The 134,582-nt window shown below is 41.4% G+C and overlaps 2 protein-coding genes and 1 long non-coding RNA gene across 7 annotated transcripts; 1 reads left to right on the top strand and 2 right to left on the bottom strand.

Annotated features, from left to right (window-relative positions):
* Positions 1 to 22,454: 22,454 nt before the first annotated feature.
* Positions 22,455 to 34,805, bottom strand: LOC121367354. Its single transcript, XR_005957369.1, has 3 exons — positions 34,217 to 34,805; positions 28,377 to 28,556; positions 22,455 to 22,630 (listed from the first exon to the last, which is right to left on the bottom strand). It is a non-coding gene; the product is annotated as an uncharacterized LOC121367354 (long non-coding RNA).
* On the top strand, positions 22,639 to 116,372 carry LOC121367353. 5 transcript variants are annotated; one of them, XM_041491469.1, is made up of 16 exons: positions 22,639 to 28,630; positions 43,798 to 44,030; positions 53,827 to 53,924; positions 58,675 to 58,722; positions 60,084 to 60,131; positions 61,499 to 61,546; positions 62,909 to 62,956; positions 64,144 to 64,209; positions 64,908 to 64,966; positions 77,678 to 77,961; positions 99,144 to 99,282; positions 100,557 to 100,640; positions 103,487 to 103,586; positions 109,585 to 109,703; positions 111,967 to 112,130; positions 114,302 to 116,372. In XM_041491469.1, exons 1-16 carry the CDS (start codon positions 22,943 to 22,945, stop codon positions 114,438 to 114,440), a joined length of 7,365 nt encoding a protein of 2,454 aa, XP_041347403.1. In that variant the 5' UTR covers positions 22,639 to 22,942; the 3' UTR covers positions 114,441 to 116,372. The 5 variants fall into 5 exon arrangements, with proteins under 5 accessions (XP_041347403.1, XP_041347404.1, XP_041347405.1 ...); XM_041491470.1 differs by lacking the exon at positions 61,499 to 61,546; XM_041491471.1 differs by lacking the exons at positions 60,084 to 60,131; positions 61,499 to 61,546.
* Positions 116,373 to 124,740: 8,368 nt separating this feature from the next.
* On the bottom strand, positions 124,741 to 125,835 carry LOC121366742. Its single transcript, XM_041491073.1, has 2 exons — positions 125,459 to 125,835; positions 124,741 to 125,194 (listed from the first exon to the last, which is right to left on the bottom strand). Exons 1-2 carry the CDS (start codon positions 125,833 to 125,835, stop codon positions 124,741 to 124,743), a joined length of 831 nt encoding a protein of 276 aa, XP_041347007.1.
* Between the last annotated feature and the right edge of the window lie 8,747 nt (positions 125,836 to 134,582).

The raw sequence follows: 134,582 nt of genomic DNA, 5'->3' as shown, positions 1-134,582 counted from the left end.
CAGTGGGTTAGTGTTTAGTGAGAGAGAAGAGGGTGTACTTAGTCTTATGCCTACCCTCCCAGTTGTTGAAACTTGCTCTGGGTGGGAGCCGGTACCGTGCTGCGAACCCTGTACCTACCAGCCTTATGTCCGATGGCTTTACCACAACACCACCAAGGCTGGTATGTGTCCATTAGAAGCAAGGGATCTTTTATATGCACCATCCCTTAGACAGGATAGCATATACCACGGCCTTTGATATACCAGTTGTGGTGCATTGGCTAGAAGGAGAAATAGCCCAATGGGGATTGATCCCAGACCGACCGCGCATAAAGTGAGCGCTTTACCAATGAGCTACGTCCCACCCCTTGTTTTAACAATTACAAAACTAGATAATAAGTATATGCAGGCAACTCCCCCGTGACCCCACCTCCATTCCCACTCCAAGCGCTTTGGGGCTTTTTAGGTTTAATTCGTGCACACTCGCCTGGAATATTAAACATCTTTACTGATGTTGTATTAACTATCGCTACACGTTCTGCAATCTCTGATACTTGTTGACTATATACTCTTAAAATAATCTTCTGTCAGTTAACTTTGATTTCCTTTCATCGTTCCATTCTATACAGTTTGGTAATGCAAAATACAAACGCAAGTACAGTTTTAATAAAATTGGCTTGTATCAACTACCTGTATGTCACCGATAAAAATCGTCATCATTTTAAACATGAAACAGCTTATTTATATTATTTGTAATGGCTGTAAATGTCTGTCTAACCCAAGAAATGTTGAGCTATTTTCATTTGGAGTTAATTGTCAATAAGATGAGCATGATAGCAAATACAAAATACTGTGACCGTCAGATGTCTTTTTAATCTTGTTTTGTTTTTAAATCTAAAGCCGGTATTTAATTAAGAACCCTCCCCCACATAAACACGGCATCCGTCCGTCAACTTGTCACATTTCTACTTCTCCAGTTCCACCAGCCAAGTTTCAACCAAACTTGATCCAAATGGTCCTCTCATAGCCCTCACTAATTTTTTTTATATATATCCTCACCAAATGTTAGTTTCTAGCCGATTTAAAATCAAAGATGGGTACCCTGTCCTCTGATTAACTGGGACATTTTCGACTTCTTACCAAGTTCCAGTGGGTAGGTTTTAATCAAACTCCGTCCAAATGAACCTCTTATGACCATGACCAACTTTTGTTATTCTCCCCTCCCCCCCCCCCCCCCCCGTCGGTGGTCCCATTGGGCTATTTCTCGTTCTAGCCAGTGCTCCACAACTGGTACAACAAAGCCCGTGGTATGTGCTATCCTGTCTGTGGGATGGCACATATAAAAGATCCCTTGCTGTTAATGGGAAAGAGTAGCCAATGAAGTGGCGACAGCAGGTTTCCTCTCTCAATATCTGTGTGGTCCTTAACCATATGTCTGACGCCATACAACCGTAAATAAAATGTATTGAGTGCGTCGTTAAATAAAACATTTCCTTCCTTTACTTTTCGGCCCAATTGAAAATCCAAGATGGCCGCCCTGTCCTCTGACAGAGACAGTTTTTACTTATCGATTTTCACAACAAAACTTAGTACAAATGATCCTCTCGTGGACTTGATTAAATGATGTTATTTTTCTGGCTGATTCAAAATCCAAGATGGCCTAATTTGTTTACTTTTATAAAGTTCCAACAGTCAAATTTCAACCAAACGTGATCCAAATGATCATTATTATTATTTTTATTTTTTTGTTGTTGTTGTTGTTGTTGTTGGCCAATTAAAAGTCCAATATGGTATCTATGTATATTTCAACCAAACTTGGTATAAACGATTCTCTCATGGTCCTGACCAAGTGTCATACAAAATGGATTTTTATCTGAATCTTTTAAATTAGAAAGAGGTTGTAGACAAGGTGATCCTTTATCACCTTATATATTTATTTTATGTGCTGAAATACTTGCAATTATAATAAGAAACTCGAGTAATATCAATGGTATCAGTATAGATGGTGAACAATATTTAATTTCACAATATGCAGATGATACAAGTTTAATTCTTGACGGTTCTCCCGAGTCCCTGTACAATACACTTTCGGTTTTAGACTACTATACATATATATCAGGCCTAAAAATAAACTTTTCCAAATCTAAAGCTATTTGGATAGGAACGAAAAAGTTTTCTAAGGATGTATTCCATCATACGAGATGGAAGTTAGAATGGGGTCAAACTCATTTTAACCTGCTTGGTATCAACTTTTCAGTGAACATGGAACATATAATCGAACTGAATTATGATTCCAAAATATCAGAAGTACAAACATTGATGAGAGTATGGTCTTGCAGAAGATTGACGGTTTTAGGAAGAATAACAGTATTGAAAACGTTAATAATGCCAAAGTTAACTCACCTATTAATAGCTTTACCGAATCCAAATGAAATTCTGATAAAACATATAAATACATTATTTTTTAAATTTATCTGGCAGAGTAAAACTGAAAAATTGAAACGAAATTTAATAACGCTAGATTATGAAAGGGGTTGTATTAAAATGATAAACATAAATAATTTTATAACAGCATTGAAATGTACATGGATTCGAAGAATGTTTTTAAATAACTCAAAGTGGATCACTTTGTTTAAGTCAATTACAAACATATCGTTAACAGACATGATTAAACAAGGTGATTATTTTGGAGAGAAACACTGTCCAGCTGGATAGATATACAAGAAGTTCAAAACCCACAAAGTGTGGATGATATATTAAGTATTAATATCTGGAATAACAGCAAAATATGTATAGGTAACAAACCATTTATATACAAACATTATATCAATAATGGTATCACATTTATTAATGATTTATTAAACGAACAAGGTGATGTTTTAACATACGAACAGTTTATAACAAAATATATAAATAAAAATTTCTTGCAATATGCGTCAATAACAAATGCTGTTAAATCATTTATAAACAAATTAGAAAACATAAACAATGTCACTTTCACAAGTCTTAAAAATCCTGTTTTCCCGTTCAAGATAAACATTTATTAAAAGACAAAAGCGGTTGTAAACATGTATGATATGTTAAATTCACAAACTGTCATTCCAAAAGCACAATTGAAATATGCAAATGAAGGATACATGTATGATACAAAGAAATGGGAAAAGTATTATGTTATTCCTTTTCGATGTGTAAAAGACACAACATTATCATGGTTTCAGTATGGAATAGTACACAGAATCTTAACTACTAATACATTTTTGTATATGATACATTACGTGGATTCTAATGCTTGCGACTTCTGCAAAGCTTCATGTGAAACGTTACAACATCTTTTCTTTGTAACAAGGTTAACCACATTTGGGAATCAATACGAGAATGGATATTGATTGAAACAGGAATTGACATTATTTTTAGTCAAGATATTGTTATGTTTGGTATGATCAATAACGAAAATAGTAACTTTGTAAATTGGTTATTATCAACATTAAATATTATATCTACTGTATGAAAGTACAGAAAAAAATATTAAATATCAATGGAGTTAAAAACATTATGCGAAACAAGTTTGAAATAGAAAGATTTATTTTATATAAGAATTGCAATTACGAAATTTTTAATCAACAATGGACGCCATGGCTTAATCTCTGACTGAAACGTATTTCCTAACAATAGCTTGTTTCGAATTCCAGGTCTTTTTCGTTTCGCGCTAGTATAGATTTACACACCCCCCCCCCCCCCCCCATGTATTTATTTATTTATTTATTTTATTTGTTTATCTATCTATTTGTTTTGTTTTGTTTGTTTGCATATTTATTTATTTATCAATTTATTATTATATGTTTTAACCATTATATCTTCTTTCTTCTTCTCCTATATTTCCCAGTCCTTTCCATTATATGCGTCATAGCAGTTGTTTTTGTTTTTTACCAATCTTTAATTTATACAGAAACATTACAAATGCATTTATGTATCAAATTGTTATATATGACTATATAACGTTACTATACAACAAATTAGATATATGTACTTGTATATAAATTATATTACTTTGATGTAAGGCCATGAATTCAAGGCTCCCCAACCTTGACATGGTCAGAATGGACTGGGGGAAAAAAAAGAAAAAAAAAAAAAAAAGTGTTGCGACAATTCGAAATCTAATGTGGTTGCTTTAGACTGATTGGCTGGGAGATTTTCGACTTGTTATTACTTTCCACCGTGTAGGTTTTAACCAAATCTGGTACGAATGATCCTCTGATGACTAACCATCAACAGTTTACGCCTTCATTTAGTCCCTAATTGTAACACAAGTAAAATCACAAAATCTCAAAGCATTTGCTCTGCTAAAAGTGGATCATTTTATTGGTTCGGTTTACAGTACATACTCATGCACTTCATTTGTTCAATTGCTATGTTAATGTGTCAACTTAGCTGTCAATAAATGACCATCTGTGATAAATCCTTATTACTATGGTTCACTGTTCAGAGGTAACGTTAGTTTAATATCAGGTGAGCGATTCAGGTCCCATTGGCCTTTTTTTATTTACAGAGCAATAAGAGCGTAAGCTAATTTATGATACACATTTCACATGGAAGTTAAGTGTCCACATATATTATGTCTGCTGTTTGTCTTTCCCCAACCTAACAAGGTGTGTATGTCGGCGAATTAATCTATATTTTCAAAGTTTAAAATAAGTCCGCACGTGAGCTTATACGTCATATTGGACTCCGGTGAACTCGTATTTCAATCACTGAACATTGAGTTCAGCTCCTCCCTTCTCAGATTCGTTCCTAGGCCCGACACAGCAAACATGTAACCAAGCAGTACAGACATGTTCCAGTTTTAATTATCTCTCCTTTGATGATTACTGATTCCCTGCTACTTCTCAGATTATTGAAGCGGAACCGCCGAGTTTATTACAGTGACATGGCGTGGTGTGCACCAAGACGACATAAACACTCCGTGTCAGGCTGGTTGGTGAAGGACACAATCACTAAATTGATGTTGACAGTCGAGTGATCGAGAGAACGTGTGCTTTGCGACGAGTTTAAATTAGGTTCAAACATTCACCAATTAAACGAGCAAACGTCTTACTGTGGTGTTGTACATACCAACCGTTATTTATTTTATTATGTATGTCACGGTTAATATAACAAATCAATCATTTGGTCCGATGACTAAACGATATTTGGTTAAATAAAAGATACTAACCGGACAATGAAGGTTTTACTCGTGGACTGTAATGGCAAGTGATTGTGTCCCGTTTATACAGAGACAGAGACAGACAGGGAGGGGGTTCAACACTTAAAATAATTTTATTTTACTGGTCAGATGCTGTTTGGTACAGACTAAATTGACTTGATCAGATGCTGTTTGGTACAGACTAAATTGACTTGATCAGATGCTGTTTGGTACAGATCAAACTGACTTGATCAAATTCTGTTTGGTACAGACTAAACTGACTTGATCAGATGCTGTTTGGTACAGACTAAACTGACTTGATCAAATGCTGTTTGGTACAGATCAAACTGACTTGATCAAATTCTGTTTGGTACAGACTAAACTGATTTGATCAGATGCTGTTTGGTTCAGACTAAACTCTGACTTGATCTGATGCTGTTTGGTACAGACTAAACTGATCTGATCAGATTCTTTTTGGTACAGATCAAACTGACTTGATCAGATTCTGTTTGGTACAGACTAAACTGATCTGATCAGATGCTGTTTGGAACAGACTAAACTGACTTGATCAGATGCTGTTTGGTACAGATTAAACTGACTTGATCAAATTCTGTTTGGTACAGACTAAACTGACTTGATCAGATTCTGTTTGGTTCAGACTAATCTGATCTGATCAGATTCTGTTTGGTTCAGACTAAACTGATTTGATCAGATGCTGTTTGGAACGGACTAAACTGACTTGATCAAATGCTGTTTGGAACAGACTAAACTGACTTAATCAGATGCTGTTTGGAACAGACTAAACTCTGAGTTGATCTGATAATATTTGCTACAGATATCTCTGGTATAGGCAGTCTATACCTTTATTGGGAATAGTTCAAAATAAAGAAGTGAAAGGATTTTTGTTGTGAAAACCAAACTATGTCGTTAAAGTATGTGATCAGTCTATGAAGGAAATCGCTCGTACAGAAACCACTGACTCGTGTCGAGAGTTCTGAATGTCCAACAGGTCTATTAATTTTTATACACAAAACAAATTTCTATCATAAAAACTGACTGATCCATTAAGAACGTTTCTTGTGTAAAACGTCTATCAAAGTTTATACAGAAGTATTTGAAATATAAAACAACTTTTGATTCATAAAACGTTTGCATATCAAATTACTTTATTTACGACTTGTTCTCAGTAGCGGAGAAATCATTTTGATAGGAAACACACCGACTCGTGTACCTGGCTTGACTGCTTTGTCAAGAGTAGATGTTTTAAAGATTGCCCGAACACGTTCCAGGAATGTCACCCTCCCGGAACTATTGCCTGCAGTGTAATTGTATCTACCCATACCGACACAATGTTATAACATAATTAGAGTCAACACATTTCCCCCATTCTTGTTTCACCAGTTTATCTGATTAGCATTGCGTGACGGTATGTTACACAAACCACACTTTCTAGACTACACCATTTGTGTTTCTTAGTATTGGGGTGAAAATCTAGTCGGCATAACAATATCATATTGTTTTATACCACCCCTACCATGAAGTTAGTTTTGGAATATACAATGCACATACAATATACACATACGCACATACGTTCACGTATGCATGCATACATACATCAATACATACATATATCCATACATGCATGCATACATACATACATACATACATACATACATACAAACATATATACATACATATAAACAGATAACTTATCTGTAGGTTGATTTGTTTATAGTCTGTACCGAGAAATAAAAGCTCAACAATCGAGGAAATTGCCGAGTATATAGTTTGCCTACACCTGTGTTTCACGGTTACCCAGGAGTACAACACACATCACAATGGTATCTCACACGTATTCTGGCACGTCACCCGATACACATAAGCTGTCGTCGGATTTAACCATTGATTTACAGTTTTCAGGTAAGATATGTCCTATAAATTATTACCTGGGGAGGTGGAGTTAATTGCTACTAATACCAACCACTAAACAAAATTGAACAATTGCGATTTTCAGAGAGCTAGTGGTATTAAAAAAAACCCCCAAAACATTCAAATTAAACCACGAAGCAAAGTGAATAATGTATCTGTCTCCTGGAAAAATTCACACCCACCCACTCATCCTCATGAGATTATATCTGGAACAGCCCCTAGACAGTCGGACATCTGGAAGTATCAAATATATTTTTGTGTATTTGTTGATCGCTTGTTCTGATTGACGTAAAGTGCCAGACCGCTATGCGGCAGGGCCAGTCGAGGGTGGACTAATGGTGCACGTGGCCCATCACAGCACTCGTCCGTCAGACGTCGCCGCCTATCGGCGACCCCCAGGAGTCTGATGATCTATTCAAGTTTACTCACAGACAACTCAATCACTTGGTTCTCAACCGTTTGACATGGCAAAGGCTGTAGACTTGCTGAGACTGACGTTTGTCTTTTGCGAATCACTTATTACAAACGTGTTCATTTAACAGTGTTTTCTAGCTGAACTTAGTTGGCGCTGTTATATTTACAAATTGATACATCTATAATATGTGTTTATTTAAACCTTTCAACACCACGGGTGTTAAAATCGGAACTATTTACAAAGCTACCAGTATATAATGTTAAAGCTAAAATATTTATTTATTTAAATCTTTGATCAGCACGGATGTTAAAATGGGAACTATTTACAAAGCTACCAGTCTGTAATGTTAAAGCTAAAATATTTACTTATTTAAATCTTTGATCAGCACAGATGTTAAAACGGGAACTATTTACAAAGCTACCAGTATGTAATGTTAAAGCTAAAATATTTACTTATTTAAATCTTTATTCGTGAGTGTGACTGCTAATACTGTTGGAACTATCTATGGACGAAGATGTCTCGGGATTTTCGTATGTTCGTTGAAAAAAAAAGACGGAAATCAACGTCTGACTGCTCGTACGAAAGCTACTCAAATTATGTGTCTAGAAAAGTCGTCCAGAACTTTTCCGCGGATGGCAGACACAGGAAATCTTACCAGCATCCGAGAGACAAGGTGAGAAAAATATCCATCAATGATTCCCCCATGATGCTTCTGCCTCGAGCTCAGATACGACGGAACTATGACGTCAGCAACATTCGCAGACCTTTCGCCATCATTCCTGATGACGGGTTACAGGACATCCAGCTCGCCACCATCTCGGTGTCCGACTGGATGACGCACTGGCCATGTCAGACGGGTCTAAGAGCAGCAAAGATCGCATCAGGAATGACAAGGCCAACTAGTGGTCTTCGGAGTGGAATGGTAAGAGCAAAAACTGCATCAGGAATGCGAAAACGAGGTAGCGACTCGGACAGTGGATACAGTTCTCTGAAAAGATGCGTAACTTTCGAGAACTTAAGTCCAGACAACTCGCCTGTGACGGAATTGACCGAGGAGAGCTTTCATATGACAGTATCATCTTGCGATACCATGCAACCGAATCAGACATTAGAAACAGCTCAACCGGAAATGTCTGATGATAGCGACGAGGATGAGGATGGCAGAAAAGATGAAGACTTTCCGACATACTTGGAGACTTTTGGAGACAATGAACCAGTTTTTACTGATTTACACATTTCCAAGACAGATTCGACTGATCACGAAAACCATGTCGATTCTAGAAGCAGAAAGGATTGTTCCGGATGCTTAAAAGATGTCTTAAGGGCAGATAGATACACCGGTGGAACAGAATTCCTAATAGACTGGATATTTGCAAGATGGGACACGGTAAGTAAAATATTTAGTTTAATATAAAAAAAAAGAAAACGCATTTTAATCGCACACGGAGTAAACTAAGGGAACAATGAAAGGAATGTTTAACAATAAGTCAACATCCTTTGTTTCAAATAGTATTAAATATAAACACTGAATAGAGACCCATTATAAGAGATCAAACCACTACTGTAGCCAACCAGAGGCAATTAGATGTGTATTTAGTTCCATTAAAACGAGTGCCTCTTTTCCTTACTTTCTTTTGTTGAAATCACAACTGATTTGACTGCTAGGTTATCCCACGCTGAAGGGTATGGGCCAACTCCCATAGTTATGGTGCTAGGTTATCCCACGCTAAAGGGTATGGGCCAACTCCCATAGTTATGGTGCTAGGTTATCCCACGCTAAAGGGTATGGGCCAACTCCCATAGTTATGGTGCTAGATTTTCCCACGCTGAAGGGTATGGACCAACTCACATAGTTATGGTGCTAGATTATCCAACGCTGAAGGGTATGGGCCAACTCCCATAGTTGTGGTGCAAAAACATGGTTGATCCCTGCACCTAGAACTGAAGGCCAGATCATGCTGGGGTTTAGAGTTTGCTTTTCTGTTTATATCCTGATATATTTTTCAATTAGCAGCAAAGGATCTTTTAAATGTACTTTCCCAAAGAGAGGACCTGAAAGTAGAGTGGTAATATTTCTTTTATATGTACTTTCCCAATGAGAGGACTTCGAAATAAAGTGGTAATATTTCTTTTATATGTTCTCTCCCAAAGACAGGATCTCAAAGTAGAATGGTAATATTTTTTTTATATGTATTTTCCCAGACAGGACCTCGAAGTAGAGTGGTAATATTTCTTTTATATGTACTTTCCCAAATACAAGACCTCGAAGTAGAGTGGTAATATTTCTTTTATATGTTCTTTCCCAAAGACAAGATCTCGAAGTAAAGTGGTAATATTTCTTTTATATGTACTTTCCCAAGACAGGACCTCGAAGTAGAGTGGTAATATTTCTTTTATATGTTCTTTCCCAAAGACAAGATCTCGAAGTAAGAGTTGCAATATTTCTTTTATATGTTCTTTCCCAATGACAGGACCTCGAAGTAGAGTGGTAATATTTCAAACGCTATGTGGCGAACGTGGCGTATGCTGTTTTGACTTTCTTTTTAAATTTCATTCTTTCATTCTTTGTGTGTGTATGTGTATGTGTGTGTGTGTGCGCGCGCGCTCGTGTGTAGTTATGGGTTTTGTTGTTGTTGTTGTTGTTTTTGTTGTTTTTTGTTTTCTTTCTTTGTTTTTTTGTTTTGTTTTTTGCTTTTATGGATGAGTTTTTAGTAGAATGCTTATGTTTCAGGGGTTATTCTTTTCTTCCAAATTAGAAAGTTAAACATTGTTTATTTTCTGTGTCAGTTGCTACATAGGTTAAAGTCTATAAGTTCTACAATGTAAGAAACAATAATGATGAGACATCGTAACCATGTGCGCCTCGTACCACTGGGTAACCCTGGATAACTATTGGTTAACGTTTATAAGTTCTACAATGTAAGAAACAGTAATGGTGAGACATCGTAACCATGTGCGCCTCGTACCACTGGGTAACCCTGGATAGCTATTGGTTAAAGTCTATAAGCTCTACAATGTAAGAAACAATAATGGTGAGACATCGTAACCATGTGCGCCTCGTACCACTGGGTAACCCTGGATAACTATTGGTTAAAGTCTATAAGCTCTACAATGTAAGAAACAATAATGGTGAGACATCGTAACCATGTGCGCCTCGTACCACTGGGTAACCCTGGATAACTATTGGTTAATACCTTAATATCAAATGACGTGGTGTGTGCTCTCATGTCTGTGGGAAAGTGCATATAAAAAATCCTGTACTCCTAATTGAAAAATGTATCGGGTTTGCTCTGGTGACTACGTGTCAGAAGTACCAAATGTTTGACATCCAATAGCCGATGATTAATTGACCAATCTAGTGGTATCATTAAACAAAATGAACTCTTACCTTTTTTAATATCAAAGGCAGTTTATGCAATAATACAATAAAATAAGTATAACACAGGATATAATACGTTATCTCTATTTACATACAGTGTAAAAACACTTATGATCTTTGGGGAGGCCTCCACAGCAGGTTGTTAGATAGGTGGAATGGTATATCCATTTTCTACCAACACTACGATACATATAACAATGCAAACATTTATAAATTATCCCACATATTCAAGCTTGTCACAGTGTGTACTTTCTCGGCAATGAGACGTGTTATATGAGTTTACGTTGTCAAACCCGCCGCTAGTCGAGTGCTGCGTGGAAGTACTGTCAAACCCGCCGCTAGTCGAGTGCTGCGTGGAAGTATTGTCGAACCCGCCGCTAGTCGAGTGCTGCGGGGAAGTATTGTCAAACCCGCCGCTAGTAGAATACTGCGTGGGAGTATTGTCAAACCCGCCGCTAGTCGAGTGCTGCTGATGGTGTGTGTCTTTTTGTTTGTAGGAAAACAGGCATGCGAGAGAGAAAACTCCCAGGGGCACATAGGCTAATTGTACCTATAGCAGTATTTTTATACATCCATGGCTTTGGGATAGGAGTAGTGGGTCGACGGCAAAGCCAAACACATGTCCACCAAGAGAGATCGACCCTTCGACTGATAGCACCTCAAGCGATAGTCTTCCACCACGCTCCACTCCGGCACTAGACGAAAATGATAGTCTAGCACTATATGACGATCACTGACGCCCCAATAACAACTTCTTTCCCCCTCATCAACGTGTATGTTTTCCTGTCGCCCCGTAACAAGTGTAAAAGACAAAGTGGGTGCCCCCCTACCCCCAATGTCGGTGGCCTTAGTTAATGTAAAATCCCTGTTATGCCAATGGTGACAACAGCGCAGTTCTTCACTAAAACACCTATTCATTCGTTTTCAATTTATTATCGAGATTATATCACTTACGGTTCATGCATGTTATCCTGGGTATCCATCTCAGCTATCTGAGCTGTCTACAAGGTCCAGAACATTTTAATAGTTAGTGGTTAGTGAGAGAGAATCGGTGTAGTGGTCGTACCCGTTCCTATGTAGCCGCGCGCTACAACTCGCTCTGGGTGGGAGACGGCACCTACTAGCATTGCATTCTCATATATTATACCATAGTTTGTATTGAATGAATGAATGAACAAATGAACAAATGAGTGAGTGAGTGAGTGAGTGAGTGAATGGTTGATTTGCTCATTAATGAAGGTTGTCTTATTGGTTAGATGACTGATTTCTTGGGAATAACTTTAGGAAATACTTGGACGCAGAGAGCCAAACATACAGAGACAGACTCAGATTCATACATGAAAAGTGTTGACCACAGATACAGACATCTACCTTGATCTGGTCAGGTTATTACGTGTAAAGTGTTGACCACAGATACAGACATATACATTGATCTGGTCAGGTTATCACGTGTAAAGTGTTGACCACAGATACAGACATCTATCTTGATCTGGTCAGGTTATCACGTGTAAAGTGTTGACCACAGATACAGACATCTATCTTGATCTGGTCAGGTTATCACGTGTAAAGTGTTGACCACAGATACAGACATCTACCTTGATCTGGTCAGGTTATCGCGTGTAAAGTGTTGACCACAGATACAGACATCTACCTTGATCTGGTCAGGTTATCACGTGTAAAGTGTTGACCACAGATACAGACATCTACCTTGATCTGGTCAGGTTATCGCGTGTAAAGTGTTGACCACAGATACAGACATCTATCTTGATCTGGTCAGGTTATCGCGTGTAAAGTGTTGACCACAGATACAGACATCTACCTTGATCTGGTCAGGTTATCGCGTGTAAAGTGTTGACCACAGATACAGACATCTACCTTGATCTGGTCAGGTTATCGCGTGTAAAGTGTTGACCACAGATACAGACATCTATCTTGATCTGGTCAGGTTATCGCGTGTAAAGTGTTGACCACAGATACAGACATCTATCTTGATCTGGTCAGGTTATCGCGTGTAAAGTGTTGACCACAGATACAGACATCTATCTTGATCTGGTCAGGTTATCACGTGTAAAGTGTTGACCACAGATACAGACATCTACCTTGGTCTGGTCAGGTTATCGCGTGTAAAGTGTTGACCACAGATACAGACATCTACCTTGGTCTGGTCAGGTTATCGCGTGTAAAGTGTTGACCACAGATACAGACATCTATCTTGATCTGGTCAGGTTATCGCGTGTAAAGTGTTGACCACAGATACAGACATCTACCTTGGTCTGGTCAGGTTATCACGTGTAAAGTGTTGACCACAGATACAGACATCTACCTTGGTCTGGTCAGGATATCACGTGTAAAGTGTTGACCACATATACAGACATCTATCTTGGTCAGGTTATCACGTGTAAAGTGTTGACCACATATACAGACATCTAACTTGGTCAGGTTATCACGTGTAAAGTGTTGACCACATATACAGACATCTAACTTGGTCAGGTTATCACGTGTAAAGTGTTGACCACATATACAGACATCTATCTTGGTCAGGTTATCATGTATAAAGTGTTGACCACAAATACAGACATCTACCTTCGTCTGGTTAGGTTATCACGTGTACGCATTAAATATATTAACTGAACGACAAATCAATTCTATGCGTCACACGCATATCAATAAATAGTAACCTGAATTATAATCACTATAGGTCTCAGTGATTTTACGCCTAATCCAGCCCATCCAAGGAAATGTCGATCTTAATCCGTTCCAGAAATAAACAAGTTCAATATAATCTATAATATAAGTCACCACCAACGGTTATCGAGTTTTTATTTAACGACACCACTAGAGACCAGTGATTTATGAATCATTGGCTATTTGGATGTCATATATTTGATCATTTTGACATATAGTCTTAGAGAGGAAACCCGCTGCTTTTTTCCATTAGTAGCGAGATATCTTTTGTATGCACCATCTCATAGACAGGAAAGCACACACCACGGTTTTTGATATACCAGTCGGGGTGCACTAGCTAGAACGAATAATAGTCCAAGGTGGGTTTGTGCAGCTTCAACACCCTGCCCCGTGTCAGAGCCTGTTAGACTACTAACAAAGACATTGTGTATAATTCAGTTGAGAATATAAAATTATTATTATTATTATTATTATTATTATTGATATAATCTGAAAAATCTAAGTACATCCAAAAAATATTTTTTAAAGCCTTAAAATTTATAAATACTTTTAACGTACAGCAACTATGAGAGATCCCCTTCAAAACCGGATTATTTGTTTTAAATAGTATAGCAATAGCACAATAATAGCATAAGGTGATTAACCATTTTATGGACACAAGACATAGTGTGGTAGAGTTAGGGAATAATAGTGCAAAATGTGATACTAACATGCCACCTTGTTTAGAGTAGATCTTGATATAGGACCAACCTGGCAGTGACCCCTATTGGCCAGGTGACGTCACAATTCAAAATGGCCGCCAATTAACTATTTGTCATTCTATATCACATTTAAAAGTGTAAGGTATAAATTATTAGCTCCAATGACACATTTCAGACAATATTATTAATTTTTATGTGTTGATATTATATATTATTCAATTTAAAAAAATGAATATGCTGAACAACAAAAGAAACGCGTCTATCACAAATACCCTATATATACATGTATATATGTATATGTATATAATAGCCCAATGGCTATCGCCTCAATATCAATGGAATCGTTCACTTTTTAGAAAAGCATGAAACTTAACACAAATCTTCTATTGCTGAGTTGTGTTAAGTTAAAAACATTAATTAATGAATTACAATACCTTCATAACAAAATATCAAGTACATTCCAATTTTTTAGAATATGCTTCTTTAATCAGAGCCATTAAATTATATATTTGTAAAACAACAAAATCAAAGTTTTAACACTGTTTGCAACCTGATTCTTCCGTTTAAAATAAAAGTATTTTTAAAAGATATAAATCTAGTTAAGCAAATATACGCAATATTAAATCGCACTACAATAGTTCCTACGTCTCAAAAAAGATATTCAGTATTGGGGTTTGATTTCACTTCACAAATAAGGGGAAAGTATTATGCTCTACCATTCAAAACTATTAAAGACCCATCTTTATTATGGTTTCAGTATAAAATTTTACACAGGATAACAGCTACAAATATATTTTTAAATAAAATAAAATATGTTGATTCTAATCGTTTGCGATTTTTGCCATCTTATGCCAGAAACACTGGAACACTTATTTTACGAGTGCTCTAAAGTTACAGTCCTATGGAAAGCAGTAGAAGAATGGGTATTAAAAAAGGGTGAAAATTTTCAGTTGGATAAAAACATGGTTTTATTTGGTATCATAACAAAAAAGCATTGTTTTATTATTTGGTTGATTGTTAATATTAAGTATTATATATACAGAACGAAATTACAAAAGATCAGATTAAATAAAACCGCAATGCTAAGATTCATTATCGATAAAATACAGATTGAAAAATATATATTTTATAAAAATTGCCTGTATAAAGACTGATGATCAGTGGGAACCTTGGCAGCAGTTCCTCAAACAAATTGTATAAATTCATATATAAACTTACTAATAACAAAATATACGAATATGCCAATAAGCATATTTTTATGCCAAATATCGCCAGTTCGGAAAACGTATCTCGACTTTCTATAATTTCTTTTCTTTTTAAGATCTCATTGATCTTATTTACCTTTCAAGAAAGTTTTTCTTTTCTTTCCTTCTCTCACTCTTTATTTCTATTTCTAGCACTCTTCTTCCTAGTCTCCAGAACATTTCCCCTTCAGCTATGTAAGGCTTATGCATTGCTAATATCCCGTTTTACAGTAACATGTTACGCCTATCTGTTTCATTTTAATATTGAATACTGTGCATGTGTGCATACGGCTCGCGCCCTTTGTGTTCCCTTTCGTCTATCTTCGGCTTCATCCCTGTTACTCCTCTACTGTATGTATGTCTCTCTCTCTCTCTCTCTCTCTCTCTCTCTCTCTCTCTCTCTCTCTCTCTCTCTCTCTCTCTCTCTCTCTCTCTCTCTCATATATACACACACACGCACATGCATATGTATACACATATTGTTTAATAAGTGCATTATATACGAGTGTATAGCTTTAATTATGTATCATGTATGTATTATACAATAATACCATGTACAGCAATGATTCAAGGCCCCAGCCTTGACCTTGCTTATGTTTCTGGGGACAAAAAAAGAAAAAAAAAAAGAAAAAAAGGAGTTAAAAACAGATATTAATATCTCTCCCTGTGACCGCCATTTTGAATTTTAAAATGGCCGCCACACGTTACAATTTGTACTGAAAATCTCGGATTCTAAGGCACATAGAACCATGATTCCAAAAACTTTTTTCATGTTTTAATGAGCTGTGAATCCACCAGTGCATATAAAAAGTAGGTTTTGTTTTCGCCATATTGGATTTAAAGATGGCCGCCATATGTAGCCTAACCGTTTTCAATGAACATCTCGAAACTAAAGCAGATAAGACCGTGGTTCCAAAGCCTATATACGTATTTTACAAACTATAAATCTGCTAATGCATGTAAATATTTGTGTACATATTTACCAATATAAAATTTAAATAAAAAGAGCAAAATCTACTCTTACAGCTATAATTTAAAAAAATAGGGTATTTGTGATTAGATGGGCTAATGCATGGTATTTGTGATTAGGTGGGCTAATGCAGAGTATTTGTGATTAGATGGGCTAATGCAGGGTATTTGTGATTAGGTGGGCTAATGCAGGGTATTTGTGATTAGATGGGCTAATGCAGGGTATTTGTGATTAGATGGGCTAATGCAGGGTATTTGTGATAAGATGGGCTAATGCAGGGTATTTGTGATCAGATGGGCTAATGCAGGGTATTTGTGATCAGATGGCCTAATGCAGGGTATTTGTGATCAGATGGCCTAATGCAGAGTATTTGTGATTATATGGGCTAATACAGGGTATTTGTGATTAGATGGGCTAATGCAGGGTATTTGTGATTAGATGGGCTAATGCAGGGTATTTGTGATTAGATGGGCTAATGCTGGGTATTTGTGATTAGATAGCCTAATGCTGGGTATTTGTCATTAGATGGCCTAATACTGGGTATTTGTCATTAGATGGCCTAATGCTGGGTATTTGTGATTAGACACATTTCTTTTGTTTTTCAGTATATCAGTATTTAAAAAAAAGATTAATATATATCAGCAACACATAAATAATAATTATATTGTTATTGAAGCTAATATTCTACTGCTTGCCCTTTTAAATGTGATACAAATCGAGTGAGAAAAAGTTAAGTGACGGCCATTTTGAATTGTGACGTCACTAACAGGTTGGTCCTATATCAAGTTTTACTCAACACATGATGGCCTAACTGCATGCAAAGTTGGCAAGTTAGTATAACATTTTGCACTATTTTACTACAATATGTCACAACCCTACTACACTAAAATGAAAGCATGACCTTTACTATCGAGTACAACGTGACTAATCAGACTGAGTAGCCAATTTTCTCTCTCTCTCTCTCTCTCTCTCTTTTGACTCTTTCTTCAACAGTTACGGTCGAAATAAAGCCCAGTAGGCAGTAAAACGCTATTATGATGCTGTTTCATGCTATATTTTGATGCCAAACATGTAGTCTACCAGTACAGGAGTTGTATACGAAGAGAATCGAGTTGTAAGTGCTCAGTAACTGGACAGTCACAGTTCTAAATCGTCAAACTGTCGAGTTGGCCAACTCCATCGTGATGTTGGCATTTAGAGACTAGCATATGTAGCACTACCCAGTTAATTTGTAAGTTGTGGTGTTTCTTTGAGATTGCACAAACAGGCCTAACTGAAGATAATTACAAAAATAAATACATGTAAATAAATAAAATATAAATTTATAAAATGAATCCAAATAGTGTACCCGTCATTGTTTGTCAGTTAATACCGTATTTTGAAACTATTTTTTAAAACCTCTTGATTTTACTACATAAAACGTATTGGAAACAAAAGCAGAAAAGATAATATTTCACACACAATAAGAGTTTAATATTTGAACCGCGATCAAACGCATTGTAGCCATTAAAATTTATTTTCAATTTTGTTTTATTAATTAATTATGTTCTATCTTTCCAACCTACTACAAGGAATATATAATTACACTACTCACAAACTACGATTCCAGTTTTAAGATAGTCATAATAAGCTGTAGATATCCACGCGTGTTATCAGACAGAAATTATCCTAAAATATAATTTCACATACTAACACCGGATATCCGCAGCGCAGGTTGTCCAGCAACCCTTGAGAAAAAGTAGGACAAAAGTAGGAATGTAATATAGAAAAAGTAGGACAAAAGTAGCAAAATAGAAGGAAAAAGTAGGACAAAAGTAGGACTGAAACAGTGCACAGCAGCATTATTAATACTGCGTAAACGAATGTGTCCAATCGAAAAAGTGGTATTAAAAGCGCCGCCTGTCGGTGTTTTAGTATAAGGTTCAAATTATAACTGTCCCATATATCCACTGTTACGATTCCATAACGGCTCACATTTCCACTATCGATAGAATCGACATCACCATCAGACAAGTGGTACAAGTTTATCCGATTTTACCTTGTTATCAGTATATTTTAAGATGTTTCCGGCTTTAGAAGAACTCAAATAAATATGTCAATGTTTGGGTACATAAGAAATTTATGAAAAATGTAAATTCAATGTTTATTAGTTATTGATAAAATTTCGACTTTCGAATACTTTTTTGTGAGCTTTTGTAGACAAATTACTTCTTTTTTCATTTTAGTGTAATCTTTAGTTATTTCTTTACAAAATACAACCATACTTGTCGCAGTGGCAGTATTTAATTTAATGTTTTAAACGTTTTAAAACATGTTAGGGATCGTGGTTCACGGTTTTGTTTTGACACTTTTACATCTGGTGTACGGTTTTATCAATACGCAGAATAGGCATATCCAGGAACCTAGTTAAGACACGGAAATACATTTACCTGCTACACACACACACACACACACACACACACACACACACACACACACACACACACACACACACTCATACACACATACACATACACACACACACACGCATACTCACACACACACACACACACCCACACACACACACACACACACTCACACACACACACACTCACACACACACACACACACACATATCGCTGTGCCCCCCCCCCCCCACACACAGAATGAGAGAGAGAGGAGTCGCTGTCCCCCCCCCCCCCCCCCACACACACACACACTACGGGCCGAGTAAACGATATTTTATGTGCACATTCTCACATTTCATATCTAGTTTTCAAAATCTGGGAAAGGATTCACAGAATCTTTCTAGAGCTGACGTAAACTCTACCAAAAGAGTTATTGAGCCATTTCAGCTTCTGCTTCTTCTTTATATAGACCTACAAAGACTTTAAGTCCTACATAGTAAATTAAAATTAGTATCCATTGTGTGCTATTATTTGCGATTGTAATTTTAACAAATTATTGATTGCGTCGTACAGTTGTTCATTGTAAGTAATTATTTCATTTGATCCGATAATTTGGTAATCATAATGACTGGTGTTTATATACATGTATATATTTTCAGCATATACATAGGCCTAAGTAGGCCCCTATACAAAAATATATTGAGTAACTGATGCTAAGGAAATGTTGCTATTAAATATGCTGTCTTGAGCAACTCTGACGGCCAAATCCAGTCAATTTGTCAGATTTTGTGGATTCGTTGATTTTCTAAGATTTTTTACGATTTGACAAGACAGGAATTTAATATGTTTACACGATATAAGCATATTACAATTTCGATATTCTTCAGTTATATATGCAACGATTGTGTATGGGATCGATTCGTTTGTAGTTAAATATAAAACTAACGAAATATTACATTTGTAACTTTCCTGTCCTGGATGGAGCCCAGAACAGGCGTGCGCTACAACAGCTTGCTCTGAATATGCACGTAAAGCCCTATGACCTGACCTGACCTGACATTTGTAACTGATACATATAGAACCTTTAATATCAAGGAATACACATTAATCATATGGCACTGGTTATTTTATTATATTACTCTGATATTAGAGTCGGTTGTTTACATTTTTAAAGTTTATTCCTTTTAATTTTTGTTACATTTTCGGAATTATTTTTAAATTATCTGTCCTATATCCAAGTTTTCCAGTGCTAATGTTTAACTCACTACCGATTTTTAAAACATTTTATACATAGTTTATAATATGGCTGAATACAGTGTCAAGACTCAAATTTGCTTTCACAAATAAACACAGGAGAAAGGTTGTATCGCTTTCAGCTAAAAGCGTGAGCTGTTAAAAAGCAAACAAAACCCCACACAAACAAGAAAACATTCAATATTTTATTATAGATGAATACACAGAAAAACTAAACCGTAGGGCCTACATTGTGGGTTTTTAACTATATCTTATGACAAAACCAGACACAGGGTAGTGGACAAAACCGTTGGGTTGATTTTTGACATGCTGTTTGTATACACTAAACATTGCTATCATAATTGCATTTTAAAGATTAAAGATTGAGTTTTCTTAAACAAAGCTAATAAAAAGTACAGTGGTTTATTAAATAGTAATAATTGATGTCAAATGTATAGCCTATTACGGGAATTAAAAAAGGTCCATTTCACGTTACTTTGTTCATATTTAAATTTTCGGCAATATATGTACTGTAAATCGTATAGAACATAATGCCTAAAACCCTGACGTGAAATACGAACATTTATCTAAAATCCAAATAGTTTCAGCTCTCAATATAATCAATATTCGTCATCACCGATCGGTGTCTAGCGGTGTTTACATGCGGAGAATGATCGGAAGTGTGACCAAACATTTTGGGCCATTGTGGAATCGTAACAGTGATATCTGGGCCATTAAACACCTTGGTGCGACAGGGATCGCCTAGGACAAAAAGCAGATCATTTCTCGTCGTCTGCCAGTTTACTTTTTTTATTTTATGGAATACCCTTGAAGAGGGATGAAAGCCTCCGAAGTATGTGACGTAATTAATATAATGTCATTACGAATGCATTATACCATAACGCTATGCCATATCACGACATTGTTAGATTACATCACATCCTTCCACCCTTCATGAAGAATATTGCATAAAAGAAGTAAAATGGCAAATTATACACTTTTTGTCCAAGAAGATCTGAGTGAAGTCGATATAGGTGACATGGTTATTATCCTAGTATCTGGAATCTGTGTCATTGTAATGTTTTGTTTTTACAATGTGATCCGGACTTTAGTAAGAAAGATACGATGAACTTTATTGCATATAAACATTCCACGTTGGGAACTGGATGCAAAACTTAATGCTTGTACAAACATAGCACAGACAAACATGATACTAAACTAATTATTGGTTAGTACATGTATAATCATAAACAAGTTACACGGCAACTGCACAAGCAGGATCATGGTTTTGCATAGGCCTAATATATATATATATATATATATATATATATATATATATATATATATATATATATATAATATAGGCCTAATGAACGGCATGCACAAGAAAACTAAATGAGCCCAACATTTTGACACATGAACATAACTCGAAAATCAAGTCCCCCAAATTTCAGAAGCATATAATAGTACTGCTTTTACCAAAGTTATCGCTTTGTTTTAATAATAATAATTTTAATACTACAAGAAATCACTAATCAGTCTAATGACGTTCTTCAAAAACTACGATCGCAAAATAATGACGTAACACGTTACTATTTTTGGCTCTTGACGTCATTTTACTGGGAATGACATCAGCCGTTGAAGATTTCTTCTTTATTCGTCCAACTAATGTTGTTATTATAAAAAAAATATAGTTAGACACGTGATAGAAATAACTACAAGTAAATCACAACTGCGGGAAATTCATTAATTAAAAGTCGTACAGTATTTGTTATTACCGTAATCACCCAGGGAAAGTAGCTTGTGCGCAGAAACTGACGGACGGGGAAGCTTCATGTTCAACGCGGGGAAATACGGTTTAATAAACCGTGTGCATTTGTTCTACTAACTCAATTTAGTTGTGTGGACATTTAATAATACTACCTACATTCAGACTTGAACAGTGTGGAAATTCATCATGTTAGTATGTTACTATAAACGATGGAGTGATTTCCGTTTAACTGCATTCAGACATAGACTGGTACAATTAATGTCGGTCATTGCTCATTCCGTGCTTCATATGTAGGAAGAAAAAGAGAACTTAAAACAAGTTCAACTACAGAGATACCGTATCAAAGTGTTGTGTGTTAAAACGACAAACACAACATGTGTGGCTGAAATATACAGGAACTGATTACTCGTTAATTGGCTTATTCCATATGACACGTGGAAACGGCATTTAACGATGAATAAACGATGTGTATCTCCCTTGTATCAATAATACCCTGGACATAAACCGTGCGTTTAATACAGGTGTGTGTGTTTCCACAAAATTGTCATTAAAAGCAACCTGACGACAACAGAACGCCTCGAGTGTTGGCAGAACAGATGGAATTTATTCAAATAGTTTGGATTTTCCTTACAACTCACATTTTCTGAGGGTTTTTTTACTGTTGACGTTTAAGGGAACAACACCATGAAGCGACACGTTCATGTCATGTTAGGCGAACTGCTTCTGTAGTGTTAATGTTCTTGTGTGACAACTGCAATCTGAAAAAGAGGGGGAAATGTTTCATAACTATTTGTTGATTAAGCTTTCTAAAGATAAACAAAATAATTAAAAAAGTATTTTAAAAACTAATTAATCTCCACTTATGAGAGACATATTCTGAGCTGATAGACAATATGTCATTTGGTATATCCATATTTTACAACAGCTAGTCACTATAATTATTTACAACACAGACACGCAATTAAGTCCGTTTGTAATTTACCATCAAACAGAGACACCTTGACCAGCTGAATATCCCTAATTCTGTACTGGCATGAATTCACTGAAAGTTGGATTTTAAAACTGTCAAAATGTTGAAAAAAGAAGTCCCCTGGATCGCGGACGGATATCACTGCCAAATATTGCAGACGAAAAAAGCAACAGTTTATCCCAGTTCTGGAGATTGTTATAACCTACGTGACAGAGATCTGCCAGACTCGTACACACAGTACAAACGTCGTTCGGACAGTAACTTTTCAAGACAGCGCGTGCGGAGCGCAAGAGACAGACTCTCCCAGAACGAGGCTGAGCAGGATGGCAAGATAATCGCGTCGAGACCGAGCAGCGCGCGACTGACATCAGGCGCACGCGCGATCCCATCACGTCGAATTAGACGGACCGGGTCTCAGACACGACCCCGCAGCCCGTCAGAAGACGGCGATCTGAGGTATGGAGCTAGTTCTCACCACCACCCAACTGAACTGAATCACTGTGTGAACAGACACGCCAAGGTTCTTCATTTCGCACGTATTAATGACGAATTACATGCTGGGTACCCCACTCCCGCGTGTGTTCACCCGTCCTGTCGCCCCAATAACCTGTGTAAAGTTCCGTCTGCCATACTGAAACTGAAGCACCGAGGTTTTCCTTCTGTGCGAGATCTGAGGCAGAGGATAATGCGTTCAATACGAAACCAGCCATACAGGAGTTCTGTGTCTTTCGTTCACAGACAGCGCATTGTGAAGTCACGTTCTGCAGAACGACAGAGTCACTGGCGAGAGTCAGCTGAACCAAGTCACACAAGTGAGCATTTAGCATACAGCCACCAGCTTACGCGGACATCTCTTACAGAAAGCCACAACGTCGAGTGTTCACGAATGCCCAGGCAAAAGAGAACATCTTTTGTTCAAAGAAACATGACCGATAGATTATCCTGTATTCCAAAATACCTGCTCGAAACTCCGTATTCTGTATGCAAGCACTTGTTTGAACATGCATCGCATGTGCAACGTCAACGTGACGAAAGTCCGGATTCTGTACGAAAACAAATATATGAAAGTGCACGTTTTATAAGACAGCAATTGGATATAAGTCCATTTTCTGAACGATGCCACCTCAATGCCAAGTCGTTTGTATTACTTCACCAGCATGATACTTCATCTGTATCCGACCAACCACATGAAAATTCATATATATTGGAACGACAGGATGATAGTTTATCTGTATCCGACCAACCACATGATAGTTTATCTGTATCGAAACATCCGCTTCATAGTGTATCTATATCGGACCACCCGCATGATAATTCATCTGTATCTGACCAACCATATGATAGTTTATCTGTATCAGACCATCTGCCTTATAATTTGTCTGTATTCAACCAACAGCATGATAATTTATCTGTATCCGACCAACAGCATGATAATTTATCTGTATCTGACCAAACACATGCTAACTCAACCGTATCAGACCATCTGCATGATCGTTTATCTATAACGGACCATGCACATGATCGCCCATCTTCTATGAAGACCCATGTGCATGACATTCCACCTGAACGATGCCACCTCAATGTCAAGTCGTCTGTATTACTTCACCTGCATGGTACTTCATATGTATCCGACCAAGCACATGACAATTCATATGTATCGGACCAACAGGATGATAGTTTATCTGTATCCGACCAACCACATGGTAGTTTATCTGTATCAGAACATCCACTTGATAGTGTATCTATATCGGACCACTCGCATGATAATTCATCTGTATCTGACCAACCACATGGTAGTTTATCTGTATCAGACCATCTGCATTATAATATATCTGTATCAGACCAACCACATGATAATTCAACCGTATCAGACCATCTGCATGATAGTTTATCTATATCGGACCCCGCACATGATCGTCCATCTTCTATGGACACCCATGTGCATGACAAGTCACCTGTTATAGGTTGTGACTCACACGAGAGTATGCTTTCTGTACAAAGCAACGTTGTCTATAGTCGATCGTATGTAAGGAAGCAGCTGCCGGGCGGTTCTCCAGTGTCAACGCGCATGCCTAAGACACACTTGTCTAAACACGAGGACGTGTACGAGATTTCTTCTTCGAGACCAAGCGACATAAAGGAGACTTCGTGTTCTGTCCGAGAAGAAGTGGCCGAGCGGTCAGCGTCTACCTCAGACCACCTGTATGACGGCTTATCTTTGGAAAGAGACTCGACGTACGAGAGATCAGCGTCCACAACAAACCATCAACACAAAAGTTCATCTCCTCTACTAATACAGATAGGTAGTAGTTCGACGTGCACTGAAATCGATTTGCTCAAGACTTTACATTCTGTAAGGAACAACATGGAAGACAGTTCAGTTTCTGTACCAAACCGACTACAGGAGAGTTCAGTTTCTGTACTAAACCAACTGCAGGGGAGTTCAGTTTCTGTACCAAACCAGCTTGACAAGAGTTCAGTTTCTGTACCGGACCAGCTTAACAAGAGTTCAGTTTCTGTACCAAACCAACTACAGGAGAGTTCAGTTTCTGTACCAAACCATGTACAGGAGAGTTCAGTTTCTGTACAAAACCAGCAGCACAAGAATTCAGTTTCTGTACCAAACCAACTACAGGATAGTTCAGTTTCTGTACCAAACCAACTACAGGATAGTTCAGTTTCTGTACCAAACCAACTACAGGGGAGTTCAGTTTCTGTACCAAACCAACTGCAGGAGAGTTCAGTTTCTGTATCTAACCAACTACAGGGGAGTTCAGTTTCTGTACCAAACCAACTGCAGGATAGTTCAGTTTCTGTACCAAACCAACTACAGGGGAGTTCAGTTTCTGTACCAAACCAACTGCAGGATAGTTCAGTTTTTGTACCAAACCAACTACAGGGGAGTTCAGTTTCTGTACCAAACCAACTGCAGGGGAGTTCAGTTTCTGTACCAAACCAACTACAGGGAAGTTCAGTTTCTGTACCAAACCAACTACAGGGGAGTTCAGTTTCTGTACCAAACCAACTACAGGATAGTTCAGTTTCTGTACCAAACCAACTACAGGATAGTTCAGTTTGTGTACCAAACCAAGTACAGGGGAGTTCAGTTTGTGTACTAAACCAACTACAGGATAGTTCAGTTTGTGTACCAAATCAACTACAGGATAGTTCAGTTTCTGTACCAAACCAACTACAGGATAGTTCAGTTTGTGTACCAAACCAACTACAGGATAGTTCAGTTTCTGTACCAAATGTGCTGCGCAAGCGTTCAGCTTCGGTACCAAACCAGCTCCGGGAGAGTTCAGCTTCTGTACGAAACCAGCCGCCCAAGAGTTCAGCTTCTGTACCAAACCAACTGCAGGTTAGTTCAATTTCTGTACCAAATCACTTGGTCAAGAGTTCACTTTCTGTACCAAACCACCTGCTCAAGAATTCAGTTACCATACCAAGACAGCTGCATGAGAGTTCATATTCTGTACCAAACCAAGTGCGCGAGATTACAATTGTTGTACCATGTCAGCTTCATCAAAGATCACCCTCTGTACCAAACCTCCTGCCCGAGAATATAATTTCAACAAGAAGCCACTCACGCGAGGGTTCAGCTTCTGTACAAAACGAGTCGCGAGAAAATGTAGCTTCTATGCCAAGCCAAGACAGTTTGTTTTCTGTTGGAAGCTATTTGCAAGAGAGTTCAGAGCTTATATCAAAGAGTCTGCCAGATTGTTCGGGAAACCTCTTGGTAGCAAAGGACGCACCCGAGTGTACATGCTCCCTAAGAGATCGCCTGCAGGGGATTTCATCATCTATACCAAGCCAGCTGCATGAGCATTCTTGTAATCTCAGAAACCTCAAGAATGAGGCTTCATCTTTTTTACCAAATCAGCTGGGTGAGTGTTCAACGTATTTTGTAAACCAAGTGTACCCAAATTCATCTTCTTTACCAAACCAAGTCCACAAGGCTTCATCTTCTTTACTTAATCAACTCCACAAGGGTTCCGCGTCTTTACCTAATCAACTCCTCAAGGGCTCAGCATCTTTACCAAATCAACTGCTTGAGTGTTCGTGTTCCCTCAGAAACTGCTTGCCCGATATTTTCATGTCTATACCAAGATGCCTGCATCAGCGTTCCTGTCCTGTAAGAAGCAAACTGGCCGAAAGTCCATCCGTGTCGAGCCATATACACGAGGGTTCAACGTCTTTACTAAACCAACAGCACCGACATTCATGTCCTCTCATAACCCAGTTGCCCAAAACTTCGGCTTCTGTACCATGTCAGCTGCACGAGGGTTCAGATTCAGTACGAAGTCGTTTGCCTGAGAGTTCAGCGTCCGTACCAAGTTACTTGCCCGAGAGTTCAGATTCAGTACCAAGTCACTTGCCTGAAAGTTCAGATTCTGTACCAAGTCACTTGCCTGAGAGTTCAGATTCTGTACCAAGTCACTTGCCCGAGATTTCAGATTCAGTACGAAGTCACTTGCCCGAGAGTTCAGATTCAGTACCAAGTCACTTGCCCAAGAGATCAGATTCAGTACGAAGTCACTTGCCCGAGATTTCAGATTCAGTACGAAGTCATTTGCCCGAGATTTCAGATTCAGTACGAAGTCACTTGCCCAAGAAATCAGATTCAGTACGAAGTCACTTGCCCAAGAAATCAGATTCAGTACCAAGTCACTTGCCCAAGAAATCAGATTCAGTACGAAGTCACTTGCCCGAGATTTCAGATTCAGTACGAAGTAATTTGCCCGAGAGATCAGATTCAGTACCAAGTCACTTGCCCAAAAGTTCAGATTCAGTACGAAGTCACTTGCCCGAGAGTTCAGATTCAGTACGAAGTCACTTGCCCGAGAGTTCAGATTCTGTACGAAGTCACTTGCCCGAGATTTCAGATTCAGTACTAAGTCACTTGCCCAAGAGATCAGATTCAGTACGAAGTCACTTGCCCAAGAGTTCAGATTCAGTACGAAGTCACTTGCCCGAGAGTTCAGATTCAGTACGAAGTCACTTGCCCGAGATTTCAGATTCTGTACGAAGTCAGTTGCCCAAGAGATCAGATTCAGTACGAAGTCATTTGCCCGAGAGTTCAGATTCAGTACGAAGTCACTTGCCCGAGATTTCAGATTCTGTACCAAGTCACTTGCCCGAGAGTTCAGATTCAGTACGAAGTCACCTGCCAGAGAGTTCAGATTCTGTACGAAGTCACCTGCTTGAGAGGTCAGCTTCTGTACAAAGTCACTTGCCCAAGAGTTCAGATTCTGTATCAAGTCACTTGCCCAAGAGTTCAGATTCTGTACGAAGTCACCTGCCCAAGAGTTCAGATTCTGTACCAAGTCACCTGCCAGAGAGTTCAGATTCAGTACGAAGTCAGCTGCTTGAGAGGTCAGCTTCTGTACAAAGTCACTTGCTCAAGAGTTCAGATTCTGTACCAAGTCACTTGCCCAAGAGTTCAGATTCTGTACCAAGTCACTTTCCTGGGAGTTCAGCTTCTGTACAAGACCACGTGTCCGAGAGTTCAGCTTCTGTACCAAGTCACCTACCTGAAATTTTAGCTTCTTCACAAGACAGCGTGTCCGATAGTTCATCTTCTGTACCAAGTCTCCTGCCCGAGAGTTGGGCTTCTGTACCAAGTCACTTGCTCGAGATTTCAGCTTCTGTAGAAGACCACGTGTTCGAGAGATTGTCTTCTGGTGGAAGTGACGTGCACAAACGTCCATCATCTGTTGGGAAAGAGAGTCTGTCCTCTGATCGAGACCACCTGCTAAATGACGCACCACAGACATCCCTCGAGACGGTACGATCGCTAAATTAGTATATACCACATTCACTTCGAGACGGTACGATCACTAAATTATTATATACCACATTTACTTCGACACGGTACGGTCGCTAAATTAGTATATACCACATTCACCTCGAGACGGTACGATCGCTAAATTAGTATATATACCACATTCACCTCGAGACGGTACGATCGCTAAATTAGTATATATACCACATTCACCTCGAGACGGTACGGTCGCTAAATTAGTATATACCACATTCACCTCGAGAGGGTATAATCGCTAAATTAGTATACACCACAGACACCTGTAGACGGTATGATCGCTAAATTAGTATACATCACAGACACCTCTAGACAGCATGATCGCTAAATAATTATATATCACACAGACCTTTAGACGGTATGATCGCTAAATTATTATATACCACACACACCTTTAGACGGTATAATCGCTAAATTATTATATATCTCACAGACCTTTAGACGGTATGATCGCTAAATTATTATATATCTCACACACTCCGAAACGGTATGAACTCTAAATTATTATATACCTTACAGACCTCTAGACTGTATGATCGCTAAATTATTATATATCACACACAATCCGAGACTGTATGATCGCAAAATTATTATATACCACAGACCTCTAGACTGTATGATCGCTAAATTATTATATACCACAGACCTCTACACTGTGGCGAGCAAAGATTAGGGAGGGGTCGAGCTACATCAAAAAATGTATTGAAAAACCCCCCTAAACTTGATTGAGCAAGGATATTTGTTTGTTTAGATCGGAATTTATCAGATTAAATTAAGCTACCCCCCCCCCCCTCCCTCCCCATTAGAACCACTGGTGTAGCCAGGATTGTATAGTATTATCACTGCGTAGATTCCGATATTGTTTTCATCACAACCAGTGCCCCACGACTGGTATATCAAAGTGCATATAAAAGACCACTGAATGTTGTTTGAGGGTTTTCGGTAATAGGTAGGGCGGCAACGGGTTTCCTCTTTTATTATCTTTGTGGCTTCTAACGATAATGTCCGACGTCAATATAACCATAATAAATTGTGTTGAGTGGTGCGTCATCCAATCATTTCTGCTCCTAACCGTCGTCAGAACTAGCTTACACAATATTAACGAACAAACGACATGCCAAGAAACACTATATTCAGCAGGGTGCATTATGGGGAGGGTTTTTTTTGTTGGTTTTTTCTTAATGTTTATTTGTTTATACTATTTTTTTTTTTTTTTTTGTTGTTGTTGTTGTTTGTTTTTTACTAATCCAATAAGATAAGCTGCTGACGTTTCATTTCCAAGCACAAAAAGTCAGAGAAACCAAACGCTTGCAACAAAACAAAGTGCAGGCCCGTAGCATGGTGGGCATTATTGAGGGGGAGGGGGGGGGGGGGGGTGCAATTGAACGAGCACCAAAGTCGCGGGTTATTTGGGGGGTTCGGGGGCATGATTCAAACGTTATTTGCCCGTTACTGTAACTCTCGCCGTTAATCTCGATCCGTTAGTCTCGCTACAACGTTTACATTCAGTCATATTTAAATACCAAAAGGTAAAGGTTATCAAAAAAAGAAAAACAAAAAGAAAGCCAATGGGCCCCCATGGGCTCCCCTGGCCCCACATCCTGCTACGGGCCTGCAGTGGTAAGGCCAAACAAAAAAAATGGTTTGTTTCCGGTCACCCGACCGACCCTAAATTTTGCCACCGACCCTGAACTTTTTTTTTCTGCTAGGGTGGGGGGAAGCACACAGAGATGTTGTGGTCGCAGATCGACAAAGCAGACGACAGAAGTACTCAAGTAGGATAACTCTTACACGTCAGTGTGTGTGTCAAATGGAGGTTGAGGGGTGTGTGTGCGTGTGGGGGGGGGGGGCGGGGCGGGGGCAGCAGCGATGGTTTTTATACACCCCCACTGAAATTGGAATCATTAACCAGTGTTCTACGTTGCGACCAAAATGGTCGCCAATGCGACCAAAATGTTGGCGTGGCGACCGATTGAATTTATTATCGTCGCCATCTGGCGACTGACTCCAAAAACGTCTAAGTATTAAATTATTTGCCATGTGCGTTCAGAGTCCTAGCAGCGAAAACAAATGAAATTTGTTGACATCATTGTGCAGTCGGAACATTTCACTATTTACGAAGTTGTCCGATTGATCACTGTGAATTCCGTATTAATTGTCGGTACAATTCGGAACTCATCGTTGATTTTAGTAATTTGGCGAAAACAATCCAGATACTTACAACACATTCATAAATGATACAAAATGAGTAGTGTCGCACTGTGGCGAGTAACATTTTAAGCTTGGCTAGTAAATTTTGTTTGTCCACAAGCCAAAGAAGAGTAAGTTATAAAACCGAGTGTAGAACACTGTTAATAACACGTGCTCTTATTAGGTACCACGGTAATTGGTGACACACGAGATCGCATGACAGTACGGTAACGTGTGTGGCGATTAAACGGCTTTTATTACAAACTGCTAAATACTGTAGGCCTATAGAGGAAAATATATCGTATTATCGTAACTCCAGTCATCTCATACAATGTAGGTTTATTTTCCAAAAACAACAACATGCGATCTCAACAAAACAATAAAGGATTTCTCGATACCACAAGCACAGACTACAAGTCATCGCGTTTTTCCACATGCAAAGGTGAAGGTCATTTGAAGAAGACTTTGTACAATTTTCGTTGTTGGCTACTGCTTAGGCCTAGTACCCAGAATTTGTTAATATACACGGGTGTAGCCTGTAGGAAGATATCAAAAAGTGGGGTGGGTGGGTACACACACGTATAAAATTAATATATAAACCATCGATGCCGCTTCATACGCCAGTGATGTAGATAGGCCTATCAACTGCTGAGCATGGGTAATAATTAAACGGAATATTCAAGAATAACCACTAACATTAAACAGTTCACACTAATTTCAGTGTTTCAGTTAATTGGGAATAAATTAATTTGAGTGATTTTAGCATGGGTCCGTTCAATAGGCTAATAAACATTAAAACTATAAGTCCGTCCGACAGGGAACGCCTTAGCCCGAGTACTCTGACTGTAAGAGAGCTAGACGGACATTTGAACATAAACACGCTCTCATTATTTATGTCCAAATGTCCGTCTAGCTCTCTTACAGTCAGAGTACTCGGGTTAGAAACGCCTTTTTTATTACTATGAAATTTACTACAAGTTATTCATTACTAAGCTGATTGATTTGTAAATTGCACACAAAATTAGTATTGTTTTGTTATTTCCAATAACAAGTTGGATAAATCTGTGAACTTTTTGTGCAAACATCTATTGACCAACTTGGACAAATTTGTGCAGTCATCCTATGACAAAACTGGACAAAGCTGTGAAGTTTCTGTGCAGTCATCTACTGACTTTTATTGGTGAAAGGAATAGTTTGAACTTTTTTTGTTTTTCTGTCTTTTGAAAATGGCATGTGAAACTTAAAACTGACATTGACAGTGAGATTGTTTTTATTTCTCTCTGGCTGCAAAGAGTAAACTAAGATTTTTCAGACAGCCTGCCTTCATGTCTTTCATCTTGAGATTGAGTTTTTCTCTGGCAAACACATTTAAGGTAGGGTAACCTTTCTTTGAACTAAAAAAAAAAAAAAAAAAAAAAAAAAGAATTCCTACCTACCTACCCTACTTTTTTTGGCCATGTTACCTGAAACAAACTTCTTTTTTTATTTGGCCTAACCGTTTGAGTGATGTGTTCACTACAGGCGGCCAACACTAAATTCACGATTTACATCCTGCTACGGGCCTGCAGTGGTAACCGTTTGAGTGATGTGTTCACTACAGGCGGCCAACACTAAATTCACGATTTACATCCTGCTACGGGCCTGCAGTGGTAACCGTTTGAGTGAAGTGTTCACTACAGGCGGCCAACACTAAATTCACGATTTAGCCAGTTTAAATCTAAGACTAATAACGGTTTTAACTCATCTAAATAATAATAATTGGGCTATAAAACGCCAAAAGCAATGACGTAGAAAGGTGCCAAAAGTGGGAGGGGAGCACACACACATGCATTTCCCCTTGCCCCCCCCCCCCCCCCCACCCACACACACACACACTTCCTACGCCAGTGCAAAAGGGCAACTGATCACTGAAATGGGTAATTTTGCTATTCAGATGCCAAGTGATCACGTCTAAGGCTATCTACTTAAAACAAAATCCTTAAAATAGTAAAACATTATTGTTTATAAATGTCCAATTTTGCGATTCAGATGCCAAGAAATCACGTTTAAAGCAAAGCAATTTTAAAATATTCTTGTGGGAGTATGCCCCCGAACCCACCCTCATTATCCCACAACATAGGTGAGACTTGGTGCGTTTAAGGCCATCTAAATAACAGTAATACATAGAACCACGTACCAGTTGTTTTGCCGAGCTATTTATTACACGAGTTTCTTACCAACCCGTTGGTGAGAACATCATGCGTTATTTTTGATAACACGTGGGTTGTTTACACACGTACGTGCCTTAACAATTTCAAGACATACGAATGGCTGCTCCTAAGTGATGACCAGGTCACCAGTGCCATGCATCCAATGAAAAACAGCACGGTGGAAATAGATTACAGTGTGGCGTATAGTTAACCTGACAATCATGTGTCTGTGACGCGTAAGTCAGCTACAAGTGCAACGGCTGTATATAACTTTTACTCAAAAAAGATGTTAAAAGTTGCTTAAAACCTGGTTTTTGAGGATATGAAAGAAATAGAATAATACATTCATGTCCGTTAGATACCATTTAAATCACAATTCGTTGTTTAAAGACGAATCAAACTCGTTTTCGTTCGTTAGATACATTTTAAAATGAATGAATGAATGAATGAATGAATGAATGTTTAACGACAGCCCAGCACGAAAAATACATCGGCTATTGGGTGTCAAACTATGGTAATGCAAACATGAAGTGAAAGAATAAATGAATGAATGAATGAATGTTTAACGACACCCCAGCACGAAAAATACATCGGCTATTGGGTGTCAAACTATGGTAATGCAAACATGAAGTGAAAGAATGAATGAATGAATGAATGTTTAACGACACCCCAGCACGAAAAATACATTGGCTATTGGGTGTCAAACTATGGTAATGCAAACAAATACGGTGATGATCAACATCAATATAAAAATTCAAGATTTAAATAAAAACAGTGTAAAGAACTGTGCAAAAATACAAATACCACAGATAGATACTGACTTTTACTCTAAATTTCAATTTGTGCTGTATTGGCCATTCTCAAAGATAATGTTACACCCCTGTACCACAGTGAGGTTACAGCACGCGCAGGGGTACATTTTAAAACAACTCGTTGTGAGATAAATGGTATATAACGGCCACTCATGTATTATTCTCTATTTATAGTGCGCATATATATATATCACGAGACCGCGTAACGATTCCACCAACAGAAAAACGTTTATTAGGCTTCGTCACAGTGCAGATGGACTTCTCCAACATTCTCCTAGAAGTCAAAGACGAATATGACTTCCTTATGACTTCCTTAGAATAGAAATGATTTACATCATGAAATAATTAAACAAGAATCACACTTTTCTTATCTGACTGATTCCTCACACTCAATTATACTCCGGTACTATTATTTCAATTACGTTCAAAGATGCTAAACTTGCGTGAAAGCATTTAAGTTGGAAGTAAATTCGTATTGTTTACATTTCACGTCTGAAGACTAACTGTTCATTGCGATGCACTGATGACGTAGACAACAGTAGTTGACTTGTGACGTCGTAGATTGTGTTACGTTATCATTAATGATGGCCAGCTTCTATCGTCTGATTTTGTGCCTTTTTGTATCCAACTGCCAGGTGACGTAGCGAACGACAGCTGAACCTTTCCCCCAACAAAACCTTTTTTGTTCTGGGGTAGGATTTGTTCCCCCTTTTTTTCGGTTTTTCTTCTTTTTCCATCATAATTACTGACATTCCAAATTCCAAAGGTATGTTTCAACACTAGAATTTGTTTTCTTCTTATAAACCGTTTCGTTTATTTTATAATTTTTCCTGTATATATATTATTATAATTACATTTCACTGAACGTTTACGTGAACATTAAAGTTGTTACTTTAAATCTTCTGGATGGATGTGAAATTAACTCTATAGTACCCTTTGTCTGAAGCATCGGCAACCTGTCGAAAACATGGTTCTTGCTAGTTCTGTTACCCACGAATCGCCTAAAAAATATAAAAAGAATAAAACAGGACCCGGCGAAGTGAAAACTAGAGACAAAAAGCGCCTCGCGGCATTGCCAGGAAGAATCACAGAGTTCGAATACAGCACCTACTTTAAGAACATCGGGGTCGTACACCAGATTGATGATGACATTGTAAGTGTTCATTCATCTAATTGTGATTCACCCATCTATCCACCAACAACTCTCCCGCCGTAAGCCAACTTACTCATCCACCCACTCGTGATCGACCCATCTATCCACTCGTCTATCCATCCATCTATCCACGTCTATACATCCGTCTATCCATCCATCTATCCACCCGTCTATCCATCCATCTATCCACGTCTATACACCCGTCTATCCATCCATCTATCCACCCGTCTATCCATCCATCTATCCACGTCTATACATCCGTCTATCCATCCATCTATCCACTCGTCTATCCATCCATCTATCCACCCGTCTATCCACTCGTCTATCCATCCATCTATCCACCCGTCTATCCATCCATCTATCCACGTCTATACACCCGTCTATCCATCCATCTATCCACTCGTCTATCCATCCATCTACCCACCCGTCTATCCACCCGTCTATCCATTTATCTACCAGCCTCTCCCTTCCTCCATCCATTCATCTATCAATCCAGAAAACCCCCTCCTTCCCTCTCTATCAATGCAGAAAACCCCCTTCTTCCCCCTCTATCAATGCAGAAAACCCCTTCTTCCCCCTCTATCAATCCAGAAAACCCCCTCCTTCCCTCTCTATCAATCCAGAAAACCCCCTCCTTCCCTCTCTATCAATGCAGAAAACCCCCTTCTTCCCCCTCTATCAATCCAGAAAACCTCCTCCTTCCCCCTCTATCAATCCAGAAAACCTCCTCCTTCCCCCTCTATCAATCCAGAAAACCTCCTCCATCCATTCATCTATCAATCCAGAAAACCCCATCCTTCCCTCTCTATCAATGCAGAAAACCCCCTTCTTCCCCCTCTATCAATCCAGAAAACCTCCTCCTTCCCCCTCTATCAATCCAGAAAACCTCCTTCCCCGTCTATCAATCCAGAAAACCTCCTTCTCCCCCCTATCAATCCAGAAAACCTTCCCCCTCTATCAATGCAGAAAACCTCCTCCTTCCCCCTCTATCAATCCAGAAAACCTCCTTCCCCCTCTATCAATGCAGAAAACCTCCTCCTTCCCCCTCTATCAATCCAGAAAACCTCCTCCTTCCCCTCTATCAATCCAGAAAACCCCTCCTTCCCCCTCTATCAATCCAGAAACCCCCCTCCCTCTCTATCAATCCAGAAACCCCCCTCCTTCCCCCTCTATCAATCCAGAAAACCCCCTCCTTCCCCCCTATCAATCCAGAAAACCCCCTCCTTCCCCCCTCTATCCTCTCTATCAATCCAGAAAAACCCCTCCTTCCCCCCTTTATCAATCCAGAAAACCCCCTCCTTCCCCCTCTATCAATCCAGAAAACCCCCTCCTTCCCCCTATATCAATCCAGAAAACCCCCTCCTTCCCCCTATATCAATCCAGAAAACCCCCTCCTTCCCTCTCTATCAATCCAGAAAACCGCCTCCTCCCCCCTCTATCCCCCTCTATCAATCCAGAAAACCCCCTCCTTCCTCCTCTATCAATCCAGAAAACCCCCTCCTTCCCCTCTATCAATCCAGAAAACCCCCCCTCCTTCCCCCTCTATCAAACCAGAAAATCCCCTCCTTCCCCCTCTCTTCATCCCTAAAACCCTTTCCTTCCACCCCTCTCTCCATCCGTTTGTCCGTGCATACATTCATACATGCATACCAACATACCAACATACATACATAGAGATTATTATACGAGCTTGTGAATCGTACTGATTTTACGAAACGATTGTCAGGATTATTGTATTATCCGAGCGAGAGCGAGGCTAATACATGAATCCTGACACGAGTTTCGTAAAATTAGTACGATTCACACGCGAGTGTAATAATTTCTTTATGATCCACATTATTCCAAGCTAGGACCATGTCAAAACGTTTCAAACTAAAAAGAGACCATGAAACGATGTCATTTTCCGAAATGACGTCATTTTGATAGGTGTTTACACTCTAGAAGCCGCACAGGTTCTACGTGTAAAGAAACATTCACGTGTGTGCGCCACAGGTTCTACGTGTAAAGAAACATTCACATGTGTGTGCACCACATGTTCTACGTGTAAAGAAACATTCACATGTGTGCGGCACAGGTTCTACGTATAAAGAAACATTCACGTGTGTGCAGCACAGGTTCTACGTGTAAAGAAACATTCACGTGTGTGCAGCACAGGTTCTACGTGTAAAGAAACATTCACGTGTGTGCTGCACAGGTTCTACGTGTAAAGAAACATTCACGTGTGTGCGCCACAGGTTCTACGTATAAAGAAACATTCAGGTGTGTGCGCCACAGGTTCTACGCGTAAAGAAACATTCACATGTGTGCCGTACAGGTTATACGTGTAAAGAAACATTCAGGTGTGTGCCGTACAGGTTCTTCGTGTAAAGAAACATTCACGTGTGTGCGCCACAGGTTCTACGTATAAAGAAACATTCAGGTGTGTGCGCCACAGGTTCTACGTGTAAAGAAACATTCACGTGTGTGCTGCACAGGTTATACGTGTAAAGAAACATTCACGTGTGTGCCGTACAGGTTCTACGTGTAAAGAAACATTCACGTGTGTGCCGTGTTCTACGTGTAAAGAAACATTCACGTGTGTGCCGTACATGTTCTACGTGTAAAGAAACATTCACGTGTGTGCCGTACAGGTTCTACGTGTAAAGAAACATTCACGTCTGTTTGGCACAGGTTCTACGTGTAAAGAAACATTCAGGTGTGTGCGCCACAGGTTATACGTGTAAAGAAACATTCACGTGTGTGCCATACAGGTTCTTCGTGTAAAGAAACATTCACGTGTGTGCGCCACAGGTTCTACGTATAAAGAAACATTCAGGTGTGTGCGCCACAGGTTATACGTGTAAAGAAACATTCACGTGTGTGCCGTACAGGTTCTACGTGTAAAGAAACATTCACGTGTGTGCGGCACAGGTTCTACGTGTAAAGAAACATTCACGCGTGTGCCGTACAGGTTCTTCGTGTAAAGAAACATTCACGTGTGTGCGCCACAGGTTCTACGTATAAAGAAACATTCAGGTGTGTGCGCCACAGGTTCTACGTGTAAAGAAACATTCACGTGTGTGCCGCACAGGTTATACGTGTAAAGAAACATTCACGTGTGTGCCATACAGGTTCTACGTGTAAAGAAACATTCACGTGTGTGCCGTACATGTTCTACGTGTAAAGAAACATTCACGTGTGTGCCATACAGGTTATACGTGTAAAGAAACATTCACGTGTGTGCCATACAGGTTCTTCGTGTAAAGAAACATTCACGTGTGTGCGGCACAGGTTCTACGTATAAAGAAACATTCAGGTGTGTGCGCCACAGGTTATACGTGTAAAGAAACATTCACGTGTGTGCCGTACAGGTTCTACGTGTAAAGAAACATTCACGTGTGTGCGGCACAGGTTCTACGTGTAAAGAAACATTCACGCGTGTGCCGTACAGGTTCTTCGTGTAAAGAAACATTCACGTGTGTGCGCCACAGGTTCTACGTATAAAGAAACATTCAGGTGTGTGCGCCACAGGTTCTACGTGTAAAGAAACATTCACGTGTGTGCCGCACAGGTTATACGTGTAAAGAAACATTCACGTGTGTGCCGTACAGGTTCTACGTGTAAAGAAACATTCACGTGTGTGCCGTACATGTTCTACGTGTAAAGAAACATTCACGTGTGGGCGCCACAGGTTCTACGTGTAAAGAAACATTCACGTGTGTGCCGTACAGGTTCTACGTGTAAAGAAACATTCACGTCTGTTTGGCACAGGTTCTACGTGTAAAGAAACATTCAGGTGTGTGCGCCACAGGTTATACGTGTAAAGAAACATTCATGTGTGTGCCGCACAGGTTATACGTGTAAAGAAACATTCACGTGTGTGCGCCACAGGTTATACGTGTAAAGAAACATTCACGTGTGTGCCGCACAGGTTATACGTGTAAAGAAACATTCAGGTGTGTGCCGTACAGGTTCTACGTGTAAAGAAACATTCACGTGTGTGCGGCACAGGTTATACGTGTAAAGAAACATTCACGTGTGTGCCGCACAGGTTATACGTGTAAAGAAACATTCAGGTGTGTGCCGTACAGGTTCTACGTGTAAAGAAACATTCACGTGTGTGCGCCACAGGTTATACGTGTAAAGAAACATTCAGGTGTGTGCGCCACAGGTTATACGTGTAAAGAAACATTCACGTGTGTGCCATACAGGTTCTACGTGTAAAGAAACATTCACGTGTGTGCCGTACAGGTTCTACGTGTAAAGAAACATTCACGTGTGTGCGGCACAGGTTCTACGTATAAAGAAACATTCACGTGTGTGCGGCACAGGTTCTACGTGTAAAGAAACATTCACGTGTGTGCGGCACAGGTTCTACGTGTAAAGAAACATTCACGCGTGTGCCGTACAGGTTCTACGTGTAAAGAAACATTCACGTGTGTGCCGCACAGGTTATACGTTTAAAGAAACATTCACCTGTGTGCCGTACAGGTTCTACGTGTAAAGGAACATTCACGTGTGTGCCGTACAGGTTCTACGTGTAAAGAAACATTCACGTGTGGGCGCCACAGGTTCTACGTATAAAGAAACATTCAGGTGTGTGCAGCACAGGTTCTATGTGTAAAGAAACATTCACGTGTGTGCCGTACAGGTTCTACGTGTAAAGAAACATTCACGTGTGTTTGGCACAGGTTCTATGTGTAAAGAAACATTCAGGTGTGTGCGCCACAGGTTATACATGTAAAGAAACATTCACGTGTGTGCCGTACAGGTTATACGTGTAAAGAAACATTCACGTGTGTGCGGCACAGGTTCTACGTGTAAAGAAACATTCACGCGTGTGCCGTACAGGTTCTACGTGTAAAGAAACATTCACGTGTGTTTGGCACAGGTTCTACGTGTAAAGAAACATTCAGGTGTGTGCGCCACAGGTTATACGTGTAAAGAAAGATTCACGTGTGTGTCGTACAGGTTCTACGTGTAAAGAAACATTCAGGTGTGTGCGCCACAGGTTCTACGTGTAAAGAAACATTCACGTGTGTGCCGTACAGGTTCTACGTGTAAAGAAACATTCACGTGTGTTTGGCACAGGTTCTACGTGTAAAGAAACATTCAGGTGTGTGCGCCACAGGTTATACGTGTAAAGAAACATTCACGTGTGTGCCGTACAGGTTCTACGTGTAAAGAAACATTCACGTGTGTTTGGCACAGGTTCTACGTGTAAAGAAACATTCACGTGTGGGCGCCACAGGTTCTACGTGTAAAGAAACATTCAGCTGTGTGCGCCACAGGTTATACGTGTAAAGAAACATTCACGTGTGTGCCGTACAGGTTCTACGTGTAAAGAAACATTCACGTGTGTGCGCCACAGGTTCTACGTGTAAAGAAACATTCAGGTGTGTGCGGCACAGGTTCTACGTGTAAAGAAACATTCAGGTGTGTCCGCCACAGGTTCTACATGTAAAGAAACATTCACATGTGTGCGGCACAGGTTCTACGTGTAAAGAAACATTCACGTTGTGCCGTACAGGTTCTACGTGTAAAGAAACATTCAGGTGTGTGCCGTACAGGTTCTACATGTAAAGAAACATTCACATGTGTGCGGCACAGGTTCTACGTATAAAGAAACATTCACATATGTGCGGCACAGGTTCTACGTGTAAAGAAACATTCACGTGTGTGCACCACAGGTTCTACGTGTAAAGAAACATTCAGGTGTGTGCGGCACAGGTTCTACGTGTAAAGAAACATTCAGGTGTGTCCGCCACAGGTTCTACATGTAAAGAAACATTCACATGTGTGCGGCACAGGTTCTACGTGTAAAGAAACATTCACGTTGTGCCGTACAGGTTCTACGTGTAAAGAAACATTCAGGTGTGTGCCGTACAGGTTCTACATGTAAAGAAACATTCACATGTGTGCGGCACAGGTTCTACGTATAAAGAAACATTCACGTTGTGCCGTACATGTTCTACGTGTAAAGAAACATTCAGGTGTGTGCCGTACAGGTTCTACATGTAAAGAAACATTCACATGTGTGCGGCACAGGTTCTACGTATAAAGAAACATTCACATATGTGCGGCACAGGTTCTACGTGTAAAGAAACATTCACGTGTGTGCGGCACAGGTTATACATGTAAAGAAAAATTCACGTGTGTGCGCCATAGGTTCGACGTGTAAAGAAACATTCACGTGTGTGGCACAAGGTCTACTTGTAAAGAAATGTATGTAGACATATGGTCGAGGGTAGAAATATTGGAAAGATGGAGAGGAAGAGAGATATATAAAGAGTGGGGTGGGGAAGAGACAGAGAGAGAGAGAGAGAGAGAGAGAGAGAGAGAGAGAGAGAGAGAGAGAGAGAGAGAGAGAGAGAGAGAGAGAGACACAGACAGAGAGAGCAATACAGACGGCAGACGGTCGATAGAGAATGAAAGGGAGACAAAGAAAGGAGTTGGAGAGAATGGGAGAGACATATAACTGACCTGTACTATTTACTCCCATTTACCTTTCAGAAAAGAATCCACAAAGCCTCTAGAAGGTGTCACCCTGTAAGTACTGTGGAGAGCAATGGCCGTGTCTTTATTTAACTATTGAAGTATACCCTGTAAGTACTATGGAGAGCAATGGCCGTGTCTTTATTTAACTATTGAAGTATACCCTGTAAGTACTATGGAGAGCAATGGCCATGTCTTTATTTAACTATTGAAGTATACCCTGTAAGTACTGTGGAGAGCAATGACCGTGTCTTTATTTAACTGTTGAAGTGTCACCCTGTAAGTACTGTGGAGAGCAATGACCGTATCTTTATTTAACTGTTGAAGTGTCACCCTGTAAGTACTGTGGAGAGCAATGACCGTGTCTTTATTTAACTATTGAAGTGTCACCCTGTAAGTACTGTGGAGAGCAATGACCGCGCTGACTCGTCTAATAGCATATGTCTGTATAGACAACTCGCTCGTCTAATAACATCTGTCTATATAGACAGCTGACTCGTCCAATAGCATATGTTTGTATAGAGAACTCACTCGTCTAATAACATCTGTCTATATAGACAACTCACTTGTCTAATAACATCTGTCTATATAGACAGCTTACTCGTCTAATAACATCTGTCTATATAGACAACTCACTCGTCTAATAACATCTGTATATATAGACAACTCACTCGTCTAATAACATCTGTATGTATAGACAACTCACTCATCTAATAACATCTGTATGTATAGACAACTCACTCGTCTAATAACATCTGTATGTATAGACAACTCACTCGTCTAATAACATCTGTCTATATAGACAACTCACTCGTCGAATAACATTTGTATGTATAGACAACTCACTTGTCTAATAACATCTGTATGTATAGACAAGTCACTCGTCCAATAGCATCTGTCTATATAGACAGCTTGCTCGTCCAATAGCATCTGTATGTATAGACAACTCACTCGTCTAATAACATCTGTCTATATAGACAACTCACTCGTCGAATAAAATGTATGTATAGACAACTCACTTGTCCAATAGCATCTGTCTATATAGACAGCTTACTCGTCCAATGGTATCTGTATGTATAGACAACTCACTCGTCTAATAACATCTGTCTATATAGACAACTCACTCGTCCAATAGCATCTGTCTATATAGACAGCTTACTCGTCCAATAGCATCTGTATGTATAGACAACTCACTCGTCTAATAACATCTGTATGTATAGACAACTCGCTCGTCTAATAACATCTGTCTATATAGAGAACTCACTCGTCCAATAGCATCTGTCTATATAGACAACTCACTCATCCAATAGCATCTGTCTATATAGACAGCTTACTCGTCCAATATCATCTGTATGTATAGACAACTCACTCGTCCAATAGCATATGTTTGTATAGAGAACTCACTCGTCTAATAACATCTGTATAGATAACTTGCTCGTCTAATAACATCTCTCTGTATAGACAGCTTACTCGTCCAATAGCATATGTATGTATAGACAACTCACTTGTCTAATAACATCTGTATAGACAACTTGCTCGTCTAATAACATCTCTCTGTATAGACAGCTTACTCGTCCAATAGCATCTGTCTATATAGACAGCTTACTCGTCCAATAGCATCTGTATGTATAGACAGCTTACTCGTCCAATAGCATCTGTATGTATAGACAACTCACTCGTCCAATAGCATATGTATGTATAGACAACTCGCTCGTCTAATAACATCTGTCTGTATAGACAGCTGACTCGTCCAATAACATCTGTATAGACAGCTGACTCATACAATAGCATATGTTTGTATAGACAGCTGACTCGTCTAATAACATCTGTATAGAAAACTCGCTCGTCTAATAACATCTGTCTGTATAGACAGCTCACTCGTCCAATAACATCTGTATAGATAACTCACTCATGTAATAACATCTGTATAGCCAACTCACTTGTCCAATAACATCTGTATAACCAACTCACTTGTCCAATAACATCTGTATAGACAACTCACTCACCTAATAACATATGTCTGTATTCCTACATCAACAAATGGACACTAAAATACATTGTTCGTGTCTTGGACAGATGCCGTGTTACAGACACCTCGACTAGTGTCTAGGCCAAGTAGTGTAGTGTGGGATATGTCTGTGGGCATTGTCATTGGTGGTTTTGTTATTGTTGTTGTTGTTGTTTTTGTTGATTTGGTTTGGTTTGTGTTTGTGGAGAGGGTTTTTTTTTCTTGTTATTATTTCTATCTATCTATCTATCTATCTATCTATCTATCTATCTATTTATTTATCCGCACGTTAACCCTTTTTCCATTAGAAAGTCTCCGAAGGTTCACCAAGCTACACAAGTTTCGTCAAGTTGGCGGAACTACATGAACGAAGTCTTTCGTACATCGAGGTAGAGGGTCACGCCCAGGATGGTGTTGCTGGTGCCGGTGTTGGTGCTGGTGTTGGTGCTGGTGTTGGTGTTGATGCCGGTGTTGGTGGTGGATACGATAAACACGAACAACGCCAACCGCTGGATACATTCGAAAAGCGCAGACTCAAAAGGTATTGCTTGCTTTCTCTGTCAGTTCTGTCTGTCCATCGTGTCTGTAAGTCTGTCTGTCAGTTTTGTCTGTCTGTCCTATTGTCTGTATGTCTATCAATCCTGCCTGTCTGGCCTTATTGTCTGTATGTTTGTCAACTTTGACCATATTGTCTGTCTGTATATCTCTCTGGCCATATTGTCTGTATGTCTGTCAACCCTGTCTGTCTGGCCATATTGTCTGTGCATCTGTCAACCCTGTCTGTCTGGCCATATTGTCCATGTGTCTCTCTGGCCATATTGTCTGTATGTCTGACAACCCTGTCTGTCTTGCCATATTGTCTGTATGTCTGTCAACCCTGTCTGTCTGGCCATATTGTCCATATGTCTCTCTGGCCATATTGTCTGTATGTCTGTCAACCCTGTCTGTCTTGCCATATTGTCCATGTGTCTCTCTGGCCATATTGTCTGTGTGTCTGTCAACCCTGTCTGTCTGGCCATATTGTCTGTCTGTCAACCCTGTCTGTCTGGCCATATTGTCCATGTGTCTGTCAACCCTGTCTCTCTGGCCATATTGTCTGTGTGTCTGTCAACCCTGTCTGTCTGGCCATACTGTCCATGTGTCTGTCAGGCCATATTGTCTGGGTGTCTGTCAACCCTGTCTGTCTGGCCATATTGTCTGTGTGTCTATCAACCCTGTCTGTCTGGCCATATTGTCTGTCTGTCAACCCTGTCTGTCTGGCCATATTGTCCATGTGTCTGTCAACCCTGTCTCTCTGGCCATATTGTCTGTGTGTCTGTCAACCCTGTCTGTCTGGCCATATTGTCTGTGTGTCTGTCAACCCTGTCTGTCTGGCCATATTGTCCATGTGTCTGTTAGGCCATATTGTCTGTGTGTCTGTCAACCCTGTCTATCTGGCCATATTGTCTGTGTGTCTGTCAAACCTGTCTGTCTGGTCATATTGTCCATGTGTCTGTCAGGACATATTGTCTGTGCGTCTGTCAACCCTGTCTGTCTGGCCATATTGTCCATGTGTCTGTCTGGCCATATTGTCTGTGTGTCTGTCAATCTTGTCTGTCTAGCCATGTTGTCTGTGTGTCTGTCAACCCTCTCTGTCAAACCCGTCTGTGGACCCATTGGGCTAGTTCTCATTCCAGCTAGTGCACCATGACTGGTATGTCAAAGGCTGTGGTATGTACTATCCTGTCTGTGGGATGCTGCATATAAAAGATCCCTTGCTACTAATGAAAAGAAATGTGTCGGGTTTTCTCTCCAAGACTATACGTCAAAATAGCGAAATGTTAGCCGATGATTATTAAATCAATATGCTCTAGTGTTATCATATAACAAACAAAAAACCCTGTTTAATTGTGTGTGCTACCAAAGGGACAGTAGTCATACAAATGTAACCACTAACGATTCGTATGCCTTACTAACAAGGCAACACCCTGCGTTATACTCAGTGTCACTATGGGTATTCAGTCTCATTGTGTAACCACTAACGATTCGCATGCCTTACTAACAAGGCAACACCCTGCGTTATACTCAGTGTCACTATGGGTATTCAGTCTCATTGTGTAACCACTAACGATTCGCATGCCTTACTAACAAGGCAACACCCTGCGTTATACTCAGTGTCACTATGGGTATTCAGTCTCATTGTGTAACCACTAACGATTCGCATGCCTTACTAACAAGGCAACACCCTGCATTATACTCAGTGTCACTATGGGTATTCAGTCTCTTTGTGTAACCACTAACGATTCGCATGCCTTACTAACAAGGCAACACCCTGCATTATACTCAGTGTCACTATGGGTATTCAGTCTCTTTGTGTAACCACTAACGATTCGCATGCCTTACTAACAAGGCAACACCCTGCATTATACTCAGTATCACTATGGGTATTCAGTCTCATTGTGTAACCACTAACAATTCGCATGCCTTACTAACAAGGCAACACCCTGCATTATACTCACTATGGGTATTCAGTCTCATTGTGTAACCACTAACGATTCGCATGCCTTACTAACAAGGCAACACCCTGCGTTATTCTCAGTGTCACTATGAGTATTCAGTCTCATTGTGTAACCACTAACGATTCGCATGCCTTACTAACAAGGCAACACCCTGCATTATACTCAGTGTCACTATGGGTATTCAGTCTCATTGTGTAACCACTAACGATTCGCATGCCTTACTAACAAGGCAACACCCTGCATTATACTCACTATGGGTATTCAGTCTCATTGTGTAACCACTAACGATTCACATGCCTTACTAACAAGGCAACACCCTGCGTTATACTCAGTGTCACTATGAGTATTCAGTCTCATTGTGTAACCACTAACGATTCGCATGCCTTACTAACAAGGCAACACCCTGCATTATACTCAGTGTCACTATGGGTATTCAGTCTCATTGTGTAACCACTAACGATTCGCATGCCTTACTAACAAGGCAACACCCTGCATTATACTCAGTGTCACTATGGGTATTCAGTCTCATTGTGTAACCACTAACGATTCGCATGCCTTACTAACAAGGCAACACCCTGCATTATACTCAGTGTCACTATGGGTATTCAGTCTCATTGTGTAACCACTAACGATTCGCATGCCTTACTAACAAGGCAACACCCTGCATTATACTCAGTGTCACTATGGGTATTCAGTCTCATTGTGTAACCACTAACGATTCGCATGCCTTACTAACAAGGCAACACCCTGCATTATACTCAGTGTCACTATGGGTATTCAGTCTCATTGTGTAACCACTAACGATTCGCATGCCTTACTAACAAGGCAACACCCTGCGTTATACTCAGTGTCACTATGGGTATTCAGTCTCATTGTGTAACCACTAACGATTCGCATGCCTTACTAACAAGGCAACACCCTGCGTTATACTCAGTGTCACTATGGGTATTCAGTCTCACTGTGTACTCATTGTCACTGGGTATTCAGTCTCACTGTGTACTGATTGTCACTATGTGGGTATTCAGTCTCACTGTATACTCAGTGTCACTATGGGTATTCAGTCTCACTGTATACTCGGTGTCACTAAGTGGGTATACAGTCTCACTGTGTATTCAGTCTCACTGTATACTCAGTATAACTATGGGTATTCAGTCTCACTGTATACTCAGTGTCACTATGGGTATTCAGTCTCACTGTATACTCTGTGTCACTATGGGTATTCAGTCTCACTGTATACTCAGTGTCACTATGTGGGTATTCAGTCTCACTGTATACTCAGTGTCACTATGTGGGTATTCAGTCTCACTGTATACTCCGTGTCACTATGTGGGTATTCAGCCTCACTGTATACTCGGTGCCACTATGTGGGTATTCAGTCTTACTGTATACTCAGTGTCACTATGGGTATTCAGTCTCACTGTATACTCAGTGTCACTATGGGTATTCAGTCTCACTGTGTATTCAGTCTCACTGTATACTCTGTGTCACTATGGGTAATAAGTCTCACTGTATACTCAGTGTCACTATGGGTATTCAGTCTCACTGTATACTCAGTGTCACTATGGGTATTCAGTCTCACTGTATACTCTGTGTCACTATGTGGGTATTCAGTCTCACTGTATACTCAGTGTCACTATAGGTATTCAGTCTCACTGTATACTCTGTGTCACTATGGGTATTCTGTCTCACTGTATACTCAGTGTCATTATGTGGGTATTCAGTCTCACTGTATACTTAGTGTTACTATGTGGGTATTCAGTCTCACTGTATACTCGGTGTCACTATGTGGGTATTCAGTCTCACTGTGTATTCAGTCTTACTGTGTACTCAATGTCACTATGGATATTCAGTCTCACTGTATACTCAGTGTCACTATGGGTATTCAGTCTCACTGTGTATTCAGTCTCACTTTATACTCTGTGTCACTATGGGTATTAAGTCTCACTGTATACTCAGTGTCACTATGGGTATTCAGTCTCACTGTATACTCAGTGTCACTATGGGTATTCAGTCTCACTGTATACTCTGTGTCACTATGTGGGTATTCATTCTCACTGTAAACTCTGTGTCACTATGGGTATTCAGTATCACTGTGTATTAAGTCTCACTGTGTATTCAGTCTCACTGTGTATTCAGTGTCACTATAGGTATTCAGTCTCACTGTGTATTCAGTGTCACTATGGGTATTCAGTCTCACTGTGTATTCAGTCTCACTGTGTATTCAGTGTCACTATAGGTATTCAGTCTCACTGTGTATTCAGTCTCACTGTGTATTCAGTATCACTATAGGTATTCAGTCTCACTGTGTATTCAGTCTCACTGTGTATTCAGTGTCACTATGGGTATTCAGTCTCACTGTGTATTCAGTCTCACTGTGTATTCAGTGTCACAATGGGTATTCAGTCTCACTGTGTATTCAGTCTCACTGTGTATTCAGTGTCACTATGGGTATTCAGTCTCACTGTGTATTCAGTCTCACTGTGTATTCAGTGTCACTATGGGTATTCAGTCTCACTGTGTATTCAATCTCACTGTGTATTCAGTCTCACTGTGTACTCAGTGTCACTATGGGTATTCAGGGGGCAGGATTTAGCTCAGTTGGATGAGTCCTCGCTTGAAGTGCTTGCATCACAGGATCAAACCACCTTGGTGGTTCCATTCAACTGATTGGATTTTTTTCTCGTTTCAACCAGTGCACCACAACTGGCTGTGGTATGTGCTTTCCTGTCTGTGGGAAAGTGCATATAAAAGATCCCATGCTACATTATAAAAATGTAGCAGGTTTCCTCTAATGACTACAAGTCATAATTACCAAATGCTTGATATCCAATAGCCAATGATTAATAAATCAATGTGCTCTAGTGGTGTTGTTAAACAAAACAAACTTCTTCTATGTGTATTTAGTTTCACTATGTGTATTCAGTCTCACTGTGTACTCGGTCTCACTATGTGTATTCAGTATAACTGCGTGTATTCAGTCTCACTATGTGTATTCAGTCTCACTGTGTACTCAGTCCCACTATGTGTATTCGGCTCACTATGTGTATTCAGTCTCACCATGAGTATTCAGTCTCACTATGAGTATTCAGTCTCACTGTGTATTCATTCTCACTGTGTATTCGGTCTCACTATGTGTATTCAGTCTCACTATGAGTATTCAGTATCACTATGTGTATTCAGTCCAACTGTGTATTCAGTCTCACTATGTGTATTCAGTATCACTGTATTCGGTCTCACTATGTGTATTCAGTCTCTCTATGAGTATTCAGTCTCACTATGTGTATTCAGTCCCACTGTGTATTCAGTCTCACTATGTGTACTCAATCTCAGTCCCACTATGTGTATTCAGTCCCACTATGTGTATTCGGTCTCACTATGTGTACTCAGTCCCACTGTGTGTATTCAATCCCATTATGTGTATTCGGTCTCACTATGTGTATTCAATCTCCCTATGTGTACTCTGTCCCACTATGTGTATTCAGTCCCACTATGTGTATTCGGTCTCACTATGTGTATTCAATCTCAGTATGTGTACTCAGTCCCACTATGTGTATTCAGTCCCACTATGTGTATTCGGTCTCACTATGTGTATTCAATCTCACTATGTGTACTCAATCCCACTATGTGTATTCAGTCCCAGTATGTGTATTCGGTCTCACTATGAGTATTTAGTCTCACTATGTGTATTCATTCTCACTATGAGTATTCAGTCTTACTATGTGTACTCAGTCCCACTAAGTGTATTCAGTCTCACTGTGTGTATTGAATCCCACTATGTGTATTCAGTCCAAGTATGTGTATTCAGTCTCACTGTGTATTCAATCTCACTATGTGTATTCGGTCTCACTATGTGTATTTGGTCCCACTAAGTGTATTCAGTCTCACTGTGTGTATTCAATCTCACTATGTGTATTCGGTCTCACTATGTGTATTCAGTCTGACTATGTGTATTCAGTCTCACTGTGTACTCAGTCCCACTATGTGCATTCAGTCGCACTATGTGTATTCAATCTCACTATGTGTATTCGGTCTCACTATGTGTACTCAGTCTCACTGTGTGTATTCAGTCTCACTAAGTGTATTCAGTGTCACCGTGTGTATTCAGTGTCACTGTGAGTATTCAGTCTCACTATGTGTATTCGGTCTCAGTATATGTATTCGGTCTCAGTATGTGTATTCAGTCCCACTATGTGTATTCGGTCTCACTATGTGTATTCAATCTCACTATGTGTATTCGGTCTCACTATGTGTATTCAGTCTCACTGTGTACTCAGTCCCACTATGTGTATTCAGTCTCATTATGTGTATTCAATCTCACTATGTGTATTCAGTCTCACTGTGTATTCAGTCTCACTGTGTATTCAGTGTCACTATGGGTATTCAGTCTCACTGTGTATTCAGTCTCACTGTGTATTCAGTGTCACTATGGGTATTCAGTCTCACTGTGTATTCAATCTCACTGTGTATTCAGTCTCACTGTGTATTAAGTCTCACTGTGTATTAAGTCTCACTGTGTACTCAGTGTCACTATGTATTCAGTCTCACTGTGTATTCAGTCTCACTGTGTATTCAGTGTCACTATGGGTATTCAGTCTCACTGTGTATTCAGTATCACTGTGTATTCAGTCTCACTGTGTATTCAGTGTCACTATGGGTATTCAGTCTCACTGTGTATTCAGTCTCACTGTGTACTCAGTGTCACTATGGGTATTCAGGGGGCTGGCTGTGGTATGTGCTTTCCTGTCTGTGGGAAAGTGCATATAAAAGATCCCATGCTACATTAGAAAAATGTAGCAGGTTTCCTCTAATGACTACAAGTCATAATTACCAAATGCTTGATATCCAATAGCCAATGATTAATAAATCAATGTGCTCTAGTGGTGTTGTTAAACAAAACAAACTTCTTCTATGTGTATTTAGTTTCACTATGTGTATTCAGTCTCACTGTGTACTCGGTCTCACTATGTGTATTCAGTATCACTGCGTGTATTCAGTCTCACTATGTGTATTCAGTCTCACTGTGTACTCAGTCCCACTATGTGTATTCGGCTCACTATGTGTATTCAGTCTCACTATGAGTATTCAGTCTCACTGTGTATTCATTCTCACTGTGTATTCGGTCTCACTATGTGTACTCAGTCCCACTAAGTGTATTCAGTCTCACTGTGTGTATTGAATCCCACTATGTGTATTCAGTCCAAGTATGTGTATTCAGTCTCACTGTGTATTCAATCTCACTATGTGTATTCGGTCTCACTATGTGTATTTGGTCCCACTAAGTGTATTCAGTCTCACTGTGTGTATTCAATCTCACTATGTGTACTCAGTCCCACTATGTGCATTCAGTCGCACTATGTGTATTCAATCTCACTATGTGTATTCGGTCTCACTATGTGTACTCAGTCTCACTGTGTGTATTCAGTCTCACTAAGTGTATTCAGTGTCACCGTGTGTATTCAGTGTCACTGTGAGTATTCAGTCTCACTATGTGTATTCGGTCTCAGTATATGTATTCGGTCTCAGTATGTGTATTCAGTCCCACTATGTGTATTCGGTCTCACTATGTGTATTCAATCTCACTATGTGTATTCGGTCTCACTATGTGTATTCAGTCTCACTGTGTACTCAGTCCCACTATGTGTATTCAGTCTCATTATGTGTATTCAATCTCACTATGTGTATTCAGTCTCACTGTGTATTCAGTCTCACTGTGTATTCAGTGTCACTATGGGTATTCAGTCTCACTGTGTATTCAGTCTCACTGTGTATTCAGTGTCACTATGGGTATTCAGTCTCACTGTGTATTCAATCTCACTGTGTATTCAGTCTCACTGTGTATTAAGTCTCACTGTGTATTAAGTCTCACTGTGTATTAAGTCTCACTGTGTACTCAGTGTCACTATGTATTCAGTCTCACTGTGTATTCAGTCTCACTGTGTATTCAGTGTCACTATGGGTATTCAGTCTCACTGTGTATTCAGTATCACTGTGTATTCAGTCTCACTGTGTATTCAGTGTCACTATGGGTATTCATTCTCACTGTGTATTCAGTCTCACTGTGTACTCAGTGTCACTATGGGTATTCAGGGGGCTGGCTGTGGTATGTGCTTTCCTGTCTGTGGGAAAGTGCATATAAAAGATCCCATGCTACATTAGAAAAATGTAGCAGGTTTCCTCTAATGACTACAAGTCATAATTACCAAATGCTTGATATCCAATAGCCAATGATTAATAAATCAATGTGCTCTAGTGGTGTTGTTAAACAAAACAAACTTCTTCTATGTGTATTTAGTTTCACTATGTGTATTCAGTCTCACAGTGTACTCGGTCTCACTATGTGTATTCAGTATCACTGCGTGTATTCAGTCTCACTATGTGTATTCAGTCTCACTGTGTACTCAGTCCCACTATGTGTATTCGGCTCACTATGTGTATTCAGTCTCACTATGAGTATTCAGTCTCACTGTGTATTCATGCTCACTGTGTATTCGGTCTCACTATGTGTATTCAGTCTCACTATGAGTATTCAGTATCACTATGTGTATTCAGTCCAACTGTGTATTCAGTCTCACTATGTGTATTCAGTATCACTGTGTATTCGGTCTCACTATGTGTACTCAGTCCCACTATGTGTATTCAATCTCAGTCCCACTATGTGTAATCAGTCCCACTATGTGTATTCAGTCTCACTATGTGTACTCAGTCCAACTGTGTGTATTCAATCCCATTATGTGTATTCAGTCTCACTATATGTATTCAATCTCACTATGTGTACTCTGTCCCACTATCTGTATTCAGTCCCACTATGTGTATTCGGTCTCACTATGTGTATTCAATCTCACTATGTGTACTCAGTCCCACTATGTGTATTCAGTCCCACTATGTGTATTCGGTCTCACTATGTGTATCCAATCTCACTATGTGTACTCAGTCCCACTATGTTTATTCAGTCCCAGTATGTATATTCAGTCTCACTATGAGTATTTAGTCTCACTATGTGTATTCATTCTCACTATGAGTATTCAGTCTTACTATGTGTACTCACTCCCACTAAGTGTATTCAGTCTCACTGTGTGTATTGATTCCCACTATGTGTATTCAGTCCAAGTATGTGTATTCAGTCTCACTATGTGTATTCAATCTCACTATGTGTATTCGGTCTCACTATGTGTATTTGGTCCCACTAAGTGTATTCAGTCTCACTGTGTGTATTCAATCTCACTATGTGTATTCGGTCTCACTATGTGTATTCAGTCTGACTATGTGTATTCAGTCTCACTATGTGTATTCAGTCTGAATGTGTACTCAGTCCCACTATGTGCATTCACTATGTGTATTGAATCTCACTATGTGTATTCGGTCTCACTATGTGTACTCAGTCTCACTGTGTGTATTCAGTCTCACTAAGTGTATTCAGTGTCACTGTGTGTATTCAGTGTCACTGTGTGTATTCAGTCTCACTATGTGTATTCGGTCTCAGTATGTGTATTCGGTCTCAGTATGTGTATTTAAGTCCCACTATGTGTATTCGGTCTCACTATGTGTATTGAATCTCACTGTGTGTATTCGGTCTCACTATGTGTATTCAGTCTCACTGTGTACTCAGTCCCACTATGTGTATTCAGTCTCATTATGTGTATTCAATCTCACTATTTGTATTCAGTCTCACTATGTGTATTCAGTCCCACTATGTATTCGGTCTGACTATGTGTATTCAGTCTGACTATGTGTATTCAGTGTCACTGTGTGTTGCGTTTTATTGATGTATTAGTTGGAAAGGCGTTGCCATGGCATAAGACTCAGAACAAAGCTTGACTGACTGTTTGCTGTTATTTTCAGGGGCAGTGGGGGAACCGAGGGAAGACCCAACACACCTATTGTTGGCAGTGACCAGGAGAATGAAGACTGGCTCGTCAAATTGGGTCAACGTAAATCAAGTGAGCTAGGCAAAACATCCATTTGTCTAACAGGGAATACCCCCCCCCCCCCCCCAGTACGGGGTCACCATGAATTAAGTGAATGTGGCGAAACATCCATTTGTCTAACAGGGAATACCTCCCCTCCCCCCCTAGTACTGGGTCACCATGAATCAAGTGAGTGTGGCGAAACATCCATTTGTCTAACAGGGCATACACACACCCAAGTACTGGGTCACCATGAATCAAGTGAGGTGCGAAACATCCATTGTCTAACAGGGAATATCCCCCCCCCCCCCCCAGTACTGGGTCATCATGAATCAAGTGAGTGTGGTGAAACATTCATTTGTCTAACAGGGAATACCTCCCCCCCCTCCCCCCCCCCTAGTACTGGGTCACCATGAATCAAGTGAGTGTGGCGAAACATCCATTTGTCTAACAGGGCATACACACACCCAAGTACTGGGTCACCATGAATCAAGTGAGGTGCGAAACATCCATTGTCTAACAGGGAATATCCCCCCCCCCCCCCCCAGTACTGGGTCATCATGAATCAAGTGAGTGTGGTGAAACATTCATTTGTCTAACAGGGAATACCTCCCCTCCCCCCCCCCCCTAGTACTGGGTCACCATGAATCAAGTGAGTGTGGCGAAACATCCATTTGTTTAACAGGGAATACCCCCCCCCCCCTCCTAGTACTGGGTCACCATGAATCAAGTGAGTGTGGCGAAACATCCATTTGTTTAACAGGGAATACCCCCCCCCCCCCCCAGTACTGGGTCACCATGAATCAAGTGAGTGTGGCGAAACATCCATTTGTTTAACAGGGAATACCCCCCCCCCCCCCCCCCCCCCCCCCCCCTCCTAGTACTGGGTCACCATGAATCAAGTGAGTGTGGCGAAACATCCATTTGTCTTACAGGGAATACCCCCCGCCCCCCCAGTACTGGGTCACCATGAATCAAGTGAGTGTCGCGAAACATCCATTTGTCTAGCAGCGAATACCTCCCCCCCCCACCCCCCCAGTACTGGATCACTATGAATCAAGTGAGTGTGGCGAAACATCCATTTGTCTAACAGGGAATATACCCCCCCCAGTACTGGGTCACCATGAATCAAGTGAGTGTGGCGAAACATCCATTTGTCTAACAGGGAATATACCCCCCCCCCCAGTACTGGGTCACCATGAATCATGTGAGTAGCACGAAACATCCATTTGTTTAACAGGGAATATCCTCGGCTACATCCATTCGTATAACAGCGAATACCCCTCACACACAGCTGGGTATGTCATACAACAAGAGACTGTGTCTCACATACAGCTGGGTATTTCATACAAGAGACTGTGCCTCACATACAGCTGGGTATTTCATACAAGAGACTGTGTCTCACATACAGCTGGGTATTTTATAGAAGATATTGTGTCTCATACACAGCTGGGTATGTCATACAACAAGAGACTGTGTCTCACATACAGTTGGGTATTTTATACAACAAGAGACTGTGTCTCACATACAGCTGGGTATGTCATACAAGAGACTGTGTCTCACATACAGCTGGGTATTTCATACAACAAGAGACTGTGTCTCACATACAGGTGGGTATTTCATACAACAAGAGACTGTATCTCACATACAGCTGGGTATGTCATACAACAAGAGATTGTGTCTCACATACAGCTGGGTATGTCATACAAGAGACTGTATCTCACATACAGCTGGATATGTCATACAAGAGATTGTGTCTCACATACAGCTAGGTATGTCATACAAGAGACTGTGTCTCACATACAGCTGGGTATGTCATACAAGATACTGTGTCTCACATACAGCTGGGTATTTCATACAACAAGAGACTGTATCTCACATACAGCTGGGTATGTCATACAACATGAGACTGTGTCTCATATACAGCTGGGTATGTCATACAACAAGAGACTGTGTCCCACATACAGCCGGGTATGTCATACAACAAGAGACTGTGTCTCACATACAGCTGGGTATGTCATACAACATGAGACTGTGTCTCATATACAGCTGGGTATGTCATACAACAAGAGACTGTATCTCACATACAGCTGGGTATGTCATACAACATGAGACTGTGTCCCACATACAGCCGGGTATGTCATACAACAAGAGACTGTATCTCACATACAGCTGGGTATGTCATACAACATGAGACTGTGTCTCATATACAGCTGGGTATGTCATACAACAAGAGACTGTGTCTCACATACAGCCGGGTATGTCATACAACAAGAGACTGTGTCTCACATACAGCCGGGTATGTCATACAACAAGAGACTGTGTCTCACATACAACTGGGTATTTTATACAACAAGATATTGTGTGGTGGTTGTGTGGTGGTTGTGGTGGTGGTTGTAGTCGTAGTAGTAGTAGTAGTTAATAGTGGTAGTAGCAGTTTGTAGTAGCAGTAGTAGTAGTAGTAATAGTAGTTAGTAGTAGTAGTAGTAGTAGTAGTAGTTAATAGTGGTAGTAGTAGTTTGTAGTAGTAGTAGTTAGTAGTAGTAGTTAGTAGTAGTAGTAGTAGTAGTAGTTAGTAGTAGTTGTAGTAGTAGTAGTTATAGTAGTAGTTGTAGAATGTTTTGAATTTTCTAAATTAGGATTGTTTTACGTGTATCTATCTCTTGTCAATTAGTCTGCATGCATTTATTGCAGTATTATAGTACTAAGTATATATGTAGCATAGTACTAAGTATATATGTAGCATAGTACTAAGTATACATGTAGCATAGTACTAAGTATACATGTAGTATAGTACTAAGTATATATGTAGTATGGTACTAAGTATATATGTAGTATAGTACTAAGTATAGTACTAAGTATATATGTAGTACAGTACTAAGTATATATGTAGTATAGTACTAAGTATATATGTAGTATAGTACTAAGTATAGTACTAAGTACATATGTAGTATAGTACTAAGTATATATGTAGCATAGTACTAAGTATACATGTAGCATAGTACTAAGTATACATGTAGCATAGTACTAAGTATATATGTAGTATAGTACTAAGTATATATGTAGTATAGTACTAAGTATATATGTAGTATAGTAGGGTTGGGTACCACGAACAAAAACGTACCGCGGTGTACAGCGGTTTTTGTAATGTACCACGGTATACCACGGTAATGACAGCATACTAATCACTGCGATTCAGTGATACAATAATTGCTCAACATACAATGTCATTTATGTGCCTTTGAACTTAGGGGTCAAACATATATGACATACTACAATGATATACCTACCAGTACAGATTTTGACTGATTCAGTTTACACTCTATTTCCTATAAAGTTGAGTAAACATTAAGCAGGACTAAAACTCTCATTTAGAGAATAGCCAATACTTATAGGTAGAATATAGTTGTAGAGCCTTGTTGTATTTTAAGACCTTATAATGTAAATGAAATAAACATAACAGATGAATAAATTCCCTAGTTATCATTTCAGTTAAACTGGAAAATAATGAAAATGACAAAGTTACGTAATATTTGAATGGCCCTTGATATCTAGGCCGGGCCCTAGCCCAGTGGTAAAACACCCGGTTGGACGCGTGGTAGGTCTAGGATCGATCCAAGCCGGTGGGCCCATTGGGCTATTTCTCATTTATGTATGTGCACCACGACTGGTATAGCAAAGGTCGTGGTAAGTTCTACTAATGAGAAAATGTAGTGAGTTTCCTCTCTAAGACTATATAATCAAAATTACCAAACGTTTGACATTCAGTAGCCAATGTTTTTGTTCTGCTCTATATAAAGATAAACAAATGTAACCTGTGCCACCCCACTAGAAGCTCTGCATACGTCCCCAACCCTCCAGATATCGTGCCAATTCCACAGGCCGAATGGGCCATATACATAAGCTATGCTATGGGTCTGTATCTTTAATCTCTTTGATAATGAATTCATGTTTAAAGAAGAAAAACAATTTAGAAACAAAATAGCCACACTGGCAGTATTTTATTTTATGAATGAATGAATGAATGAATGACTGTTTAACGACACCCCAGCACGAAAAATACATCGGCTATTGGGTGTCAAACTATGGTAATGCAAATAAATAAAGTGATGATCAACATCAATATAAAAATTCAAGGTTTAAACAAAAACAGTGTAAAGAACTGTGCAAAAATACAAATACAAATATCACAGAATTTTACGGACACCGAATTTTACTCTAAACTTCAATTTGTGCTGTATTGGCCATTCTCAAAGAGAATGTTACACCCCTGCACCACGGTGAGGTTACAGCACGCGCAGGGGTTTATTTTATGAATGCAAATGAAATAGTTAGGCTTTCGTGGGTTTTTTTTTTTAAGTACGTAACTCCCCTCCTCCTAACTTATATGTATGTTTTAAACTGAATACTGTTTATAATTGTTTTCGTATCCAACTCAAGAGTATAGCCAGTCACCCAAAACAAAGACAAAGAAAACGTCATTATATGTTATTGTTCTCAAAACACTGGCGTGTGACCGTCTTTCAGACTTTCACAACTGGAAAAAAACCTTTTCAGTTTCATAAATTCATTGCAACGTGATGCGAGACTTTTGTATGTTTATCTACCAGGGGCGGAAGGATGTATCGTACCTGTAGGTGTATGTAGGTGTACGTATGTGCGTGTGTATGTGTTTATGTATGTATGCGTGTGTGTTAAAGTTTTGTACATATACATTTTCTACAAATTCCCTTTCTGATATAATTATAGTCTAAATTAATATCTTTCCTCTGATTTGTTTTAGATATGTATGGTAGCGGTGTCAGAGGCGTCACTGGCAATACAACCGAAGGTTTTTCTTATTTATTTATTTATTTATTTATTTTATGTTATTTATTTTAATTCATAAAATTTAATTATTTATTTATTTATTTTCAACATTTGCATTTGTTAACCGAAGAGCCATAATCGAGCCGTATTCTGATTAAAAAGTATCGAAAGAAATAATACTGAAATGATATAGTTAAAAGTAATTATAATAAATTAGCTTCCAGTATATTAATGGCCTGACATGGGCTAGTATCAGATCAACGAGCAGGACCCTGGCAGTAAGATCTGTGCTGTGTTCGGTCCCTGGTCTCCCCAGACTGACGGAGACTCTCTCCAATAAACTCAACACAGCCGTGCATCGCTTGTTGCCGTTTTTAGGTTTTGCTTCACATTCGTATCCAAGTTCATTTCATTTATATACAGTATTTGTTTTAAACACACCCATTGGCAAGAACACTGTGTGAGATTCTGGGTGTCGCAAACCGACATGGCACGTGTGGGAGATGAAGTTAGAGATAGCCGATTGGCTGCACTACGGTAATGGCCTAGACCCTAAACCCACACGATCCACTGAACGTAGCATGCCGGAAACTGATTACACTGTGACGTATAACTTAACTGTGCACCGTTTATACGTTGTAGTCGAACAAAATTAAAAACCCCTTAAAATACTAGTATATGTATATTATTAACATGAATTTTTGAGAACATACTTATCTGAAGTATAATACTACATTCATGTCCGTTATGTCCGTCCAATTATCTTACAGCTCGTTACTTAAAAAAACAAAATCAAAGGGAAAAAAAGGAACTTTATTGTGGCGAGTCTTAAGCGAAACCGAATACATAATGGATTTCAGTTCTCTTTTATTCCTTCAGTTCCTTATACTTTAGGAAGCGATGTTCCCCCAAATTCCTCCTCTTCTTTTTCTTCTTCTTTTAAGTTTGTCCATGTTTGTCAGTGCACCCCCCACCCCCTGCTTCCTCAACTATCCCGCTTCCGACCCTTGTAAACAGAGTGCGTTAAGATATAATAATTTAATGTTTTGAGCTGTTGGACAAACATCATGAAGATAAAAAAGCTATTATCACTGGACTAACGTAACAATACATCCAGTTTCATTTCTTATCTGTCTGTTGATGTTCATTTGTTGTTTCTCTTCTTTATCTGTGTATGTATATGTGTATGTATATGTATATGTATATACGTATGTATATGTGTACGTGTATTTATGTAGGTGTACGTATGTATGTATGTGCGTGTGTATGTGTTTATATATGTATGCGTGTGTGTTAAAAAAATTATACATATATATTTTCTACAAATTCCCTTTCTGATATAATTATAGTCTAAATTAATATCTTTCCTCTGATTTGTTTTAGATATGTATGGTAGCGGTGTCAGAGGCGTCACTGGCAATACAACCGAAGGTTTTTCTTATTTATTTATTTATTTATTTATTTATTTTATGTTATTTATTTTAATTAATAAAATTTAATTATTTATTTATTTATTTATTTATTTTTGAACATCTGCATTTCTTAACCGAAGAGCCACAATCGAGCCGTATTCTGATTAAAAAGTATTTAAAGAAATAATACTGAAATAATATAGTTAAAAGTAATTATAATAAATTAGCTTCCAGTTTATTAATGGCCTGACATGGGCTAGTATCAGATCAACGAGCAGGACCCTGGCAGTAAGATATGTGCTGTGTTCGGTCCCTGGTCTCCCCAGACTGACGGAAACTGTCTCCAATAAACTCAACACAGCCGTGCATTGCTTGTTGCCGTTTTTAGGTTTTGCTTCACACTCGTATCCAAGTTCATTTGTTTTAAACACACCCATTGGCCAGAACACTGTGTGAGATTCTGTGTGTCGCAAACCGACATGGCACGTGTGGGAGATGAAGTTAGAGACAGCCGATTGGCTGCACTACGGTAATGGTCTAGACCCTAAACCCACACGATCCACTGAACGTAGCATGCCGAAAACTGATTACACTGTGATGTATAAATTAACGGTGCACCGTTTATACGTTGTAGTCGAACAAAATTAAAAAACCCTTGAAATACTAGTATATGTATATTATTAACATGAATTTTTGAGAACATACTTATCTGAAGTATAATACTACATTCATGTCCGTTATGTCCGTCCAATTATCTTACAGCTCGTTACTTAAAAAAACTAAATCAAAGGGAAAAAAAGGAACTTTATTGTGGCGAGTCTTAAGCGAAACCGAATACATAATGGATTTCAGTTCTCTTTTATTCCTTCAGTTCTTTATACTTTAGGAAGCGGTGTTCCCCCAAATTCCTCCTCTTCTTTTTCTTCTTCTTTTAAGTTTGTCCATGTTTGTCAGTGCACCCCCCACCCCCTGCTTCCTCAACTATCCCGCTTCCGACCCTTGTAAACAGAGTGCGTTAAGATATAATAATTTAATGTTTTGAGCTGTTGGACAAACATCATGAAGATAAAAAAACTATTATCACTGGACTAACGTAACAATACATCCAGTTTCATTTCTTATCTGTCTGTTGATGTTCATTTGTTGTTTCTCTTCTTTATCTGTTTATGTATATGTGTATGTGTATGTATATGTATATGTATATGCGTATGTATATGTGTACGTGTACGTGTATTTATGTAGGTGTACGTATGTATGTATGTGCGTGTGTATGTGTTTATGTATGTATGCGTGTGTGTTAAAGTTTTGTACATATACATTTTCTACAAATTCCCTTTCTGATATAATTATAGTCTAAATTAATATCTTTCCTCTGATTTGTTTTAGATATGTATGGTAGCGGTGTCAGAGGCGTCACTGGCAATACAACCGAAGGTTTTTCTTATTTATTTATTTATTTATTTTATGTTATTTATTTTAATTAATAAAATTTAATTATTTATTTATTTATTTATTTATTTTTGAACATCTGCATTTCTTAACCGAAGAGCCACAATCGAGCCGTATTCTGATTAAAAAGTATTTAAAGAAATAATACTGAAATAATATAGTTAAAAGTAATTATAATAAATTAGCTTCCAGTTTATTAATGGCCTGACATGGGCTAGTATCAGATCAACGAGCAGGACCCTGGCAGTAAGATCTGTGCTGTGTTCGGTCCCTGGTCTCCCCAGACTGACGGAAACTGTCTCCAATAAACTCAACACAGCCGTGCATTGCTTGTTGCCGTTTTTAGGTTTTGCTTCACACTCGTATCCAAGTTCATTTGTTTTAAACACACCCATTGGCCAGAACACTGTGTGAGATTCTGTGTGTCGCAAACCGACATGGCACGTGTGGGAGATGAAGTTAGAGATAGCCGATTGGCTGCACTACGGTAATGGTCTAGACCCTAAACCCACACGATCCACTGAACGTAGCATGCCGGAAACTGATTACACTGTGATGTATAAATTAACTGTGCACCGTTTATACGTTGTAGTCGAACAAAATTAAAAAACCCTTAAAATACTAGTATATGTATATTATTAACATGAATTTTTGAGAACATACTTATCTGAAGTATAATACTACATTCATGTCCGTTATGTCCGTCCAATTATCTTACAGCTCGTTACTTAAAAAAACTAAATCAAAGGGAAAAAAAGGAACTTTATTGTGGCGAGTCTTAAGCGAAACCGAATACATAATGGATTTCAGTTCTCATTTATTCCTTCAGTTCTTTATACTTTAGGAAGCGGTGTTCCCCCAAATTCCTCCTCTTCTTTTTCTTCTTCTTTTAAGTTTGTCCATGTTTGTCAGTGCACCCCCACCCCCTGCTTCCTCAACTATCCCGCTTCCGACCCTTGTAAACAGAGTGCGTTAAGATATAATAATTTAATGTTTTGAGCTGTTGGACAAACATCATGAAGATAAAAAAGCTATTATCACTGGACTAACGTAACAATACATCCAGTTTCATTTCTTATCTGTCTGTTGATGTTCATTTGTTGTTTCTCTTCTTTATCTGTGTATGTATATGTGTATGTGTATGTATATGTATATGTATATGCGTATGTATATGTGTACGTGTATGTGTATTTATGTAGGTGTACGTATGTATGTATGTGCGTGTGTATGTGTTTATGTATGTATGTATGCGTGTGTGTTAAAGTTTTGTACATATACATTTTCTACAAATTCCCTTTCTGATATAATTATAGTCTAAATTAATATCTTTCCTCTGATTTGTTTTAGATATGTATGGTAGCGGTGTCAGAGGCGTCACTGGCAATACAACCGAAGGTTTTTCTTATTTATTTATTTATTTATTTATGTTATTTATTTTAATTAATAAAATTTAATTATTTATTTATTTATTTATTTATTTTCAACATTTGCATTTCTTAACCGAAGAGCCACAATCGAGCCGTATTCTGATTAAAAAGTATCGAAAGAAATAATACTGAAATGATATAGTTAAAAGTAATTATAATAAATTAGCTTCCAGTTTATTAATGGCCTGACATGGGCTGGTATCAGACCAACGAGCAGGACCCAGGCAGTAAGATCTGTGCTGTGTTCGGTCCCTCGTCTCCCCAGACTGGCGGAAACTGTCTCCAATAAACTCAACACAGCCGTGCATTGCTTGTTGCCGTTTTTAGGTTTTGCTTCACACTCGTATTCAAGTTCATTTGTTTTAAACACACCCATTGGCCAGAACACTGTGTGAGATTCTGTGTGTCGCAAACCGACATGGCACGTGTGGGAGATGAAGTTAGAGATAGCCGATTGACTGCACTACGGTAATGGCCTAGACCCTAAACCCACACGATCCACTGAACGTAGCATGCCGGAAACTGATTACACTGTGACGTATAAATTAACTGCACCGTTTATACGTTGTAGTTGAACCAAAAAAACAACAACCTTAAAATACTAGTACATGTATATTATAAACATGAATTTTTGAGAACATACTTATCTGAAGTATAATACTACATTCATGTCCGTTATGTCCGTCCAATTATCTTACAGCTCGTCACTTAAAAAAACTAAATCAAAGGGAAAAAAAGGAACTTTATTGTGTCGAGTCTTAAGCGAAACCGAATACATAATGGATTTCACTTCTCTGTTTTTTTCTTCAGTTCTTTATACTTCAGGAAGCGATGTTCCCCAATATTCCCCCTCCTCTTCTCTTGTTCTTTTTAAGTTTGTCCATGTTTTTAAAAGTTTAAATCGCCCTCACTATACTAACCCATAGAAATGGAGAACAAATAACACACACACACCCAACCGACCCCCCCCCCCCCTACACCCCCCACCCCACCCCGACTCCTTTTCACGAGTTGCAGCCTCTCCCAAAACTAATCCTAGATTCTCCCCGCTATACATTGTGATACCAACCACTAAATCCTGTGTGAATATATTTGTATTTATGTTTTATATTAGTTAGCGCAGGTGATTTCTGAAGAGATTGTCTATTATTTCAGGTGTGAAAGGTGACGCTGCCGGCAGCGATAACAGGCGTGCCTCGTTAAGACCCAAGACACCGCATCGTTAGTATTGTATTCTTATTCGTAATTAACGCTTTTGAGAGAGAGAGAGAGAGAGAGAGAGAGAGAGAGAGAGAGAGAGAGAGAGAATAAAAACAACAACATACCGACAGATTAAGAGAGAGAGAGAGAGAGAGAGAGAGAGAGAGAGAGAGAGAGAGAGAGAGAGAGAGAGAGATGTATGGAGGGAGAGAGAGAGGGGTATGGAGCAAGAGAGAGAGAGAGAGAGAGAGAGAGAGAGAGAGAGGGGGAGAGAGATAGAATAAAAACAACAACATACCGACAGATTAAGAGAGAGCGAGAGAGAGAGAGAGAGAGAGAAAGAGAGAGGGAGATGTATGGAGGGAGAGAGAGAGAGAGAGAGAGAGAGAGAGAGAGAGAGAGAGAGAGAGAGAGAGAGAGAGAGAGAGGGAGGGAGAACGAGAGCCTGGGAGAGAAAGAAATAAAGAGGCAGAGATGATATTTATAAAATTAAAATGGAACTGTATTGAAATAAACCATTTTGCTTTATTTATATTAAATAGTTTTCACGGCTAGATTATTCATGCAATACACACACACACACACACACACACACACCCGGCGATCATCTGTCGATAATAACTCTAATCCACACACACACATGCTGAAATTCAGTAAACTAAACTTCAACATTATCACTATGATTAATTGCGTAATGTCCATTATTTTGTCTTTCTTAGGTCGTAAATCGATGCAAAGGTCACCCGACCAAAAGGGCAGCAGTTCCGGAGAAAATCAGGTAAGAAGAACGATGAAATTTCTCCCAGTCCTACATGGCGCTATCCTCTAGGTAGCAGTGCACCTAATAGTACCGGGTCATAGTTTGAAATGCATCCAACTTTTCATTCCGCATTTAACGCATCTTCACAAGACAAGGTACCATTCCATACTGTATACTGCTGAGCATGTTTGAAATACTAAACATTTGAGGCATCAATATGATTAGAATGCACAGTAAATTTCACCATACTTGATATTTTAACGTGCTCATTAATGTCAGCATACTTCGTGTTTTGATTGTGATTACAATATTCGGCATGTTATTTCAGTATTTAAATCAGTTGTCTGGTTTCAACATTAGCTATTGTTATTCAAACTCACAAGTTTGGGTTCTTGTTTTATCATCAAACTCTCTAAGTGTGTGTTCTTGTTTTATCATCACAGTCTCTAAGTGTGTGTTGTTGTTTTACAATCAAACTCTCTAAGTGTGTGTTCTTGTTTTTCATTACAAGCTTTCAGTCTGTGTGTGTGTGGGGTGGGGGGGGGGGGGTGTTGGTGGGGTCCCACCAAATTCTCTAAGTGTGTGTTGTTGTGTTTGCGTGTCGCCTGTGATCGATGCTCGGATATGAATGTTTAATCCCTTCCCGGCTCACCTGTTATCGGTCAGCTGATGTGGACGAGATTCCGATCGGAGGCCGCCATCTGGTGTAGCTGTCGTTGTTTGCCGTGTCACTGGTCACCCGGATTAGAGTGCGCCGATCTCTTTGTAAACGATTACGTTTAGCACCTCGTAACGTTTACCGTATCACCCGACCGCATTTGATGACAGTGTGTATTTTGGCAGTCCGTCAGTCGTTTGTATAGAATGAAGGTAAGCGATGTTTTACCTGTCTAGATGGTGTTAGGAATGCGTGGTAATAGAGATAGTAAATTAAACTAGTGTCATGTTAGCACTAGGAGTGAAGCAGCCACATACGCCAATGTCACGCGCCTCAATGCACGTAAGTGATGGTGTGCGTGAGTGATCGCCGGTAAAGGGGAGATAACTGGAGATATTCTTATTGTTTTGGATGAGGAATTTAAATGCATGGCATGGCAATAAACGAGGTATGTAAGAAATGTATTAATTTGAGGATTACAGTGTGTTAGCGTTTTTTATACCAATACCCCAAAAAACATTTAGTAAGCAAGCCAAAAACACTGATCCAAAACATATTCCCCAAAACATGATCAAATAAAGCAACAAACAATTGACCGAATCCGCTAAAATCCTTATCTAGGTGTAATACTTGATCAAATTCCAGTGCGTACACATGACCAGCTGACGAAAGCCACTTAGTGCAGTCTTTATTAAATGTTTCACTCCCGTTCGTAAAGCGCTATTCACCCTCCAGTTATAGTAAGTGTCATTAAAGGTGCTTCTATAGTTTTTTGTACAGACCCTCGCCCAATGACAATAAGCGTTATTAAATGTGTTTGTATAGTTTTTGTTGTCAACACCGGGAATCAATACGACAGTTTTCCTGCGCTTACCGCTGGCAGTAGATTGATAAACATGAAACCATCTGTATCGATCTGTAATGAATATTTTAGTTCAGGATCCTTCCAGAAATTACCCCGAGCGCTGACGGGTATTCACTCGAGCCACTATTCCACGGTTCATGGATCTGCGAGAACTGAAAAGAAAGAAAGAAAATATAATCCAAAACGATTTAATTAAAATTGAACTTTACATTGGCAATGAGCGTTGGTAGAGAAACACTTCACCCCCATCGGACTGGTTGTGGAACAGTTCCCGGCATCGATTCCGTGTTCTAAGGCTTTATTTGCACACAGTGTATTTTACATGAAGTGACCGGTCAGCACGTTCCCGGGGTGCGGCACGTGTAAGTTGGTGCACACAGTGTATGTTACTTGAAATGACCGGTCTACACATTCCCGGGGTGCGGCACGTGTAAGCAGACCTGTCAACCCTCCCGGATTCCGCGGGAGTCTCCCGGTATTTGATAAAATCTCCTTTGACCTGTGCGGGAGACAGTTTCTCCTGTTAAATGACATTTTTGTAAGCATAAAAAAAAAATCGATCCTCGTTTGTCAAAATAACAGAAGGGAAGTAACTCTGCCTTTTTTTCTCATTCGGAAAATGTCGACTACTTTCGGTTTCCGAGAATGTAACAGGCCGAATTGTCCCGACTGTTTAACCTTTGCCGAAGTGAGAATTGTGGGATAGCCTATTTATATTGTTAAAAAAGCACATGGAGTTTATAAAATGATGTGTTATTATAATGTTTGTTGTCATCGTAATGGCTACGAAGCGTGTTGCCGCTAATTAAACAGGCTGTGTATTGACATTCAGTGTTGCCATATAAAACAAAAAAAACTATCCAATTTAGTTCCAATAGCCGATGATAAGATTAAAAATCAATGTGCTCTAGTGGCGTCGTTAAATAAAACAAACTTTACTTTTAATAACACCTCTGAATTGTAAAATGTCTTCCCACTGGATTACATAATGCAACTATGACAAATCTGAGTTGACAGCGATACACACGATGCATGTTAAAATCACATGTCACAGCAAGACAACGAAAAAACCAATTAGCTGTATAAACATACTTGTGTCAGTTAATTTTGTATGTTTGTGCGGTAAAATGTTGGTTATAAGGGTACACTTCAAGAAATTATTTTTGTACAATTAAAAAATGTTGTTTGACATTGACATAAAGTTACTCACGGAAATGGGTATAATTCCGGTATATTTCACACGATGTCCGTAATGAGGTTTTACTTATGATTAATGAAAATACAATGTTTATTGCATCATTATAATGATTTTAAATCAGTACCACGCCACCGTTCCTCATTATAGTAAAAACTGAATATTAATTTATAAGATTTATATAAATTTGTCTTTGGTACTTAGGTACACTAACCACAAATGATAATGTAACGCAACCTGTAAGGCTGTAAGTGTAATACCGTAAATGTACTAATTAAATTTTTTATTTCTTGTTCATGTTCTTAACATTTTTGGATAAAATATTTTTTTTTTTTAAATATGTATTAAATCATAATAATATTTAAACTTAAAAAAAAAAAATAATAATAATATTTTTTTTTTTTTTTTTAATGCCAAGATCTAAAGTTAAGAAGTATATATGACATTATAAAGTATTCATATAACTTATTGTAATAATTTTTTTTTTAAATCTTGCGATTTTGGGTTAAATTGTGTGAATTTAAAAAATCTCCTGCTTTTTGACCACATCTCCTGCTTTTTCAACACACACCTCCTGCTTTCTCTTGACTAAAGGTTGACAGGTCTGCGTGTAAGTTGGTGCACACAGTGTATGTTACTTGAAATGACCGGTCTACACATTCCCGGGGTGCGGCACGTGTAAGTTGGTGCACACAGTGTATGTTACTTGAAATGACCGGTCTACACATTCCCGGGGTGCGGCACGTGTAAGTTGGTGCACACAGTGTATGTTACTTGAAATGACCGGTCTACACGGTCCCGGGGTGCGGCACGTGTATGTTGTTGCACACAGTGTATTTTACACGAAGTGACCGGTCTACACGGTCCCGGGGTGCGGCACGTGTATGTTGTTGCACACAGTGTATTTTACACGAAGTGACCGGTCTACACGGTCCCGGGGTGCGGCACGTGTATGTTGTTGCACACAGTGTATTTTACACGAAGTGACCGGTCTACACGGTCACGGGGTGCGGCATCTGTATGTTGGTGCACACAGTGTATTTTACACGAAGTGACCGGTCTACACGGTCCCGGGGTGCGGCACGTGTATGTTGTTGCACACAGTGTATTTTACACGAAGTGACCGGTCTACACGGTCCCGGGGTGCGGCACGTGTATGTTGGTGCACACAATGTATTTTACACGTCTACACGTTCCCGGGGTGCGGCACGTGTATGTTGGTGCACACAGTGTATTTTACACGAAGTGACCGGTCTACACGGTCCCGGGGTGCGGCACGTGTATGTTGTTGCACACAGTGTATTTTACACGAAGTGACCGGTCTACACGGTCCCGGGGTGCGGCACGTGTATTTTGTTGCACACAGTGTATTTTACACGAAGTGACCGGTCTACACGGTCCCGGGGTGCGGCACGTGTATGTTGTTGCACACAGTGTATTTTACACGAAGTGACCGGTCTACACGTTCCCGGGGTGCGGCACGTGTATGTTGGTGCACACAGTGTATTTTACACGAAGTGACCGGTCTACACGGTCCCGGGGTGTGGCACGTGTATGTTGGTGCACACAGTGTATTTTACACGAAGTGACCGGTCTACACGGTCCCGGGGTGCGGTACGTGTATGTTGGTGCACGAAGTGACCGGTCTACACGGTCCCGGGGTGCGGCACGTGTATGTTGTTGCACACAGTGTATTTTACACGTCTTCACGTTCCCGGGGTGCGGCACGTGTATGTTGTTGCACACAGTGTATTTTACACGTCTACACGGTTCCGGGGTGCGGCACGTGTATGTTGGTGCACACGGTGTATTTTACACGTCTACATGTTCCCGGGGTGCGGCACGTGTATGTTGGTGCACACAGTGTATTTTACACGTCTACACGTTCCTGGGGAGCGGCACGTGTATGTTGTTGCACACAGAGTATTTTACACGAAGTGACCGGTCTACACGTTCCCGGGGTGCGGCACGTGTATGTTGGTGCACACAGTGTATTTTACACGTCTACACGGTCCCGGGGTGCGGCAGGTGTATGTTGGTGCACACAGTGTATTTTACACGAAGTGACCGGTCTACACGTTCCCGGGGTGCGGCAGGTGTATGTTGGTGCACACAGTGTATTTTACACGAAGTCACCGGTCTACACGGTCCCGGGGTGCGGCACGTGTATGTTGGTGCACACAGTGTATTTTACACGTCTACACGGTCCCGGGGTGCGGCACGTGTATGTTGGTGCACACAGTGTATTTTACACGTCTACACCTTCCCGGGGTGCGGCACGTGTATGTTGGTGCACACAGTGTATTTTACACGAAGTGACCGGTCTACACGGTCCCGGGGTGCGACACGTGTATGTTGATGCACACAGTGTATTTTACACGAAGTGACCGGTCTACACGGTCCCGGGGTGCGGCACGTGTATGTTGGTGCACACAGTGTATTTTACACATCTACACGTTCCCGGGGTGCGGCACGTGTATGTTGGTGCACACAATGTATTTTACACGAAGTGACCGGTCTACACGGTCCCGGGGTGCGGCACGTGTATGTTGGTGCACGAAGTGACCGGTCTACACGGTCCCGGGGTGCGGCACGTGTATGTTGGTGCACACAGTGTATTTTACACGTCTACACGTTCCCGGGGTGCGGCACGTGTATGTTGTTGCACACAGTGTATTTTACACGTCTACACGGTTCCGGGGTGCGGCACGTGTATGTTGGTGCACACGGTGTATTTTACACGTCTACATGTTCCCGGGCTGCGGCACGTGTATGTTGGTGTACACAGTGTATTTTACACGTCTACACATTCCCGGGTGCGGCACGTGTATGTTGGTGCAGACAGTGTATTTTACACGTCTACACGGTCCCGGGGTGCGGCAGGTGTATGTTGGTGCACACAGTGTATTTTACACGAAGTGACCCGTCTACACGTTCCCGGGGTGCGGCAGGTGTATGTTGGTGCACACAGTGTATTTTACACGAAGTCACCGGTCTACACGGTCCCGGGGTGCGGCACGTGTATGTTGGTGCACACAGTGTAATTTACACGTCTACACGTTCCCGGGGTGCGGCACGTGTATGTTTGTGCACACAGTGTATTTTACACGTCTACACGTTCCCGGGGTGCGGCACGTGTATGTTGTTGCACACAGTGTATTTTACACGAAGTGACCGGTCTACACGTTCCCGGGGTGCGGCACGTGTATGTTGGTGCACACAGTGTATTTTACACGTCTACACGTTCCCGGGGTGCGGCACGTGTATGTTGGTGCACACAGTGTATTTTACACGTCTACACGGTCCCGGGGTGCGGCACGTGTATGTTGGTGCACACAGTGTATTTTACACGTCTACACGGTCCCGGGGTGCGGCACGTGTATGTTGGTCACACAGTGTATTTTACACGAAGTGACCGGTCTACACGTTCCCGGGGTGCGGCACGTGTATGTTGGTGCACACAGTGTATTTTACACGAAGTGACCGGTCTACACGTTCCCGGGGTGCGGCATGTGTATGTTGGTGCACACAGTGTATTTTACACGAAGTCACCGGTCTACACGTTCCCGGGGTGCGGCACGTGTATGTTGTTGCACACAGTGTATTTTACACGTCTACACGTTCCCGGGGTGCGGCACGTGTATGTTGGTGCACACAGTGTATTTTACACGTCTACACGTTCCCTGGGTGCGGCACGTGTATGTTGGTGCACACAATGTATTTTACACGTCTACACGTTCCCGGGGTCCGGCACGTGTATGTTGGTGCACACAATGTATTTTACACGTCTACACGTTTCCGGGGTCCGGCACGTGTATGTTGGTGCACACAATGCATTTTACACGTCTACACGTTCCCGGGGTGCGGCACGTGTATGTTGGTGCACACACTGTATTTTACACGTCTACACGGTCCCGGGGTGCGGCACGTGTATGTTGGTGCAGACACTGTATTTTACACGTCTACACGGTCCCGGGGTGCGGCACGTGTATGTTGGTGCACACAGTGTATTTTACACGAAGTGACCGGTCTACACGTTCCTGGGGTGCGGCACGTGTATGTTGGTGCACACACTGTATTTTACACGAAGTGACCGGTCTACACGTTTCCGGGGTGCGGCACGTGTATGTTGTTGCACACAGTGTATTTTACACGTCTACACGTTCCCGGGGTGCGGCACGTGTATGTTGGTGTACACAGTGTATTTTACACGTCTACACGTTCCCCGGGTGCGGCAGGTGTATGTTGGTGCACGAAGTGACCGGTCTACACGGTCCCGGGGTGCGGCAGGTTTATGTTGTTGCACGAAGTGACCGGTCTACACGGTCCCGGGGTGCGGCACGTGTATGTTGGTGCACACAGTGTATTTTACACGAAGTGACCGGTCTACACGTTCCTGGGGTGCGGCACGTGTATGTTGGTGCACACACTGTATTTTACACGAAGTGACCGGTCTACACGTTTCCGGGGTGCGGCACGTGTATGTTGTTGCACACAGTGTATTTTACACGTCTACACGTTCCCGGGGTGCGGCACGTGTATGTTGGTGCACACAGTGTATTTTACACGTCTACACGTTCCCCGGGTGCGGCAGGTGTATGTTGGTGCACGAAGTGACCGGTCTACACGGTCCCGGGGTGCGGCAGGTTTATGTTGTTGCACGAAGTGACCGGTCTACACGGTCCCGGGGTGCGGCACGTGTATGTTGGTGCACGAAGTGACCGGTCTACACGGTCCCGGGGTGCGGCAGGTGTATGTTGGTTCACGAAGTGACCGGTCTACACGGTCCCGGGGTGCGGCACGTGTATGTTGGTGCAGAATAATCGTCGAACGTCAAGTAGAATGTATTTCTGTCTGTCTGTCTGCTAGCCTGGCTGTCTGCCTGTCTGTTTGCCTGCCTTCCTACATGCCTGCCTACCTGTCTGTCTGCCTGTCTGCCTGTATATCCATATACATACGGAATAAGTGAGATTTTGTAATCATTCCAGTTGCACACAGAACTCAGTGTGAGTAAAATCAGCTGCACTGGTTAATAACTGGTAGTCCATTAGAGCTGACCCCAATCCGACTGACACAGAACTGTGGTGGACACGAAACAGGGCCACAGTGTGCAGACCGTACACTCAAATAGGTCGAAATTCGACATCGTCACACTAGTAAAGACGATTTCACGATGGCCACATTATTGCTGCAGATAGACCGACACGTATCGCATAAAGTGTGCTCAACAAGCATGTTGTATGCTTTATATTGCTCATCAAGCATGTTGTATGTTTTATATTTCTAAACAAGCATGTTGTATGTTTTATATTCCCCAACAGGCATGTTGTATGTTTTATATTCCTCAACAAGCATGTTGTATGTTTTATATTCCTTAACAAGCATGTTGTATGTTTTATATTCGACAACAAGCATGTTGTATGTTTTATATTCCTCAACAAGCATGTTGTATGTTTTATATTCCTCAACAAGCATGTTGTATGTTTTATATTCGACAACAAGCATGTTGTATGTTTTATATTCCTCAACAAGCATGTTGTGTGTTTTATATTCCTCAACAAGCATTTGTATGTTTTATATTCGACAACAAGCATGTTGTATGTTTTATATTCCTCAACAAGCATATTGTATGTTTTATATTCCTTAACAAGCATTTGTATGTTTTATATTCGACAACAAGCATGTTGTATGTTTTATATTCCTCAACAAGCATGTTGTATGTTTTATATTCCACAACAAGCATGTTGTATGTTTTATATTCCTCAACAAGCATGTTGTATGTTTTATATTCCACAACAAGCATTTGTATGTTTTATATTCCTCAGTTAATGTAAGTTTGTCTGGCTCTTGAAAACGTCCTCATTCGACTGTTACTCGACGAAGTACGATTTATTGATCATCTCAATATGGCAACATTAATGACTATTATGTCTTGTAGTCGTAAATTTACTTTTATATTTAACCTCCTGTCTCGGACTCCAGTCACTGGCGATGTCAGAGGCTAAGCCCGTGAGTGGCGTGCTTGAAACCATCGTGGTATATGAACACGTAAATAGAGTTACTTTATACTTAAACGTTGGCGTTAAATTATTGTAAAATGTACATTTGAAAATTAGTACTATTTTGGCAAACCAATGTGACTAGGTGTTCCTAAATAAACGTTTATTTATCTCTGTCGCCATTATTAATTTGTCTCGGGTATGTTTGACACTTTCTCCTGTCATCTCACTAACTCGTTCAGGTACGAGTTTACACAAACACACACAATGAAACTCCTGTTTAACAAAGGCAACCTCCCGCATTATTTGCCCAAATAGGTCAACACCCAGTGCAGTGCTACTAAATCTCCAGTACCCAGTAACTTTGATTTATATGTAAAATATGTAAATATGTAAATATAGTGCCTGCCATTGTAGCCGTCCGCTGGTATCCATAGATTGCCTGACCTTGTTGTGTTGTGTGATCGCCGCCGGAACGTTTTATTTCATAACCTGTTTGTTCTTTCCAACAGATTGCTAGCGTGATGGGGCTTTTGTTCTTTTTTTGTTCTTTTTTTTTTTGTAATTCAAATACGTTTTTTGCAGTAGATTGAAATGTGTTTGTTTCTTGATGAAATTGCATGAATTTAATATCGGCTTTGAAGACTGACATAACAGTTTTTGTCAGTAACGCAACGCGAGTTTTAAATGACACGTTGTCGGCGCAAGGTAAGACACACCTGTAGCAGCACCTGCAATCAGTGAGTGTTTGTGGACTATTTTCAGAGCACCTGTAATCAGTGAGTGTAGTCTAGTTTCAGAGCACCTGTAATCAGTGAGTGTTTGTGGTCTAGTTTCAGAGTACCTGTAATCAGTGAGTGTTTGTGGTCTAGTTTCAGAGTACCTGTAATCAGTGAGTGTTTGTAGACTTGTTTCAGAGCACCTGTAATCAGTGAGTGTAGTCTAGTTTCAGAGTACCTGTAATCAGTGAGTGTTTGTGGACTAGTTTCAGAGCACCTGTAATCAGTGAGTGTTTGTGGTCTAGTTTCAGAGCACCTGTAATCAGTGAGTGTTTGTAGACTTGTTTCAGAGCACCTGTAATCAGTGAGTGTAGTCTAGTTTCAGAGCACCTGTAATCAGTGGGTGTTTGTGGTCTAGTTTCAGAGTACCTGTAATCAGTGAGTGTTTGTGGTCTAGTTTCAGAGTACCTGTAATCAGTGAGTGTTTGTGGTCTAGTTTCAGAGCACCTGTAATCAGTGAGTGTTTGTAAACTTGTTTCAGAGCACCTGTAATCAGTGAGTGTTTGTGGTCTAGTTTCAGAGTACCTGTAATCAGTGAGTGTTTGTGGTCTAGTTTCAGAGAACCTGTAATCAGTGAGTGTTTGTAGTCTAGTTTTAGACAAGACAAGACTTTATTTAAATTCGGGCCGTCACACAACGGCATAGGAGGAATATATACATAAACATTTTGTTATATACACGTGACAAGATGGTTGACAGTAAATACATTAATTACAATGCATTCACAAACACCAACACATACACCAACACATACAAACATACATATCAGTATATTGTGTAATAATACAGATATTTAATACAGATATACGGGTATCCAAGTACTTATAAACGAATAGATTGTTAAACTTGTATACGGTGCAGTGGATAATGATAATATTTTATTAAATATGTTTGGTTTTGATGGTGTTTGTAGTCAAGGGCGTTTGAATTCATTAATTATTATATTTATGCTAATTTCTTTAGGGTACTAATTCGTTTATGCTCCATTAAATCTCTAAATTTATAAGTACTTGGTCGCGTATAATACTATGGATGTAGCAACTGGACTCTTGAATTATGAAAAAAAAGGCAAATGAAAAGATAATGGAACTCGTCGCCAATGTACATTACATTACATAATGTACAAATTCTATCTTCTATGAGTATGTTATTCCAACGTCCAATTTCAACGGGTAAGTAATGGTTAGACGTTCCAACTTTTAAGAGTGTTGTCCACAGTTTTTCTGGTAGTTTATTAATATAGCTTTTGAAAAATAGTTGTTCTTTATATAATCGGTAAGTGTTGCCTCTCGATGACTGTGATACGTTATTTTTCCATGTTTGTAAATACTGATCGCATTGTCTTTTTTTAATTTGTTGTGAGAGACAATTTACTGATATGAAAGATTGTCTTATCCAGATATCACCCATTCCCAAGTTATTCAGTGTGTTTTAACATTATTAATCCCGTTGTAGTTAGTTCCGTTGGTAAGGTGGTCATCTAACATAATTTTGTATAAAAGAGTAGATAATTTTAATTGTTTTCCTGATATCAGTCGAGCCCAGTAGCATACCATTCTCTCTCTCTCTCTCTCTCTCTCTCTCTCTCTCTCTCTCTCTCTCTCTCTCTCTCTCTCTCTCTCTCTCTATATATATATATATATATATATATATATATATATATATATATATATATATATAGTTAACTCGATTGGCATTCTCCCTAACTCTCCATAAAGCATAAATATTGGTGTTGCGTTCTTAACAGGTATGATGTGTCTTAGAAAGTGTATTTATACAGAATTAAATATATCAACTTTTTGATATCCCCATATTTCGCATCCATATAATAAAACTGGCAGAACCATTGAGTCGAACATTTTAAGTTTACATTCGGTTGATAGATAGTTGTTCTTTGATTTTGATAGTACAAAGTACATGGCCTTGGTAGCCTGTTGTTTAAGTCTATTCTTAGTAACTCGAAAGTTGTTTAAGTCTATTCTTAGTAACTCGAAAGTTGTTTAATTTTGTAAAAGTAATTCCTAAGTATGTGTATTATTTCACATTTTTTAATGTATTATTTCCAATCTTAAAATTATGTTTATAATCTCTAGTGTTACCGTTAAAAGTCAATATTTTCGTTTCGTTACCTTTTATTTTAAGTTTCCATTTATTGCAATATTGATGACATATTTAAGGTGTGTTGTAGGTCTGCTGCAGTGGTTGCTAATAGGGCAGTATCTTCTGCATATAACCAGCAAAGCATGTGTAAAGCAATATCTATTGGGTGATCTTGGTTGTCTGTTGTAGAGGAAACCACTTCCTTGCTAGATAAATAATCTTCTAAATCATTAAATACAGGGAAAATAGAATAGCAGATAAAGTGGATTGCTGGCTATTCGATTTAAGACCTTCATACATTTGATGAATAAGTATAAAAAGTTTACAGGTTATGTTATGTTGTAGTAGTTTATGCCAAAGCTGTATTCTAGGTACCGTATGGAACGCTTTCCCAAAATTCACAATAGCGCATTATAATTTCGTTTTCCTTTTTTTCAAGATATCTATTAAGTGATGTAATGTAAAAATATGGTCTGTAGTTGAATAGCCTGTACGGAACAGAGCACCTGTAATCAGTGAGTGTTTGTAGTCTAGTACTGGATGATAATGAGACTAAGGAATAAAGTAAAACAGCATTACGTATCTTAATTCCTGCGCTGAACACGGATGCTAAATCATGTCATTGTATTGCATTTCACACATTCTCATAGCCCTATAATGTAACCGGCGGCAAGCATATGGCAACATGAAGTGAAAACAGAGATTTATCTATCTATCTATCTATCTATCTATTTATCCATCTATCTATCTATCCATCTATCTATCTATCCATCCATCTATTTATCCATCTATCTATCTATATATCTATCTATCTATCTATTTATCCATCTATCTATCTATCTATTTATCTATTTATCCCTATCTATCTATCTATCTATCTATTTATCCATCTATCTATCTATCTATCTATCTATCTATCTATTTATCCATCTATCTATTTATCTATCTATCTATCTATCTATCTATCTATCTATCTATCTATAAATGAGAGTGCTCTTCCTTGTACGGGTACTCGAGTCCTTGCTAGACTCGGCCCGTGCTCGAGATACCCTACTATCCATCCATCCATCTATTCATTCATTCATTCATTCATTCATTCATTCATTCATCCATCCATCCATCCATTGTTTCAGACTGGATCGAAGCGGACGAAACATGTCGGGCCGAGAGCCTCGTCTTCAGGCACCAAGTGTCAGTTAAAGAAGAAGGGCGGCATGGCGGGGCTGAGGACGGACAGCAGAGGCAACGTCGTTGAGGACGCTGCAGGGCGTCGCGTCACAGGTGTGGACGGTGACGACACGGATGGCGCCAGGGGTGACGTCACGCCGGAGATGACGGGGAATGCGTCGCGGGAGCTGTCCAAGGGCATCAACAAGGACGAGTTGGATGATTACGAGTTCGTCCTTATGCAAGACAGGTAACCATATTTAACACGTGTAGTTGTAACTCTTGACAGGTAACCATATTTAACACGTGTAGTTGTAACTCTTGACAGGTAACCATATTTAACACGTGTAGTTGTAACTCTTGCACGAGGAGCTGGATGATTATGAGTTCGTCCCTATGCAAATTATCATGTAGAGTGGGTAGGGATACCCAGGATACTTTCTAATACTGGTTCCACTTTCTTCCAATACTAACAGTGAAAAAAACTAAACAAATAAAACAGTTCAAAATCAGTGAAAGAAACGTGAGAACGAATTGTCTGCCTAACAAATATATATATATAAAATGTTATCGTCCAAAATTGCAAAATCTTGACACTAAACTGTTTATATTAGGGCAATTCCACGGTAACGGAATTACGAGTTGGAAAGATATTTCAGGCATTAAACTCAGCTAGTCCACATAAGAAAAATTATCATAATGATGTAACTATGTAATACACTAGTACTGCACTAGTGCTTGTCATGGGCAGAAGTGAGACTCCCTACTGCAAGGTGTAGTGCATGAGTACTTAATTAAAGTTTGGTAACGGAATTACGTAAAAACGGACACCATTTTTACGGGCACCGCAAAACATCTACAAACTCTGTGAAGTATGATGAAATAATTATTTATCTTCATGATGGAATGATCTCCTAATGACTTGTGATTAACAAAATAGAAATTATATTACAAATTATCTTTTCATAATTTTGTTGTACAACATTGAATGCCGGTAACGGAATTACACAGTTTGGTAACGGAATTACCGCTCTGAATTTACTTTTGAAAAACAATATTTATTTACTTTAAATTTGATTTGCAAATATGTTGCATAATTTTATAAGTTAAATAATAATTCAGTACACTTGTTTTAAGCATTCATATTAATATTTCAAATGATAACTAGTTTCAATATCGGTAACATGTACACGTACATGTATATGAGTGGAGATTTAAACTAGCATAAACTGTGTACATATTACATAGTAAATATTTAAAATGTTTGACAGCAATTGAAAAAAATTCTTGAACAATGACATTGTTAATAACGAAGAGAATTACACCAGGTCAGAGGAACACAGGCCAATTAAAATTATATAAACTGACAGTCAAACATCTAGATTGTATTACGGTAAGTGAAAGATATTATGCCTAATAATAAAATTCCTCATCTATCTGAGGTTATGATAACATACATGACAAAAATCAAAAAACCAGTATTTTCTTTTTTGGCCAATCAAACATGCCATCTTTCCATTTTAAGAATTTTACTTAGATTAGATTTCCTTGTAAAGACAGCATTAACACTATAAAACGGTTGCTTTCTTTTTGTCCATTATATACATTTATAAAAGCATAATGTTGGTAATTAGAATGATACTTTCTATTTTCTGGATATCCTGTCATTTAAATATAAATTATTAAATACATGTACAGTCAATAAATGCCTTTGGATAAAGTAAAATTAAAGTTTGCTTCAAGTAAACACGTTATGTTACATTTCCACTTTCTGGACCCTATATATGTTTAAAGATCTATACATGCAGAACTTGAAATTGTGGCCTGTAAAAAGTGAAAAGAAGTCTATTTTTAAATCTTGCAAGGAAAATAAACATTCACCTGCTGAAATTAACTAAAAATTGCGTCATTTTTCAAAAAACGGATGTACGTACGATCATCTCATCTTGTATTTAGCTGAGGCCGAGCTCATAATTCTATTACATTTTAATTTTATAATGCTCTAAACTACATATCAGAGGTCTTAAGTTTCCACACACTGTCCCTACATTCACGTTGTGCTGTCTTATTTCCAGCAGGCCATTTTTGTTTCACAGCAGGTCATATTTCTTTTGGACTGCTATTTAAAAAAATAAATAATGGCAGGCCATATTTAGCTTCATATTTCGAGCCCCGATATAATTGTAGTAGGTTTCGATTATAACTTGAATTTTGTCATGGATTTGCAGAAGTTTAGTCATCATAATGAAGTAGTACTGTTTGGTTAAAGTGTATCAGATTTCTGTAATTTCTATATTGTCAATGGATAACATTTATATATGGGTGTTCCGCAAATGCATTTGGAGCCACTACTAGTACTATTACCATATGGATTTTTAAAAAAGATTTTGTATATCTTCCTAATGTTACATCACTTGATGTATTGGTGTATATGGATAAGAGTGTAGCATTTTAGTACTATGTAGGTTTATATTAAAGTGTTTCTCGACACTATATACCAAAGACGGTAACGGAATTACAAACCTATGGTAACGGAATTACATATGTTTACAGCTATATAATTTTATTAATAATGTATGAATTTGAAAGTAAATGTGTCTGATTATGTGCATTAACATATACTCAGAGAATATGAGTTGATTCCTTGATTAAATATATATGAATAATACAATCCAACTTTTTGTTTGTTTTCGGTAACGGAATTACAAACTGATTCTGTTTTCTAATTTCCCCTAAATCTAAAAAAAAATTTTTTTTCATTAAAGTGGATTATGAAGTGTAGTACTTTGTTAGTGGTAAAACAAAAACACTAATAAAAAGAATATTACCTTCAATTACATGGCTGCTGTACATAAATTCATAGTGTGTATTACGGAAGTGTCATATTTTTAGTGTGACGGTATCCTCATAAAATAGTTAAAGTCTAACACATCCATTTATTTTACAATATTTTACTTACCAGATTTGGATTCTCCAGACAATTTTACATTAAAAACAAACTTAATATATCAGGAATAACATGATTTGATTTTTTCACTCCATGTCCACTTTAGCGTGGAATTGCCCATTAGCCTATTTGAAATAAATATGAGACGTTTGCCCTTTTAAAATAAAACTCTCTATTAAATTCATTGTCCATAACTTAACCGCCGGGTGGTGGTGGGGGGGGGGGGGGGGGGGGGGGGGGGGGGGGGGCCGAGACGTAGCTCGGTGGTCGGTCTGGGATCGATCTCCGTCGGTGGGCCCATTGGGCTATTTCTCGTTCGTGGTATGTGCTATCCGGTTTGTGAAATGGTGCATATAATAAATCCCTTGCTGCTAATCGAAAAGAGTAGTCAATAAAGTGGCGACAGCGGGTTTCCTCTCAATATCTGTGTGGTCCTTAACCATATGTCCGACGCCATATAACCGTAAATAAAACGTGTTGAGTACGTCGTTAAATAAAACATTTCCTTTCATTTAACCGTCCAAGATCTAATTATATATATATATATATATATATATATATATATATATATATATATATATATATATATATATATCCTTTAACTTACCCATGATATCCATGTCATAAATCCATGTGATAATTTTAGTGTATTAACCCGGTTAATAATGGTATGCAAATTTGCAAGGTCACTAGGTAATGTGTTGCTATGGATGGGTCATTTGCTTACAAGCCAACAAGATCTGTGTACCTGAGCGTAACGTTTTCAAAGATTTAGTTAAAATTATCAAGATTCACACTGCAATTTGCCGATGGCAGGCAGATGGTTTGGAGACGAGGTGAACGTCATGCTCAGTGTTGTGTCAGTGAAGTTGACAGATTCGGAGGCGGAAGTGTAATGGTTTGGGGTGCTTTCTATGAAAATGGACGGTCTCGACTTCTTGTCATCCGTGGCAACCTCAACGCTGCTGCATACCGCGACCAGGTGCTGACCCAGGAACTTGTGCCCTTCATGGCAGCTCATGGTCCAGGCCTGATCTTTCAGCATGACAACGCCAGACCCCACACGGCCATCTTAACAAGGGATAACCTGAGGAACGCGGGCATCAATGTCATTTATTTGCCTTCAAGGTCGCCCGACCTGAATCCCATCGAGCACGTCTGGGATGTGCTGGGAAGACACCTGCGCACTCTCAGAAACCCTCCACAGACTTTGCAGGAACTTGGTGATTCATTAGTGTAACAATGGCGCCGTATCCCTAATGCAGTCTTTACACACATCAGGCAGCCAATGAGGAGGTGTTGCCTTGCAGTTGTGGGTACACATGGAAGGCATACACACTACTGAACCTGTGATTTCAGCAGACGACCCTGCTTGAGAATTACCAGTTTGACTGTTTGTGGTTTTGACGAATGCTGTGAACGCAGCGAACTGATTTCATCAGACGACCCTGCTTGTGAATTACCAGTTTGACTGTTTGTGGTTTTGACGAATGCTGTGAACGCATCGAACAGATTTCATCAGACGACCCTGCTTGTGAATTACCACTTTGACTGTTTGTGGTTTTGACAAATGCTGTGAACGCATCGAACAGATTTCATCAGACGACCCTGCTTGTGAATTACCACTTTGACTGTTTGTGGTTTTGACGAATGCTGTGAACGCATCGAACTGATTTATTCCTCGTCCTTGTTTGGACGTCATACATTAGACAAATGCCTAATGTAACACGTTCTTCTGTCATACACTAGACAAATACCGTATGTAACACGTTCTTCTGCCGTGCACTAGACAAATGCCTCATGCAACACGTTCTTCTGTCGTGCACTAGACAAATGCCTTATGCAACACGTTCTTCTGTCGTGCACTAGACAAATGCCTTATGCAACACGTTCTTCTGTCGTGCACTAGACAAATGTCTTATGCAACACGTTCTTCTGTCATACACTAGACAAATACCTTGTTACATTCTGTCGTACACTAGACAAATGCCTTATGTAACACGTTCTTCTGCCGTGCACTAGACAAATGCCTTATGCAACACGTTCTTCTGTCGTACACTAGACAAATGCCTTATGCAACACGTTCTTCTGTCGTACACTAGACAAATGCCTTATGTAACACGTCATACATTAGACAAATGCCTAATGTAACACGTTCTTCTGTCATACACTAGACAAATACCGTATGTAACACGTTCTTCTGCCGTGCACTAGACAAATGCCTCATGCAACACGTTCTTCTGTCGTGCACTAGACAAATGCCTTATGCAACACGTTCTTCTGTCGTGCACTAGACAAATGCCTTATGCAACACGTTCTTCTGTCGTGCACTAGACAAATGTCTTATGCAACACGTTCTTCTGTCATACACTAGACAAATACCTTGTTACATTCTGTCGTACACTAGACAAATGCCTTATGTAACACGTTCTTCTGCCGTGCACTAGACAAATGCCTTATGCAACACGTTCTTCTGTCGTACACTAGACAAATGCCTTATGCAACACGTTCTTCTGTCGTACACTAGACAAATGCCTTATGTAACACGTTGTACACTAGACAAATGCCTTATGCAACACGTTCTTCTGTCGTACACTAGAGAAATGCCTTATGTAACACGTTCTTCTGTCGTGCACTAGACAAATGCCTTATGCAACACGTTCTTCTGTCGTGCACTAGATAAATGCCTTATGCAACACGTTCTTCTGTCGTGCACTAGACAAATGCCTTATGCAACACGTTCTTCTGTCGTACATTAGACAAATGCCTTATGCAACACGTTCTTCTGTCATGCACTAGGGAAATGCCTTATGCAACACGTTGTACACTAGACAAATGCCTTATGCAACACGTTCTTCTGTCGTGCACTAGACAAATGCCTTATGCAACACGTTCTTCTGTCGTGCACTAGACAAATGCCTTATGCAACACTTTCTTCTGTCGTACACTAGACAAATGCCTTATGTAACACGTTGTACACTAGACAAATGCCTTATGCAACACGTTCTTCTGTCGTACACTAGACAAATGCCTTATGTAACACGTTCTTCTGTCGTGCACTAGACAAATGCCTTATGCAACACGTTCTTCTGTCGTGCACTAGACAAATGTCTTATGCAACACGTTCTTCTGTCGTACATTAGACAAATGCCTTATGCAACACGTTCTTCTGTCATGCACTAGAGAAATGCCTTATGCAACACGTTGTACACTAGACAAATGCCTTATGCAACACGTTCTTATGTCGTGCACTAGACAAATGCCTTATGCAACACGTTCTTCTGTCGTGCACTAGACAAATGCCTTATGCAACACGTTCTTCTGTCGTGCACTAGACAAATGTCTTATGCAACACGTTCTTCTGTCATACACTAGACAAATACCTTGTTACATTCTGTCGTACACTAGACAAATGCCTTATGTAACACGTTCTTCTGCCGTGCACTAGACAAATGCCTTATGCAACACGTTCTTCTGTCGTACACTAGACAAATGCCTTATGCAACACGTTCTTCTGTCGTACACTAGACAAATGCCTTATGTAACACGTTGTACACTAGACAAATGCCTTATGCAACACGTTCTTCTGTCGTACACTAGAGAAATGCCTTATGTAACACGTTCTTCTGTCGTGCACTAGACAAATGCCTTATGCAACACGTTCTTCTGTCGTGCACTAGATAAATGCCTTATGCAACACGTTCTTCTGTCGTGCACTAGACAAATGCCTTATGCAACACGTTCTTCTGTCGTACATTAGACAAATGCCTTATGCAACACGTTCTTCTGTCATGCACTAGGGAAATGCCTTATGCAACACGTTGTACACTAGACAAATGCCTTATGCAACACGTTCTTCTGTCGTGCACTAGACAAATGCCTTATGCAACACGTTCTTCTGTCGTGCACTAGACAAATGCCTTATGCAACACTTTTTTCTGTCGTACACTAGACAAATGCCTTATGTAACACGTTGTACACTAGACAAATGCCTTATGCAACACGTTCTTCTGTCGTACACTAGACAAATGCCTTATGTAACACGTTCTTCTGTCGTGCACTAGACAAATGCCTTATGCAACACGTTCTTCTGTCGTGCACTAGACAAATGTCTTATGCAACACGTTCTTCTGTCGTACATTAGACAAATGCCTTATGCAACACGTTCTTCTGTCATGCACTAGAGAAATGCCTTATGCAACACGTTGTACACTAGACAAATGCCTTATGCAACACGTTCTTATGTCGTGCACTAGACAAATGCCTTATGCAACACGTTCTTCTGTCGTGCACTAGACAAATGCCTTATGCAACACGTTCTTCTGTCGTGCACTAGACAAATGCCTTATGCAACACGTTCTTCTGTCATGCACTAGACAAATACCTTATGCAACACGTTCTTCTGTCATATTCGCTAATTAGCCAAGAGGAAACGGTTGCGATGTTTTAATTTGACTCAGTATATTACCTAAACCACAAAATGGTGCTTATGCTCTCCACTATAGCGTACGTTACCCCCACTACCACCACCACACACACACACACACAGACACACACTACCACCACCACCACCACCCACTACCACCACCACCACACACAACCACCACCACCACCACCACCACCCACTACTACCACCCCCCACTACCACCACCCCCACTACCACCACCACCCCCACTACCACCACCACCCCCACTACCACCACCACCACTCATACACACTACCACCACCGCCACCACCCACTACCTCCACCACAACCACCCACTACCACCACCACCACCACCACCCACTACCACCACCACCACCACCACCCACTACTACCACCCCCATTACCACCACCCCCACTACCACCACCACCACTCATACACACTACCACCACCGCCACCACCCACTACCACCACCCACTACCACCACCCACTACCACCACCACCACCACCCACTACTACCACCCCCATTACCACCACCCCCACTACCACCACCACCACCACCGCCACCACCCACTACCACCACCACCACCACCCACTACCACCACCACCACCACCCACTACCACCACCACCACACATACACACTACCACCACCGCCACAATCCCACCACAAACTACCACCACCACCACCACCACCACCACCCACTACCACCACCACCACTCATACACACTACCACCACCGCCACAATCCCACCACAAACTACCACCACCCTCAATACTATCACCACCCCCCACTACTATCACCACCACCACCACCACCACCCACTACTACCACCACCACCCATTACCACCCCCACCCCCACACACTACCACCACCACCACCACCACCACCATTACCACCACCCACTACCACCACCACCACCACCCACTACCACCACCACCACACATACACACTACCACCACCGCCACAATCCCACCACAAACTACCACCACCACCACCCACTACCACCACCACCACTCATACACACTACCACCACCGCCACAATCCCACCACAAACTACCACCACCCTCAATACTATCACCACCCCCACTACTATCACCACCACCCCCACTACTATCACCACCACCACCACCACCACCCACTACTACCACCACCACCCATTACCACCCCCACCCCCACACACTACCACCACCACCACCACCATTACCACCACCCACTACCACCCCCACCACACCCTACCACCACCCCCACACACTACAACCACCACCACCCATTACCACCCCCACCACCCACTACCACCACCCCCACACACTACCACCACCACCACCCATTACACACTACCACCACCCACTACCACCCCCATTGTCATCACCACCACCACCACCACCACCACCCCATTACCACCACCACTACCACCACCATCCCCAAAACCATCACAACCACCCCCACCCCCACACACTACCACCACCGCCACCACCCACTACCACCACCACCCCCACTACCATCACCACCACCACCACCCACTACCACCCACATTACCACCACCACCACCACCACTCCACTACCACCACCATCCCCGAAACCATCACCACCATCCCCCCCACACACTACCACCACCATCACCACCACCCCACAACCAGTACCACCACCACCACCCACTACCACCACCATCACCCCATTAAAACCACCACCCACACACACTACCACCACACACTACCATCACCACCCCCCACTACCACCACCATCCCAAAAACCATCACCACCACCCCCACACACTACCACCACCGCACACTACCACTACCACCCCCACTACCATCACCACCACCGACTACCACCACCCCCACCCCCACCACTCCACTACCACCACCATCCCCAAAACCATCACCACCATCACAACCCCCACACACTACCACCACCGCCACCACACACTACCCCCACCACCCACTACCACCACCATCCCCACTACCATCACCACCACCACCGCTACCACTACCGTCCATCATCACCACCACCACCGCTACTACTACACACACTTGACATATCTTTCCTACTTGTCTGGTATTAGGTGAAAATATTCTACACTACCTACCAACATGAGGCACTACCATAAACTCCATCTTTAACAATCCACCCAGTCAATGTAGGATATGTGCGCAGCTGCTATGGGAAAAGTGTGTTGTTTGGGCTGTGGCTTGGTAGACTACAAACAACGTGCATCCACTCTGATTGAAAAGACAAGGACTGTGATGTGGAGATAGACAGCAAAATATTGATTGACAGAGAGTGGGTGAGGTGCTGTCAGAGCGGGACGAAACTGGTTAAACACGGGTGGAATGGAAATGAAAGTTGAACAAAACCCCAGCATATTGTTTAATGAGACGTTACTAGGTGTTTAACGGGTGATAGCTGCGATAGTTGGTTTAGAAAATGAGAAAAGAAACTCGTTTCCGTCGTATAGGTTGCTCCTGTCTGCAACACTCCTGTTGTCTGTTAGCAGCAGCAAGTGTTTGTATATGACCATTCACAAAATAGGAACATGCACACTGCGGACTTTGATATCCCAGTCTTGGATCACTGGTTGTAATGGGACGTATTGCGAGTCCAAAATTGACGAACATGGAAATAACCACATTAATTGCTTGTGTGATATACTGCACAAGGTTACAATCATACTGGTTATATCCAAATGGTTGAATTAAGCGACTGGTACATCCACGAAATATAAAGTATGAAATGGTTGAATTAAGCGACTGGTACATCCACGAAATATAAAGTTTGAATTGGCTGAATTAAGCGACTGGTACATCCACGAAATATAAAGTATGAATTGGCTGAATTAAGCGACTGGTACATCCACGAAATATAGAGTATGAATTGGCTGAATTAAGCGACTGGTACATCCACGAAATATAGAGTATGAATTGGTTCAATTAAGCGACTGGTACACCCACGACATATAAAGTTTGAATTGGTTCAATTAAGCGACTGGTACATCCACGAAATATAAAGTTTGAATTGGTTCAATTAAGCGACTGGTACATCCACGAAATATAAAGTTTGAATTGGTTCAATTAAGCGACTGGTACATCCACGACATATAAAGTATGAATTGGCTGAATTAAGCGACTGGTATATATATCCACGACATATAAAGTATGAATTGGCTGAATTAAGCGACTGGTATATCCACGACATATAAAGTATGAATTGGCTGAATTAAGCGACTGGTATATCCACGACATATAAAGTATGAATTGGTTAAATTAAGCAACTGGTATATCCACGAAATATAAAGTATGAAATGGCTGAATTAAGCGACTGGTATATCCACGAAATATAAAGTTTGAATTTGGCTGAATTAAGCGACTGGTATATCCACGAAATATAAAGTTTGAATTGGTTGAATTAAGCGACTGGTATATCCACGAAATATAAAGTATGAAATGGCTGAATTAAGCGACTGGTACATCCACGAAATATAAAGTTTGAATTGGTTGAATTAAGCGACTGGTAGATCCACGAAATATAAAGTATGAAATGGCTGAATTAAGCGACTGGTATATCCACGACATATAAAGTATGAAATGGCTGAATTAAGCGACTGGTATATCCATGACATATAAAGTATGAAATGGCTGAATTAAGCGACTGGTATATCCACGACATATAAAGTATGAAATGGCTGAATTAAGCGACTGGTATATCCACGACATATAAAGTATGAATTGGTTGAATTAAGCGACTGGTACATCCACGAAATATAAAGTATGAAATGGCTGAATTAAGCGACTGGTATACCCACGAAATATAAAGTATGAATTGGCTGAATTAAGCGACTGGTATATCCACGAAATATAAAGTTTGAATTGGTTGAATTAAGCGACTGGTAGATCCACGAAATATAAAGTATGAAATGGCTGAATTAAGCGACTGGTATATCCACGACATATAAAGTATGAATTGGCTGAATTAAGCGACTGGTATATCCACGACATATAAAGTATGAATTGGCTGAATTAAGCGACTGGTATATCCACGACATATAAAGTATGAAATGGCTGAATTAAGCGACTGGTATATCCACGACATATAAAGTATGAAATGGTTGAATTAAGCGACTGGTATATCCACGAAATATAAAGTATGAATTGGCTGAATTAAGTGACTGGTATATCCACGAAATATAAAGTATGAATTGGCTGAATTAAGCGACTGGTATATCCACGACATATAAAGTATGAATTGGTTGAAACGTAAAACATAGGTGGTTGTGTGTGTGTGTGTGTGTGTGTGTGTGTGTGTGTGTGTGTGTGTTAAATTGACATCTTATCGAGTTCGATGTTTAAAAACAACTGTTCATTAGTTGTAGGACTATTGTAGAATAATATTCAAAGATAACTTAATGAAGTACACCTCGTGTTTCCTCCCATCACTCTAACAATCCTGTCTCACTCGCGTCCAGTCTGGGATATGACAGACAAATCTGAAAGATTAGTCAACTGACTAACAAAAGCACACATAATGGTGACAGTTTTAACAGTACTGTGTTTGAGACAAATTGGAACCACAGTAACTATGGATCTGAACAGTTCTATTAAGTATAAATGACCATTTTTGTGAGAAAAGTTTCATTGTAATCTTGTAAAGACATCACGGGATCTAAACGTCAGTAGCTAGTGCATCTGCTATGTGCCCGGATATCAGCCCCTACCCTTCTTCCGATTCCCCCAGTCCATATATCAGCCCCTACCCTTCTTCAGATTCACCCAGTCCGGATATCAGCCCCTACCCTTCTTCCACCCCCCCCCCCCAGTCCAGATATCAGCCCCTACCCTTCCGATTCCCCAAGTCCGGATATCAGCCCCTACCCTTCTTCCGATTCCCCCAGTCCATATATCAGCCCCTACCCTTCTTCAGATTCACCCAGTCCGGATATCAGCCCCTACCCTTCTTCCGACCCCCCCCCCCCCCCAGTCCAGATATCAGCCCCTACCCTTCCGATTCCCCAAGTCCGGATATCAGCCCCTACCCTTCTTCCGATTCCCCCAGTCCGGATATCAGCCCCTACCCTTCTTCCGATCCCCCCAGTTCGGATATCAGCCCCTACCCTTCTTGCGATTCCCCCAGTCCGGATATCAGCCTCTACCCTTCTTCCGACCTTTTTCCCCCCCCCCCCCCCCCCCCAGTCCGGATATCAGCCCCATCCCTTCTTCCGATTCCCCCAGTCCGGATATCAGCCCCTACCCTTCTTCCGATTCCCCCAGTCCGGATATCAGCCCCTACCCTTCTTCCGATTTTCCCCCAATCCGGATATCAGCCCCTACCCTTCTTCCGACCCCCCCCCCCCAGTCCGGATATCAGCCCCTACCCTTCTTCCGATTCCCCCAGTCCGGATATCAGCCCCTACCCTTCTTCCGATTCCCCCAATCCGGATATCAGCCCCTACCCTTCTTCCGATTTTCCCCCAGTCCGGATATCAGCCCCTACCCTTCTTCCGATTCCCCCAGTCCGGATATTAGCCCCTACCCTTCTTCCGATTCACCCAGTCCGGATATCAGCCCCTACCCTTCTTCCGATTCACCCAGTCCGGATATCAGCCCCTACCCTTCTTCTGATTCCCCCGATCCGGATATCAGCCCCTACCCGTCTTCCGATTCCCCCAGTCCGGATATCAGCCCCTTCCCTTCTTCCGATTCCCTCAGTCCGGATATCAGCCCCTACCCTTCTTCCGATCCCCCCAGTCCGGATATCAGCCCATACCCGTCGTCCGATCTCCCCAATCTGGATATCAGCCCCTACCCGTCTTCCGATCCCCCCGGTGAGTCGTCTGATACGATAAGATGCAATGCGACATCTAAAGCTGCCAGAACATCAAATAGATGGAAGGCCTTTCTAGGATAAATCAAAACTGGCATTTTAAATATAGCGTAAACAGAAAATTTAAGCAAGTTGAGGTCCCCCCCCCCCCCCTCCCCCGCGCGTGTGTCCGTACACGCACCTGCTCTGTATATAGTGTTTGACACGAGTTCTTTTATTTCAATCAGTAATCGGAGCGAGCATAATGGATTGATTTCCTTGAGACGAGTAGCAGAATCTGAGAAATTCCTGTACAGTGAATATTTACAATGGCCGCATGGCGGTTTGGGGCGGGTCAGAAACGAAAGTGAAGCACTGGATCTGTTTAACTTTGTTAAAGCAAAAAGTGTCAAACTATTTAACTTTATTCTACGTGTAAGGTATTGAAATCCGTTCACCTGCATCACACTTGTAGTATATGTTTGTTTTTCACTGTCACCGAAGAGTTTTCTCAGCGTATTAGTTTCCAACAAAGTACGTTGTGCCAGTGTTGTCTGTGTGCCCCAATAACACGGATCCATTGTAGGTGTTTGTAAAGCACACGCACAGAGACAAGACAAAAGAAAACAGATTCGTTGTTTGACTCGCACCAATCCGACGAGCCCGACTGTAGTAATGTGCTGTGTTATTAGATTTCTGCCCGTCGATCCTCTCGTTAGCTTTTCACTTTATTTGGGAGGAGGTGCCAACACTCGCCTATTGTGTACAGATCTGTCCAGTGGTTTGATTGTGAGTACAAAAGATAGAATTATTCTTCCGTAAGATTAATTATTATTTTATATATGACACGACAAATGGTTGCACATTTATATTTATTATATTATAGCAGTAACGTTCGATATGGATTAAGCAGGAAAACAAAAGATAAACCGTTTTGGAAAAATCAAATAGTATTCAAGTCAATACAAGTCATCTGTGGTGTGGTCTGTGTATAGCAATATATGCTAACGAAATAAAGGTGTAGTTATCCTTGTGTTATGTGATGTTTCAGCCAAATGTATTCTGTATGTTGTTTTGTCATGGGAAGTGTACCAACCACACATACTCAGAATTAACAACATGCAATCCATCATGTTATACAAGATAGCGCCGACAGATAGTGTCGAATGGTAATTAAGACGTCTGTCCATCTCATTATTAATTGAAATATGTGCTGTAATTATTCTCAAGGGAAATCCACCGTGTTTCACCTGGACCTCGGTAATGGTTAGTATCTAAGGACGCGATATTCCTGTCATTATTTGAAGACCGACAGAAGTCGCCTACAACATAAAGTCCCTCTATTGGAACGGGATGGAATAGTCTCACTCGGTAAGAGTTTCTACATGGTCTGTATTCGAAGGTTTGTGCTCCAGAGTTTCACCAAGTGTGTACTGAAAATCTCATAACAAACTGCTCGTTGTCTACCTGGTCTGTATTCGAAGGTTTGTGCTCCAGAGTTTCACCAAGTGTGTACTGAAAATCTCATTATAACAAACTGCTGGTGGTCTACCTGGTCTGTATTCGAAGGTTTGTGCTCCAGAGTTTCACCAAGTGTGTACTGAAAATCTCATTATAACAAACTGCTGGTGGTTTACCTGGTCTGTATTCGAAGGTTTGTGCTCCAGAGTTTCACCAAGTGTGTACTGGTAATCTCATTATAACAAACTGCTCGTGGTCTACCTGGTCTGTATTCGAAGGTTTGTGCTCCACAGTTTCACCAAGTGTGTACTGAAAATCTCATTATAACAAATTGCTCGTTGTCTACCTGGTCTGTATTCGAAGGTTTGTGCTCCACAGTTTCACCAAGTGTGTACTGAAAATCTCATTATAACAAACTGCTGGTGGTCTACCTGGTCTGTATTCGAAGGTTTGTGCTCCAGAGTTTCACCAAATGTGTACTGGTAATCTCATTATAACAAACTGCTCGTGGTCTACCTGGTCTGTATTCGAAGGTTTGTGCTCCACAGTTTCACCAAGTGTGTACTGAAAATCTCATTATAACAAACTGCTTGTGGTCTACCTGGTCTGTATTCGAAGGTTTGTGCTCCAGAGTTTCACCAAATGTGTACTGGTAATCTCATTATAACAAACTGCTTGTGGTTTACCTGGTCTGTATTCGAAGGTTTGTGCTCCACAGTTTCACCAAGTGTGTACTGAAAATCTCATTATAACAAACTGCTCGTTGTCTACCTGGTCTGTATTCGAAGGTTTGTGCTCCAGAGTTTCACCAAGTGTGTACTGAAAATCTCATAACAAACTGCTCGTTGTCTACCTGGTCTGTATTCGAAGATTTGTGCTCCAGAGTTTCACCAAGTGTGTACTGAAAATCTCATTATAACAAACTGCTGGTGGTCTACCTGGTCTGTATTCGAAGGTTTGTGCTCCAGAGTTTCACCAAATGTGTACTGGTAATCTCATTATAACAAACTGCTCGTGGTCTACCTGGTCTGTATTCGAAGGTTTGTGCTCCACAGTTTCACCAAGTGTGTACTGAAAATCTCATTATAACAAATTGCTCGTTGTCTACCTGGTCTGTATTCGAAGGTTTGTGCTCCACAGTTTCACCAAGTGTGTACTGAAAATCTCATTATAACAAACTGCTGGTGGTCTACCTGGTCTGTATTCGAAGGTTTGTGCTCCAGAGTTTCACCAAATGTGTACTGGTAATCTCATTATAACAAACTGCTCGTGGTCTACCTGGTCTGTATTCGAAGGTTTGTGCTCCACAGTTTCACCAAGTGTGTACTGAAAATCTCATTATAACAAACTGCTTGTGGTCTACCTGGTCTGTATTCGAAGGTTTGTGCTCCACAGTTTCACCAAGTGTGTACTGAAAATCTCATAACAAACTGCTCGTTGTCTACCTGGTCTGTATTCGAAGGTTTGTGCTCCAGAGTTTCACCAAGTGTGTACTGAAAATCTCATTATAACAAACTGCTCGTGGTCTACCTGGTCTGTATTCGAAGGTTTGTGCTCCAGAGTTTCACCAAGTGTGTACTGAAAATCTCATTATAACAAACTGCTGGTGGTTTACCTGGTCTGTATTCGAAGGTTTGTGCTCCAGAGTTTCACCAAGTGTGTACTGAAAATCTCATTATAACAAACTGCTCGTGGTCTACCTGGTCTGTATTCGAAGGTTTGTGCTCCAGAGGTTCATCAGTGTGTACTGAAAATCTCTTTATAACAAACTGCTCCACTCTATCGTGACCGTGTATTCTGTTGTGCTAAATTGTTGGCATGTATGTCTTTTGTACGCTACTATTGACTTTGTTGATATACGTTAGAATTCTATGTTTGTATGTTTGAAATTTTAAAAATATTCCAGGGACGGCAGCTTTAAATAAGTCCACGACATTTTCTTAGTGGTGTAGCCCGGGGGGGGGGGGGGGGGGGTCCTGTGTCATATCCCACTACATAGGTGCCCCCCCCCCCCCCCCAATACAAAATCCTACCTACGCCACTGCATTTCCTTGCTTGACTTTACAATCGGTCAACGAGCAAGTTCTGTTCGTGAATCTGTGAAGTGTGTTAAATAAAGTCGTGACGTGTTCATTCATAACCCAACTCTCGTTCAGAGCTCGCCGAAAACCAATACGCGACACATCGACAATGTCCGTCACTTATGTTGGTAATTAAAGTGAACACGAAATCAAAATATGCGGATCACCTTTCAATAACAAGATACCTCGATACTGCTTTTAATAACGCCGTGTTGCAAATGTCGCGTGCAAGGTACCGGGTTCACGTCCTTGTGCGCACTATTTATACTTATTTTAATTTATGTCTCTGAAGTATTGGAGTCTTTCTAGTTTGGTTAAAATGGAACAGGTACACACACATTTGCATGGAAAACCTTCTTGCATGTGTAAATGTGCCTTCACAGTCACCTAGCTAATCACAGGGTTTTTTCGGAAACCGGTCGATATCCCCTGTATATTAAAAATGATGTAAGCGTCGGAAGCGGGGTTGTGATGGTGTGGGGGTGTGAGAAGGCAGAGGAGAGTACTGGACAGCCCCCCCCCCCCCCCATCTCTGAAGATTATGCATGCTCCAGTTCTAAGGCATATTAATATATAGCTGCCAGTTTATTGTACTATTCTTGCTTTACTGCAGCTGCACAAAATGTTTGTAAATCACCTCCATGTATCGCCGTATGGTGATCTGAGTGTAAATAGAGTTCTGTTCTGTTCTGATCTGTTCCTACCCACGTCCAAGTGTTGGCATCTTCAGACGCCTTTGGAAGAGTATTAAAGCTGTTGTATCTATTACAATGGCCTTGATACAGTCACACCCCGTCCCTCCCCGCCCTTGAAATACGAAGTATGGAAGTATTTTATCAGATGAATACACTGCATTTATTGCTATTTCGTTTGAAGATTGCTCTATCGATAATACATGTTCGTCTACTTTTGAATAATGTTCTTTCTAAACGTTGCATCTCCACTGGAAGAGACTTTGTTAAGCGTTGCACTCCATCCCTTAAACATCATGTATCCATCCCTGTTTCTTATGTGAGCAAACTTATATTATAATACATCAAAATACTTGATGATGTCAAACAGTATTTTGTAATAATTTTAAAATTCACATATTATATAACTTTACATGAGAGAACATGGGCGTCGATCGGTGGGGGACAGGGGGGACGCGTCCCCCTCACTTTTCAACGCCGGGGGACAATCTATATAAGTGTCGCCCCCCCCCCCCCCTTTTTTCGTTTAGCAAAAGCAACAACAACACCACCAACAAAAACAACAACAGCAACAAAAAAAGAAAGAAAAAAAAAGAAATTTAACCAACTAACGTGTAGCTTTATGATTTTCATTGACATTCCCCTCTCTCTCTCTCTCTCTCTCTCTCTCTCTCTCTCTCTCTCTCTCTCTCTCTCTCTCTCTCTCTCTCTCTCTCTCTCTCTCTCTCTCTCACACACACACACACACACACTAACACGTCCCCCCCACCTCCACACACACACTTTTAAAGCCGGATTGACGCCCATGTGAGAGAATAAGAGATGTGAACAGCAATGAAAGATATACATTTCTTAGATCTTGTAAGTCAACAATACCTGTACAAAAATTGAACAATTACATGTTAAAATCGTCACATTTCTATTGTTACCAAGAAAATAATTTGTTGTTGCCTTGGATATATAAGAATGTTTTGAAGTGTTTTCTCATTAAAATGTTGAAAGATCACATTCTGTTATCACGAAAACAATAACGTCATCTGAATAAATGCATTAACAACAAATATCAGTTATCAACACCTAAAATCACAAACACACACGAAGTTTTATTGTCGGAACTTACGTTTTTAGTCTATTGTGACGTCAGCCAATTGTTCTAAGGTAAAAAGACAAGTTTGCTATATATATCTGTAGCATTCATTCACATGGTACAGGAATGTTTCTTCTTTTTCTTCTTCTTTTATTTTTATTTTTTTTATTTAGGAGATAACCATATGGAGTTTTTAGATTTGCAGGTGTTATTGTGTATTTTATCCCGCAAATGTGATTTTTTTTACCGAAGGCGTTAGCCTGAGGTTAAAAATGAAACATTTGCGGACATAAAATAGACAATAACACCCGCTAATCTAACTCCATATGGTTATGTCCATTGTAAATTGAATCATTTCTATACGGAACTAACTGTATATTTGGTTATTTTTTTAAAAACAATACCTGGTTACAATCTGACTATTAGACCGTTGGCCTTGAACCATTAACTTATCCTGTTCCAATGGCTAATGACGTTACTATCTCATGACGTCATTAGCTTTCCGGGTGTTATTTTCATTTGATCCCGGAAAAAGAATGTAATTAACCAATCACAATACAGAACACACTCGCCATCAGTTTACGATTACCTTTTCTTTCTTCAAAATGTATTTATTTATTTATATAATTCATAAAAGAAAAAAAAAGAAAAAAACACTGTTGGCTATATCGTCTTGCGCATCTATAACCCGGTTATTATTACATGCACAATGAAGTGGCCAGTGATTGGGTCAAGGAATATTAGCAGAATAAGAAGTCTTCGTGACAGGGTCTTATTTAAAGAGTTCCTTTTTTAAGTAGGCCTACTGTTACCGGCTCACACGTCCAACGATTGGTTCGTGGAAATAAACTCGCTGAAAAGCTGAACTCATTGAAAGGGTGCTTCAGCTGTCGTTTTTCCTTCACCGAAACCCATAGTTTGATTTTGAAATTAATAAAGTAAAGATTAAAATTAATAGTTTTACACCAAAGACTATTTTTCATGGAACTTTGGAGAACACTGTGAGCCGAATGAATGCAGGTTGAAGTCAGCTTATTAGTATTCTGAAGAAACACGGTATGCAGGAGACAATTCAAATTTAAAGAGTATGCTGTGTTGTGATATTACAAACAACTTTACATTTGTATATTCAGTATTTAACGTTTATACTGGTATTTTAACGTTAGTTCATGAGTTTTATCTGAGATCTGACAGGTGTTTTTTTCAAAACGTGTTTACTTCAGAATATCAGCTCTGTTAAAAAGATCAAACGGAGCGATTGTAAGGTGCGCTTCGATGTTTGTTTAAACGTCTACTGAGTTGAAATATCTTTGTTTCTTTAAAATATAAATAAACACTAAATGTTTCGTGTTATTCTATCAACGATAAGTAGGCCTGCTGTAGAAGAACGTCACCCACCCCTCCACGACCACCACCCCGTATGTCACTGAAGGGACAGCCCTCAGTTTATATGACTGACGTGTTTACCAGAAAATCAATTCACATACCTGCGCCAAAAACTTTCTCCCCGTTTTTGGATACGACTTTAGCGTACAGTGAGATATTTTCCACTTGACACAGTGTTATTAATTAAAGAGCGACGCCTCTGAGCTAAGTGGGAGAAACGTCCAAGTGGATGTCAAGGGTAACCGAGGTCTAGGTTTACATTTCACTTCTGATCGGCGTCACCACTGCGGACTACAAACTATTGTATATTAGTCTAGGGTCAGATTTTAATTTAAAACAATTTTTGTTTTGCAGTTAACGATTTTACGATCTGTTTAAAATACAAATGACAGTTTGAGCGGTTTTTTCTTAAAACAAAACTATATTGCTAAATTATTTATGAGCTTTGTCGACGAGGTCCTGAAATATTTTTCGTCCATCGTGTGAAATCGCAAGTTATTACAGCATTTCCAAAATTTATAGCAATAAAATAAAGTAAAAACAAACAAAATAATAATAATAATAATAATAATAATAATAATTCACAATTTACGATACTGTTATAATATTAATGAGTTTGAAAATTGTTCATAGGGCAAGAGAGGTCTTTTCCTTGACTTGAAACGATATTTTACCATAAATACCAATACATAGCCAAAATACGACGAATAACATGGACGACAGTCACTTTTCGCACCCTTGTTTTGGCTTCGTACACAATAAATATAGCATATCTTACAGTAATTTCACTTGAAATCCATATTTCGTAAAAGGTACAATTTTTTAATCACAAGATTTTCTTCAAACACATTCAGGTGCATTAGTAATGTTCAATTTTTTTTTTAATAAAATAAAATAATAATACAATAGCAATTTTGCATTGGAATTTTTCCAACATTCTTAAAAAGGAAACGTCATGTACCCTGTTTATGGTTATTGTAAGGAGATGCAAAGTGACGTCATTGGAATACTGGCGTCATTCAAATTCAAAACTAGCTATATTATTACAATGCTTCGCCACATTAAAATAAAAACTGGTCTACTAACCTTGACCCCTGTCAAATTTCTATAACAAGCAGACAACGCTGTTTACAGGTTGGTATTTTTTATTTTTCATATTTGTCAAAATATTAATTTGAAAGTTTTAAAAGATGAAAGAAACAAAAAGTACCTTTTGTCTAATGTATCATTAAAAAAATTACCGTTGGATACGTTTTATTTGTTGTGTACGAAGCCAAAACAAGGGTCCAAAAAGTGACTCGTCGACCTTAGATCAATTTCTATATTTTCAGTCAAAGCCTCGTGGCATTCGCCATACTAACACTCACAGGATAAAGCCGATATCTTAAGACAGCATCCAGTTATCCTATATGTTTACTTTAAAGTTTGAAACCTTTGTTTCACACCCAATAGCCGATAGGGGTCTATATCTTTTGTGTTGGGGTGTCATTAAACATTCATTCATTCATTCATTCATTCATAGTTTGAAATGCGATTGTTTTCTCTTTTTTTTCTTGCAGTAATCTATCAGTCAGTTCACTTGTTCCCGGATTACCGAGTGTTCCCAGTGACACAGGAAAAGATGTGACAGATAAAGCCCATGGGAAGGCTAACTCGTTTTTTCCATATGAATGTGGAATGCGAGTAAATGGACTGCACGTAAGTGAAACTCACACTGTTCTCTATATCGAGACGTAGACCTCTGTAAACTCACACTGTTCTCTATATCGAGACGCAGACCTCTGTAGACTCACACTGTTCTCTATATCGAGACGCAGACCTCTGTAAACACACTGTTCTCTATATCGAGACGAAGACCTCTGTAAACTCACACTGTTCTCTATATCGAGACGTAGACCTCTGTAAACTCACACCGTTCTCTATATCGAGACGTAGACCTCTGTAAACTCACACCGTTCTCTGTATCGAGACGAAGACCTCTGTAAACTCACACCGTTCTCTATATCGAGATGTAGACCTCTGTAAACTCACTGTTCTCTATATCGAGACGTAGACCTCTGTAAACTTATTATACCACAGTAATATCTTAATTTACAAATCGCACCCAGTATCGAAATAAGGATTACTGTAGTAGTATTTGAGAAAAACGTGTTTAGAATTTGTTGATTTTCTTTTTCAGAAAATAAAAAAGAAAGGATATCGCTAGATAAATCGGTCGATAATTTTTTTAAACACAGATATATTTTTTTTATGAAGAGGTAAATTTATGTTGTTTGTCTTGCTACAAATAAGTCGGAGAACTTTTCTAAAGCCATGGGTGTAGATTTTAGTAGTATAAATACAGGAGCTGTGTCCGTACTTTGCTAAAATTCAAGGTTTCAGCAAAGTTCTCGGACTTCAAAGTTTTACAGCAGTGTGGGATCGATCCCTGTCAGTGGGCCCATTGGGCTATTTATCGTTCCAGCCAGGGCACCACGACTGGTATATCAAAGGCCGTGGTATGTACTACCCTGTCTGTGGGATGGTGCATATAAAAGATCCCTTGCTGCTAATCGAAAAGAGTAGCCCATGAAGTGGCGACAGCGGGTTTCTTCTCTCAATATCTGTGTGGTCCTTACCCATGTCTGACGCCATAAAACCGTAAATAAAATGTGTTGAGTGCGTCGTTAAATAAAACATTTCTTTCTTTCTTTCAAAGTTTTACGGCTTGTGAAAATTACGAGAACGATAGTTTCGTTCGCGCTACCTCACGTAGATTTAATTTTTCAGAATTTATTTTTCGTTCGTGCATTAAATTTAGATATCATTAAAATTGTACATAGGCATAACGGGTTACGCAAAAGGAAATGGGTTACCTCGATTTCTTTTTCCATAACTCATAATGGGTTTCTCTCATTTTACCATTCTCAAAGTTATGTTATGTTAATAGCTCGGGTTTCGTTTACTAGACGAGAGTTTACCTGTAATTTCAGAACGCTAAGGTTGACAACTCTGGGTCTGATATCGAAGTGTATCTGTTAGAGATGGGGGATGAACCGGTCCAGGTATACTCCAAGGTAAGCAGTCAGTGTTTGACAGCTCTGGGTCTGACATCGAAGAGTATCAGTTAGAGATGGGGGATGAGGTCTACTCCAAGGTAAGCAGTGAGTGTTTGACAGCTCTGGGTCTCACATCGTAGTGTATCTGTTAGAGATGGGGGATGAGGTCTACTCCAAGGTAAGCAGTCAGTGTTTGACAGCTCTGGGTCTCTCACATCGAAGTGTATCTGTTAGAGATGGGGGATGAGGTCTACTCCAAGGTAAGCAGTCAGTGTTTGACAGCTCTGGGTCTCACATCGAAGTGTATCTGTTAGAGATGGGGGATGAGGTCTACTCCAAGGTAAGCAGTCAGTGTTTGACAGCTCTGGGTCTCACATCGAAGTGTATCTGTTAGAGATGGGGGATGAGGTCTACTCCAAGGTAAGCAGTCAGTGTTTGACAGCTCTGGGTCTCTCACATCGAAGTGTATCTGTTAGAGATGGGGGATGAGGTCTACTCCAAGGTAAGCAGTCAGTGTTTGACAGCTCTGGGTCTCACATCGAAGTGTATCTGTTAGAGATGGGGGATGAGGTCTACTCCAAGGTAAGCAGTCAGTGTTTGACAGCTCTGGGTCTCACATCGAAGTGTATCTGTTAGAGATGGGGGATGAGGTCTACTCCAAGGTAAGCAGTCAGTGTTTGACAGCTCTGGGTCTCACATCGAAGTGTATCTGTTAGAGATGGGGGATGAGGTCTACTCCAAGGTAAGCAGTCAGTGTTTGACAGCTCTGGGTCTCACATCGAAGTGTATCTGTTAGAGATGGGGGATGAGGTCTACTCCAAGGTAAGCAGTCAGTGTTTGACAGCTCTGGGTCTCACATCGAAGTGTATCTGTTAGAGATGGGGGATGAGGTCTACTCCAAGGTAAGCAGTCAGTGTTTGACAGCTCTGGGTCTCTCACATCGAAGTGTATCTGTTAGAGATGGGGGATGAGGTCTACTCCAAGGTAAGCAGTCAGTGTTTGACAGCTCTGGGTCTCACATCGAAGTGTATCTGTTAGAGATGGGGTATGAGGTCTACTCCAAGGTAAGCAGTCAGTGTTTGACAGCTCTGAGTCTCACATCGAAGTGTATCTGTTAAGAGATGGGGGATGAGGTCTACTCCAAGGTAAGCAGTCAGTGTTTGACAGCTCTGGGTCTCACATCGAAGTTTATATGTTAGAGATGGGGGATGAGGTCTACTCCAAGGTAAGCAGTCAGTGTTTGACAGCTCTGGGTCTCTCACATCGAAGTGTATCTGTTAGAGATGGGGGATGAGGTCTACTCCAAGGTAAGCAGTCAGTGTTTGACAGCTCTGGGTCTCACATCGAAGTTTATCTGTTAGAGATGGGGGATGAGGTCTACTCCAAGGTAAGCAGTCAGTGTTTGACAGCTCTGGGTCTCACATCGAAGTGTATCTGTTAGATATCGGGGATGAGTCGGTCTAGGTCTACTCCAAGGTAAGCCGTCAGTGTTTGACAGCTCTGGGTCTCACATCGAAGTTTATCTGTTAGAGATGGGGGATGAGGTCTACTCCAAGGTAAGCAGTCAGTGTTTGACAGCTCTGGGTCTCTCACATCGAAGTGTATCTGTTAGAGATGGGGGATGAGGTCTACTCCAAGGTAAGCAGTCAGTGTTTGACAGCTCTGGGTCTCTCACATCGAAGTGTATCTGTTAGAGATGGGGGATGAGGTCTACTCCAAGGTAAGCAGTCAGTGTTTGACAGCTCTGGGTCTCTCACATCGAAGTGTATCTGTTAGAGATGGGGGATGAGGTCTACTCCAAGGTAAGCAGTCAGTGTTTGACAGCTCTGGGTCTCTCACATCGAAGTGTATCTGTTAGAGATGGGGGATGAGGTCTACTCCAAGGTAAGCAGTCAGTGTTTGACAGCTCTGGGTCTCACATCGAAGTGTATCTGTTAGAGATGGGGGATGAGGTCTACTCCAAGGTAAGCAGTCAGTGTTTGACAGCTCTGGGTCTCACATCGAAGTGTATCTGTTAGAGATGGGGGATGAGGTCTACTCCAAGGTAAGCAGTCAGTGTTTGACAGCTCTGGGTCTCACATCGAAGTGTATCTGTTAGAGATGGGGGATGAGGTCTACTCCAAGGTAAGCAGTCAGTGTTTGACAGCTCTGGGTCTCACATCGAAGTGTATCTGTTAGAGATGGGGGATGAGGTCTACTCCAAGGTAAGCAGTCAGTGTTTGACAGCTCTGGGTCTCACATCGAAGTGTATCTGTTAGAGATGGGGGATGAGGTCTACTCCAAGGTAAGCAGTCAGTGTTTGACAGCTCTGGGTCTCTCACATCGAAGTGTATCTGTTAGAGATGGGGGATGAAGTCTACTCCAAGGTAAGCAGTCAGTGTTTGACAGCTCTGGGTCTCACATCGAAGTGTATCTGTTAGAGATGGGGGATGAGGTCTACTCCAAGGTAAGCAGTCAGTGTTTGACAGCTCTGGGTCTCTCACATCGAAGTGTATCTGTTAGAGATGGGGGATGAGGTCTACTCCAAGGAAAGCAGTCAGTGTTTGACAGCTCTGGGTCTCACATCGAAGTGTATCTGTTAGAGATGGGGGAGGGGAGAGACAGACAGACAGACAAACAGACAGACAGGGAAGAGGGATGAGAGAGACAGACAGATAGAGAGAAGAGGTGTGTGAGAGAGACAGACAGACAAGAGGGATGTGTGAGAGAGAGAGAGAGAGAGAGAGAGAGAGAGAGAGAGAGAGAGAGAGAGAGAGAGAGAGAGAGAGAGAGAGAGACCGAGGCCGACCTACCTATACACAGTTATATATGTGTATAGGTGTAATCGATATAAATAAATACTGTTCAGTGTGTCTTTCTTCCAGACCCAGGTTCCGCGGCCCGGCACCTGGATAGACTGCAGATTGGCTTTGTCGCAACAGTCGAGTCGCTTCACGCTGCCGATGGACATGAGAGATCTCGAAAGTAAGTAGTATCTGTTAATAACAAATATCACGCAAGTAAGTAGTATCTGTTAAAAGGACATTCCTGAGTTTGCTGCAATGTTTTAAGATGTTGTCAACTAATAAAAACTTTCTACGATTAAACTTACATATTAAATATATTTTCTTGTTTAGAATATTAGTGGCTGTATATTAAACGTGTTTCTGATCGTTCTAATATTTGTACTAGGTTAATTTTCATTTTATTTCCTAAAAAATATTTTTTGCGTACGTACGAAATTATGTGAAGACAAAATCCAGTTTGGGCTTCTTACAAATATTAAGACGACCAGAAACATATTGAATATACAGACATTGATATTCTAAACAAGAAAATATATTTAATATCTAAGTTTAATCGTAGAAATATTTTATTAGTCGGAAACATCTTACAATGCAGCAAACTCGGGAATGTCTCTTTAATACCAAATATCAATAAAGTTACTAGTATCTGTTAATACCAAATATCATGCAAGTAAGTAGTATCTGTTAATACCAAATATCATGCAAGTAAGTAGTATCTGTTAATACCAAATATCATGCAAGTAAGTAGTATCTGTTAATACCAAATATCAGGAAAGTAAGTAGTATCTGTTAATACCAAATATCAGGAAAGTAAGTAGTATCTGTTAATACCAAATATCAGGAAAGTAAGTAGTGTCTGTTAATACCAAATATCACGAAAGTAAGTAGTGTCTGTTAATACCAAATATCACGAAAGTATGTAGTATCTGTTAATACCAAATATCAGGAAAGTTACTAGTATTTGTTAATACCAATTATCACGAAAGTCACTAGTATCTGTTAATACCAAATATCATGCAAGTAAGTAGTATCTGTTAATACTAAATATCATGCAAGTAAGTAGTATCTGTTAATACCAAATATCAGGAAAGTAAGTAGTGTCTGTTAATACCAAATATCACGAAAGTAAGTAGTGTCTGTTAATACCAAATATCACGAAAGTAAGTAGTATTTGTTAATACCAATTATCACGAAAGTCACTAGTATCTGTTAATACCAAATATCATATTGAATATACAGACATTGATATTCTAAACAAGAAAATATATTTAATATGTAAGTTTAATCGTAGAAATATTTTATTAGTCGGAAACATCTTACAATGCAGAAACTCGGGAATGTCTCTTTAATACCAAATATCAATAAAGTTACTAGTATCTGTTAATACCAAATATCATGCAAGTAAGTAGTATCTGTTAATACCAAATATCATGCAAGTAAGTAGTATCTGTTAATACCAAATATCACGAACGTAAGTAGTATCTGTTAATACCAAATATCAATAAAGTTAGTAGTATCTGTTAATACCAAATATCATGCAAGTAAGTAGTATCTGTTAATACCAAATATCATGCAAGTAAGTAGTATCTGTTAATACCAAATATCATGCAAGTAAGTAGTATCTGTTAATACCAAATATCACGAACGTAAGTAGTATCTGTTAAGACCAAATATCAATAAAGTTAGTAGTATCTGTTAAGACCAAATATCAATAAAGTTAGTAGTATCTGTTAATACCAAATATTAGGAAAGTTGCTAGTATCTGTTAATACCAAATATTAGGAAAGTTACTAGTATCAGTTAATACCAAAATAAGTGGAATGTTTTTATTGATTGGCCTGTGTTGTCATTTATTAAACATTTATTTTAAAATGTTTGTAATTAGGACAGGGCCTCGTAAGTTGTATAACTTGTGCCCAATCCTTTTGTGTGTATATATATAATGTTCAAAATAAGATGGGTATAGTCAAATATAACACAATATAACAGATGTATTAATTTTTATTGCAATAATAATTAATGGTAAAACACAAGCACTCATGTGACAAGGGATTGGCATTAAAGATTCTAGCCAGGATAGTGATGTAGGTCCGGAGGAGACACAGATAGGCAACATGGGTGGTGCTTGTCAATTTGATGTTTTCAATATTTGTACTAGTAACGGGTAAAACTCCCGCGGTTCGCCAAGTATGCACATATCCGACATGGCATGCTCCTGATTAAACGTCCAATAACATTTTGGGGGATCCTGTCCCATTCTTTTTGGAAAGCGGCACCTAATTCAGCTACGTTGGTTGGCTGACGTTGACGTTCTCGGAGACGTCGTCCGATGATGTCCGACATGTGCGCAATGGGGAAAGGTCTGGGCTTAGGGCTGGTCACGGTTGTGTGGTAATGTTCTGTTGCTGTAAATACGCAGTGACCAGTAAACTCCGGTAAGCACGGGCGTTGTCCTGAAAAACAAAATGGCATCCACCTTGACGTGTGAAGGGCACAATGATCGGTGCAAGGATGTTGTCACGGTAGTAGCTGGGTTCTGGCAATCTTGGTGATTCCACCCCACACCACAACGGACCCTCCTCCAAATCGGTCATTAGGATGAACGTTTGACGTTGGCGTAGTGTTTATTGGGACGTCGCTAGACATGTCGTCGATCATAGTGTGAATCTGGACTCGTCTGAAAACATTACCGGAGCCCAACGCCAACGTTCATCGGGGTATGAACAACAACAAAAAACCAACCAAAAAAAACACCATCTGCAAACTGTGTGAATCGGCAAAGCTGTTCTCACATAAGTTTGCGGATGATTTTTTGTGTCCATACCCAAATGAACGTAAAAGAAATAACAGACGATACTTATAATTAAATTTGAATCATACAGGCTAATAATATCACTAAAACGTCATACTTTATTTTGAATTATATTTTATCCTGACGACGTAATTGTTACGTTCATCGAAAAATGAACAAACTCCCATTGCTACGGCTGGACCAGTGGAATGACGTTACATTGTAATGAATGTAACAGAAATTAACAAACTCTTGTTGCTACGGCTGGACCAATGTAACAGAAATTAACAAACTCTTGTTGCTAAGGCTGGACCAGTGGAATGACGTTACATTGTAATGAATGTAACAGAAATTAACAAACTCTTGTTGCTACGGCTGGACCAGTGGAATGACGTTACATTGTAATGAATGTAACAGAAATTAACAAACTCTTGTTGCTACGGCTGGACCAGTGGAATGACGTTACATTGTAATGAATGTAACAGAAATTTAATTATTACTAGATACTCAAATGACGTAAGAATATGTGAGGTGGTGTCTTTTTGAATGGAAATAACGTCAAACTCGAATGACGGCATTTTGGATGCTCTTACATCAAAATAAACTATTGCTTAACGTTATTTATTTTCCGAACGCTGGGCAGCTTTCAGTGTAAAAGTTCTATTGAAATGTTTTTGTTTGATGACTATAAATGCATACGTCAATTATGGAGTGTCACCCTAGTACGTTTGCTTAAATGTGAACCTAGTGCCGTGACCTCAATTAATTTACATCTATAGTCCGTCTCATCATTCTGTAAAAAAAACAAAAAAAAACAAACAAAGTACATAATTTCAGTTTGGTTTGATGTAAGAAGAAAAGTAAAAATGTTTTGGAAATAACACAAAAATACTGTTTGCGTGCAAGTAACAGATCAGTCGGCTGGGAAATAAATAACTAGTAGTAAATTCCATACTATGAAAAAAGGCGTTCCCTGTGGGATGGACTGTAGTTTGCAAAGTTATCAAATTCTTAAAGTATGTGATCTGAAAGATATCACATATATACATATATACATATATATACATATATATATATATATATATATATATATATATATATATATATATATACCTGGAAATTAATTAAATTTATATTGTCACCAAATTATTATTATGGGTGGTAGCCAGGCAATATTAATACTGTAAAAATTATGTCCCTTCCCACGCTCCATACCGTCGTTTCGCTGTCATCGGCAGTCAAGAACCCGCACAAATAGTACGTCCAGCAAGTTACTCTCACAGGTGGGAAAACCAGGTTTTTGTCCCATTTTGTTTTACACTGGTTTTGTGAAAAGAGGTTTCATTGTGCTAAAAATGCGTCTGTTGGTTCGCTGAAAAGTTTCCATTGCCACTAGGTGGCAGATTGTTGGAATGAATAATGCGGGATTATCATTCAGGGAAATTGGGCGTCAATTGGGTTGGAATCGTACTGTAATTAGTCGAAAACACCATCAAACCAACGATGTTAAGGACAGGAACCGTCCAGGACAACATCGCAAAATATTTCCAAGAGAAGACAAGGCGTTGTTAAGACTTGTTCGACGTTGGCCCTTGATGTTGAGCAATTACTACGATGTCTACGATGACCTCAAGGAATCGGCTGAAGACTGCTGGATACCGAGCCAGGAGGCATATCAAACGTCCTCTTCTGACACCAGCACACAAAGCAGCACGTTTGGCATGGTGTCAGGCATGCAACAGATGGAATCTTGCGTCCTGTAGGAAGAGTCGCTTTCTTGTCCACGTGACAGATGGAAGAACGTGTGTCTTGAGGCAACCAGATGCCGCCTATGCCGCCAACAACATCCAGAAAACCATTCCATTTGGCGGTGGCTCTGTGATGGTGTGGAGATGCGTTTCTCATGCTTGTAAGTTGGATATGGTCACTGTTCAAGGCAATCTATCAAAGGGACATTCTGGAAGCCGTTGTCGTCCCTCACTTTAACAACCATGCTTTGGCCACGAGGCCAGTGTTTATGGTCGACAATGCTAGACCCCATCGGACGCATGTAGTAGTGGATTTCCTTCGGCGAAATGCAATCACTACCATCCCTAGGCCAGCAAGAAGCCCTGACCCCAATCCGATCGAGCACTTGTGGGACATTCCTGGTCGGCGAGTACGTCAGAGACATCCCCAGTCCAAAATTTGGCAGATTTGGCAGCAGCATTGCACCAGAAATGACGGGCGATCCCACAACGTCAGATCTAATGTCTGGTCGAGGGCATTCGAAGACATATGGAAGCGGTCATCCGTGTCGGCGGGGGTTACTCCAGATACTAAAATACGGACCTTGTTCGAGCATGGCATCCAGAGGACACTTCAGTATATCATTTCAACCTAGCGCCAGCCCCATAGTTCATGTATCTACATTTTCACCCAAATAGACACATTTTATTTTCCTTGATAAATTACACATTAAATTTGGATGAAATTATGTCTTTACTTTTTTGTGATCCTGTGCCACGCACCCTCTCTACAAAAAATAGCAATTTAAATGGAATGGGTCAATTAAATACTTTGAGTTGGTTGTGAAATATAAATTACTTCCCAGAATCAGAGTGATGCTTAATTAATATTCAGGTATATATTATATGTAATAAAATATGTTTTCAGTCGAGTGGAATCTAAGTAGTATCAGTTAATATGAAATATCTGGAATGTAAGTTGTATCAGTTAATATGAAATATCTGGAATGTAAGTTGTATCAGTTAATATGATGTAAGTTGTATCAGTTAATATGAAATATCTGGAATGTAAGTTGTATCAGTTAATTTGAAATATCTGGAATGTAAGTCGTATCAGTTAAGTTGAAATATCTGCAATGAAAGTAGTATCAGCTAATATGAAATTTGTAGAATGTAAGTAGTATCAGTTAATATGAAATATTTGGAATTAAGGTAGTATCAGTTGATATCAAATAACTGGAATGTATGTAGTATCAGCTAATATGAAATTTGTAGAATGTAAGTAGTATCAGTTAATATGAAATATTTGGAATTAAGGTAGTATCAGTTGATATCAAATAACTGGAATGTAAGTAGTATCAGCTAATATGAAATTTGTAGAATTGAGGTATTATCAGTTAATATGAAATATTTAGAATGTAAGTAGTATCAGTTGATATCAAATATCTGGAATGTAAATATCGGCTATTCAGTTTACCCAACATGGTTTTGTTTGTGTATTTATACGGTGTCGGGTTTACATGACATGGGTTTATTTGTGTAATTATACTGTGGTTTACACAACATGGGTTTGTTTGTGTATTTATACTGTGTCAGGTTTACACAACATGGTTTGTATGTGTATTTATAGTGTGTCATGTTCTGTTTGTGTTTTTCAGACATGACACCGGAGCAGTATCTCACGGATTACTGTATCGTGACTTCTAGGAGACTGAATCTCTACAAGAAAGTGTTTTTCAGGATGAAGAACAACAGGACGGGGGCCATCGATTTTAAGGTATGTGTAAAACATCAACACAGAGAGAGACCGATTACAAGGTAAGTGTAGAACATCAACACAGAAACACGATGATTACAAAGTAAGTGTAGAACATCAACACAGAGACACGACGATTACAAGGTAAGTGTAGAACATCAACATAGAGACACGACAATTACAAGGTAAGTGTAGAACATCAACACAGAGACACGACAATTACAAGGTAAGTGTAGAACATCAACACAAAGAGGACGATTACAAGGTAAGTGTAGAACATCAACACAGAGACACGACGATTACAAGGTAAGTGTAGAACAACAACACAGAGACACGACGATTACAAGGTAAGTGTAGAACATCAACACAGAGACACGACGATTACAAGGTAAGTGTAGAACATCAACACAGAGACACGATGATTACAAGGTAAATGTAGAACATCAACACAGAGACACAACGATTACAAGGTAACGATAGAACATCAACGCAGAGAGGACGATTACAAGGTAAGTGTAGAACATCAACACAGAGAGGACGATTACAAGGTAAGTGTAGAACATCAACACAGACATGACAATTACAAGGTAAGTGTAGAACATCAACACAAAGAGGACGATTACAAGGTAAGTAGAACATCCACACACAGAGGACGATTACAAGGTAAGTGTAGAACAACAACACAGAGACACGACGATTACAAGGTAAGTGTAGAACATCAACACAGAGACACGACGATTACAAGGTAAATGTAGAACATCAACACAGAGACAGGACGATTACAAGTTAAATGTAGAACATCAACACAGACAGGACGATTACAAGGTAAGTGTAGAACATCAACACAGAGACAGGACGATTACAAGGTAAGTGTAGAACATCAACACAGAGACAGGACGATTACAAGGTAAGTGTAGAGCAACAACACAGAGACACGACGACTTCAAGGTAAGTGTAGAACATCCACACACAGACTGGACGATTACAAGGTAAGTGTAGAACATCAACACAGAGACAGGACGATTACAAGGTAAGTGTAGAACATCAACACAGAGACAGGACGATTACAAGGTAAGTGTAGAGCAACAACACAGAGACACGACGACTTCAAGGTAAGTGTAGAACATCCACACACAGACTGGACGATTACAAGGTAAGTGTAGAACATCAACAGAGATATTTGTCATTTTTGTTATCTCCAACCAGAAACATTCAAAAATACAGATTTATTAATTGGCTAATTATTAATGTAAAATATTACATTTATAGAATGAAAATTCAGAAGTCCGGACTAAATGTTGAGGCACTTCAAAATATAATCAAAGATAAACTGCAAATTGAAAAATATATACTGTATAAAAAATTGTCAGTTCAGTGAATTTGAAGAAGTTTGGAGACCTTGGCAAATTTTCTTCGAAACTAATGGTTAATGGTTATAGTTTGGAAATCTGTCTTCTTTACTCTTTATTTTTTTCTTTTTTTTTTCTTTTTTTTTTTCTTTCTTTCTTGACTTGAACATTCTCTCTTATTTTTTATCTGCCCATATGAAACCTGTAATGTAAAGGTATTGTATATTGGTTATTTTTAATAGAAGTTATTCACGTCACATCATTTTGCTTCCCTTGTTGAGAATAACCTCTATACATGCATATTTATACATGTACATGCAGAGATTTGTCCAGGATTTTTCACTAGGGTCCCATAGCAGATGAAACGGGGAAAATAAAATAAACAATGAAGACAAATTGGGAATTTTCAATGCCTGTTTCTTTTGGGAGGGGGACCTTTTTGGGTACCAGAGAATGTCTGGATAAATCCCTGACATATAGGCCTATATGTAGTTATATTATAGACTCATACTGTAAGTAATGACTCCAGGGCCCCCAACCCTGACATTACCAAATGGGTTCTGGGGTAATACAAAAAAATAAATAAAAAAACCCACCAGAGAAAGGAATACAACATCAATCTTCAATATTTCAAAACACATGAAAGGAAGTAAAAAAAAAAAAAAAGACACGATGGCCAAAACATTTGACAGATGGGAGATAATAATTATTTTGATTAAAGAGTTGGCCAAAACATGTGAGACAGATGGGAGATAGTAATTATTTTGATTAAAGAGTTGGCCAAAACATGTGAGACAGATGGGAGATAGTAATTATTTTGACTAAAGAGTTAGCCTAAACATTTGAGACAGATGGGAGATCAGAAAATCAATCCGTGTATCTGACTTGAACGAGACGCGTTATGTGTTTACACGATGTGTTGTTTGTGTCAACAGGACCTGGAGCGCTCGCTGAAGGCGGTGCTGGTAAACACGATTACGTCAGAGCACGTGAAGAAGCTGTATAAGATGTTGAACGTGACCGTGGACTCGCACGTGGACACCAAGTTCTTCTGCGGGATCGCGGCCTTCGCCGAGCGGATGTTGTACCCCGAGTTCATGTAGGTCTACCCCAAGTTCATGTAGGTCTACCCCCGGAGTTCATGTAGGTCTACCCCGAGTTCATGTAGGTCTACCCCCGAGTTCATGTAGGTCTCCCCCGAGTTCATGTAGGTCTCCCGCGAGTTCATGTAGGTCTACCCCCCCGAGTTCATGTAGGTCTACCCCCGAGTTCATGTAGGTCTCCCCCCCCGAGTTCATGTAGGTCTCCCCCCGAGTTCATGTAGGTCTACCTAGAGTTCATGTAGGTCTACCCCCGGGTTCATGTATGTCTCACCCGAGTTCATGTAGGTCTACCCCCGAGTACATGTAGGTCTCTCTCGAGTTCATGTAGGTCTACCCCCGAGTTCATGTAGGTCTACCCCCGAGTTCATGTAGGTCTCCCCCCGAGTTCATGTAGGTCTACCTAGAGTTCATGTAGGTCTACCCCCGGGTTCATGTATGTCTCACCCGAGTTCATGTAGGTCTACCTCGAGTTCATGTAGGTCTACTCCGAGTTCATGTAGGTCTCCCGCGAGTTCATGTAGGTCTACCCCGAGTTCATGTAGGTCCCACAGCCACACTCTGGCTCTTCTAAACACCACCACCGTGATCGTGTAGTCATAGCGCATGGGAGGGCATCGTACGGGGGGGGGGGGGGGGCTATACGGTTTCTTTACTCGGAGTTCATGTAGGTCTCACAGCCACACGCTGGCTCTTCTAAACACTACCACTGTGATTGTGTAGTCATAGCGCATTGGGGGGGGGGGGGGGGTCGTACTGGGGGGGGGGGGGGGGGACTATACGGTTACTTTTGAAGGCTAAAATCGGTCCTTCGTCTATAGTCGTTAGGGTTTCTGCCAGAGTGTAAAATGGGTATGGCCCCATACCCAAATATTTTTGCAGTTTTTTTGTGGTTTTTTAAGTTAACTTTTTAACAAAATTAATTACTCATTACTATATGATTTTCTAACCCTAAACTTAACCCATTTTCTTTCTGGGGGGAGGCCCCCCATACCCCCCTGTTGACTGTGGTTGCATTCAATTCCATAGCACCATACCCAAACATTTCTTTCTGGCAGAAACACTGGTCGTGTATTTAAGGGGTTTTGAAGGGGGTGGGGCATAATATACAAAGCATGTCACATACATTTTGTATATTACATACACACATATAGAGTCCGAAAAGGTGAAGTCCGAAGGCGTGAAGTCAGTAACGTTCGTATGGAGTCCTTCCCCCACAGACTTGCTTTGTTGTTGACCCCTTTGTTGTTGACCCCTTTTAACATTGTCCTGGCGCGTTTTCTTTCATTGAGGGGTTTTTTGTGGGGTCTTTTTGCTGCGTTTTAAACCACGCTTTTGGGTTCCCAAATATCATTTATTATTTTGATGTAAATGACAAAACAAATATCATAATTATGTTGCTAGATAATTTACATAGATTAGAAATGCTATGCAGTGATACAGTTATACACTTGATTATAAACGTAAGAATTTTGTTGTTGTTGTTGTTGTCTACATAAATCTATTACATTGCTCGAATGTGTTTTTGTTTCATTGTTTAAATAAAAGTGACTTTTCGAAAACGTGAGGCATAACGTTCCCCATCTTCGATGGTCCGGACTGTAAAAAGAGTTGAATAAAACCCCGGGATTGTATTGGGGGCTGGGGCGTAACCTGACGCCCCCTTTCTGGCTACACTGGTGTCGTGTACACTATTCGGTGTTCTCAGGCGGTCACCCATCCATCTACTATCCATCACATCGCTGCTGGACTAATAACCCAGGACAGTTCTATTTTCAAACCTGTGTTACCATGGACACTAGTCAAATGCGTCATAGTGTTGACATTTCATCATGTTGTAAATTATGACACTTGTTTTTAAGAGACTTGTGTTGTGTTTTCAGTACGTAGTGTTAACATTTCATCATGTTGTAAATTATGACACTTGTTTTTAAAAGACGTGTTGTGTTTTCAGTACATAGTGTTGACATTTCATCATGTTGTAAATTGTGACACTTGTTTTTAAAAGACGTGTTGTGTTTTCAGTACATAGTGTTGACATTTCATCATGTTGTAAATTGTGACACTTGTTTTTAAAAGACTTGTTTGTGTTTTCAGTACGTAGTGTTGACATTTCATCATGTTGTAAATTGTGAGACTTGTTTTTAAAAGACTTGTGTTGTGTTTTCAGCACGGAGGAGACGGTGGATCTGACTCAGTACCAGAGAGATAAGATCGAGTGTGCGGACTTCTGTGCGCTAGACTGGAAGATGCGCGGCATTGACGTCAACCCTCTGGTGAAGAACATGCTCAAGATGTTGGATCAGTAACAGTCGATTCCAGGAGATGGTTTAATAATATCTCTTTATTTTACAACTCGTGAAGAAGATGCAATATATTTTTATCGTGTGACGTCATTGTCACAAGTTGTTACCCAGAGCCTGTTTTTAAAAGTACATGTTAGTAATTGGCTTTCTTTTAGAAAGCAATATATTCATATGCTTGGTTAGGCTGAAGTACAGTACAGTTTTGAAAATACCATAACGACTCGAAGAAGTAAAGTCGCCAAAAGCAAAACTAATAATACTAGTAGGAGATAAAACCCAACACAAATTTCATATAGCCTGGTTTGAAATAATGAACAAAAAAACCCCTCTTAACAACATGATATTAAGTATTGTATTGTAGTGTCCTCGGTGGTTGGTGTTTTCAGCTTTTAATATTGTTTGCACTCTGTAAGGAAGCCGGTTCAGATTAGGCTAAAATGGTCAACAACAATCTATGTCACACTTATGGATTTATTTACGTTTTGAATCCATGAATGTTTTCCTAAAAAAGTGTTTATATATTAGCCTAAAGATAAAACAAAATTACACGGGCAGAAAAGAACACACACGAACACATTTTGGACATTATTTTAAAGGAGGGTCAATTTTTCCTTCCGTTGCTTTATACATTTCGTACGCCTTCGCAAATCATAAAATATATGTTACATTTTAAAGAACTTTTATCAATATTATGTCATTCCACACGCTGCCTTTAAGCAAACTATTATTTATTTTCTTTGCAATCTATGAATGTTTGACCAAGACAATATTTAGTGATTGTGACACTAGTTGTATTTGATATATGTGTATATATTGAACACAGACTGGGTTGTATTTGATACACTGAACACAGGCTGAGCGTGGACGTCATTGTTTGGATAATCAAAATAATCGCACATGGTAACAGTAACACGTATATCGTTTTCATTGGTCACAGAGATCCGTCGTCTGCCTAGATGTAACACGTGTATCATTTTCATTGGTCACAGATATCCGTCGTCTGTCTGGCTGCAACACGTGTATCGTTTTTCATTGGTCACAGAGCTCCGTCGTCTGCCTATATGTATCACGTGTATCGTTTTCATTGGTCACAAAGATCCGTCGTCTGTCTGGCTGTCATACGTATATCGTTTTCATTGGTCACAGAGATCGGTCGTCTGTCTGGCTGTCATACGTATATCGTTTTCATTGGTGATAGAGATCGGTCGTCTGACTGGCTGTAACACGTGTATCGTTTTCATTGGTCACAGAGATCGGTCGTCTGACTAGCTGTAACACGTGTATCGTTTTCATTGGTCACAGAGATCGGACATCTGCCGGGCTGTAACACGTGTCATACACGTCACGCTCGTCTGGCTCATATGCAAATTGCGTTGTACTGACTTTGTGTCAGTAACAAAATGCTCGTGTGTCAAATGAATTCATGTAGTTGTGGTCGCCATTTGGGGTCAAACTGGGAAGAAAAATCCTGATGGATCTCGGTTACACGTAATGATTTATTTATTTGAGCGTTACAGTTTAACAGACTGCCAGAAGTGCAGTCCTTGAATTGGAGTCACTTAGGGAAGACAACTTTGGAAAGGAAAAATAGTTTGAAAGTTGAGTCGCGCTGTTTGTAGTTTCTGACCAGTTAATTTGTGATGAATTTCAAAATATGCCGTATAATAATTAAAAAAAAAAAAAAATGAAGGCTATGGAGGAAGGTGTTGGAGGGTTAAGCAGTATTGTAAAACGTTATTGTGGATATAAAATAAAACACAAAGGGTTAACACTTTTTTAATGAACGTATATACGTAACAAAACATAAACCTTTACAATATGCAATCATCCTAAATTCAACCTTGTCTAAGTTATTATAATATCACTTCACCGACATTATTTCATACATGAAACAATCATCAACTTGTTATTTTGTCATTAAAACATTTATCAATATAATGTCTTATCTGTTTAATATAATACAAATTGTTTTACTTGATTGTGGGCGTGGTGTTTACTTGAGTGTGGACGATTGTGGGTGTGGTCTTTGCTTGATTGTGGGCGTGGTGTTTGCGGACAGTGGACGTCCACTGTTGAGTAAAAGGTAAAGTTCGTTTAACAACTGTTACCGGCCTCGGTGGCGCTGTGGTTAAGCCATCGGACTACAGGCTGGTAGGTACAGGGTTCGCAGCCCAGTACCGGCTCCCACCCAGAGCGAGTTTTAACGACTCATTGGGTAGGTGTAAGACCACTACACCCTCTTCTCTCTCACTAACCTCTACACAACTAACCCACTGTCCTGGACAGACAGCCCAGATAGCTGAGGTGTGTTCCCAGTACAACGTGCTTGAACCTTAATTGGATATAAGCACAAAAATAAGTTGAAATGAAAACGAAACTGTTGAATAATAATAGGCTCAGACTATCAACTGCCACGGTGGATTTGGCCAACTCGATGGTTGCGTTGTAATTTCCCCAACTCCCGACTTACGATGGGTGTGCTCAGATTAACAACTAATCGGTCGTAGTACGAGTTGTATACGATGTAAATCTAGTTGTAAGAGAGCGCAGACTACCAACTGGACAGTCATAGAAGTCGAGAGATCGACGAGTTGGCCAACTCAGTCATGACAGTTGGTTGTATAATACAACACTATTGGTGTTGAAGTAATAAAGCGAACGGGGCGCGGTTAATAAATTATGTGGTAACAATTATAAAGAATTACATAAACAAATAACTACACACACACACACACAAAGAGAGATACACAGACATTCGCACGCAAACAACACACACACACACACACACACACACACACACACATATATATATATATATATATATATATATATATATATATATATATATATATATATATATTCATTTTGCATATATTGTAAAAGTAAGTAAATAAAACAACAAAGATAACCCAGATGAATTTGAAATATATGCTTGGGCATATAGGCTACATGTATTTATTGACAGAAAATAAAAAACGAAAAAAAGAAGGCATTTACATACATATATAAATAACAGAAAGTAATGTTGACGTATTTTACAGATGTCAAAACATGGCGGAACGTAACTAACAAATAAAACACTTAAGTAAATTTGTTTTACACAAAATTATTTACGCTTCGCACCTCTACTTTCTTTCTCCAATCTGGCCACCCACCCCCATTTCTGTGCCCTACGAAAGATTGCTTGGATGACAAGAAAGCAGAACTTTTTTAAACTGATCTGGCAAACCACATGTTACCGGGTCCTTCCTCAGATTGCTTGATCTGTGATGTATCAATTTTTAACATAACTAAATGACTGGTAATTGATAAACATTAACTGATACATAAATAGAAAAACTAAAGTTTAACACGATTCACTCCTGAGAGCAAAAACAAATAGCACTAACAATTATTACAAATGCTCTTTGAAGTTAACCAGACTGTGGAAAAATCTGCGATTCCAGACTCAATCTGTGCCAATCCCCCTATATCTGACTTACCTCCTAGCTGTACTACAAATGTCAGTTTATCCTCTGTACAAACTACATGTGCTGAATTTCCTTGTTATGCTGCTACAAATGTCAGTACCAAACCTGCTGATTTACTGTGTGAGGGTAAAGTCTATGTAATCCCACCAACATATACATGTACTACCACAAATGTTGACTTACCTAGTATAAGCAGGACAAATATAAACTATACTTCTAATACTATTACTAATAATACTACAGATGCTGACTTACCATATGTTAACAGAGCATATGCTGACTTTGATTGTGTTAATAGTGCAAATGTTGACATCATTTGTAAATAGTGAATATGTTGACTTAGACTGTGTATATAGTGCAAATGTTGACTTATCATTTGTAAATAGTGAATATGTTGACTTAGACTGTGTATATAGTGCAAATGTTGACCTACCATGTGTAAATAGTGAATATGTTGACTTAGATTGTGTTAATAGTGCACATGTTGACTTGCCATGTGTAAATAGTGAAAATGTTAACTTAGATTGTGTTAATAGTGCAAATGTTGTCTTACCTGAGAGTCCCACATATCTCCATATACCATTTGTTAACAATGCATATGTTGATTCAACTTATAGTAGTAACATAACTGGTTGTATCCCATCAGTAAACACTACAAATATTAACTCCCCTGGATATAGTACTGATATTACAAGCCTATATTTACCCCCTATCAATACTTCATGTATAAATGTTCTCCCACCCTGTGATAATATTCCAAATGTATACTCAGTAACAGATAATAATTTATCCGCATATATTGACCCACCATGTTATTGTAGCACAAATGTATTTTTACCTCGAAATGTATATCCACAAACGGGTAATAATTTACCGCATATATTGACCCACCATGTTGTAGTAGTACAAATGTATTTTTACCTCCATATGTATATCCACCATATTTATATACCTCAAATGTACATACAGCTCCTATCTCCTATACAACTGTTGACTCCCCTCCTATTAGCACTGTCACAATTGATCAGCCTTGTGTAGCTAAGAAAAAAGACCACAACATCCCCAAACCACTGGCCTCTTGTGACAGTTCTAAAAATACCAAATTAACTTTTCTCTGTATTAATGTGTGTGGACTCAGAAGTAAACTTAAAATTCCTGAGTTTGTAGAATTTGTATCCAAGTATGACATTCTTTGTCTTACTGAAACAAAAACAGATCAAACCGACTGCATGTCAACATTACTACCAGGCTACACATTCTTTTTGAATAACCGGAGAAAAAGATTATGTTCATCTGGTGGAATAGCCACTGGTATAAAAAATGAACTGCATCTACTATAGATTTTAATGTTACAAATAATTCTGAATATGTGTCTTGGTTTAGCATTCCTCCGGAAATGACAGGCCTTTGTGAAAAACTTACTATTGGTGTTGTATACATCCCCCCGATTGGATCCCCATATTATAAAGAAGATACATTTGACCAAATTGATAATGAAATTACTAAAAATACAGCACAACACAGCCCACTTTTACGGTTAGGTGATTTTAATTCTAGAACTAAATGTTTTCCAGATTACACTATAATTGACACAGACATAGACATATTTTACGACATAGATAATGATATGTTAGATTTCTTTAATGACATATTCAAATTAGAATCATATAATGTACCCATAGAAAGAACAAGCCAAGATATGGGCAAATCCAACGGGCATATTAAATTACTGAACCTATGTAAATCACACAATCTTTATATAGTAAATGGTCGAATAGGAGATGACAGAAACATTGGAAAAGTTACTTGTAAAGACAGCAGTGTGGTTGACTATGCCATTGGCACCCATGATATATTTAAAATAGCTAATAATTTTCAAGTGTATGAGTTTGACCCACTTCTGTCAGATGTACACTGCGGCCTAATACTTACCTTGAATGTAAACGAGAATGCTGCATGTAGTGACAACGATATTCCAAATTGTATTATATACTCAACAAATAACAAGCCTAATAAGTGGAAACCCGAAGCGTCTACTGAATTTAAAAATAGCATTAATAAAGACTCACTCGATAACATACTAACAACCCTAAACAACTCGTCTATTGACATCCAAACACGTGTCGATAATACAACAGAGACAATGAAAAACCTATTTTTAGACGCGGCTGAATCAACTCTAGGTCAAGCACGCTCTCGCACGATCAACCGACGTGCAAAACCCAAAGGTCACCAGTCACTGTACGGAAAGTCGCATGGTTGTCGAGTACTCCGTGGAAAATATCATCAGGCTAAAAAAAATTACAACTTAAAAAAAACATTAGAAAATAAACTAAGACTTATTAATGCAAGTAAATCGTATAAAAAGTCGTTAATAAAGGAACATTCCATAAATAAATTCAATATTGAAAAGAAAATGCGTAACTTAAGAACAAATGACCCCAAAGCTTTTTACAAATTACTAAAACCACAGAATGAAGAAAATAACTTCCCCCCACTTGACGATTTTTATAAATTTTTCAAAACTATAAATGAAGGCGAACCGGACGAAGACGAAATAAATATAAATCTGGATAACATAGATACACACAGTGCAAATGTTTTAAACAGAAAGATAGAAGAAGGAGAAATATTATATGCTATAAAACAACTGAAAAATGCCAAGGCACCTGGAATCGATAATATTATAAATGAATACATTAAAGTGACTGCCGACATGATGCTTCCAATTTATTCCAAGTTATTTAACATAATTCTCGATAACAGTGTTTTTCCAAATGAGTGGTTGAAGGGGGTAATTAAACCCATTTTTAAAAATAAAGGAAATCGTTTACTCCCTGAAAACTATAGGCCGATAACGCTGCTCTGTTGCATCTCGAAACTATTTACGACTATTTTAAACAACCGATTAAATACCTTTATTGAAGGAAATAATATATTAAACGAAGCTCAAACAGCTTTCAGAAAAGGTTACTCTACCACTGATCACCTATTTAATATACATTCATTAATCGAAATTCTGAAGAAACGAAAAAAGAAATTATTTTGCGCTTTCGTAGATTTTCAAAAAGCATTTACATGTTTTTGGCAAAAATTGCTTAAAAATAACATCAATGGAAAATTCTTCAAAATTATCTACCAAATGTATCAAGGAATAAAATCTTGCATTTGTACAAACAATGAAACATCAGATCTATTCCCTTGCAATATCGGTGTCCGTCAAGGAGAAAATTTGTCACCTGTTTTGTTTTCTGTTTATTTAAATGATCTAGATAATTACTTAAAAAGCCACAATTGTACTGGGGTATCTATAGCCACAGATGACATAGCAACAATCTCGGAAACCATTCTTTATTTTCTATGCTTATTATATGCCGACGATACTGCGCTTCTCGCAACAAACGCCTTCGATTTACAACAATCCCTTAATGCCTTTTTACAATATTGCAATAAATGGAAACTTAAAGTTAACGTAAACAAAACTAAAATAATCATTTTTAATGGTACTGCTACTGACTACAAGAAGGTATTTACATTAGGAAACCAAACACTCGAAAACGTAAAAGAGTACAAATATTTAGGGTTAACTTTTACCAAATTAAATAGGTTTAAAATCACCAAAAAACTGCTAACACAAAAGGCGACAAAAGCAATGTACTTTATCCTATCAAAATCTAAAGACAATAACTTTTCAGTTAAATGTAAATTAAAATTATTTGATTCCATGGTTGTCCCGATTCTTTTATATGGATGTGAAATATGGGGCCATGAAAATATTGATATTATTGAAGCTATTCATATTAAATTTTTAAAACACATCCTACCAGTAAGGAAAGGAACCCCACTATTCATGATATACGGTGAACTTGGAAGAAAACCCCTTAAATTAATTATCCAACAAAGGATGATAAGTATCTGGGCCCGAATTGTTTCTGGAAAACAAACAAAAACATCTTTCTTGTTGTATAAACTAATGTTACACGACTCTAACATATCTGGATATAATTATAAGTGGATAAAACACGTGGAAAATATATTTAACCAACTAGGTATGACCAGTATTTGGATGTCACAAAACTTTTCATCTATACCACTACTTATTCATCACGTTAAATTAAGACAAAACGATCAGTACCTACAATAATGAAATAGCGACATAGCTTCATCATCAAGGGGTAAAATGTACAACACATTTAAAGAACACCTAACATTAGAAAAATATATTATAAAATTACCACAAATATCCTGGACTACGTTACTAAAATTTAGAACATCAAACCATTACTTACCAATCGAAACAGGACGATGGAACAACACCCCAGTAGAAAGCAGACTATGTACACTATGTAACAAAAATGACATCGGAGACGAATTTCACTATCTACTTACATGCTCTTTCTTTAATAACTCCCGAAAAAAATTGTTAAAGCCATATTATTATAACAAACCCAATATGCTGAAATTTAAACAACTAATGACAAATGACAAAATAAGTCTTCTAAAAAAGTTGTGCAAATTAATAATCCGTAAATTCGGTAAACCTTAAAAAGAATTGTCTTCCAAGCTTATGCTGTCTTATTCCGACTACTACTATCCGTGTTTGCATATATATATATATATGTATAGATGGATAGATAGATAAATAGATTATTACTATTAGAAATATATTTCATTTTGTATTATTATTATTATTATTAGAAATTTTTGTTTTGATATTGTACATGTAAATTTTCTCCTGTAAACCCCATCTTGTCACTGTCATATAATTATTGTTAATGTACCTCATATGCTGCTGAATAGCGGCTGAGTAAAATAAAGTTCTGTTCTGTGCTGTTCTGTCTGTAATTAAGTATTACGTAGCGAGGCTTTCCACCACGGAAGGACACCGACTACCAAACACAGGATCATTTCATTCCGCGTAGTCGGCGATCTATTATTCTGTAATTAAGTATTACGTAGCGAGGCTCTCCACCACGGAAGGACACCGACTACCAAACACAGGATCATTTCATTCCGCGTAGTCAGCGATCTATTATTCTGTAATTAAGTATTACGTAGCGAGGCTCTCCACCACGGAAGGACACCGACTACCCGCACCGCCCGTAGGACTGCCACCCCCCAGGAAATCCTGTACAGGACATAACACGCTTCCCGCACCGCCCGTAGGACTGCCACTCCCCAGGAAATCCTGTACAAGACATAACGCGCTTCCCGCACTGCCCATAGGAAGACAGAAATCCTGTACAGGACATAACGCGCTTCCCGCACCGCCCGTAGTACTGCCACTCCCCAGGAAATCCTGTACAGGACATAACGCGCTTCCCGCACCGCCCGTAGGACTTCCATTCCCCAGGAAATCATGTACAGGACATAACACGCTTCCCGCACCGCCCATAGGAAGACAGAAATCCTGTACAGGACATAACGCGCTTCCCGCACCGCCCGTACGACTGCCACCCCCAGGAAATCCTGTACAGGACATAACACGCTTCCCGCACCGACCGTAGGACTGCCACTCCCCAGGAAATCCTGTACAGGACATAACGCGCTTCCCGCATTGCCCATAGGAAGACAGAAATCCTGTACAGGACATAACGCGCTTCCCGCACCGCCCGAAGGACTGCCACTCCCCAGGAAATCATGTACAGGACATAACACGCTTCCCGCACCGCCCATAGGAAGACAGAAATCCTGTACAGGACATAACGCGCTTCCCGCACCGCCCGTAGGACTGCCACTCCCCAGGAAATCATGTACAGGACATAACACGCTTCCCGCACCGCCCGTAGGACTGCCACTCCCCAGGAAATCCTGTACAGGACATAACACGCTTCCCGCACCGCCCATAGGAAGACAGAAATCCTGTACAGGACATAACGCGCTTCCCGCACCGCCCGTACGACTGCCACCCCCAGGAAATCCTGTACAGGACATAACACGCTTCCCGCACCGACCGTAGGACTGCCACTCCCCAGGAAATCCTGTACAGGACATAACGCGCTTCCCGCATTGCCCATAGGAAGACAGAAATCCTGTACAGGACATAACGCGCTTCCCGCACCGCCCGAAGGACTGCCACTCCCCAGGAAATCATGTACAGGACATAACACGCTTCCCGCACCGCCCATAGGAAGACAGAAATCCTGTACAGGACATAACGCGCTTCCCGCACCGCCCGTAGGACTGCCACTCCCCAGGAAATCATGTACAGGACATAACACGCTTCCCGCACCGCCCGTAGGACTGCCACTCCCCAGGAAATCCTGTACAGGACATAACACGCTTCCCGCACCGCCCGTAGGACTGCCACTCCCCAGGAAATCCTGTACAGGACATAACGCGCTTCCCGCACCGCCCATAGGAAGACAGAAATCCTGTACAGGACATAACGCGCTTCCCGCGCCGCCCGTAGCACTGCCACTCCCCGGAAATCCTGTACAGGACATAACACGCTTCCCGCACCGCCCGTAGGACTGCCACTCCCCAGGAAATCCTGTACAGGACATAACACGCTTCCCGCACCGCCCATAGGAAGACAGAGATCCTGTACAGGACATAACGCAATTCCCGCGCCGCCCGTAGGACTGCCACTCCCCAGGAAATCGTGTAAAGGACATAACACGCTTCCCGCACCGCCCATAGGAAGAGAGAAATCCTGTACAGGACATAACGCGCTTCCCGCACCGCCCGTAGGACAGCCACTCCCTAGGAAATCAGGTACAGGAGATAACACGCTTCCCGCACCGCCCGTAGGACTGCCACTCCCCAGGAAATCATGTACAGGACATAACGCGCTTCCCGCACCGCCCGTAGGACTGCCACTCCCCAGGAAATCATGTACAGGACATAACGCGCTTCCCGCACCGCCCGTAGGACTGCCACTCCCCAGGAAATCCCATACAGGACATAACACGCTTCCCGAACCGCCCATAGGAAGACAGAGATCCTGTACAGGACATAACACGCTTCCCGCACCACCCGTAGGACTGCCACTCCCCAGGAAATCCTGTACAGGACATAACACGCTTCCCGCACCGCCCATAGGAAGACAGAAATCCCGTACAGGACATAACGCGCTTCTCGCACCGCCCGTAGGACTGCCACTCCCGAGGAAATCCTGTACAGGACATAACACGCTTCCCGCACCGCCTGTAGGACTCCCACTCCCCAGGAAATCCTGTACAGGACATAACACGCTTCCCGCACCGCCCGTAGGACTGCCACCCCCAGGAAATCCCGTACAGGACATAACACGCTTCCCGCACCGCCCGTAGGAAGACAGAAATCCTGTACAGTACACACTTCCCGCACCGTCCGTAGGACTGCCACTCCCCAGGAAATCCTGTACAGGACATAACACGCTTCCCGCACCGCCCGTAGGACTGCCACTCCCCAGGAAATCATGTACAGGACATAACGCGCTTCCCGCACCGCCCGTAGGACTGCCACTCCCCAGGAAATCCTGTACAGGACATAACGCGCTTCCCGCACCGCCCGTAGGACTGCCACTCCCCAGGAAATCCCATACAGGACATAACACGCTTCCCGCACCGCCCATAGGAAGACAGAGATCCTGTACAGGACATAACACGCTTCCCGCACCACCCGTAGGACTGCCACTCCCCAGGAAATCCTGTACAGGACATAACACGCTTCCCGCACCGCCCATAGGAAGACAGAAATCCCGTACAGGACATAACGCGCTTCCCGCACCGCCCGTAGGACTGCCACTCCCGAGGAAATCCTGTACAGGACATAACACGCTTCCCGCACCGCCCGTAGGACTCCCACTCCCCAGGAAATCCTGTACAGGACATAACACGCTTCCCGCACCGCCCGTAGGACTGCCACCCCCCAGGAAATCCCGTACAGGACATAACACGCTTCCCGCACCGCCCGTAGGAAGACAGAAATCCTGTACAGTACATAACGCGCTTCCCGCACCGTCCGTAGGACTGCCACTCCCCAGGAAATCCTGTACAGGACATAACACGCTTCCCGCACCGCCCGTAGGACTGCCACTCCCCAGGAAATCCTGTACAGACACAACACGCTTCCCGCACCGCCCGTAGGACTGCCACCCCCCAGGAAATCCCGTACAGGACATAACACGCTTCCCACACCGCCCGTAGGAAGACAGAAATCCTGTACAGTACATAACGCGCTTCCTGCACCGTCCGTAGGACTGCCACTCCCCAGGAAATCCTGTACAGGACATAACACGCTTCCCGCACCGCCCGTAGGACTGCCACTCCCCAGGAAATCCTGTACAGGACACAACACGCTTCCCGCACCGCCCGTAGGACTGCCACTCCCCAGGAAATCCTGTACAGGACATAACACGCTTCCCGCACCGCCCATAGGAAGACAGATATCCTGTACAGGACATGACGCGCTTCCCGCACCGCCCGTAGGACTGCCACTCCCTAGGAAATCCTGTACAGGACATAACGCGCTTCCCGCACCGCCCGTAGGACTGCCACTCCCCAGAAAATCATATACAGGACATTACACGCTTCCGGCACCGCCCGTAGGACTGCCATTCCCTAGGAAAACCTGTACAGGACATAACACGCTTCCCGCACCGCCCGTAGGACTGCCACTCCCCAGGAAATCCTGTACAGGACATAACGCGCTTCCCGCACCGCCCGTAGGAAGACAGAAATCCTGTACAGGACATAACGCGCTTCCCGCGCCGCCCGTAGGAAGACAGAAATCCTGTACAGGACATAACGCGCTACCCGCACCGCCCGTAGGACTGCCACTCCCCAGGAAATCCTGTACAGGACATAAGACGCTTCCCGCACCGCCCGTAGGACTGCCACTCCCCAGGAAATCCTGTACAGGACATAACGCGCTTCCCGCACCGCCCGTAGGACTGCCACTCCCCAGGAAATCCTGTACAGGACATAACACGCTTCCCGCACCGCCCGTAGGAAGACAGAAATCCTGTACAGGACATAACGCGCTTCCCGCACCGCCCGTAGGACTGCCACTCCCCAGGAAATCCTGTACAGGACATAACGCGCTTCCCGCACCGCCCGTAGGACTGCCACTCCCCAGGAAATCCTGTACAGGACATAACGCGCTTCCCGCACCGCCCGTAGGACTGCCACTCCCCAGGAAATCATGTACAGGACATAACGCGCTTCCCGCACCGCCCGTAGGACTGCCACTCCCCAGGAAATCCCATACAGGACATAACACGCTTCCCGAACCGCCCATAGGAAGACAGAGATCCTGTACAGGACATAACACGCTTCCCGCACCACCCGTAGGACTGCCACTCCCCAGGAAATCCTGTACAGGACATAACACGCTTCCTGCACCGCCCATAGGAAGACAGAAATCCCGTACAGGACATAACGCGCTTCTCGCACCGCCCGTAGGACTGCCACTCCCGAGGAAATCCTGTACAGGACATAACACGCTTCCCGCACCGCCTGTAGGACTCCCACTCCCCAGGAAATCCTGTACATGACATAACACGCTTCCCGCACCGCCCGTAGGACTGCCACCCCCCAGGAAATCCCGTACAGGACATAACACGCTTCCCGCACCGCCCGTAGGAAGACAGAAATCCTGTACAGTACATAACGCGCTTCCCGCACCGTCCGTAGGACTGCCACTCCCCAGGAAATCCTGTACAGGACATAACACGCTTCCCGCACCGCCCGTAGGACTGCCACTCCCCAGGAAATCCTGTACAGGACACAACACGCTTCCCGCACCGCCCGTAGGACTGCCACCCCCCAGGAAATCCCGTACAGGACATAACACGCTTCCCACACCGCCCGTAGGAAGACAGAAATCCTGTACAGTACATAACGCGCTTCCTGCACCGTCCGTAGGACTGCCACTCCCCAGGAAATCCTGTACAGGACATAACACGCTTCCCGCACCGCCCGTAGGACTGCCACTCCCCAGGAAATCCTGTACAGGACACAACACGCTTCCCGCACCGCCCGTAGGACTGCCACTCCCCAGGAAATCCTGTACAGGACATAACACGCTTCCCGCACCGCCCATAGGAAGACAGATATCCTGTACAGGACATGACGCGCTTCCCGCACCGCCCGTAGGACTGCCACTCCCTAGGAAATCCTGTACAGGACATAACGCGCTTCCCGCACCGCCCGTAGGACTGCCACTCCCCAGAAAATCATATACAGGACATTACACGCTTCCGGCACCGCCCGTAGGACTGCCATTCCCTAGGAAAACCTGTACAGGACATAACACGCTTCCCGCACCGCCCCTAGGACTGCCACTCCCCAGGAAATCCTGTACAGGACGTAACGCGCTTCCCGCGCCGCCCGTAGGAAGACAGAAATCCTGTACAGGACATAACGCGCTTCCCGCGCCGCCCGTAGGAAGACAGAAATCCTGTACAGGACATAACGCGCTACCCGCACCGCCCGTAGGACTGCCACTCCCCAGGAAATCCTGTACAGGACATAAGACGCTTCCCGCACCGCCCGTAGGACTGCCACTCCCCAGGAAATCCTGTAGAGGACATAACGCGCTTCCCGCACCGCCCGTAGGACTGCCACTCCCCAGGAAATCCTGTACAGGACATAACGCGCTTCCCGCACCGCCCGTAGGAAGACAGAAATCCTGTACAGGACATAACGCGCTTCCCGCACCGCCCGTAGGACTGCCACTCCCCAGGAAATCCTGTACAGGACATAACGCGCTTCCCGCACCGCCCGTAGGACTGCCACTCCCCAGGAAATCCTGTACAGGACATAACGCGCTTCCCGCACCGCCCGTAGGAAGACAGAAATCCTGTACAGGACATAACGCGCTTCCCGCACCGCCCGTAGGACTGCCACTCCCCAGGAAATCCTGTACAGGACATAACGCGCTTCCCGCACCGCCCGTAGGAAGACAGAAATCCTGTACAGGACATAACGCGCTTCCCGCGCCGCCCGTAGGAAGACTCCCAGGAAATCCTGTACAGGACATAACGCGCTTCCCGCACCGCCCGTAGGACTGCCACTCCCCAGGAAATCCTGTACAGGACATAAGACGCTTCCCGCACCGCCCGTAGGACTGCCACTCCCCAGGAAATCGGTACAGGACATAACACGCTTCCCGCACCGCCCGTAGGACTGCCACTCCCCAGGAAATCCTGTACAGGACATAACGCGCTTCCCGCACCGCCCGTAGGACTGCCACTCCCTAGGAAATCAGGTACAGGAGATAACACGCTTCCCGCACCGCCCGTAGGACTGCCACTCCCCAGGAAATCATGTACAGGACATAACGCGCTTCCCGCACCGCCCGTAGGACTGCCACTCCCCAGGAAATCATGTACAGGACATAACGCGCTTCCCGCACCGCCCGTAGGACTGCCACTCCCCAGGAAATCCCATACAGGACATAACACGCTTCCCGAACCGCCCATAGGAAGACAGAGATCCTGTACAGGACATAACACGCTTCCCGCACCACCCGTAGGACTGCCACTCCCCAGGAAATCCTGTACAGGACATAACACGCTTCCCGCACCGCCCATAGGAAGACAGAAATCCCGTACAGGACATAACGCGCTTCTCGCACCGCCCGTAGGACTGCCACTCCCGAGGAAATCCTGTACAGGACATAACACGCTTCCCGCACCGCCTGTAGGACTCCCACTCCCCAGGAAATCCTGTACATGACATAACACGCTTCCCGCACCGCCCGTAGGACTGCCACCCCCCAGGAAATCCCGTACAGGACATAACACGCTTCCCGCACCGCCCGTAGGAAGACAGAAATCCTGTACAGTACATAACGCGCTTCCCGCACCGTCCGTAGGACTGCCACTCCCCAGGAAATCCTGTACAGGACATAACACGCTTCCCGCACCGCCCGTAGGACTGCCACTCCCCAGGAAATCCTGTACAGGACACAACACGCTTCCCGCACCGCCCGTAGGACTGCCACCCCCCAGGAAATCCCGTACAGGACATAACACGCTTCCCACACCGCCCGTAGGAAGACAGAAATCCTGTACAGTACATAACGCGCTTCCTGCACCGTCCGTAGGACTGCCACTCCCCAGGAAATCCTGTACAGGACATAACACGCTTCCCGCACCGCCCGTAGGACTGCCACTCCCCAGGAAATCCTGTACAGGACACAACACGCTTCCCGCACCGCCCGTAGGACTGCCACTCCCCAGGAAATCCTGTACAGGACATAACACGCTTCCCGCACCGCCCATAGGAAGACAGAGATCCTGTACAGGACATGACGCGCTTCCCGCACCGCCCGTAGGACTGCCACTCCCTAGGAAATCCTGTACAGGACATAACGCGCTTCCCGCACCGCCCGTAGGACTGCCACTCCCCAGAAAATCATATACAGGACATTACACGCTTCCGGCACCGCCCGTAGGACTGCCATTCCCTAGGAAAACCTGTACAGGACATAACACGCTTCCCGCACCGCCCGTAGGACTGCCACTCCCCAGGAAATCCTGTACAGGACGTAACGCGCTTCCCGCGCCGTCCGTAGGAAGACAGAAATCCTGTACAGGACATAACGCGCTTCCCGCGCCGCCCGTAGGAAGACAGAAATCCTGTACAGGACATAACGCGCTACCCGCACCGCCCGTAGGACTGCCACTCCCCAGGAAATCCTGTACAGGACATAAGACGCTTCCCGCACCGCCCGTAGGACTGCCACTCCCCAGGAAATCCTGTAGAGGACATAACGCGCTTCCCGCACCGCCCGTAGGACTGCCACTCCCCAGGAAATCCTGTACAGGACATAACGCGCTTCCCGCACCGCCCGTAGGAAGACAGAAATCCTGTACAGGACATAACGCGCTTCCCGCACCGCCCGTAGGACTGCCACTCCCCAGGAAATCCTGTACAGGACATAACGCGCTTCCCGCACCGCCCGTAGGACTGCCACTCCCCAGGAAATCCTGTACAGGACATAACGCGCTTCCCGCACCGCCCGTAGGAAGACAGAAATCCTGTACAGGACATAACGCGCTTCCCGCACCGCCCGTAGGACTGCCACTCCCCAGGAAATCCTGTACAGGACATAACGCGCTTCCCGCACCGCCCGTAGGAAGACAGAAATCCTGTACAGGACATAACGCGCTTCCCGCACCGCCCGTAGGAAGACAGAAATCCTGTACAGGACATAACGCGCTTCCCGCACCGCCCGTAGGACTGCCACTCCCCAGGAAATCCTGTACAGGACATAAGACGCTTCCCGCACCGCCCGTAGGACTGCCACTCCCCAGGAAATCCTGTACAGGACATAACACGCTTCCCGCACCGCCCGTAGGACTGCCACTCCCCAGGAAATCCTGTACAGGACATAACGCGCTTCCCGCACCGCCCGTAGGACTGCCACTCCCTAGGAAATCAGGTACAGGACATAACACGCTTCCCGCACCGCCCGTAGGACTGCCACTCCCCAGGAAATCATGTACAGGACATAACGCGCTTCCCGCACCGCCCGTAGGACTGCCACTCCCCAGGAAATCATGTACAGGACATAACGCGCTTCCCGCACCGCCCGTAGGACTGCCACTCCCCAGGAAATCCCATACAGGACATAACACGCTTCCCGAACCGCCCATAGGAAGACAGAGATCCTGTACAGGACATAACACGCTTCCCGCACCACCCGTAGGACTGCCACTCCCCAGGAAATCCTGTACAGGACATAACACGCTTCCCGCACCGCCCATAGGAAGACAGAAATCCCGTACAGGACATAACGCGCTTCTCGCACCGCCCGTAGGACTGCCACTCCCGAGGAAATCCTGTACAGGACATAACACGCTTCCCGCACCGCCTGTAGGACTCCCACTCCCCAGGAAATCCTGTACATGACATAACACGCTTCCCGCACCGCCCGTAGGACTGCCACCCCCCAGGAAATCCCGTACAGGACATAACACGCTTCCCGCACCGCCCGTAGGAAGACAGAAATCCTGTACAGTACATAACGCGCTTCCCGCACCGTCCGTAGGACTGCCACTCCCCAGGAAATCCTGTACAGGACATAACACGCTTCCCGCACCGCCCGTAGGACTGCCACTCCCCAGGAAATCCTGTACAGGACACAACACGCTTCCCGCACCGCCCGTAGGACTGCCACCCCCCAGGAAATCCCGTACAGGACATAACACGCTTCCCACACCGCCCGTAGGAAGACAGAAATCCTGTACAGTACATAACGCGCTTCCTGCACCGTCCGTAGGACTGCCACTCCCCAGGAAATCCTGTACAGGACATAACACGCTTCCCGCACCGCCCGTAGGACTGCCACTCCCCAGGAAATCCTGTACAGGACACAACACGCTTCCCGCACCGCCCGTAGGACTGCCACTCCCCAGGAAATCCTGTACAGGACATAACACGCTTCCCGCACCGCCCATAGGAAGACAGAGATCCTGTACAGGACATGACGCGCTTCCCGCACCGCCCGTAGGACTGCCACTCCCTAGGAAATCCTGTACAGGACATAACGCGCTTCCCGCACCGCCCGTAGGACTGCCACTCCCCAGAAAATCATATACAGGACATTACACGCTTCCGGCACCGCCCGTAGGACTGCCATTCCCTAGGAAAACCTGTACAGGACATAACACGCTTCCCGCACCGCCCGTAGGACTGCCACTCCCCAGGAAATCCTGTACAGGACGTAACGCGCTTCCCGCGCCGTCCGTAGGAAGACAGAAATCCTGTACAGGACATAACGCGCTTCCCGCGCCGCCCGTAGGAAGACAGAAATCCTGTACAGGACATAACGCGCTACCCGCACCGCCCGTAGGACTGCCACTCCCCAGGAAATCCTGTACAGGACATAAGACGCTTCCCGCACCGCCCGTAGGACTGCCACTCCCCAGGAAATCCTGTAGAGGACATAACGCGCTTCCCGCACCGCCCGTAGGACTGCCACTCCCCCAGGAAATCCTGTACAGGACATAACGCGCTTCCCGCACCGCCCGTAGGAAGACAGAAATCCTGTACAGGACATAACGCGCTTCCCGCACCGCCCGTAGGACTGCCACTCCCCAGGAAATCCTGTACAGGACGTAACGCGCTTCCCGCGCCGCCCGTAGGAAGACAGAAATCCTGTACAGGACATAACGCGCTTCCTGCACCGCCCGTAGGACTGCCACTCCCCAGGAAATCCTGTACAGGACGTAACGCGCTGCCCGCGCCGTCCGTAGGAAGACAGAAATCCTGTACAGGACATAACGCGCTTCCCTCGCCGCCCGTAGGAAGACAGAAATCCTGTACAGGACATAACGCGCTTCCCGCACCGCCCGTAGGACTGCCACTCCCCAGGAAATCCTGTACAGGACATAAGACGCTTCCCGCACCGCCCGTAGGACTGCCACTCCCCAGGAAATCCTGTAGAGGACATAACGCGCTTCCCGCACCGCCCGTAGGACTGCCACTCCCCAGAAAATTCTGTACAGGACATAACGCGCTTCCCGCACCGCCCGTAGGACTGCCACTCCCCAGGAAATCCTGTACAGGACATAACGCGCTTCCCGCACCGCCCGTAGGAAGACAGAAATCCTGTACAGGACATAACGCGCTTCCCGCACCGCCCGTAGGACTGCCATTCCCTAGGAAAACCTGTACAGGACATAACACGCTTCCCGCACCGCCCGTAGGACTGCCACTCCCCAGGAAATCCTGTACAGGACATAACGCGCTTCCCGCACCGCCCGTAGGAAGACAGAAATCCTGTACAGGACATAACGCGCTTCCCGCACCGCCCGTAGGACTGCCACTCCCCAGGAAATCCTGTACAGGACGTAACGCGCTTCCCGCGCCGCCCGTAGGAAGACAAAAATCCTGTACAGGACATAACGCGCTTCCTGCACCGCCCGTAGGACTGCCACTCCTCAGGAAATCCTGTACAGGACGTAACGCGCTTCCAGCGCCGTCCGTAGGCAGACAGAAATCCTGTACAGGACATAACGCGCTTCCCGCGCCGCCCGTAGGAAGACAGAAATCCTGTACAGGACATAACGCGCTACCCGCACCGCCCGTAGGACTGCCACTCCCCAGGAAATCCTGTACAGGACATAAGACGCTTCCCGCACCGCCCGTAGGACTGCCACTCCCCAGGAAATCCTGTACAGGACATAACGCGCTTCCCGCACCGCCCGTAGGACTGCCACTCCCCAGGAAATCCTGTACAGGACGTAACGCGCTTCCCGCGCCGCCCGTAGGAAGACAGAAATCCTGTACAGGACATAACGCGCTTCCCGCACCGCCCGTAGGACTGCCACTCCCCAGGAAATCCTGTACAGGACGTAACGCGCTTCCCGCGCCGCCCGTAGGAAGACAGAAATCCTGTACAGGACATAACGCGCTTCCTGCACCGCCCGTAGGACTGCCACTCCCCAGGAAATCCTGTACAGGACGTAACGCGCTTCCCGCGCCGCCCGTAGGCAGACAGAAATCCTGTACAAGACATAACGCGCTTCCCGCGCCGCCCGTAGGAAGACAGAAATCCTGTACAGGACATAACGCGCTACCCGCACCGCCCGTAGGACTGCCACTCCCCAGGAAATCCTGTACAGGACATAAGACGCTTCCCGCACCGCCCGTAGGACTGCCACTCCCCAGGAAATCCTGTAGAGGACATAACGCGCTTCCCGCACCGCCCGTAGGACTGCCACTCCCCAGGAAAT

Source organism: Gigantopelta aegis, chromosome 3, assembly GCF_016097555.1.
Source record: "Gigantopelta aegis isolate Gae_Host chromosome 3, Gae_host_genome, whole genome shotgun sequence".
NCBI classification, from domain to species: Eukaryota; Metazoa; Mollusca; class Gastropoda; order Neomphalida; family Peltospiridae; genus Gigantopelta; species Gigantopelta aegis.
This window is presented reverse-complemented; position numbering and strand designations above follow the sequence as displayed.

Bases quoted from the DNA above. Each gene is read 5' to 3' on its own strand.
- LOC121367353 (XM_041491469.1), top strand. From the start codon at position 22,943: ATGTTGAAAAAAGAAGTCCCCTGGATCGCGGACGGATATCACTGCCAA. The intron at 28,631-43,797 runs GTACGATCGCTA...TTTTTCCATTAG, and splicing joins CACAGACATCCCTCGAGACG to AAAGTCTCCGAAGGTTCACC. The intron at 103,587-109,584 runs GTAAGTAGTATC...TGTGTTTTTCAG, and splicing joins GGACATGAGAGATCTCGAAA to ACATGACACCGGAGCAGTAT.
- LOC121366742 (XM_041491073.1), bottom strand. From the start codon at position 125,835: ATGTACTGTACAGGATTTCTGTCTTCCTACGGGCGGTGCGGGAAGCGT. The intron at 125,195-125,458 runs GTGCGGGAAGCG...TGTACTGTACAG, and splicing joins TCTCTGTCTTCCTATGGGCG to GATTTCTGTCTTCCTACGGG.